Here is a 137,784-nt window from a genome sequence, read left to right as displayed (position 1 = left end):
CAGGACAATGTAACCTGTGAACTGCCCCGGGGAGAACCAGAACGGGAAGTTTGGTGGCTCGTTCAGCTGGAATTCGGCGTGGATCCTGCAAGGAGAGAGGAGCCATCAGCTGGGATCCTGCACTGCAGGGACAGCAGGGAAAAGCTGTCTCCAGGCACCTGAAACTATGAGCCTCAACTGGGCAGGACGGGTGGAGCTTAAACAGCTTTTCATGGCACACAGTGAGGAGGGTGAGACTGGAACAGATGCCCTGGGTCAGGAGCACCTCCAGTATCCATGCCTTCTGGAACTGGGCAGCCAGGAAGGATGAAATAATTTATCATTCCTTGAAACACAGGGACAGAACAAGGCCTCTTTAGCTTGCTCAAACACATCACAGCTGTGTGTAACACTGCAAAGCGTGTAACAGCTGTGTAAAGCGTGTAACACTGCCAGTAAAACAATTCTGTGCACTCTCCACAACGGAAAGACACTTTGATTAACATAAATCTAACAGAATTCTTGCTAGCCAGATCCTCCCCTTTCAGCCAGGGGTGATGCCCTGCGTGAGGACACGGTGACACTGGCAGCACAGGTGACCTTTGGGTTGCATGAGGACACGGTGACACTGGCAGCACAGGGGACCCTTGGGTTGCATGAGGACACGGTGACACTGGCAGCACAGGGGACCCTTTGGCTTGCATGAGGACATGGTGACACTGGCAGCACAGGGGACCCTTTGGCTTGCATGAGGACACGGTGACACTGGCAGCACAGGTGACCTTTGGGTTGCATGAGGACACGGTGACACTGGCAGCACAGGGGACCCTTGGCTTGCACCTCCCTCCCAGCCCCACCACCCAGTGTCCCGTGGGACGACGCTGCAGTGCCATGCCCGCTGTGCCCGCTGCCAGGGCTCCCAGCTGGGGCAGGGCACGGGCTGGGGGTGCCCCCAGCCCCCGGGGGTGCCCCCAGCCCCCGGGGCTCACCGGAATGCCACGCTGTAGTAGAAGCTGCTGCTGGCCTGGAGGCAGGCCACGGCTCCCTGCGGGGCGAAGCGTGTCCTGACGAAGGGGCGCGGGTGGAACATGCTCAGCAGCCTGTGGATGAGCACCTGAGGGAGGGCAGGGGCAGCGTGAGAACTGCTCCTCACACGGGACAGGGACTGAGGACAGCAGGGAGAACTGCTCCTCCACACAGCTCCAAAGCAGCCCCCACCTGAGCAGGAAGGTCAGAGAACGGCCGTGATTTAACAGCCAGCTCAGAGACCGACCTAACCACACAGCAAGGAGACAAAGCAAGGCACTGCTGTCACAAATAAATCCATCTTCCATGGCTCCTGTGCCATTGCCATGGGCTGCAGCCTTCCATCAGCCCAGGCACAACAGCAAACTGATGTGCAAGGCTGCCTCCAGCAATGCTTCAGCCTTGAAGGGGTGGGATGCACCCAGGGGAGGGGATGCACAGCCAGGCTTTACCTGCTGGGCACACACAGGTCCCACCTGGCACCTGAAGGCCCACTTGGACACTGTCCCATCAGGAATGACCCCTGTCCTTTCTGAATAACCCTCTCTGGGAAAAGCTATGTTCCAGTCCCCCACAATTAAAGAAACAAGATGAAGTTACTCGAGTCAGCCCCATCTGGCTGTCACACACACACAGAGCTTTGGCCTGCTCTCAGTTTAGGTGCTCCTGGCTATACACTGCAGAATTCCTGCTTCTCCAGAAAATAGGGATGCACATATGAAATCTGAGTGTCATGTCTCACCTCTTTGCCCTTGGGAGGCGGAGGGTAAAACCTGTTGTTGGAGAGATACCCAGTGAAGATGTTCAGCTCACTGGGAATGATCCACCAGGGCTCCCCAAGATCCAGATTGTCCTTAGGAGGGAGGAAGGCTTTGAACTGCCTGGCAAGCAGGACACTCATGGGGGCTGCTGGGGCCGTCCAGTTCCTGAGCCCAGACAGAGCCACGTGGGAAATCTGGGAACAGAAGATGCTGTCAGAGCCCACAGGAGTGTCCCAGTGTGCAGTCATGTCATGGATGCAGGGAGGCTTTGGAAAAGGGGGGGAGAAAATGCATCACATCCCAAACTCTTCTTACCCCAGCAAACATTCTGTCAGCCCTCAAGAATGTGAGTAACAGAGCAGAGGGAACACGGCATGAGCAGAGGCAGCTCTGTTCCTGCTCCCAGCTCCCCAGGAAGGGAGGGTGCTCTGACTGGGGCAGGGCACAGCTGAGTGTGCTGAAAGCCTGCAATGCTGAGGGGGTCCCTGTCACAGCAAGGACCCTGTCCCCTCCCAGCCTATTCCTGGTGCTGTTCCCAGCCCCCAGATGTGTTTACCCCACAGTCTGGGCCCTGCAGGACACCTACTCCCAAGAAGCCATCCTTGCTCTTCGTCATCGTTTCCATGAGCAGGGGCTGGAACTTGGCCACGATGGACAGAGTCTCCCCATCTGCATCTGGTGTCTCCTCCTCTTCAGACTCTGACACTGGAGCAACCCCTGGGCACAAGGACAGGAATTCAGGCAGCTGCTTCCCCTCCCTCCCCTTTCATGCAGTTGTGATCACACGTTTATCCTGCAAATCCAAGGAGCACTGGGGGTCTCCCAGCTGATCCCACACAGCAGAACTCAGACCCAGCTCTGGCTGCATGAATGAAGGGGCAAGGGATGAACTGGATGGCTTTAAAGCAGGAGGGGGTGGGTTTAGGTTGGACACTGGGGAGGAATTGTTCCCTGTGAGGGTGCCCAGAGCAGCTGTGGCTGCCCCTGGATCCCTGGCAGTGCCCAAGGCCAGGCTGGACAGGGCTGGGAGCACCTGGGACAGTGGGAGGTGTCCCTGCCATGGCAGGGGTGGCACTGGGTGGGCTTTGAGGTCCCTCCCAGCCCAAACCATTCCATGATTCCCTGTTTCCCTGGCTGCAAAGCCCAGGCACACTCACAGCCCCATCCCAGCACGTGCTGGAGCCAGTCCAGGAGAGCACAGCAATCCCTGTCTGTGTCCCCATGTCCTTTGTCATGCCCACACTCTCCCTGGCTGGCACCAGCAGAGCCACTTGCTCTGTGCTGACACAGCCTGCAAAGATGATCTCCCCCAGCTGCCAGCCAGGAGAGCTGCCCCAGCTGAATGGAGCCCTCACTGGTGCCTCTGGCCTGGCCTGAGCTGCGTTTGTGCCATTCACCCATCCCAAATCCCCCTTAAGCTCCACACAAAGTCACTTATGTACTTTGCTAGTCCAGCAGTGGGATCCTCCACCTTGTAAAAACTGCACTTTGTCACAGTGATGTCTGCTGCTTAAGCCTTTCCAACAACATGGAAGGCTTCACAGCCTCTCTTCGTGTAAATAAGACCCAGAAAGCAATAAAGTGAATGAAATATTCAGTGAGTTCAAGCTGTGTGTTCATGACGTTTGGCTCTGTGCAGGAAGGCAGACAGGAACCCACCTGTGAGCTTCTCAGCAATGGGTTTGAACTCCTCTGGGCTCAGGTACAGGTCCTTGTTGGTGTCCAGGGAGGAGAAGAGGAACAGCCCCTCATTCCCCAAGGACTTCAGAGCCAGCTCCTGGTTTGGGAAGAAGAGGCAAGAGAGATTGCATTGGAACCTCCTGCAGGAGCCCACTGTGGCCCCTCTGGAGTTAATCCCACCCTTCCCAGCACATCCAGGGAAAGATGAACGGCCCTTGGCAGGGTTTGGTGCTATTTGCAACGTGTCCAGGAACTGCTGGCACGAGGACACTGAACCTACATCTGCCTGAGTAATTCCAGCTGAACCATTTGCTCACGTTCAGAGCCCTTTGCCAGAAAAACTCCTCACTTTTTCCAGCTAGCTCAGCCTAAACCTGCAGATCTGGGAGCACCTGGAGGCGGTGGCTGCTGGGATAAGCTCATGTGCAAATAAAGGCAGACAAATATGTGAGTACCACATTCCTAAAGCACAGAGGGAGTGAGCTGAGCCCTTGGAATTAGAAACCTCCACTTGTAGTGGGATCCACTCCAGCATCGCTGCCCTGCACTGGTCAGTGCCCCTCTAAAGCTCCAGACTTGGAGATGGAATATTTTGGCTCCCTGCTCCCTCAGCCACCCATCAGGGAGTCACAGAACCCACAGCCTTCTCCAGAAACTTCCACAGGACCCCAGTTGCTCTGTGCCTCAGTTTCTCCCTCTGACAAGCCCCCACAAGGCCCAGAAGGGCTCTGGAAGCTTCCACACATTTCCACTCCCCAGTCTGAAGGCAAAGGGACAACTTGGAGGCAGAGCAAGAGCTCCAGGTTGGTGTGAGAGGAGGGAGGGACACAGAGCAGGCAGGGCAAAGCCCTCAGTGCCAGCCAGCCCTTGGCACATGCCCCAGGATCCAGCAGCTTGCCCTGCCACCCTGGAGAAGGCTGGAGCTGGGAGTACAAACGCTCTGCATTCTGCTGCTCTCCATTGCCTGCAGCACCATCCCCAGAGCTCCCGAGCCCGTTTATTTTCCATCTGTTGCCTGCCAGCCTGAAGCAGCACTAATGCAGCCTGGAAGGCTTTGCTCCCATCAACTGCAGCTACAAAAGCACTAAAGAGCCTTCCAGGGCACTTCCAGGGCCGAGACTGAAATAAACTGGAGCTCAAAATGAAGATGTGGATGAGGACATGGCCAAGGACAGGAAAAAATGAACGGAGATGTGTTTTCGTGCACAGGGACAATGCACTGTGGACTGTCCACAGTTAACCTGCTTTAATTCCCTGAATGAATGGGGATGAGCATCCTGGGCTCTGGAAAGAGGTAACAGCTCTGCTGAGCACCTGGCTGCAGGTGCTGACACATCTCCCTCAACCCGGCGTCCGCCTTAACCCCCCCAATGCCCGATGGTCACCTCAGCCTGGCCATCTCAACCCAGTGTCCACCTTAACCCCCCAATGCCTGGTGGTCACCTCAGCCTGGCCACGGCCACCTCAGCCCCAGCAGCCACCGATGCCTGGCAGTGCCCCAACACCAGCGACACCTTAACCCCCGTGGCCTCAGATGCCTGGTGGTCACCTCAGCCCCAGTGGCCACCCCAAGTCTGGCGGTCACTTCAGCCTGGCTATGGCCACTTCAGCCCCCATTGATGCCTGGTGGTCATTCCAGCCTGGCTATGGCCCACTTAACCGCTCACCGATGCCTGGTGGTCACTTCAGCACAGCTACGGCCACCTCAGCTCCCACTGATTCCTGGTGGTCACTTCAGCCTGGTTATGGCCACTTCAGACCCCACCAAATGCCTGGTGGTCACTTCAGCCTGGCCGCAGCCACCTCAGCCCCGGTGCCCACCGACTCCTGGTGTCTCCTCAGCCCCGCTACAGCTCCCTCAGCCCCGCTACGGCTCCTGGTGCCCCCTCAGCCCCGCTCCGGCTCCCTCAGCCCCGCTACGGCTCCTGGTGCCCCCTCAGCCCCGCTCCGGCTCCCTCAGCCCCACTCTGGCTCCCTCAGCCCCGCTCCGGCTCCCCGAGCCCCGCTGCCTGCCCGGTGCCGCCGCCTCCCCTCACGCAGCCCGGCCGGGCCGCGCCCGCCATTCCCCTCGCCCCGCCCGGCCCGTCCCCGCCCCTGTACCCGGTACCCGGTGCCCGGTACCTGCTGCCGCGCCGCCTCCGCGTCCCGGTAGTACTTGGCGGCCAGCAGCGCGGCCAGCAGCGCCAGGGCCAGCGCCAGGCGCGGAGGGGCCGCTCCGGGCCCCGGCCCCGCCATCGCGCCGGGCCCGCGCCGCGGAGCCGCCATGGCCGCCCGGCCGGGGGAGGCGTCAGGCGGCCGAGGAGGGGCCGCGGGCCCCGCGGGGAATAAAAACCCCTTTTTGTGTTAAATCACCTCCGCTCCGTCACGGGAAGGGGCTGTGTGGTGTTAAATATCGGCACCCGGTCAGGGAAAAATGTGTTTTAGTGTTAAATGAGCGTCGGTGCGTCTGGGAAAAGATCGTGTTAGTGTTTAAATGACCGGCGCCCGGTCAGGGAAAAATGTGGTTTAGTGTTAAATCCCAGTTAGGGAAAAGTTCATTTTAGTGTTAAATTAACGGCACTTGTGAAGATAAAACCACTCTAAATGGTGAATGAGCGGCACTTGTTCAGGAAAGAGTGCTTTTTAGGCTGAAATGTCTCTGCTGTGAGGGCTCTGGGGGGATGAGCCCCATCCTCTGTCTCCAAGGACTTTTTCTTTATTATCCATGGGATAGATGGGTGTCTGTCCATCCTCATATTCCCATTTTGCCCTTAATTCAGCTTTTCCCAGAAAGAACAAAACCCTGGACTTGTTCTGCATTTCCCAAAGCCGTATCCTGCACTTCTACTTGGCTATAGCTGACGAAAATGGGTATTTTTTTAATAAAACAGGTATCGGTGGGTTCACTTGCAGTGATTCTGCTGAGGTTTGAGCTCTATAAATGGGAATTAGGGGATGGGAACGACTTGGCAGCCCTGGGGTGATGGTGCTCAGCGTTCTGTCTCCAGTATCATCCCCACATTTTGGGTCATTTTTACCATCATTTGGGTCACATTTTGGGTCATTTCCCTCCCAAGCTTTTCAACCTCCCATATTTTCAGTGTCCCTCCCACAGCCGTGGCGTTGCTGTCACATTGTCCCTTAGCGGTGGCTGGGCCAAGACACACAAATTTATTATTTAGACACACAAATTTATTATTTTAACCCCTCCCCACACCTCATCCTCCCGTCCTGCTCCAATCCCCCACAGCCGGGGAAGATTTCTGCTGCAGGGCCAGCACTGAATGTTTGATCTCTCCGAGGGAAGCAGGCAGCGTCAGCCTTTAATCCTTTGGAGCTCTGCTGTATCCTAAGCCTGCCTAATCGTTTTTGTTTTAGGTTTAAAGAACTCTGGAGATGGAGATGAGCGAGAGCATGACCAAGCCATTAAGGGAGGGAGGATGAGGATGGGACCAGCAGAGGAGCCCGCGGGGATTTTTGTGATTCATGCAGTGAAAATTCCTTCTGCAGCACAGCAGAAAACTCCCCTGGAACTCTGCTCCATGAAGAACCCGAATGAAAGAGAAAAGGTGGAATAATTCAGGGTGCCTGCTGCTCTTTGAAAGAGAACAAGCCTCTCTGGGTTTGTTCTGGGGGCTGGGATTACAGCCCTCGTGAAGAATGTTAAATATCCACACATCTGCTGTGGGGCCCACCCAGGCACACCTGGATCAAAGGGAATCCTAAAAATAATAATAGCAGGGAAGGTTTCCACCCAGCAGGAGAAATGATCCCAAGGTTTCCCCTTGGCCAGAACAGCTCCTGGTTTGTGCTGAGCTGCAGGAAACTTCCTTGGGAGGTGTGGGATGGTGCCACTCACCTGTGAGAAATGGAAACCAGCCATGGAGCTGTTCCTGAAGGAAACCAGAACCACACTGTTTGTTCTGAGGGTTTAAATTCTGCTCCATGTTACTCCAAGAGCAGGTCATTCTTATTTAAGAAATTCCCTTAATCCATTATCAGAATCCTTTGAGCTCCAAGAGCTCCCCATCCCCAAATCTCCCGGATAACACAGCTCACTCCCAAGATGTTTATTTACCAACAGCCATTCCTCCAGGCCAGGCTTAGCAGGCAGCAGCTTTATCCCTGGGATAATGCTAAGTCCCCATCTGACAATCTTATTTCTCTCGGGGAATTACAAAGGCAGGAATTTAGAAACAACATTTTCTGTTTTCACAACTTGCTCAAAGCAACTTTATTTTCCCCCAAGTTGCTGAATGAACCGATTGTCACGAGGCTGTCACAAGAATGAACAAAAATAAAAATGTTCCAGCCCCCGGGGCCACAGAGCTGTGCAGTGATCAGAGGGAATCTGATCCCAGATCCAGCATTTAACAGAGCTGGAATTGCTGTCAAACACTGCCTGGATTCCCCTAGAAATCAACTTCTACTGCACAAAACTCTCCAAATCCACTCTTTAAATCCAGTGCTGTCTCATTCCAAGCATGGAGTGACTGGTCTTTTACAGGATCAACCCCAACAGGCTTTTTATTTTACAAGACTTTTATTCTGTTTCACAGATCTGACTATTACAGCAGTAAAATTATTACAAGTGACTCGTAACATTTAGTTCCAAATAAAAGTAGAAAAACACCAAAAAAAAAAAAAAAAAAAACCAACAATAAAAGGAAAGTTAAATGAGATGTGATGGGTGGTAAATGTGTTTTAAGAGCACAGAAAAAAAAATATATATATAAAAATACATCAGGAGCAAGGATTTTGGTTTAGTTACAGTTGTGACACCGCAGAGTCACAGAATGGCTGAGGCTGGAGGGGACATTGGGGTGGCTCTGTCCCAGTCCCTGCTCAGGCAGGGCCACCTGGGCCCCAGGGCTGTGTCACCCCTGGAGAGGTCCAGGCTGGAGCTTTCCCCCTTCCCTGGTGCCCTCAGGATCCTGAACTCACCATCCACAGCCCCTGCAGCCTTGGATCTCGTTCTGGGCTCAGCAGAGCCCCTCTGTTGGCTCCTGTGTCCCTTGCAGGAGGAATTTCCCACTCCAGGAGCCTCCAGGATTGCTCCTGAGTTACCTCTCCAGCAGGGATCAGGGTGGTTCAAGTTCCCCCCCTGAAATCTGTAAATTCCAGCCTGAGGCTGCTCCTGTGTGTGCAGGGTCTGATGCTCTCACTTCCCAGTAAAACATCACCTGTCCCTGTCCTGCCTTCACTCCTGAGCTCCCAGCACCTCCTCACCATCCCCAACAATTCCAGCTGCTCTCCCAACCAAGGGCAACTCCCTCATTCTCCTGCAGAGCCCCCAGAGCACCAGAAATCCCAGAACACTGAGAGCTGTTCGCTGGAAAGGTGATAAATCCAAGAGCAGACAAAAGGCAGAAATGAACCGGAGAAAGGAAAGGAGGACGTGTGTGTGTGTTTGTGTGTGTGTAAAGTCTATTTTATGGCAAACTTCCAGTCCTTTGGCCACTATAAAGCAAAATCAGCGGATTTCATATAAATTCTCTGTATAAAGGAATGTCTGTGAACTGTGTACAGTATGGCCCAGAATAAACATCTCATCATCAGCCTAATAGAGCTCCTCACAGAGGAAAAGAAGGTGCTTAGTCATGGTTCATCTTCCCGAGAAAATCCTGTCCGCAATTGGACTAGTGCCCCAAAACACCATTTCAGGAACAGCAGGAATTCCTTCAATGGAAAGGAAAAGCAGAGTCTGCCCAGGCTGGGCCAGCAGGAGCCGGGCAGGGCCTCAGGGCTGCCCTGCTGCCCTCAAGTCCGTGTGGTTGATGGGCAGGGGGTGAGCCTCGGTGTTGAACACCCAGTCCTCCAGGGACAGCACGTCATCTTCACAGAACAGAAGATAGAGGTACCTGCAGCACAGGGACACACAGGAGAGCTTGGAGGAGCTCAGCGGGGCTCCAGGCAGGCACAGGCAGCAGCATGGCACACACTCCCACCTCCCTGCACATCCCCACCCTGCCCAGGTAACCCAGCCCTGGCTCCCAAAGATTGGCAGCCTTGCCCAGTTTCCCCCTGAGTGGTTGGGTTGGAAAGATCCTGAAAGCTCCCCTGGTGCCAGCCCCCTGCCCTGGGCAAGGACACCTCCCCTGGGAAGAGAAGACCTCCCCCTCATCATCTGAGGCTCCTTGGGCAGCTGCTGCAGGAGCTGTGCTGCTTGGGAAGGCCCCTGGGAGCCCAGACTTACTTGAGGGTCTCTGCGAGGAAGAAGCTCTGCTGCATGTTGTCGTGGGTGGGCGTGGTGGTGTACACGTCCCGGATGCCAGAGAAGCCAGCCTCCACCCTGCAGTGCTTCTCCAGGGCCTGGGGGGAGAGAGAACCCTCAGCCACCCCAGCAGTGTGGGCAGAAGCAAAAATCCACACTGGAGATAACCCTGAACTGAGGCACTTTGTGTATTCCTGCCCCATTGCCCGTGGGTTTGAGACCCTGCCCCATTGCCCGTGGGTTTGAGACCCTGCCCCATTGCTTGTGGGTTTGAGACCCTGCCCCATTGCTCACAGGTTTGAGACCCTGCCCCATTGCCTGTGGGTTTGAATCCTGCCCCATTGCCTGTGGGTTTGATATCCTACCCCATTGCCCATGGGTTTGAGATCCTGCCCCATTGCCCACGAGTTTGAGATCCTGCCCCATTGCTCACAGGTTTGAGAACAATCTGGGTCAAAAGAAACTTTCAAAATCACCCAGTTCCACCCCCCAGCCACAGACAGGATCACCTCCCTCTAGACCAAGCTCCCCAGAGCCCCATCCAACCCAGCCTGGAGCGTTCCTGACCCATCTCAGCGTTTAACACGGTTTCAATAATTCCCGCTCCTTCCTCCACAGGAACACAGTAACCCCCAGAGCCCCGGGCCCTCTGCAGCCTTACCTGGACCACCTCCCAGCCCCAGTGCCGGTACTTGGGCTGGTGGGTGAGCCTCCAGAGGTACATGTAGCTCTCCACCACCTCGGGCCGCAGGATGTAGTAGCGCTCGCTGAGCCGCGTGGCCGTGGCCTCGCTGCCCGCGTCGAAGCGGAACGCCTCGGGGCCCAGCTTGGTGTCTGGGGACAAGCACAGCGCTGTCACTGCCTGCCAGCACCAGCAGGACACCAGCCAGGCGCCCTCGGGCTGCTCAGCACGCCAGGCTTTGCCCAAGGCTTGGCTGAGCCTTTTTTCTGCAGTGCGTTGGAGAGAAGGGATCGGGATGGTGGTAAAACCAACTGCACTGGTTTTATAAACAGAAAATCAGGGGTATGTTGGTCTGTGGTGAGGAATCCCAGTCTCTTGTGAGCACTGTCCTGCACTCAGATCCCTGCTTTCAACACCAAAAAACTGATTCATGAGGGTGCTCAGAGCAGCTGTGGCTGTCCCTGGATCCCTGGCTGGACACTGGGGCTGGGAGCACCTGGGACCACGGGAGGTGTCCCTGCCATGGGATGGAATTTCAGGTCCCTTCCAGCCCAAACCCCCCTGGCAGGGCAGGCAATGCATGGGATGGAATTTCAGGTCCCTTCCAGCCCAAAGCCCTGAGGCACAGAGTCCCCCTGGCAGTGCCCCCCCTGCAGTGCAGGTACCTGAGCGTGTGTAGGACTCGTGGCAGGTGCTGGTGATCTCTGCTGCCAGCTCCATGTGCCTCTGCCTCCTGTCCCCCGCGCTGTGCTGGGCCCCCAGGGCAATCATGCCCCCAGAGAAGCAGGCCAGGTGCCCCATCTTGTGGTCCAGGATGCCGCCCCTCCACTCAGCAATGTAGGTCAAGCCTCCCGCAGACTTTTTCACCAAATGCTTTTCTATTGCCTAGAGGGACGAAAATCAGCATGTCGAGAGAGTGGACAGTGAGTAAAACTTACTCGGTGTTAGTTAGTGGCAGGAGTGAGTACCAGGGAAACCCAGAGGCTCCTTCTGAAGGTCTGAACCCTTCTCATGAACCATGTCCCCCCCAAAAACCAGGGAGCAGCAGCTGGCTCCTCACCTCCAGGGCATCGTCGTACATCTTCTTAGCTTCAGAGTCCTTCTTGTCTGACATCAGCCAGGATTTGATGAGATATTCATAAAAGCTGTCCCCGAGCCCCCCGACGGAGACGTGGTCTGTGGTGGGAAAGGCAGGAAAGAGCTTCAGGTGCACGGCAGGCAGCGAGCAGCTGCCTCACAAAGGGGAAACAATCTCGTCCCATTTAGTGCCCTTGCTCTCTCCTTCCCCTGCCCAGCTTCCTGGGGAGAGCCTGCAGCACTGCTTTTCAGAGAGGAAGAAAGGTGGAAAGTGCAATCAGGAGAAAAATGTTCTGTCATTTTCCAGAGCATTAGTGTCCCTTAGCAGAACCATTCAGAGGCCTTATTTTACAAGTTATTTATCCCGCAACGTGAAGATGCTTCCTGTTTATGGAGCCATCATCATAAATCCAGCCTCATAAAGCAAAAGCAGCGGTGGGTACTGAGGGATTTCCATCTGGATGGAGCCCCTGGGAGCTGTCTCACCCCTCAGGAGAGGAAGGAGAGGTGTTTGGATGCCACAGAGCTGCCAGCAAGGGGCTGGGCACACACTCCTGGCTTCTGCCATTTGTATTTCTGCCTCACGGAGGGACTCTGAGCCCTGGGGGAGGCTGGGGCTTGCTGGCACATTAAAATGATAAAGTCAGGTACGGAGATGTGCAGTGCACGTTTCCCTCTGCAGAATGGAGATTTCCCAGGCTGTGTGCTCAGAGCAGCCCTGCTCCGAGGGATTGCAGAGGGAAAGGGGCCTGGCAGCTGCAGGTTTGTGCCTGGGGGAGCTGCTGGATGCATTTACAGCTCCAAACCCTGCCACAGGGGGAACAGCGGCTCTTTACAGCACTCAAGCACTCCCGTTTTTAGGAGAGCAAGACAAACGGCCCTCCCTGGGCCGAGCCATCCTGTTAATTAACAAATTAACAGTGTCCCCCCGGCTCTTGCCCCACCCTCATTTCCCAGCTCAGCTCGTGCAGCAGGTGTTCAGAGCTGCTCGGGTTTTTGTTTCCCCTCTCCTTGTACACAGATAAAGTCCCGAGGCTTATTCCAAATGCTGAATCCTCCCCAACAGCCACGCATCATCTTCCCGACCTGGAGAGCAAACATCCCTGCCGCAGTGTGTCCAGTGATCCAGGGAATAATCCCCAGCAAAACAATGAGATTAAACACCCGGCTGGGAGGGCAGGGGATTTGCAAACACGGGCTGCCTTTAAAGAGCAGCTCTGTGATCCTCAGTGTGCCGTTCAGAGACTCACCCAAGCTGCAGAACTGCTGCAGAACTGCTCTCCGTGTGGGAGCTTTGCCTCCCAGGCACCCTGCATCAATAAATCCACTGCCCCCAGGTAACTGCTGCCCTCCCTCAGCCTCCCCACTGCTGAGATTGCCCATTCAGCCAGGTCAAAGATACACCTTTTAAGAAAATCACAGCAATTTCAAGGGAAAACAGCTTCCTGCAGAGAGAGCTTTAATGGCCAGAGAGAAAATGAGAGCCTGGCCTCTCTGGGGGAGAGGCTGCAGGTGCCTCCCTGCTCTGTCCCCATCTGTTTGTCCCCAGCAGCACCGGGGGTGCAGGAGGGGCTGCTCACTCTTCTCCCTGCCTGCAATGTGGGGTGAGATCCCAAGGTCACCAACAGCCTGTGAGAGTCTGTCTGGAACCAGGAAATCTCCAGGCATCTCCTGTCCCAAGCAATCACAAACTGCTTTTAATGTGCTCTGGAAAGCACCACCAGGGCCCCTCTCTGAAAACACAGATTAAATTTGTGGCAGAAGAGACAAGAAAACAGAATTAAATTGGTGGCAGAAGAGATGAGGGCTTCCTCCCAGCACCAAAGGGCAGCTCTGGCTTAATGGGACAGCTGTGACCATCCCAGGCACTCTGCTGGGAGCAGCCCTGCCAGCTGAAGGTCAGGGATTGCTCAGAGCCAGGGCTCTGTCCCTGCCTGTGCCACCAGAGCCCCAAAAGCAGCACTGGAGAGCTCTGGAGTGACCCAGCCCAGCAAGGAGCGCCATGGGGACACCAGGAGCTGCAGGACTCAGAGCAACCTGCCTGGATAACAAATGTCACCCACTGACAGCTTCAAACCGGCCTCTGAAAGAGACTTTTCTCTGGCAACAGCAAATCCAGCAGCCAGAACGAGCAGATCAATGCCAGAGCAGAGAGGGGAGGTCACAGATGCTGCAGAAGTGGCACCTCCTGCTCCTGGCACAGGGCAAACTCCTGAGGAGGGGCACAGCCTCCTCCCTGGGTGCCACCACAGCTCCCTGGTCATTGCTCCAGTGCTGGCTCCCCACGGGAGAGAAGCAAACACCCTTATCTCATCCTGCCTCCCCAAATGGCTCTGCAGGGCTGCCATGGAAACAGCAACAGGAATGCACAGGAGAATTCCTCCCTGCATCCGAGGGGGATCCAGGGCTCCTCCAAGCCCTCTGCAGGGGAACCTCACTGTGCTCCCCATGCAGCTCCTGCGCTGGCTGCAGGATCCCAGCCTGGGCTGGCTCCCACCACCTGTGGGATGAGCCCCTGTGCAGGGAATGCCCTGATTCTCTCTGTGGGAACACTCAGAGGGACACTCTCTGCAGCTGGGACACTCAGCAAGGTCCCAGTGCAGCTGGGACACTCAGCAAGGTCCCAGTTCTCTCTGGAGCTGGGACACTCAGCAAGGTCCCAATTCTGTCTGCAGCAGGGACACTCAGCAAGGTCCCAGTTCTCTCTGGAGCTGAGACACTCAGCAAGGCTCTGATTCTCTCTCTGCAGCTGGCACACACAGCTGGACACACATCTGGGAGGGTAATGGGCACAATTCCTGCCCTGCTCCCTGCAAAGCCTGGCTTATCTCCTGTCCCCCAGCCTGGCTGCTGTGCCAGGAGCCCCTGGGGAAGGAGGGAAGGAGGGAAGGAGAGGCTGGCATGCTGCAGGCAGGGATACCTACGCTGCACCCAGCTCCCCGTCACCGGGCTCAGGAAGTTGGGGTACAGGCCCTGGGGCTTCTCCACTCTGCTGAGCACCCTGCGGATGTTCCTGACCTGCGAGAGAGCACACACAGCCTGGGGTTAATGCCCTCCATCCCTCCATCCCTCCCTCCATCCCTGCCCAGCCCCTGCCCTGCTCCAGCCCACGGACACAGCTCAGGGAGGGACAGGCTCTCATTTCAATCCTTATTTCAGAAATGGCTCAGGAAACCCTGCAAAGCCCCAGCTCAGCTCACTGCCGTGGTCCAGGTGCAATCCTGGGAGACTTTGTCCTTCCAGTACCTGGAAGCACCTGGCACAGTGCAAGTGTCCCTGCCATGGCAGGGCTGGCACTGGAGGGGCTCTGAGGTCCCTTCCAAACCCAAATCTGATCCTGTGCTTGGGGATCTGGGTGGAAATGGGAGATGTGAGCCATGCCAGGGGTGATTTTTTCCATGATCCAAAGGGAAAGGAGTGGCAGGGATGAGTGACTCACACGGCACTTAAATTCACCATGTGGTCACTTAATGTGATGAATTGGGGCCTTTAATTTCAACAAGAGACAGTTCCCTTAATACCCCAGAACAGCCAGCACTTAACTCTCTAAAGCCTCCCTGGGTTTCACCCCCATTAAATCCAACTGGCCTTTCCCTTAAGGGACCCAGTTAAATTCCATGCAGCATAAATATTCTATTATAACCTACAGAGCAGCTAATTTGCCCTAAACCTTTTACAAAATCAGACAATTTGCACGCCAAAAGCTGGCTACAGCCTTCAGCCAGTGCTTCCAAGGAAGCTGCCAGGCTCCATAATATTCACTTGGAGTTTGGGAGCTTGGCATATTCATGACAGGTTTGAATAAAAGACACAGATGGGCTTTAATTCCTGCAAAAATCACCCAGGTCCCAAGCTGGGAGTTGATCTGCCCCCCTGCAGGAATTTCCCACAGAAATTGTTGGGAACTTGCTGTGGGCTCTAACAGCCCCCACCACCCCACATTTCCCTCTCAGGGTGGCTGTGCTCCATTTTCTGTGCACACACCAGCCCAGGAGAGTCCCTCAGAAAGGTTTTGCCCTTTTCCCTCCACAGGTTTAGGAGGAAAAGAGGAAAATCTCCTAGGCTGGGGACAGAGGTTTGCCCCTGGCTCAAAATGCCACGGTTTGAACCCAGAATGAGGATGCAGTTCTGGTTTTTAGCAGAGCATCCCCAGCGTTTCCCCCTCTCTCCCCTCCCTTCATTGCCTCACCCTGCTCCCTTTCCTGGCCTCTCCTCAGCTGCCCCTCCCTGGCAGCAATTTGTCACTGTCCCTGTCCTCAGGAACCTCAGCCTTGTCTCTGTTTCACATCACCAGCCTCTCCTGATCTCCCCACAGAGCTTCCAGGCTTTCCTGTTTCCCTTCACCCTCTGCTTTCCATCCCCTCCATCCCAGCTCCACTTATTTTTGGGGTTTTTTTGGCAATCCTGTCAGTTTGTATCCCACTGTGGCACTCTGGACCAGCCCCATTTCCCTTTGGGTTCTGCCTGGAACAATCCGTGTCCCTCAAAGCAGGCTCCTGAGGGATCTGCAAGTGCCCTTCTCTGGGTAAAACCCACACTGGGAAAGCCCCAGGAGGATGAAGAGGCCACCCCAGAGAGCCAGGCTGGGCTCACTTGCCTTTTCTGCAAACACTGGGTTGCCAGAGAGCTCGGAGAGGTGCAGGAACTCCAGGTGCAGCGTCCCAAACTCTGCCAGGATGCTGCTGCCAGCAGATGCCCAGCCCCAGCTCCAGCTCATGCCACTGCAAGGAGAGAAAAAACTCAGTGCCAGGAAACAGCCAGAGCCTGGGGTGAGCCTGCCCAGGGCAGCCCTGCCTTGGCCAGGGGACACTGGGGCATGGAAAGGACTCACACACACACAGATTTGGGACAGACACACAGATTTGGGACAGGCACACAGATTTGGGACAGACACACAGATTTGGGACAGATACACAGATTTAGGGGACACACACAGATTTGGGACAGACACACAGATTTGGGACAGATACACAGATTTGGGACACATACACAGATTTGGGACAGACACACAGATTTGGGACAGACACACAGATTTTAGGACACACACACAGAGATTTAAGACACACACAGATTTAGGACAAACACACAGGTTTAGGATACACACAGATTTAGCACTCACACACAGATTTTAGGACTCACACACAGATTTTAGGACTCACACACACAGATTTTAGGACTCACACACAGATTTTAGGACAGACACACAGATTTTAGGACCGACACACAGATTTTCAGCAGCAGTTCCAGTGGCACTGAGCTGTGATTTTCCAGAGGTTCTTTAGGACTGGGCTAACACACAGGCTGCACAAACTGCATTTCTGTGTGGGAGAGGAATCCCTCCCGAACAGCTCGGCTGACAAACAGCTTTGGAGGAGCACTGCCACCCTGCCCCACACAGACAGTTGGGATAAAACATCCCAGGACAATCCTGGAGGATGCAGGGCTGGCTGTAACCACAGCAGCCCCTGCGGGTGCTGCCCCAGAGCTGTGGTGGCCCCAGTGAGTCCCGGGGAGGGGACAGGGACAGGTGGGGGTGACACTAGATGGCGCCGGGAAGCTTGGCTGGAGAGAGAAGGGTTTGTTGTTTACAGAGGTTAAAACTAATGATCCTGAGCACGAAAATAGAGGGGAAAAAAAAAAAAAAAAAAAAAAAAAAAAAAAAAAAAAAAAAGAAGTTTCCCTCGCTGTGATGGAGAGGAAAACGTGGCAGGTCCCGATCTGGCTGTTTGGTCACAGTGCCCAGTCCTGCAGAGCTGCTCTGCTCTCCAGCAGCTCAGAGGAAGCCACTGTTTAAAGGACCTTGGCCTCCAAGGGGAAGGAACATGCCCAGAACCTCCTTTATCTCCCAGATAAGTGGCTCTGGAATGTCAGATCGTGTCCTTCCCCCGTGGGGATCCAAAGCAGCAAATCCAGTGGCAGGTCAGGGGAGAGGCCAGGAGGGGATGCTGAGGGAAAATGTGGAATACAGAGGGTTTGGGGAGGTGTGAAGGAAAGGGCTGCAGCACAGGGAGAGCTCACAGGGCAGAGCACAGGGCAGCAGTGAAGCTGTGGCAGGAGGGAGCAGCAGGATGGAAAGCAGGAGTGTGGGATGGGACATACAGGCAGGAGACAGCAGGCAGCCACAGGAAACTCTTCAGCAGAGAGGGGACCCCAGAGGAAGAGGTGACAGCAAGAGATAAAGGCAGCTGTTATGGCAGAGCTGGGGGGGTGGCTGTGCTGGGCCCTGGAAAATGAACGTGCAGAACTGACTCAGTGCCAAGGGGGGCTTTGGTTTCAAATTTCTGGACGTCCCTTTTAACCCACCCCCCAGGCTGCCACCAGCAGAGGCCCACACATGCTGCAGGACCCTCCTCCTCCTCCTGGGATGCTGAGGTCTCTCTGGGATTAGCACATCCTTGCAAAAGCAGGACTGGAGAGAGAATTCCTCGTTGCAAAACCCTTCTGGGCTTTGTTCTGGCCCTGGTGTCTGGGTCAGTGTGGTGTCACAGCCTCCCCTTGCACAGTGAGTGATTCCCATTCCCAGCTCCCTCCATGCCTGCTCCTAAATCAGCTGGCACTGCAGCCCCAGAGCAGTGGGGGCTCTGCCATGGCCTGGGTGTTCTGTCCATTCTCCCCGCTCTCACTCAAGGTCATCAGCAAAACATTTTGGGAATGCCTGGGCAGACCGAGGCTGCTTCAATTGTCTTCACAAAGGGCAGGGGAGGGTTTGGCATTTCTGTGAAAGGTTAGTCTATGCAGAGCCTTTATCAGGCCCAGAGCAAGCAGGATGTCTGTGCTGTAAAAAAGGACAATTACAGAGCTGCTGGTGGCTCCAATTTTCCCCGGGATCAGGAGCACATCAGACAGCTGAGGGCTGACAGTGATATTTGAGCAACGCAGCAGCGTGAGCCAAATGTTTGCAAGTCTTTTGCTTGCAGAGCCAAGGAGGAGATTTGAGCTAAGGGCTGGAAAATGACTCTGAGGGTTTCGCAAGAGGTGAGGATGACAGGCTTTGTTAACCCACATTTCCTGCAGCCCTCACCCGTGGATTTGTTTGGATGCATCAGAAGCAGCAAATCCAAATCCTGCCTGGCTGGCAGGGAATTGTCAGCCAGGAGAGGCAGAGCAGCAGGGCAGTGCTCTGTCTGCTGCCAGACCTTTGGCAGGGAGGGACTGACTGAACTCAGCTGCCTCCCTGGCCATGAGAACATCACCAACCCCAATTCTGGCTCTGAGCAAGGACAGAGCCTGGCTGAGGGCTGTGTGCTGTGCTCTGTTTCCCAGCACCAAACCTGTCAGCCAGTCCCATCCACTCCCTCGCCCAGCTTTCCCAATTTTTTAAATCCATTTTTCCTGGATGAATTCACATGAAACTAGCTGGGCACACTGCAAAAATCCCTGCTATGAGCAGAGCAGAAAATCACCTTTCACAGAACCTGGGAGTGAGGAAAATGCTCTTGCAGCAGGGAGCCCTGTCGGGAGGCAGAGGAAGAAATGTGCCCAGCCCCAAACTGATGAATAAAACACAGCTGGGTTTGCCCTGAGTCACTGCAATCTGTGCCAGGGTCTGAGCTGGCAGAGCAAAGGACCTGGAGGAATCTGCCCTAGGGGGGACAGCTCTGAGGAGCTGCTGCTGCTGCTGCCCCTGCTCCTTCCCAGCCCCAGAATAAAGGAAATGCAGCTGAGGCTGTGCTTGCCTGCCCAGGTTGATGACTCCACGGGGGATGCCAGTGGGGGTGTTGAAGGCTGGCAGAAGTTTCTCTCCAAGTTCCAGAGCTTTGCTTTTGAACACCTGTTAAAAGGGAGGATAAATATTTGATGGAAGGAGTCACAGAGGATTCTCCCTCATCCCCTTTTCCAAACACGCAGTTATAAAACACTGGAGGTGCTGCAGAGCCCCTGCTCCAGGTGTGCTGTGCCCTGAACAAAAAATCTGAACCAGAAGTCTCACTGAACTTGGGCATCTCTGAATTTCCTCTCAAATCTGCACTAAAGCAGCACCCAAAGCCTCAGCCTGCACCAGAGCAGCTCAGAGCAGCACCTGTGATCTGAGCTGATCCACAGAGTGCTCCCCAAACCCTTCCCACTCCCAGCATGGCAGAGAACACAAGGAGCTGAAATCAGAAATCCTCCTGGGCTGAAGCACTGCTGCATTTACAACGTGGGCTTGCCCAGAGTTTGTTTTCATCTCCTGTTGTAAAAAACATGATTTGCAACCAGCCGTCCTCTCCTTGCAGCTCCTGGCCAAGAAGGATTGGTGGTTTCATGGCTAAGCTGCTCCTTTTGCACTGGTAATGCCTCAGTTTTGGGCTTTCCACTCAAATTGCAGCTTATGGTGCCTTGCAGCACAAAGCAAGCACACACAATTATTTTGGGACAGAGTGATACCAGCACTAATCTTCGCTGCAGAGATTAGTCCTGATCAAGAGAAGCCTCTAAGTGACTTAGGAGATAAAGCACAAGCCTTTTACCTCTAGCCTTGTGGTGGTGGCTCTCAGAAAGCAGGAACTCGTTGCTCTAAAAATACAGCACTGAGGAAAGCTGAGCTCTCCTGTGGGCTCTCAGACCTTTGATACTCTCACAGGGAAACAGGGGGCTGGTTCAGAGGGGAAAGCAGGAGCAGGGACTGGGTTCTGCCTTTCAGTGACACTGGCTAAGTGACAGGCACTGCCCCAGCTGCTGATGGGGCTCCAAGGGGTCACTGCTGGAGTTTGATGCTTTAATGTGGTTTCTCTTTGCTCTGTGGATCTGAAACCTGCTGAAGTTGTCACTGAGGCAGACTCTGAGTTGGGGCACTGAGTCTTTGAGGGTTTTCCCTGGAGGGAAAACCCAGAGGGAAGTTATGCCTGGAACACATTTGAGATACAGCTGAAATAAGAGAGCTGCTCTGGATCAGTGGTGTCACTGTGCAGGAGCCATCCCACCTCTGTGCTGGGGCTAATGAGCTCTCATTTAGGGCCAGTCCTCACACAGCTACCCCTGAACCAGAGTTTCAGACTCCCAGGACAGAGTTAATAATAATTAATAACCTCCTCATCTCCCTGCAGATGTAAAATTCCATCCCAGGAAGGGCAGTGGAGAGGAGATCTCTGCCTCAGCCAGGGCTCCACATCCACCCCAGGGGCTGAGACCCCAGCCCTGCACCCCAGCTCAGCAATTCCTGCTCCAGGGGGATGTGGGGAGCCCCTGCCCCTCCCAGTGCCCTCCTTAGCCCGAGGCAGGATCTGGGATGGTGTCTGATGGAATCTCACCCGACTTGCCGAGAGAGGAACAAGCACAGAGACAAAGCTCCTCTGCAAATGGCATTTCCCCGGGGAGCAATGTGTCCGACTGCAAACGTGTCTGGCTACAATTGCCCACAGGAGGGAGGGAAGATCCCTGGCAAATGAGCCGTGCACGGTGTGTGCAAGGTAATTATTCGAGGCTTAATTAAGGGAACATTAGTGGCATTTCCATATTCACAAAAAGGATGGGTTTAGCCTGTTGTTAAGGGGGGTGATTATGTGATGCTCAGGGCAGGGCTCTCCGCTGGTTCCTGGGGCTGGGGGGACTCTGTGGGGACACTCCAGGTGCTGTGGGGACATTGTGGGGACACTCCAGGAGCTGTGGGGACACTGAGGGGACACTCCATGTGCTGTGGGGACCCTCCAGGAGCTGTGGGGACACTCTGGGGACACTCCAGGAGCTGTGGGGACACTCTGGGGACACTCCATGTGCTGTGGGGACACTGCAGGAGCTGTGGGGACACTGTGGGGACACTCCAGGAGCTGTGGGGACACTCTGGGGACATTCCAGGTGCTGCGGGGACACTCTGGGGACCCACCTCCTCTCCAGTCAGGTAGTAGGTGGCCAGCAGCCCCCCGATGTAGCGGATGTTCACCTCGAACAGGGAAGCTTCTCCATTCTGCAAAGACAAAGGACAGCCCTGAGTGCAGCACAGCCCCCAGCCCTGTGCCCATCTCCCAGCTCTCTGTTTGCTCTGCAGGGACTGGGGGAGCCTGGAGGGAAGGGAAATACCCAAACTGCCCATTCATCACCTGAGGCAGCACCTGGGGCAATCACAGACCCTCCTGAGCTGGAAGGGACCCACCAGCACCACCCTGGCCCTGCCCAGACCCCCAACAATCCCGCCCTGGGCATCCCTGGGCACTGCCCAAGAGCTCCTGGAGCTCTAATCCAGCCTGAACTTCCCCAACACAACTTCAGGCAGATCACTGCCCTCGGTGTCCAGCAGAGCTCGTGGGTCCTGCAGTCCCTGTCCTGCCTTTCTGCACTGGGAGAGCTCCTTGTGGAGAGGCAATGTTGAATTAATTTCCCCCTGCCTCCCTTGCTGCGCTCCCCGACTCCACTGATCAATCCACAGCATTCACTCTTGTCTTTACAGATCAATCTATTCTGCAGGCCAAGATTAAAAGCTTTTATGAAATCCAGATAAATTATCTCCCAGTTGATTTTGTCCCTTGTTTATCGATTCAGTAACAGACTGAGACCATTCACCAGATTTATCAGATGTGGGCTGCCTTTTATGAATCCATGAATGCCAGTGGTGCCCTCCCAAACGATGCTTCTCTGAAAAGGCAGCTGCAGGCATTGTTCCCGTGGGAGAACCATTCCTCACAACAACTAGGCTGGCACTAAACAAATGCAAGTTTAAGCTGCACTTTGGTTTTAGCGTTCTCTGTGGGTGACACTGATGAGATGCCATCAGCTGGGGGTGAGGGATGCAGGGGCAGAGGGGGGACAGCATCCTCAGCTGCCAGCCCTGCACCAGAGCCCAGCACAGCTCCAGCAGCCCCGGGGAGAAGCAGCCCTGGCTGTTTCCACAGGTGATGCTGCCCTTCCTTCCAAACCCTGGCTCCCCTGTGCTCCCCCTGTGCTGCCGAGGTGTCACCAGGTCCCAGCAGTGACACCAACAAAGGGCCCAGACAAGGACAGCTGGGGTTACAACCCTGATCTAATTTAATAAGGAAATTTAATAAGGAAATCTGGTTTTATGACAGGCAGACATTTACCTGAGATGAAACAGAACTTGTTCTTTGGTGAGCAGCGTTTCCTGGGAGTTTGTAACAGTCAGAGTCTGTTTCCATAACCCAGAGCAGAACACAAGAACCATCAAACACTGAACCTGTCAGCCAGGTGAGGCTGATCTGCTGGCCCCTGCTGCAAACTGGGGTCATCCCTGCACTGCCCCTTTGCCTTAGGAGGACAATCAGCCGAGTGGATTCTTCCCCCCCAGAGCTGTGGGGAGCCCTGTGCTCGGGGCTGGCAGCTGAGGTGGCACAGGCAGGCATTCCCAGCAGCTGACTCACCACGTTCAAGTCAAAGCTCTTCTCCACCCACTGCTTGGCTTCCTGGAACTCCTCCTCGAGCTCCATGATGTACAGGGTGTCCAAGGCGTCGATCACAGTTGCTCCTCGAAGGCCTCCTGTGTGGCACAAACACAGCAGAGGGATGAAAGCACAGCTCTGAGTCAGCCTGGGGGCTGGCACGGGCACAGCAGCTCCCACAGCCTGTGCTGGGGGGCACCTTCCACCCGGGCTGCTCAGCCCTGCTCACACCATTTCCACAGGAACTTGTGGGGGTGTTTGCAGGGGTCCCAGGATGAGGGAAGAGATGGGAATGCTGAGTCCACGTTTCAGAAGGCTTGATTTATTATGATGTATTTTTATGACATATATTTCTTATGATATATATTATATTACATATTATTCTTATTATATATTATGTTACTTTATTATATATTTTATTATATATTATATTAATATATAATAAAATACATCATAATATAATTATTCTTATATATTGTATTATTTATGATATAATTTTATTATATATATATTTATGATATATATTATATTACATGCTATTTTTATTATCTATTATAATATGATATATTTTATGAAATACATTAATATATAAAATAAACTATATAATATAATTATTCTTATTACATATGATTTTATTATATATTTTATTGATATATTATATTATTATAGATATTTATATATATATTATCTTATTATATATAAAATATTATTTTTATTATATATATTATATTAAAACTATACTAAAAGAACAGAAGAAAAGATTTCATCAGAAGGCTGGCTAAGAATGGAAAAAGAATGATAATAAAACCTTGTGACTGACTGAGACAGTCCGAACAGCTGACTGTGACTGGCCATTAATTAGAAACAACCACATGAGCCCAATCCCAGATGCACCTGTTGCATTCCACAGCAGCAGATAATAACAGTATATTATCTGTTATACAAACAGATAATCAATGTTTGTATTTTGTACCTGAGCTTCTCAGGAGGAAAGATCCTAAGGAAAGGATTTTTCGGGAAATCCCATGGCTACAAGAACTCCCCAAGGAACAGCTCAGGGCCCACACCTGGAGCCCCCAGCCCCAAGTTCCCAGCCCTGCCTTGGCTCAGCAGAGTTTGAGCTCTCTCCAAGGCACACAGGGGCTGGGTCTGACTCTGATGTGACCCAGACAAGGGCTCAGATCACCCATCCCGGGCTCCTTCCCCCTCTCAGCCTTCCTCCCCGCCAGGGAAGGATCCTGCCTTATCTTGTTGATGCTCCAAGATTGCAGTTTTGACACTCCTCAGCCAGGCAGCACATCACTGCTTTAATAAAAACCCAGGCAGGAACTTTGCTGCTCCACCACGGATTGCTGCCTCTGGGATGCTGTCTGCATCAGAAGCAGGGCTGGGGGAGAGCAGGGAGGCACAAACAGCCTCCAGAAATGCATTTATTCCTGCAGGCTGGGAAATGGCCATCTCCCTGCAGCCACCTCCAGGAGCAGAGGGTGGACGGAGTCAAACAGCCCCTGGATCAACTGGTGGCCTCTGAAAATCAGCTGGGCTGAAGTGGGCCTGGCGTGTTTGCCAAAAGCACTGAGCATGGAAAACAACAGCGTGGCAGGCAGGGCTGCTTTCATCAGCCCTAATGACTCTTCAATATTAATGATTATGTGGTTTTTATACACTTTCCTGTTAGCGGGGAGAGACGTGACAGGGAGGCAGGGAGAGCATGTGAGCAGGGAAGGAAGGGCAGCGGCACCTGAGGCACAGCTGCTGCTGTGATACTCAGAGAGGAAAATCACACTGCTGGGCTCGCCTTAATTTGATGATATAATCAACAAAAGCTTTCCATAATCTGCAGAGAGACAACGAGGAAAGTTGGATTTGCTCAAGCTAAACGGAGACAAAGAGACAACAAACTCACCATTTTCTGGGATGATTAATTGAAGTGAGGAACATTGCTGGGATTGACAGAGCCTTTTATGTTTTTAGCAAGTCAGGCCTTTAACTCTGGGGACTGGGAGCTCTGCTTGGAGAGGCTCAGCTCTGCTGCCTGTGCCTGACAGAGTGCAGGGCAAACCTCACTCCCTGCTGCTTTGCCTTTGTGTCACATTAAACGTTTGTTTTAAACATTCCCTCACCCTGTGCATCATCAGAGGGACCTGGGGCTGTGTGTTCTGTACCAGGGGCTGGGCCGTGTTCCCTTTTTTCTGCAGCAGCTTTGAGGAGCTGCAGGTGCTCAGGGGCTCCTCTCCTGCAGCCCCAGAGCCCTCTGAGGCCAGGAGGGGCTGTGTCAGCCCTGCCCTGGCCAGGACAGAGGGCACCCAGAGAGCCCCTGAGCCCCAGCCTGTGATTTCTGTGTCTGCTCAGAGCAGGAGGGAGCTGCAGGGACAGCTGTCACAATTTGGTGTGTGCACACCTCAGCAGCTCAGGGCAGCACCAACACACCCAGCTGGCAGGGTGGTGACACCTCCTGCCAGCTCTGTCACAGCACCAGCCCCTCTCTGCACCTGCACATTAAGGTGGGAGGGCTGCAATCAAAGGGGAGGCAGCTCCAAACCAAACCAAACCCCTCTCTGTCACTCCTGGCTCTTGCTGACACCCTCATCTCCAAATTGCCGGTTTCAGCCCGACTCTGAGGGAGTGTTAAAGCAGGAACCAAGAAACCCCCACAAGAAACCCCTGACAGAAACCGTGCTGGAAGTGCCCAGGGCTGGGAGCAGGACCAAAATCTGAGATTGTCTGTCCCAAACCCAAGTGTGCCGTGAAATCCCCTCCTGATCCTGCCCCAGGCTGGCTGGGGTGGGGACACCTTCACCAGGGACCAGGACAGGGAGCTCAGGAGGATTCCAGGGGGTCTGGGGACATTCCTGAGTGTCACAGCAGCTCTGTCCCTGAGTGATGAGCAGGGAGGAGAAGCAGCAGCTGATGGCAGCAGACAAAGGTTCATCTCTCCCTGAGCTGAAGGAGCTGTGCCACCCTGGATTTGCTCTTTTGTGCAGCAGAAGAATGGAGAGAGGAGTGTGGGCAACAAGGCTGCTCTGTTCCTGCTGCCGCCCACCCCAGGAGCTGCACCAACCAACACTGACTTCATTGACACAACTGGGGAAAGGTGCTGGGTGGAGAGAAGCTGCCATTGCTGGCTTTGACTTGTTTTGCTTCGTCTTTTCTTAATTTTTCTATTTTTTTTTTTTTTTTTTTTTGTGGGAGATGACTCAGGCTCTAGGAAGAAACTCTGCCCCAAATGAAAAACCTTGGGGCGAGGTGTTTACAGGCTGGCATATACATGTCCAAGCCCAGACTCACCTGCACCTGCCTCTCCCAACACCTGAACAAGTGGCCTAACCCCAGCACCCATCCAGCCCCCAGAGTTTAGCAAAACTCTGATTTTCCCGAGGGGAGCAGCTGTGATGGGAGGGATGGAGAGCACTGCCTTCCCTCTTCCCAAAATAGCCACCATGGAATATCACAGGGCAGACAAACCTGAAGGGGTCCCAGCTGCAAGTCTGTGCCTTGAGAGCCTCAAAGAAAGCCCCCAAAGAGCCCCTCAGCAGCTCAGAGTGGGTCTGAAACAGCCTTTCCTCAGGAAGGAGAGCTCCTTCCAAAGGCTCTCCTGGACCCACCACACTCTCTGTGCCTGGGCATGGAGAAAAGGACCCTGCAAAGCCCCCAGACCACAGGCTGGACCCTCCTGTCCCACCAGCCTTGCTTTGGGGCCCAGGGACCAAGGAGGAGCTCAGGGTGTGCCTTTGGGAAGGCGAGCACCAGGATGCCCAAGCAGCAGGAGATGGGAGCACCCTCACCAGGATCCCCAGCACTCCCTGATGTCAGGGCTCAGCTCAAATAAAATTATCCTTTCACAGGCTGGTTTGGCTTGGAAGGGGCCTTAAAGATCATCCAATTCCAGCCTTCCACTAGGAAATTCCTTGTGCTGTGTTCCCCCTGTTTAGAGCCACACTTAGAGTCACATTACCCTGTGCTTGCCATCACTGCCTGCCCCAGGGAGGGAGGGAAGCCCACCCTGACCCCACCAGCCCTGCAGCAGGCAGAGAGCTTGGGGAATGGCATCTCTAATGCCCTGAGCCTCAGGGGGCTGGTGCTGCCATTTGGCAAAGAGCCCTTGATGAAGTGACTCAGTGAACAGAAACCAAATCCTTCATTTCCAACAAAGCCGTTTCCAATCCGCACAGTGACGCTTTGTGCCAACGCCTCGGATGAACAGCACGAGCCATTAGGAGGATATCAGACTTAATCTTGCATGCAGCAGGACTCTTTAAATGGCACAGAACAGGGGGTTTAAACAGCTCTTTGCTAACTTTAATAACAGAGTTTACAACTGAAAGGCAAGAGCAGAAGGGGGAGGAATTTAGATCAGCGCAATGTAAACCCAGATCAAAAATGAAAGGTCTTGACTCCCACTGTTCTTATGTCAGATCGTGTTTGTCAAAACAGAAATTAGTGCTGAAACCTTGTTTGGAATAAAAATTAGGATGCAGTTTCTATGAAACACGACGAACTTGTTAACTGCCAAGGCCCAAGGGGCTCTGGTTGTTTACCTTCATCTCCTGGGGTACAGGGCTGAAAACACGAGATCCCTTCCCTGCTTCTGCTGGGCTCAAGGCTCCAATTAAAACCAGTGCCCTGGTACAGCAGGAGTCTGAAAAATTACCATCTCCAAGTGCTGCTTTTCCTGTTCTTTTTGGTCCTTTTTCTCCATGACAGGGCTTGGAGAGCAGCCTGAACTCCTGACATTTATCCCAAATGTGTGTGAGAAGCCTGGGAGCTGCCTGGGACCGTGCCACCACACGGCTCCTGCCTGGTGGCAAACTGTCCAATTCTGGGAGAAATCCACACACACAGACGTTTCACACAGCTCAGGATTATCTTGGCAACCAAGTAAACTGTGAAAATCACTGGAAAAATCTGCCCTGCAGCCAAGATTTGCCTGTGCAGAGCGCTCCAGGCCAGGCACAAGCAGAGGCTGGGAGCCTGAGCTGGGATCTGGGCTCAGGCCAGAGCTCCCTGTCTGGCCTTCAGCTCCTCCTGCCAGCCTAAAAAGCAGGAGGAATTTTCCTCAAAGCATGAAAAGAAAGAGGGTTTAAAACAAGAGAAATAAGAATGAATTTGTCCACTACATCCAACCTGTTGTCTCTGCTCTTCCCAAGCACTTTGCAGCATCCATCCATCCATCCATCCATCCATCCATCCATCCATCCATCCATCCATCCATCCATCCATCCATCCATCCCCCCTCAGGAACAGTGCAGGAGCATTCCCCACCTGTGATTTCCCAACATTTCCTCCAGCACTCACCCCAGGGATGGGCACTGGAGATGAACTCCAGCTCCAGTGGAAAATCACTCTGCCCCCACTGCAAGGATCAGATGTCAGGGATCCCCAGGACAGGGCTGGAACCACTGCTCCAGCTGACAGAGATTAAACAGAAAATCCAAATGGAACTGGGAAATGGGTTTGCTTTGCAGGGAGAAAGAAAAGTGCTCAGTTAAATCCACAGTCAGCTCATTACAGCCCTTCAGCTGCCTGTGAGTGGTACCTACTGCAGATGAAGGCACAAACACCAGACCTGAGCTCCAGCCCTGCCAGCGCCTTATTTATTGAGTTTTTTGTCTGGGAACCTGATAGCTGTAACACAGAGTAACTACATTCCCTTTATTTAAGGGAAACTAAACAAATTACATCTGAGCAACAAGGTAGCAGAAGCCAGAGATAGAGGGGACAAAGAAGCAGTTCAGGAATTAGAAAAGATCTATTTCTTTTTGTATCAGCACATTCTCTTGCAGAGTTAGGGAAAAAAAGTCCATTAGCTTTTGAGCAACCTCATTTTTCTCTGCTTTCCAAATAAACCACTGCACCTACACTTCAGGGACCTCATCAAAAACCACTCCATGGCCAAGGTTATTTTCCCATCTTCCCCTCATTAATCTTCCTCCCTCTCCTCTGCAGGTATTGGTCAAAGGGTCACACCTGAGTGCTCTCCGTGCCCTGATGGGCAGCAAAGGCCACCAGGAAGGGTCACAGGCAGCTCTGTCCCTGTCCATCAGTGGGAGCTGCCATCCATGGGGCTCTTGGGGTCACATCCTGTGCTGTGCCCCACCTCACACCCCAACAAACCAGCCCCCATCAGCCCAAAACACAATTTCAGTCCCTGTTCTGTCTCCTCCCCTTCCCCACCCCGGCAGATCCAGCATTCCCAGGATGCTGGCCCTGTTTTGAGTTACCAACTCTTCAGCTATCAATCCTGGCCCTGGAGATGAGGATTTCCACACAGCCCCAGAGGAAACAGGGATCCACTGGAATCCCATGCATTCATGAGCCACAGGACATCACTCGCACCACATCACCCTCTGAGCTTCACACCAAACCAGCTCCAGCTCCCATCCTGTTCGTGCAGGGTGCTGAAGTCATATTTCCCCAGCTAAGGAAAGGTCAGAGGCCTGAAAAGATGCTCAGGAACAGCAAAATAATCCATCCTGCACCGGGCTGGGAGGCAGCAGAGCCCCCAAAGCTCCACTGCCAGCCCAGGCTGAGCCTCCCACCCAGAGCACAGGAACTTTGCAGGCTGGCATGAGGGAAATCACCCAAACATGTGGCTCACACACAGCCCAGGCTGCTCTTTGCTGTCGGCAGCAGAGCTCTCCCAGCTCCTGGGGAGTGCTAATGAGTGCCAGCTCCACCTGCAGCACGCAGCAGCCTCGGCATACGGGCTGCACAGGTAAAGCAGACTGGCAGCTTCAAGTGCTGCCTTTTAGGCTGCTATGATCAAATTTAATAGGGAGCGTGTTCCAGCTGGAGAAGAAATGGCTTTTTTGGATTACAAACCACTCATGTTTTTCAAATATCAATTTCCCCTGGAGAATTAAGGCTATCATTCAGGCTGGAGCAGCAGTGGCAGCTCTGCCCTGATCCAGCGATGGGTGGGAGACACAAAAGAGAGCCTGGGCTCCTTTAGGGATGTGAGAGGCTGGGGGAACAGGTTAACAATGCCCTTATTAAGCACTGGGAAAAGGAGAAGAAAGGTGCTCGGCACTAAAACGAGTCGCTTGTCACAGCAGCAGCCCCTCAGATAAGTTACTTCCTTCAGAGGGACGGCAGAGCAGACGTGTGATAAGCACCTTTTGCCAACTGATTCTTAAATGTTTAATACTTGGCAGCACCCCCCAGTTTAATCCTCTTTCCCCCAGTTCCTCCAACCATCTTTCAACGTTTAGTGATGCTCCAACGAGCAGCTCTGCTTCATTCCCGCACGACTCCAGCACCTCCCGGAGCTCGAATCAAACCCTTCCTGCTGCAAAGAGCCAGGCAGGAGGGGAGGCTGGCAGCACAGTGCCTGCCGTGGCACACACGCTGCAAACCCACTCTCCACGTGCCTCCCATCTGCCTCCCGTGACACACGGAGCAGCTCTGCGGGCTGGGCAGGAAATTGGAGTGATAATCGCTGAAATGCTCCTCTGGGAGGGAAGGAAGGAGGGAAGGAGCTCCCCTCCTGCTCAGTGGGGCTCAGATGCTGGCCAGCAGAGTAATCACTCCTGACAGAGACGGGCCATTTGGCAAGGCAGGAGCACTGCTGGGAGGAGCGGTTCAGGGAGGTTAAGCACAACACAACAGCTGGGGCAAGGCGCTGCTGGTGCCTCCCCGTTCTGGGCGTTTGAAATTAATTTTGGAGTGGTTAAAGGTAATCTGATTATATTCAATTTATTGCTGCTCCACAGCCCTCCTGGAGGACCTGCAGCATTTAATGTGAGGGGTCCCAACAGGCCCATTAAAGCAAACACACTCGTCCTACCTGCAACCATTATCCTGCTCTGCCAGAGCCACAGGTAGCAGTTAATGAGCAGAGCTGCTAATTCACTCAAAGGGGAGATGCTTCATTACAACAATCAGGAGAAGGTGCCCTTCTGCCTCTCCAACACACCTCCCCAAAGTGGCAGATGTGTTATGACAGCACAGCCTGGAGCTCCTGACAGTGATTTTCTCTCAGATCTGGATGGGCTCTGCAGAACAGGCACCACGTTGGAGCTGGGGCTGTAAAACCACTCATCCCTGTCGTGGTTTTATCCACAGCCCACCCAGCCCAGCAAATGTCACCTCCCAGAAATTATCTGGCCCTTAGCACCAGCCCAGGTGGGAGAGAATTCAGAGATGAAGAAACCAAAGCGCCCTTTGCCTCAAAACGAATAAACAGATTAATTGTGCTGTTCATTACGGGGCCTGGCCATGCTGAGAACCCATGGGCTGAGCTTGGAACCCTCATAAACCACCCGTGGAAGGATCTGAACACATTTTCTCTGTGCATGCAGAGGGCCAGGAGAATGCAAATGCTCCATTACCACCAGCACAAACACATTAAGGCACAGAACTCCATCACTCGGGACCATCTGTCCCCGCTCTTCCCTCATTGTTAAAGCCACACCAGCAAGACCCCAGCTGAAAGCCTCCAAATGCTCTCCAGCATGCTGCTTGACAGGATTAGATACCAAAACAACCCCAGCAAACTGGGGAAACAGGCAGGGATGCAGCTCAGAGAGGCTGCACAGCGCGTCCTGCCCCGGGGAAGCACAGCGAGCCGTGAAGCACAAGGGAGAAATGGTGAGGCAGCACTCAGGAAACCATTGCCAGGCTGCAGCCCAGGAAACGCAGCTCACACCAGCCACTTCCAGCTCAAACCAATGATTTCCAGCTCAAACTGAGGACTTCCAGCTCAAACCAACCAATTCCAGCTCAAACCAACCAATTCCAGCTCAAACCAATGATTTCCAGCTCAAAATGAGGATTTCCAGCTCAAACCAACCAATTCCAGCTCAGACCAATGATTTCCAGTTCAAAATGAGGATTTCCAGCTCAAACCAACCAATTCCAGCTCAAACCAATGATTTCCAGCTCAAACTGAGGACTTCCAGCTCAAACCAACCAATTCCAGCTCAAAGCAATGATTTCCAGCTCAAACCAGCCATTCCCAGCTCAGACCAATGATTTCCAGCTCAAACCGAGGATTTCCAGCTCAAACCAATGATTTCCAGTTCAAACCAATGATTTCCAGCTCAAACCAACCATTTCCAGCTCAGACCAACCATTTCCAGCTCAGACCAACCATTTCCAGCTCAGACCAACCATTTCCAGCTCAGACCAACCATTTCCAGCTGAAATCAACCATTTCCAGCTGAAATCAACCATTTCCAGCTGAAATCAACCATTTCCAGCTGAAATCAACCATTTCCAGCTGAAATCAACCATTTCCAGCTCAAACCAAGGATTTCCTGTTCAAATCACCAATTTTCAGCTCCACCAATTTCCAGCTCAGATCACCAATTTCCAGCTCAGACCAAGGATTTCCAGGTCAAATCACCAATTTCCAGCTCACACCAACGATTTCCAGCTCAAATCACCAATTTCCAGCTCACACCAACGATTTCCAGCTCAAATCACCAATTTCCAGCTCACACCAACGATTTCCAGCTCAAATCACCAATTTCCAGCTCACACCAACGATTTCCAGCTCAAACCAAGATGCTGGAATGCTGGAAAAAGGAGCAAAGCCCGCCCCAGGAGGAGCAGCAATGCCTCACACAGGAAAGGGCACAGATTCCCCTTTCCAGCAGCATTTGGAGACTGCAGAGGGCAGTCCCAGCAGGAGGAATGTGACCTGCAATCAGAGCTGGGCAGGCCTGAGGCTGATGAGCCCCCGGAGGAAACTGGAGATGCTGCAAAGCAGGAGAGGGTAAAAGCACTCAGCAATCCCCAGGGGGAGGCCAAGGAGCCACAGCTGAGCTCTGCACAGAGAGGGGTCAGCCACCAGGACCAGAGGCAGAACTGTTCCTGCCAGGACCTTCCAGCTTTTGGGAAGCACTAAACGACCCCAGAGTGCTGATTCTGAGTTTTGCTGCTCCCTGGGATGAGTGGGAGCTGCGGGTCTCCAAAAAGATGCCCTGGAGAGGCAGCAGAGTGATGGTGAGGGAAGGAAAAGCTCCGTGAAACGTTCCCTGCTGGCTCCATCCCCTGCAAACCTTCCCCAGAGCTCCCTTGGTGACAGAGAACATCACAGCTACAATTTGGGATGTACACACAAAAGTCAGGAAATTAAAAATGCTGGTTCCCACAGCAACCAGGAGGGAGCCTGCCAAGAGAGAAGGAATGTTCTAGCCTAGGCAAAAGGTGTCAATTTTAATGCCTGGAGGTGACTTCCACTTGCAGCTGCCTGAAGGAGAAGTCCATGAACACTCTGCTCTCCTGCACGGGCAGACCCTGATGCTCAGGATTTGTTCTGGATTCCCTCTTTTCCTGGCAGACACAGCACAGACTGGAGCTTGGAAATGGAGATGAAGCAGAGCTGCAAACCCAGCCCTGGATGCTGGGATCCCCCACTTCAGAACTCAGGGTTTGTGTTTTCCCACCCCAGAGCAATCCTGGTTCAGAGGAAAGCACCGTGCAGAGAAACAGGAATAAATTTGGTGCTCTTAACCCTGTGTTTGTACCTGAGAGGTAAATTCTGGGTTTATTGAAATTAGTAGGAAACAACCTCTGCCTTTAGAACTTCCTCTTGAAACGCTTTCATTTTCCTCCACTGAACTTTTCCTTCCCTTTTGGAGCTGCATATAAAGCGTGCTAGGGTGCAGAAGTGGTGTTGGGAATAAAACATCACAAGGAAGAGGAACAATTTTAGTCAGTCCAAAAAAAAAAAAAAAAAAAAATCCCTCACTGTGTTTCACACGGATGCCTCAAGCAAAGGCTGAGGGATTTCCTTGAACCTCCAAAAAAATCCTCTCCAGAGACAGACACAATCCTGGGAGGCTAAAAGGAAGCACTCTGTGAAAGCATGAAGGCCTTGGAGTGACAAATGCCTGCCACAGCATTCTGAGCACACAGAGCCAGCCCCGAGCAGGGACAAATCTGAGAGCTCACGTCCTGAGGGAGGGAGTTAAACCCACTGATTGAGCGAGATAAAGGACTCCTCTCCCCCAAAAAGGCAGCAGAGATGGAAAAAAAAATATCAGAAACAAGCACCTGGAGAAATTACAGAGGAAGAAATTCAGTAGCAGGACCCATTTGATATATGATCTCCTGGAGGTGAATGGAAAAATGTCAAAATCTAACACTAATCCAGATGAATATCCAATGAGATACATAATGAGGGTGGAAAGAAACCTCAGCAGCAGCACAAAATGATGTGATAAAGCAGTTAAGTTCTAAATGTGAAATCCAACACAGCAAAGCCAGTTTGGAACCTGCTTAATCTCTTCAGAAGTTTCAGCAGCAGAAACCAAGTGAATTAAAACCAAAGTAAGTGGGGTTTTTGCTGTACAGTTTCCATCTCCTCTGAATAAACAAGGGAAAGCTAAAACACAGAGGGATAAAGGTAAGAAACCCTCGAGTCTCAAGATATTTCCAACATTAAAAGGCATAGCTAAAAGTGTATTTTTAAAATATTCTTAACCTGGATTTGATGTAGCTCCTGGTAGTGCAGGGGGGGCTGTGGCTGCAAACTCCTCCTGGAACAGAGCAGGAGCCAGAGAGGGTCAGGCTCTGCTCCCAGGGAACAGGGCAGGACAAGAAACGGCCTCGAGGTGTGCCAGGGGAGGTTCAGGTTGGACAGAGGGAAAATTTATTCCCTGAATGGGTTATCAAGCACTGGAACTCCTGGAGTCACAGCCCTGCAAGTGCTCAGGAACATCTGGATGTGGGTTAGTGGTGAGCACAGGGCTGGTGCTGGACCAGTGCTTGGATTTAAAGGTCCTTTCCAGCCTTAATTCTGTGATTCTGGCAAGAACCTCATCAAGAGTCTGACTGCAAGCAGTGGCCCTGAGCACTCCCAAAATCCACCTTCAGCGCAAGCAGGGCATCAGGAGCCCCAGGTGGGGCATCTACCTCCCTAAGGAATCCCAGACTGGTTTGGGTGGGAAGTGCCCTCAAAACCCATGGATCCCATCCCAAACCATCCCATCCCATGGATCCCAGCCCATCCCAACCCATCCCAAACCATGGATCCCACCCCATCCCATCCTATCCCATGGATCCCATCCCATCCCAACCCAGGCTCCCAGTGGTTCCCAGCTCCCTGGAGCGGGTGCTGGATGTCTGCTCAAACCAGCTGCAAGTGCCAAGCCTCCAACTCAGCTTTTGCTGTGGAGCTGCCACCAAAGGCTCCTAATCCAGAGCTGGATCTGTGAGCAGTCCAACTCCACCCACCCTCAGCTGGCTGCCTTTTAATCACACGCTCAATATCTCTCAAGATTAGACAATTATTTCCGCATAATTAGTGTCCAGAATGAGGCACAGGCAACATCCATAATGGGGTGCTTAAAGAAAATATTAAAAGCAAAGAAGGAAAAAATCTTAAAAGACGAGCTCGCTGTGTTTTAAAATACACCCAGAGCCTGCAAAAAGGATTAAAAAATAGCTCCAGCCTGATTGTTCCCTGCGTGCTGCGCCACGGGGCTGCTCACGTGTGGCTCCCTCCTCATCTCTGCCTGCTCCCGTCTCACAGCCCACAGAGGCCCCACAGAACCCTCCCCGCTCCCGGCTCTGCTCAGTTCTCTCCCTTTTCCTGCTGCTCTATGGCCGTTTCTCTGCTCCTTGCTTTGTCTCCTCCTGCCCCGTTTTGCTGCGCCAAGCGCTCCTGACAAATCCCGCGGCGCGCTCCTCTCCTCCCAGGCCTCGTCGGGCTCCGGCCCCAGCCCGGGGTCAGGGGAAAGCTCAGGAGGCTGCTGAGGAAGCTGGGCTGATGGATGGGCTGGGGCAGATGAGCTGGAGCTCGCCCAGCTTGCTGCTAGGGCAGGTTGGGTGCCCAGAGCGCCCAGATCCCTCAGCCTCTGCTCCCCTTCTCCTTCCTGACTTCACTCCCCTGCTAAAACGCAAACCTAAGATGAGCCCACTCTGCTCAAATGACGTTTTCTCAACAGTCACTGCCCTGCCCAGCCCCAGAGCCAGGGTTTGATGCCAAGGTGGCCTCATTTGGAGGCCGCCTTTGAGACGTTAGGGGATTTTTTTCTGGTTAAACTTTTTAAATGAGTGTTTCAAGCTGAGAAGTCAGCTGAGCCACTGTAATCAGATTAAACCCCTGTTTAGGGTCCAGCAGAGCCCTGAAGTTTGAGCCACCACTGCCAGCAGGACCCAAGGTGAGAGTGGAGTGGGAACAGATCTCCTGAAGGATTAATTAGCTTGGGAGTGATGTCAAAACGGGGGGAAAAAAACCCAAAACAGGGATTAATGTCAGCTCCAACATGCAGCCAGACTCCAGTGAGTTTGGGATTTGGAGCACATCCTGATTCCCTGCTTCCTGCTGCCAGGAAATAAGTTTGTTGCTGCAGATTTCACTGACATCAAAAGCCAAAGTCAACTCAAAATGCCCTCCTGAAAATTATTCATCTGGGGAACATTACACATGAAAAAGATAAAAAAAGATGATGATGCCAGGGAGCAACAGAGTTCCAGCAACATCTTCATTACAAGGTATTTTTCTCTTTAAAGAGCCCATGGAGCCAAGCATCCAATGTCATGAGCAATAGGCAGCAGGCATAATTCAGCATAGAAATTAAAAGAACCATTATTATTATTATTATTATTTTAATCACATAAAAGGACTCTCCAGGGTTTTGCAATTTTGTGATCACAGGGAAAGAGACCCAGAGACAGAAGAGAAAAGGTGCAGTAAGCGATTGCACAATTGGAGGTTCCCATTTCTCTTCTGGTAGCTGGGATATTGCTGAATTAATATTTTCATTCAATTATCTCTGTTATATATTCCCAGACCAGCTCCTGTTGCTTCTGACTGAGCCGGGTGTGTTTGCTGCCTGCTAAATCCTGCAGAAGGAAGCAGCTCTCTGGGAAATGCTTGGCACAGCTGGCCAGACTGGGGGCACCTGGAGATTTTGGGGTCCAGGACCTGAGCAGCTGCTGTTAAAAGGAGCTGCTGTCACAGGAGCCCTGGGGGTGTTAAATCCACTGGGGATTCCTGGAATACCCAATGGCATTGCTGGAATCCCCATCCAGACCTGAGCCTGGCAGGGCAGAGACAAACTCTGGTGGGATCTGCCAGGCAGAACAAACCTGAAGGTTCTGGAGCTCAGCTGTGTCCTTTCCAGAGGCCTCTCTGGATGCATTCCTGTGGTCACTGCTTTTCTTCCCCTTTTTTCATCCTTTGAGCCAAACCAGCCCCATTTCCAGGCAGCTGAGGCCAGTGACCTCCTGTCCTCAAAGCAAACAGCCCCGCCAAGGTCTGAGCCCAGCACACAAACACAGCCATGGATTTTCCAGGAATTCCTCCAGCCTGGGCCCTGTCACCAGGCAATCCAACACAGGATGGCCCTGCTGCAGGCTGAGGTGCAAACACCTGCAGAAATTGAGCCACCCCTCCTGCTGGCCTGGCAGTGCCCTGGCTGTGACAGCTGGCACTTGGGCAGCCTCACTGTGCTGCAGAAATTCAGCATATGCTGAGAGCAGCAATGGCTGCCACGAGGCAATTCAGGATCTCAAGGCATGATATCGAGTGGGGAAAGAGGGGAAAAAAGGGGAGAAACCTGGTTAAGGTTTGCTATTTTTAAACTAAAATTAATAAACCAACGTGCATTTAGGTGGTGAGGAACGCCTAACAGCACAGCAGGGTTCCATATTTACTTGCTGTCACTGATTTCAGAGCAAATTGGCTCAGGGTATAAGTCAAAGAAAGATTCTTCTGCTGCCAGCACTGCACACTTCAAGAGATATCTGAAAATCAGGCTTCTCACCTTATCATTGTTAAAAGACTGTGCAATCAAAATGTAACTGACAATTCAGCTGATGCACGAGCAGAACGAGATGCCAGCTCACTCTCCCGTAGCTGCAGAAGCTCTGTAAAGCTATCAGGATTTTAAAAACATTTTGTCAGAAAAATAAGTGGCTCTGACAGAGCTGGGGAGTGGGCAGAATAATAATCCAGAGCTCTGGAGCTCGGGGTGACAGGTGCATTTCAGGGGCTGTGCCCTCTCCAGCAGCCCCAGGGAGGAACCCCTGCAAACACCACGGAATTTAATCCCTACAGCACCCAAGGCAGCAGGGCTGAGGTGCTGAGAAGGGTTAAAACAACTGCATCAGCACTGGGAGCAGAATTGGTGCCTGCACATCTCCAGCCTCACCCTCAGCCTCAAGCTCAGCTGTGCCATTTTGCTTCAATGTTCCTAAACCACCTTGTTTGGGGTCTGGTTTGAGCAGTGCCTGGCATTCTGCAGACAACCCTGAACCTAAAATGAATTAACAATAATGATAATAAAAATATAAATAACAAACATAACAATAAAATAAATTAATAATTAACCCCCCCAAGCTGTGCAGCCTTTAGGAGCCACTGGAACCTCGTGATGTGGGGTTTGCTCCATCAGAAATCATCCCCCACCCTCTGTGGGGCACTGTGCCCACTCCCATGGCACCATTTCCAGGGAAATCATCCCACACCTAAAGCCCAAACCGTGTTTACCCCACTGGAGGGCATGGGCTGGGCTGCTCAGCGTGGCACCTCTTACCACAAGCGTGGCTGATGAATAATTAATGCTGATGAAAGGAGCACAGCTTGTGGGTTTAGGGAAAGGGCTCTCGAGCTGCAGTGATTGTAAATGACAGCAATCACAGGAGTTCTGTGCAAATAAACTCTGGCCAGAAACGTGGGAGGATGAGAGAAACAGGAGCTGGAGAACACCAAGCACCAGCAGGAACATGAGACCAGATCACAGTGCAGGAGAGGGGGAATGCTGGAAAAACACCTGGGAAATGGCAAAGTTGGATTTCTGGAGAGATTGATGGGGCTGGGGATCCAAGTTTTCCTACCTGGGCAGGAAAATGGGGAGGGATGCTCTGTTCCTGGCTGCCAGGAGGAGCAGGGCACTCTGCAGGAGCAGAATTCAGAGTTCATTTTTATTTCTACTTGGACTTAGAGGCAATATTTGACCCAGAGCAGCTCCCCCCAGGCTGAGGCTGCCAAGCTGGAGGCTCCAAGTGAGCAGCAGCACATCCACAACAGCAAATTCACCCTTCAGGAACTTGATTGCTTCCCATGCACGCAAACACACTCGAAAATAGCCCCAAAAAGGTTCCTCCCCTCCCACATGGAAGCAGCTGCACAGAAATCTCAGCTTAATATTGACATTTCCAGCCTGGAGAGCACCCAGTTTGCCTCCTCTCCAGCTGGAGCTGGGGATGAAAAGCCACTTGGTGTGACAGGAGGGGGAATGGGCAGCAGTGCAGGGCCACAGGGCCCTGTCCTGGCTCCTCAGAGGGACAGAGGGCTGCACCAAGGGACTGCCTGATGCTCTCTCCTTTAGAGGCACAGCCAGGAGGGGGAAAAGCCTATGAAAAGGCTGAAATGTACCATGGAGCTGCTTTTCTGCAATTGTCTGCAAATCCTCGTGCTCCAAAGCGTTTTTTTCTTGAGAGTGCTCACAGGCACACTGCAAACAAGCATAAGTACTGTCAATTGTTTTAGCATGATAAATGCATTTTAAAGCTTTCAATATTTTTGTCTGTTTACTGGCACACTCCTTGAGGAATTTTGACAAGCTTGCCAGAGTGGAAGAGCTGCAAAATGCTTCAGCTTGCTCTGAACTCCATGCAGAGCCTCCAGTAAGGAACCTGGCTGCTGCTGGAGGGGGCTGAAAGGGCAAAACAAGGCCAAACCCACCCAAACCAGAGCTCCTGGCACACAGGGGCTGGCCAGGGGCAGGGGCTGCTCACACCCAGCCTGTGACAATCCCAGACCTCCTTCCCTGAGCCTCCACAAGGGTTAATGGGGTTCCTTGCAGCCCAGCCAGCTGTGAGGCAGATGTGCCTCCCCACCCCACAGCAAAGAACCTGTCCCTAATGTCCCATCTAAGCCTGCCCTCTGTCCCTTTGAAGCCACTCTTGTCACTCCACACCCTCCTAAATGGTCTCTCCATCTTTCTTGTCCTCCCTCAGGTCCTGGAAGGCCACAATCAGTCACCCCAAACCTTCTCTGATGGTGTCACAGACACCTGATGCCGTTTCCACCTTCACACATCCCTTCCCCAACCTCAGCCCCCAAAGCTGAGCAGGATGAGGGTTGGGCTCTGCACAAAGCAGATACCCTCGGGCTGAAAGCTCCCCCCAGGTCCTGGAGCTGGTGTGGAGAAGGACCTGGGCACCTACAGAGTGCAGAACAGGATGGGAGTGGTCTCCAAACGCTCAGTGCCACCCTCTGCAATCAGCTCACGGTGGCCTGCCCATGGAGGAACTCCAGGAGAGAATCTCTGCACACACATCCCTGGACAGCAGCCCAGAGCCCTCTGCAGAGCAGGAATTCCCCAGGGATGGGAAGGGAAAGGAAAGGAAGGCATCCCCATGGCACAGGCTCAGGGAGCAGAGCAGGGAAATGCTCTCCGTGCAAAGCAGCAAAAATACAATTTATATCCCCAAAAGCCAACAAATACCCCAAAGCCACAACAAGTATCCCACCAGAATGAGCAGGGGAATAGCACTCAAAGTGGCTCACATAAAAAAAGATAATCTGCTAAAGAGTAAAATTATACAAGCCAGTTAGCACAGAGTATAAAGAGCTTTTAATATTGATTCACTCAATATTTCATGGAATTCACATCTTGCTCAACAGTGAAGAAACGAGAGAGAGAAAATGCTCAATTTGGTCAGGTCCCGAAGCCTACAAGCCCAGACAAATAGCAGCATTGTCAGCTCTGGGCTGGCTTCATGTTTTAATAAAGACACTTTCATTTTAGCACTGCATTTGGCGCTGGCTGTGCACAGAGAGGAGCCCCAGGCTGGGACTGGGAGCTGCCTGCAGGGATGAGGTCCCAGCCCTGGACAGGCACAGAACGGGGATTCAAAGCTTTGAGAGGGATGGGGTCAGAGCTGTGACAGGCACCTCCCTGCCCTGCTCATGTGACTTCCAAAGCTCAGGGAAAGTGGAACTGCAGCAGCTGAGCCCCACTCACCGAACATGTTCCCGATGTGGCCGTTCTTGGTCAGCGGGCGCAGCTCGTTCTTCCCCAGGGCGTACTGCTTGTAGTTATCCCAGGCAAACTTCATCATCTGCAAGGGCAAAGGCAGTGAAAACAGTCAGCACAGCGAGGATTTCCACTCCCGAGCTCCGGGAACCCACGGCAGTTTCCCACTCACTGCTGAGCCCATGGCCTGTTAATGAGAAAATCTTCATTCCCACTGAACACAAGGAGCGGGGCTGCACCCAGAGGTTGGGAAGTCTGCAGGTCATCATTCCTGGGGAAGAACCTGGCACATGTCCCACCAAAACCCCACGTTTCACCCTGGCCCTGCAAACCACGTGGGATTTGTAAAAAGCTGTCTCCATCTCTGAATTTCCAGCCTTTTTCAGAGAGTATTTCAGAATGGTTGTTAAATACAGCAGTATTTCAGAATGGTTGTTCAAATGGGCTAAGAATGTAAGGCCAAAGCTGATCTGTGCCTAAGTACAGGCAGGAGCTGATCTTAGGGACTGCACAGAGGTTTTCATTCTGTTAATTGACATAATTAATATACACTCACAAAGACCAAACCCATGACATTCTGTTATCTTCTCTCAGAACTCCACAGTGCTTTCCTCAGAGAGCTCTGCACAGGGGCTGGGTGATTTCTGAGCAACCCCTTCCAACTCAAACAATTCCCTTTGGGATGTTTGAGCTGTCCTGCCCGAGCCCAGCGCCCTGACCTTCCCCTGAGGGCTGCAGGGCAGTGCTTGTGCAAGTTCCAACACACACACATATCCCAGAGCAGCTCTGTCTGCCCTCCTGCCCCTCTGGGAGGGCAAATTAAACATGCAAGTGTCCTTTCTTCACCTGGGAGACACTGGGGCTTGTCAGATTCCAAGGAGTGCCTTAAACCAAGCTGCCTTTTCCAACCCCAGCCTGGCTCTGAGCAGCTCCAGCCCCAGCACTGCACTGACCTGAACATCCTTTGATCCAATCCCTGGCAAAAAAAAGATAACAAAGGGGAAGAGGGGGCTTCAGAGAACCAGCCATGTTCTCCAACAAAGATAAGAGAAGTCTGAAATGCTTCCCTCAGAGCAGGCTTTTGAGGGAAAATCCTTCCTGCACAGAGCGCTCCTGTCCCGTGTCTGCAGCAGGGCTGGCTGCTCTGTTTCAGGATCAGGATCACAGGTTGCCTTGGTCTGAAATTCCTCCTGAAATTCCTCCTGCCATCTCAGCTCTCACTCTCCCCTCCAGCTGTGTGTTTCACAAACCCAGCATCACAAGCCCCTGGCAGTATCCTCCTCAATTAGCACAAAGCCACCTCCCCAGATTCCCCCCTCCTTTTTAAACATCAAGCTTCCAAAGTAAAGTTTCCTGGAGCTGCTCAGATGGAGGAGGATAAACATTTGCTGAACTGATTGTTAACACTCAGGCTCCAACACCACCAGGAGATGGAATGCTGGACAAACAAATAAAGGCAATTTGGGGTTTAAAAACTCAGTGTGGGATGAATTAGTCAGTGGAGAACTAAATAATGACCCAGGGAGGGGGAAGAAACCCTCCACAAAATGCACTCAGACATGTCCCAGGCATATGACTCGGGGTGCTTGCTTTATTTTTGCCAAATCTCTTTTTGTTTTGTTGTTGTTTTTTTTTTTTCCCCAGCGGCAGCAGGTTCTAAATGGGAAGCTCTCATTCTCCATGAACATAACAGTGTGAATCTGTGAGGAGCTCAGGCCTCTCCCTGGGCAATGCAGAGCAATTCTGTGTGTCACAGCTTGCTGCTGGAGCTGGCAGCAGGGAGGATGGTGTTTGTCCAGGCAGCATTGCCACATCCAGCAGCACCACAAGGAACCAGCCAGGCCCCTCCTGGGCTCCTCCGTCAGGGTGAGGATGGGGCCCCACCCTCCTGGCACACAGGGAGCCTGGACATGCACAGGATGTGGAAATGATTCTGTTTTCTTCCCTAAAACTCCCAACGCTGTGACCCTGAGTCAGCCTCATTTTAAGCTGAGTGTGAAATTTTAAGTTATTTCCTTCCCTCGACTCCTTTAACCCCTCCAGTGCACAAGGACCAGGGCACAGCTCCCTGGGGCTGCCTGCAGACACCCCCATCCCAGGGAGGGCATGGAAACCACCCAGGCCTCCCTTCAGCCTCCATCAGCCACGTCTATGGGGAAAATCTCTTTTTCTATCTCCTCATCAAGCCCGAGGCTCCCCAAAGTGCCCCACGTCCCCCAGGATGGAGCCAACACGTGAATCCCTCACCTGCCTCCTCAGCCATTTCAGCTGCCTGTGCCACACTGCTGTGAGACATTCCCCAGCACAGATTCCTGCCCAAACCCTGCCTCTGCTCAGAGGCTGATGCTCAGGGATGGCAGTGCCGCCTTTGGGTGCAGCACACGGTGCTGGCTGCCTTGGAACCCTGCACATTTGGGAGGCAGGATGCAGAACGTGGCAGCTTTTCCATCTCCCAGCACCCCAGAGCCTGCCTCTCTCCACTGAGGGCTCCAAAGAGCAGCAACTGGAAAAGGTGAAGAGCCAAAACAGCATCTGCACCGCTCTGCCTGTTCTGGCTGCCTGCAGCTGCCTCTCCAGCCCAAATTTGGCTTCCAAAGCACTGGGGGGATGCAGCAAGGTCCTGAAAGTGGGGCTCCACACTCACAGAGATTCCAAATTCCAGCCTGGAAGGGAAGGGATGGACGCAGGAGGGAGGGGAATGTGTGTGGTGAGGCGTTCCAGGCTCATTTCTGATGAGCCACCAGGATTAGAAGTGAATATTTTATGAATTCTGGTCCTGACACGTTACAATACATCAGTGTTAACACTGTGCCATTTTGCATTTGAAAAATGGCACTGGAACCACAAAAATTATGGAAATAGATCCATAATTTCAGATTTTGTTCTCACCAGCGAGCCATCTGCCACCTAACAGACAATTATCTATTTGGGCCTGGTATTCTAAGCACTCTGGGTCTCAGCTGATTTATAGCAGAGACTTCCAAATTTATAAGTTAATTTGTCAGATTGCTCTTTCTTTCCTTTCACCTGCAAGTCACTTGTTACTTTGGAGTTTCAGCTGCCCAGACAGACAAGCCTGTATTAAAATCAATTAGAAATGACAAAACTGACCTCTGAAAACCTGCACTATCATTTTCACCCCTTACATCCCCATCTTTTCCTGTGCTTTGCTCCATCCAAACCCAAAAGGGGCCTGGCTTTCAAGCCCATCTGCTTCACAGAGGCAGCAGCAGAACAAAAAGCATTTAGGGATGCTGTGACCCAGGTAATGAGGAAATGGGTCTCGGGATAAAAACTTGACCAAGAAAGTGTTTTCACTTTGAAGAGGCGTGCAAATCTTTAGCACATTTAATATCTAAACCACTCCAAATCTCTGGGCTTATGGACTTGCAAAAAGCAGAGAGAAGAGAGGGGAAGGAAAGAAGAAAAAGCTCCCCCCACCATCACTTGCCCTCCTTTTGTCAACAGGGAAGATTTCCAAAGGCAGAGCATTCCCAAACAGCTATTTGATTAGTTTTATCCATCTAGACTGGGATAATTAGTAAATGCTTAAAAGATGAAATCTAAATATACCAACCAATGAGCCCCTTTCAAGCACTTCCAAGGAACATTGCACAAAGCCATTATCCACACAAGATAACCACTTCCGTGCCTCTTCAGCCTCCTTCCTTCAACTTCCCTTCAAACACTCCCCTATAAAATATCAAAGAAATTCCCAGTTTGGGTGAGGAAAAAAAGGAGGGCAGGGGGGTGAGTGTAATCTCAGTATTTCTTTCTCCATTGTATTCCTAACTTGTTTTTTCCCCCATCTCTCTTCCTTTTCCTGCAGCTGGAGCAGATTATTTGTGCTGACAGTTTCCAAAGCAGGACCAGTTCTTTCCCACCTTTAACCTCCTTGCCCCATGGTAACCCTGTGCCACTTTGGGTCTTCCAGCTGCAATAATGACATTTATTTTCCCCTCCTGTATAAAACATAATTTGCCAGATGACAAGAAAGAAAGGAAAAGAAGAACTGTCAGTCTTGTAGGAAGAAGTCTTCCTGAACACATTGGAATAACTCATTTCTGTTTGGAATAATGGATGCATTTTTCCCTTATCAAACTTGCATAAACCTGTATAATTCAGGATCTGCTGAAAAGGTAATGAAACAGCATCATGTTTATTTTGTGTTGCTGCACATGGAGATATAAATACCCAGGCAAACAGCAGGGCAGAATGCTATAAAAAGGCTGGAATTCATTTGAAAACCTTTAATAGAAAGCTGAGCAACTTCTCAGGTTACTTCTCTGGGCCCGTGTCCCCGGTAATGCTTTTATGTAACAGCAAAATGATAACAAAAAGGCTGTGTGCTCACTCCAGAGCACGGAGATGTTCCATTTAGGCAGACACTGATAGCCAGAGCTGCCTCTGAAAGCCTGGGAGTGCAGAGCAGGAGGAGCTGCAGCCCCAGGGACGTTACCAAGCAACTCCCGCAGATGGACACCAGCATTGACAATCCATCCTAAAGCAATTACACCTCATAATTAAAGATTACAGGGAATCCAATAGATCCCAACAGCAGCTCTAGCAGTTTAAAGGCTCCCTGGCTAACCTGCCTGTTTTCCAGCTGCCATGTTCTGTCCTGCTGGGATGGAGCGCTCGGGAACTGCAGAGATTTCCATTTAATGGGCCCTCAAACGTGGTAATCCAACATCCCCTCTCTCCTCCCACTTTAAATCAAACTCATCCCTTTAACTGATGGCCAAGGGGTAAAACCTGAGCCTGTCACTCCAAGGGAAGGCCAGGAGAGCACAAGCCCAGCTCCAGCTCTTTCCTCTCCACTGGTGACTCTGACACATCCTCTGGGCAGCTTCCACTGCTCCTCAGCTCCTCCAGATAAAACACAAAGACTGGGCAGGGTGGAAACATCCAGAGGGAGCTGGGCACAGAAACACCCAGAGGGCACTGGACACTGAGAGCCTGAGCTCACCTGGCCCATCAGGTTCTCCTTAAACACAAGATAAAGGCTCATTTTCCACACCCAAAGCAGCAGCCTGGGTACAGAGCTCCTCCCTGGGGCTCCACTCTTCCTGGAGGACTCTCACCCAAAATTTCCATCCCTGTCAGCTCCTGCCTGCAAACACACCAGCCGAGAGCTCAGGAGGAGATGGCAGATAGAGGAATTGCTTGCTACAGGCAGCTTTATCTGGAAAAAAACGTAACAGAGCAATTGCAGCAACAGGTGAGTCGGGCTTTGCTTTGATTTCTTTCTGGCAAACTCCTTCCCAAAGCTGCATGGGTGGATTTTTCTGCCATCAGCTGCTTCCACAGCTCAGCCTCTCTTGCACAGCAGCCAAAGACATTGCTCAGAAAACTGATCCAGTGATCTCCATCACTGGAACAATGGGAGAATTCTTTAGGAATTGAAGAAATCACCTTCAAGCAAGTCACAATTAAAAAAAAAAAAAAATTTGAAGCTCCTCCTTGGTGTTCCCAAGCAGCCAGGTCAAGGTGAGTTCTCCAGCACAGACCTGCAGAGCCAAGCACTCCCTGCCCAGCACAATCAGGGAAAAGCAGGACAAGAAGCACTGGGAGGACAGAAAAATGCACTGGGAGGACAGAAAAATGCACTGGGAGGACAGAGCAGCCCAAGGTTGTCAGTGTTAGTAGCAAGGACAGAAAAAGAACTCAAGAGTCAGTCCCTGCTAGGCAAGCTGAATGGGAGAAAACAGCTCAAACCACAATTAAACTAACACCTAATTAAATTCCTAATGCAACTAGATTTAACCGTGTCAAGAGGGGGAAAAAAATAAAACCCTTCTCAGGCTATCTGAGGCACTAAACCCCAGCTGGATCCAGCTGCATCTAAATCAGGAAACATGTCAGCAAGAGCAGTTGATTTTGCAGTTAGCTCTGTAATGAGATGCTGGCCTGGAAGAGGCTGACAATGGTTTTGAGAACAAATTTGCAAGTCTAGACCAAAGCACGGGGTGATTTAGTGGAGAGATCAGGGGAACTGCAGCCTCCTCTTCCTTTGCTTCCCAGAATCAAAGCCTGGGGAAAATTCTGATGGGAACAAAAGGAATTTGTGTTCCTGGCCACCCTGACACCTCAGTTTCGTGTTCCCTGCAAGCCCCTAGGGCTGATCAGAGTCAGGATATTCCAGAGCACAGCCAGGCTGGCACTGCACAGTATAACAAACACAATAAATGCTCCTTGTGCCCTGGCTTGTCAGCACTCAGGCACTGTGTAGGGAGATGGCAGCAGAGGCAATCCCTGAGCCCCAGGCTGCACCTGCCCAGGGGAGCTGAACCTGAGGGTCAAACACAGTTCCTGAGCTTCTGCAGGCACACGGGACAGCAGGAGGAGCACAAAGCCACCAGCACCCATTGGGTGACTCTGCTCTTTGCATTTCTTCAACTCCATTTCACTCCAGGCTGGACAGTCTGGCTTTTCTTAGCAACTACTATTGCATTCCAGCACACTTTAAGGAAAGAAAAGTGGGGGGAAAATTACTTCCCTAGTAATGATGCTCCTTCAAATGTCACCTCCGGGTCCCCTCCTGGGTTTTGAGCCTGCAGCACAAACCACACAGGGAATTCCCTGAGCTCTCAAGATTTTGGGCACTGTCTCATTCCTGCAGGCTGCCTTGAGGGCTCTTCCATTTCAGCTACTTCCCTCCAAGCATGTACAGCACAGGGCTTTGTAAATCCCTAATTACACACAGACTACAAATTCTCCTTGAAAGTGCCCAGCATTCCAGGTGAGCACCAGCAAGAGCTGAGCAGGCAGGCAGGATCCATCAGCTCCTGCCCAGGATCCCCCCACGCTGCATGGCAAGGTGGATGGAAACACAAACACAGGATTGTTTCTACAGACCTGCATTATGGCAAGGGAAGGTTTTTTTTTTTCCCTTTTCCCTACAGATACCATCTGCACAGAATTCTCATTTCTGGAGAGCCACAGCCCAAGGGGATGCTCAAAAGGAGCTGTAGCCATAAGTAACTCAAAGCACTGCAAGGAGAAGGAAGGAAAGGAAAAGGTGTGGAAATATTTTGCTTTTCTTTTTCAAGGAAAATAAAAAAAAGAAAACCCAAGTCTCTAGAACATATTGGGCCTGTCTGTTTGACAGGCTGTAGGACAAATGTCAAACAGATCAATAACGAAAAGAAACAAAACAGAGGGGAGAGGAGGCTTTGCACTGCTGAGCCTTGGCTGGGGGAGGATGGCAGGAATCCCCAGAGGGGTGGGAAGAGCAAACAGGCTCCAGAGCTCCTGTGTGCCAGGGAGCCGTGGCCAGGCAGGGCAGCAGAGGAGGGGATTTGGGAGCTCCCTGCCTGTCCTGGGTGCGATGGAGATCAGGGTGGGCGCACCAGACCTGGGGTGCTCCCACCCCAGCAGCCTCACAGCCAAGGGCAGGCTCCCAAAGCATCCCCAGAGACACAAAGGGAGGCTCAGCCCCACACCCAGCACAGCTGGCACAGACCAAAGGAGCAGCCCCGTGCCAGCTCCCCCAGAGCTCAGCTCCCCAGCCCAGAACCAGCAGCTGAGCTGCCTTCTCCCCCAGCACCCACAAGGTGCGAATTGCTGCTGACACATGGATGGCTCAGGGGCCCAAAACACAGCACAAGCAGATGGGAGAGCTGAAGGGAAGGGAGAAGGGAAGGAAAAAAATGTAAATACAGGCCAAGAGTCATCCTGCACCGCTCCTGTTCTGCGCTGTGAGAACGGATTCAGGGAGCAGGAGGAACATCTGTTTGGAAACTGCCTTTGTCTCAGTCCAAATGCTGGAACAGGAGAAAGAGGGAGGCTGAGGACTGCCAGCACACCTTGTGCTTCATCTCACACTTGGATGGCTTAGCAGGAGAGATCTGGGAGGATGAGTTTAGTTTAATGATTTCTTGCTGGTTCACCTGCTCCCCATCTGTCTTTGTAGTCCTTGCTCAGAGGGACAGATTGGAGCACTGCTGTCCTCTCCCTTTTCCAGAGTTCCTCGTGATTGGAACTTCTGAAGAGAGGAACAGAGCAATTCTCAAGTATTAAGTAGTCAGCTGAGATTAGTCCAATAATTTATCACAGGTAATAGCTAATAACAGACACGAGAAACTCACTGAGAGCCTTCCTACAGCCACGTGTCAGAGCTGTCACCTCACAAAAGTGGTGCAAGAAATCCTTGGACCACAGTAGCAAATTTATTAGCCAGAGGCTGATAAACCCTTACAGGAGCCCCAGAGCCCACAATAAATCATCACAAAGCAGGTCACAAACACCGGATCCCTGATGAAAATGAGGTTGGTGGGGTGGGTGTGAGAACAATGTTAGGATTCAGCTGGCAGGATGGAGGGGCCTGGGCCTCACCTCCCATGCCCAGAGGGATCAAGGCTGGGCCCTGGCACCGCTCCAGCACTGCCATCACACTGCTGTGACTAATGGGCTGCTGACAGAATACAGCAGGGAACGGCAGCTTCGGGCATCAGGGTAATAAACTGCAGAAATAACATCAGAATTGGAGGCAGCTCCTTGCCCCCAGACTCCACGTCAGTGCACAAGTGGCACCCACAGAACGCTCAGGCCTAAGGAATGAGCCTCCACTCACCAAACCCCACCCTAACACTCAGCTCAAAACTTGATTTCAGCCTTTGAAAGCCAGAAACGAAAGAACCAAGAGAAGAGAGCTGCCTACGGCTTTGTCCTGTGCCAGCCTTTTGAATTATTTTGCTGTGCAGCCACCAGTGAGGGTGGGCAGAGCCACAGCCAGCAGCGATGTTCTGGTTGTTTGGGCTCAGCAGCACAAACCTCTGAGAGATAAGATAATCAAACACAGTCATAGTGGTTCATCAATCCTGACATGGTCTTGGTGCTGGAGAAAGGCCTTCAGGAAAGCCAAAACAGCACCAGAAATCAGCCAGGGGTTTGTTTGGGTTCATCAGCGCTGCATTCCAATGTAAATACACATCCTTCCTAGAAAACTCCAGAGAAAAACGAGGCTCGTGTGGAAGGAGAGCCAGAAATGTCCTTTTCCAATGGAAGTATTTTATTTGTATTAGATCCTGCTGGCTAACCCAGGCAGCAGGAGGGTTTCAGGAGGGATGAAACGCGATTATTCCACAATTATCCTGTGTTACTTCTCAAAGTACACGGTTCTGCACTTCCCTCCCTGCCCAGGGAAATCGTGTTAACACAATTAGAGCAAGAGCCCTGCTTTAAACACGGCTGCTCGGACGCCGCTAACACGGCTCCAATTCTCAGCACAGACAGGCTGCAGAGCCATCCTGCTCCATAAATCAGCAGGAGCTCTGTCAGCGAGGGCCTCTGAAGGGAAGGGAAGGGACACTCTCTAGGAGGAACACTCACTGTATATCATCCTCCTGTGCTAGTGCTGCTGGCACGAGACGCTGCAGGATTTCTCCATCTCCCGCATTTCATATTCTTTATAATATTCTTTGCAGCCTTATTCTTGCAATATCTCAGAGAGGAAAATCTAACAACAGCTCCAGGGCCACGCAAGGCAAGTATTGGAGGCCAGATTAGAACTAATGAGCTCCTGGCTCCCACTCAATCCCAGCCTTTAGAACAATTAGCTCAAATGAACCCAGGAACCGTTTGCTGCTCCACTGTCGCCTGCCCGTCCTCCCCGGTACCTCTTGAGCTGCAAAGCTTCCATTGGCTCTGACAGAGGGGAGAGGTCACAGAGAAAGCAGAGTTGAGTGCAGGCTGCAGCAGGGGAGACCCCCAGGGAGCCCCACAGAGGGGGGTCAGTGCAGGGCTCCTGCTGCTGCACTGAGGAACAGGCACCAGGGTCGGGATGGGGCCTGGGGCTCACACAGGGGACACAAGGATGGGGAGCCCCAGGCTGCCGGATGGCTCTAAGGAGGTTCCAGCACACATTCCTAGAAAGCTGCACCCTGCTGCCTTCCAGCCCAGGGAAAGAGCCTCAGGAACACAATTCCCCTTTCCAAACCCGCTGAATCCCTCCTTGGGCTCCACGATCCCACAGGGCACTCTGCAGCTCTGCTGTCAGCAGCAGGAGATGCAGGAGGGAAGCACAGCAGTCACTTCAGCTTAGTGCAGCCTCGTGCTTTACTCACGCTCCAGTGTCCTCCTGCACATTTTCCTGCTGGATCAGGGACTGAGCAGCGTGTGCCCGTTCCACAGAGGCGCCACCATGGATGTGCCCTCAGGAACAGAGCACAGAGTGTCCTGTTTAACTCCCAGAGGCTGCTCTGCCCCTCAGCCAGGGCACACACGAGTGCCATCCCGGCCCATAAATGGGGATGGTTATTGTCCACTCCTGCAGCACAGCTGCCGGGGTGCTGTGCCTCCTGCCACGCTCTGGGTGCACCGTGCACAAAGCCCTCACATTACGTGCAGCTCACAGCCACCACTGCCCACAACAGCTCCTCTGGAGCCCTTCCAAAATGTGCTGTCAGATGATGAACTCAAGTGCCAGGGGACCCAGAGTAAAGACAGCAATCATGGCAGCGTGTGCTCCTCATGCCAAATCCACTCACAGCTTCCACTGAAAAGTATTTTTCTGGGGAATGTAGATGTAGTCTCTTCCTAAAGTTTAAAAATCAGAACGCTCCCAGCACCAAGATCTCCTCTTGCCACCACTGGAGTGAATTTTCCTTCCTGCCTTCTCCTTCTGACAGCTGCATGTCAGTTTTATATTCAGGTCAGTTTCTCATTTAGTACTAAGGTACATTTCCCTTCCTCCCTCTCAGCTGCCCCATCTAAAATCGGAATTGTTTTCAATACCGGAGAACGTATTCAAAAACATCAAAATGACAAACAATCTGTACAATAACAGAGTCACAGAGTAAACTAAACATGATGGATTAGCCTCATCTGGCAAAGCCTTGCACACAGAGCCAAAGGAAAGAACACTTAGCACGAAAATCTTTCTCCCATTAAGGGGCAGATTTAATCATTGATTAAAAGTTAATCATGAGTCCATAAAAATTTTGGCTGGGAAGACGGACTCTTAACGCAGGTGACTGCTTTTCAGTAAATATTTGAAGACCTGGATGTGCTCAGGCCCCAGCCTGGCGGAGGAGCAGGGAGGTTCCAGCAGGATGTCACTGACAGCTCCCAGCCAGGCTCCATCCCCCTGCCCCAACCCCATCTTCCCACCCACACCATTTCCAGGAGCTGACGTGCATTTCCTGCAGGGATCCAGGGGAGTGCAGGTCCTTCAGCAGCACAGATCTTTGTGGGCATCCCACAAAGTCGTTTCATTTCCCCCGCCCAGCACTCACTCATCACCCGCCCGCCAGCAGCTCTGCAGTGCTGGAGCCGTGTGCTGGCTCTAAGTGGCAGTTCAGAAACCAGTCTAGCATCAAATTTAGTTGTTGTGGAACAAGTGCTTTCGCTGCTAGACTTGGGGAGAGAGGAGCAAATGACTGCAAATTGCAGAGCACTCCCAAATTCCAGAGTGCTGGGTCAGAGCGAGCTCTGAGGTAGCACTGAGGCAAGCAGCTCTGCAGCACTGATCACAGCCCAGACTCCTGTGCTCTGCACTCCACCGACTGAACAAATACATTTTTAGTCAATTAACTGTATCCCCTACAGCTAGAACAGGCTCCAGGTCAGGTCTAAATTCTGTTTGCGTGAATCCACCGGAGGCTACTGAAGCAAAGAACCCACTGCAGGCACCATTTGTGGGATTTCCACTACAGTACCCCTTTCACAGGTTCAGTAAATAAATGCATGAGGAGTGTGGAGCAAAGGAAAATTCCAGCAAGGCTGGAGCCAGCCGGTGCTTCCAACTGCAGAGAAATTCTCTCTTGCAGAGGTATTTCTACCCCGGAGAGAGAATTACAATCACAGCACATCTGACTGGCTTGAGAGCATAATTCCACTGCACCACAGTAAATATTTTACAGAGAACTGGTTTCCTTACCCCCAGCAGCCAGAGCCAGTCTGTTGGAAGTGCCTGGGTCCCCGTGCGCCCGGCACACAGGATCAGACCGTGCCTCAGAGGGAAGATGGGCACGGCAGGAGCATTTCCAGCTGGGCTGAGCGTGGTGCTGCTCACGTACAGAGCCACGGACGGATTTCACGGCTGGCCTGGAGCCTGCTCAGCCCCAGAGCACAGCACTCAAAGGCATTTGCTCCAATGCGTGCGCTGAAAGTTGCACAGGGCAGGCAAAGGGAGAGGGCTGACATCCTTTTCCTGCTGGCTGTGGGAAGGAGCAGGTCAGAGATGACCGGTGATGGGATTCACAGCCCAGCTCAGCGTGAGAGCTGCTCTGAGCCCTGCTTTTGGCAAACCGGTGATCACAGCCCAACCCAGGGCACCTGTGAGCTCCAGGAGAGCACCCAAACACACACAGGTGCGCCAGAGGCAAGCAGCACCAGGGCTGAGAGCTCTCCTGGCAGGGGTCAGGGCTGTGGCAAAAAAAAATCAGGAGAAGCTGCAGCATTTCCCCAGCCCTGCCCCAAATATGGGCAGTTTTTTCACTGCAGTCACAACAGTCAAAACCACATAAAGGGAACTCAGCAACCACCACCAAGGGGCTTTCAGCAGAGGCTGAACTCCTGATAACATTCCTGTCTCCTGCTAATTACCTTTCAGTGATAAGCTGTCAAGATATTTGTGTTCCAAAGACTGATCCACCTGCTGATGTGCAGAGTGATGCAGGATAACTGTGTGAGTTGGTGCCTCCTTGCCCCCAGGGGCCGATTTCTGAGAGCAAATACATGTCTAGAGCTGTGTTAGGAGGGGACACGGGACAGCCAGGTGAGGCAGGGAGAGGTGCAGATGGCAGGAAAAGCCAGGATGAAGAGAACTGCACTGTGAAACAAACAGGCTTTGGTATCATTAATCCAGAGGAAATGAACGCAGGTGTCAGACCCAAGGGGACAATCCCTGCCTGGATGTGACACATTCCCTCATTTGGAAGGGACAAAAGGCACTTCCAGGTTCAGGCACGAGGCATTCCCACACCTCAGGCATGGAAACGTGCCTTTTGCACCCCAAAAAAGAGAAGAAAAGCTAATAAATCTCTCCCTCTGTTCACATTTTTCTCACATCCCGTGACCAAGCTGGAAGTATTTAATGATGAACTTTCTGCTCTGCCTGGTTCCTGTGGTTGTCTTTAAGCAGTGGTTGGTATAAAAATACTTAAAAGAAATGCTCTTCCCTGTCTCCCCCCTGCTCCCCCACCTGTGAGACCCAGGAGTGCAGCAAGGAGCAGCCTGTTTGGCTCCATCCATCATCAGCAAAAGTGTCAGCTCAGCTCCACCAGCACAATCTTTATTACTGGTTACGATGCAGGAGGCAGGAACCACACGCTCTGATTTCCTCACATCTGAGGCTGAGTTTGCAGAGGCAGCAGTTAGAGGGGAAATAATTTTGACTTTTCCCTGAGCCAATTTGATCTGGAAATTGTTGAGAGCAAATAAATATGGAATCCCACCGTGGAATTTCTGCAGTCACTCTCCAGCTACAACCACTTCTCTTTTTTTTTTTTCTTTTCCCTGAGCATCGGTGATTTGTATTTGGCACATGTAAAAAAACCAGCTAATCCCCAAAGCCATGCCTGACTGATCAATTACACAACTAATACCTTTTCCAGAGGTCATCTTAAGAGATGAATAATCCCTCCCAAAATTTCCCAACCTGCAGCATGGGCACATTTGTTATTTGGCTTTCTGCAGCTTTCCTGGAAAGGTCAGAGTGCCCCAGCCTGGGCTGCCCACAGGAACACACAGCAGTGGCTCCCAGACTGTTCTGCAGGTGACCAACGACCTTCAGCAGCAAAAGCTGTGCAATACAGCTGCTCTCTTTTTTTACTTCCAAGAAAACAGCTGTTAACCGACCCTGGACTCGTGTTTATGGGTGAAGGTACCTGCACACACACGTCAGCCCAGCCTCACGCTGTTTCCTCACTCTGCAAACAGCCCCAGTGCTCCTCTCGCCCCAAAGGCTTTCCCAAACAGCAATAAAATGGGAGAGGCCACGGGGCTTTCCGCTTCAAACTCTGGTTTTCAAGCAGGGAAGGTCTAGCAGGGCTACAGGGAAGCCATGGCACTGCCTCCTCTTTAGCTGAAGATCAGGCAGCTCAGAGGTGGTGGGAAGGAGGGGACACCAGCTCGGATTCCTGGCTGGAATTCCTCACGCTGGAGGGTCCTGGGGAACACAGAAAGTTCCAGTCTCTGGGCTGGGCGTCTGTGGTCATGCACCAGTTTTTCCTCCTGGCTTTCACCTGGCAGGCAGGAAGGGGAAAAGCATCCACAAATCCCATCCACACCCATCCTCCCTGTTACAGACCTGGGAGAATGGCCTGAGGGAAGGCAGAGAAAAGAACAAAACTCCCAGTGCAAGGACAGCTGGGGACTCCTTCTAGCAAGTGACAGGACTGAAAGCTCTGGAGGAAGGAGGGAAAAGCAACTCAGAGCAGCCAGCACAGCCACCACCTGCCCTGCTGGCATCTCCCATCATGTGAGCAATATCTGCTAATCCAAAGGCTGTATCATCACTTCTTCCTTGCAATTCTTTTTTTTTTGCTCCATCTGTTTCTTTTTTATGCAGCATTTGTCTTCTAACCTTCCTGGTTTGTTCTCCTCTTGTCTTTTTGATTAACAAAAAGAGACACACCTTATCTCTTCCCCAGGCTGCACCACCCTCCCTTGTTTTGCATGTTCAGCCTCATATCTCAGCACCATATTTGTTTCTCTCTCTCTGAATAAATAGAAGCGTAGGCACTTTTAAGAAATAAGGGCTCTGTTTGAAGAGTAATTAGCTGTCAGCATAAAACTAATATTTATGGATTCTCATCCTTGAAAACTCTAACTCTGCTACCCAGCACTGATTATGGCTGTTAGAAACAGATGGGGCTGAATCCATACAGCTTGAAATAATGCTATATTTAAAAAATAATTAACTCCAAATGAAGGACTGAATGCCACTCGCTTCCCCTAAATTTGATTTTTCAATTTGATTTGTTTGCAGGGAGTGGAAGCTGGGTTGCTCATGGGGGTGTGTTGTGCTCCCTGGCACACCTTGGAGGTGGCAATCTGCAGAGAGCCAGGCACACACGTGAGGGCTGGGCACTGGAACATTCCACACACCCGGCAGCAGGAGAGGATGGCTGGAACCCTCCTGCGACCATCAGGGAACCCAGCACCCCTGGGCATGCTTGCCTGGCAGAGCAATTGGAATTCACAGCCTTTGTTTTAGTGCCTGACAAAGACAGCGGGAGGGGAGCTTTAAAAACTGGTTTTGAGACGCAGGTTGCAGAGGATGAAAGCCCTCGGTGTGTTATCCCCGACTTGATTCTCTCTTCGATCCAGCATCGTCGCTGGATGCCTGCACCTCTGCGAGAGCACAGACCCAGGAAATTTATACTCTGCTTAATTAAACCTGTGCTTTTTACTTATTGGCACCTCTTCCCAGAGCAGAATTCCCTCCAAGTCGGTCATCCATCAGGCAAGGGATGTGACAGCCACGATGGAACCCCACACAGACCCGGTTAACTGGGTCACAGCCTGCTCCACGTGTGTGCCAGGCTGGGGACACGGGGCCAAAGCCTCCCCTGGCCCTGGCAGCCCCCCCAGCTCACAGGGGTGACAATTCCAGTGCCAGTCCCACAGGGACCTGCAGGGACAGAGCCTCCTGCTCCTCCCCGGCCCCTGCATCCCGTCCCTCCATCCCCCTGCACCAGCCAAGCTCTGTCATCCCCTGGTTTTTGTGCAAATCTGACCCCCAGGGATGGAGACTCTTGCACAAGCAAAGACATCTCCCACCAAGCAAGTTTCTTCCCCCCACAACCGTGAATAACCGCACTGAAATTTACACTTCGTTAATTTCGGCGACACCGGGTGAATGGAGGTGTGTGGGACACACGGGCAGTGACAGGGACACTCCCCCAGAAAGTGACACCCCAATTCCTGCCACCCTCCTTGGGAAAAGGAGCAAGGAGGGGGACACGGCTGAGGGGAGGTGATGGCTGAGAGGGGACATGGTTGTGAGGAGAGGTGGCAGCAAATTGAGGGGGGACGTGGCTGTGAAGGGAGGTGACAGCGGATTGAAGGAGGACATGGCTGTGAGGGGAGGTTGCGGCTGACTGAGGGGGGACCCAAACATGAGGGCTGAGGTGGACACGGCCCCAGAAACTGAGGGTGGTCATGGCTGTGAGAGGGGACAAGGGTTGCTGAGGGCGATGTGGCTGTGAGGGGAGGCAAGGACTGACTGAGGGGGAGATGCGGCCGCTAATGGCAGGTGAGGACTGAGGGGTCACATACCTGTGAGGGGAGGCGAGGTCTGATGGGGACATGGCTGAGGGGACACACACCTGAGGGGAGGTGAGGTCTGAGGGGACACACACCTGAGGGGAGGTGAGGCCTGACAGGGACATGGCTGAGGGGACATACACTCATGAGGGGAAGTGAGGTCTGATGGGGACATGGCTGAGGGGACATACACTCATGAGGGGAGGTGAGGTCTGATGGGGACATGGCTGAGGGGACATACACTCGTGAGGGGAGATGAGGTCTGATGGGGACACGGCTGAGGGGACACACACCTGTGAGGGGAGGTGAGGTCTGAGGGGACACGGCTGAGGGGACACGGCTGAGGGGACACACACCTGAGGGGAGGTGAGGTCTGAGGGGACACGGCTGAGGGGACACACACCTGAGGGGAGCCGATGCTGTAAGGAGGTGAAGCAAGGTGAAGGCCGCCTGAGGGGGATGTGAGCACTGAGGTGAGGCTGCCTGAGGGGGCTATGGAGGGACTGAGCCGGCACTCGGCCGGGAGCGCTGCCTGCTCCTCACCCACCTCTTTGATCTTCATCCTGCGGGCGCGGGTCTCGGGGTCCTCTCCGCTCCGCCCGCCCCGCACCGGGTGCCGGAGGCTCCGGCGGAACCGCTCGTAGTCGAAGCGGAACGGGGCCCGCGTCTCCCGGGCCGGGGGCGCGGCGCTGGCGGGCTGGGCTCGGCTCTCGCCGCCCTGCACCTGCTGCCGGGAGCCGGGCGCGGTGCGGGCCGGCGGCCCGGCCATGCGGGCGGCCGTGCGGAGCTTCTCCCGCAGGCGGCGCGGGGCCGCGGGGCTGGCGTGGCGGGGCTCGGCGGCGGCGGGGGGGCTGCGGGGCAGGTCGGTGTCGCGGGTGGAGGAGGAGGAGGCTGAGGACGAGGAGGCGGAGGATGAAGAGGAGGCGGAGGCGGTGGCTCGGCGGGGTAGGAAGAGGCGCTTGAAGCGGGAGGAATCGGGCAGGAGGAACAGGGCCCCGAAGCAGAGCGTGAGCAGGCCCGAGAGGAAGAGCAGGAACAGGAACTTCTGCGGCAGCCGCAGCCCCAGCGCCGCCGGCCAGCCCGGCATGCCCGGCAGCTTCCGCAGCACCACCATGGGGCACCGGATCGCGGCCGCCGGGCGGGACCCGCCGCCGCGCCGGGGGCCGCCGCTGCCTCCTGCGGCCGAACGCTCAGCGGGGCCCGCCCTGGGCTGCACCGGCCGCCTTCAGCGGGGACCGCACGTGGGTGGCTCCGGGCCGGGCGGAGCGGCGCTTCAGCGTCCCCCCTGCCGGCATGAAGGCGGCGGCGAGCGCATCCCGCCGGGGCCGGGCGGAGCGGGGCTGGGCTGGGCTGGGCTGCTCCCGGTGCGGGCTCCCGGCCGGACGGTGCTCCGGGGCTGGCTCAGGCAGCGGCGCCGGGGCGGTGCGAGCCCGTCTCTCTAGGCGGCGGTGGGTTCATGCTGCAGCATTTCTGCGGGGCGGGGGAGACAAGAGCGCGGTCACTCAGCACCGCCGGGGATGCGGCCGGCGAGACGAGCCTTTGTCCCCGGCCGGTCCCCCACCCTCCAGCGGCACTAGTTCGGTTCCCTCTGTCCGGACTTGGCATCAACTCTCCTGTCTGCGAGCAGCTCTGAGCTCTGCACCATCTCCCATCCAGCGCCGGGATGCCGGGCTGTGCTGGCGGGGCAGCCCGGGGGACAAGGGGGAGAACCCCGGGGGGAAGGAGGTGCTCCGGGACACCCCAGGAGGGACAGGGTGCCCTGGGACAGCGCACACAGACAGGGACCAGGCTGCTCCGCTTCCCTGCCAGGAGCTGCCTTCGCCCGCGCCGGGCTGGGGACGATGGGGCTGCAAACCACCCATGCGGAAAGCTCGGCTCGGGCTGAGCTTCTCGAGGCAAAAAACAGTAATAAAAAAATTAAATCTACGGGGTTTGGTTTTGCCTAATAAATCCCGGCAATTTTTTCCCAAATCTCTGCCTGCTAGTTATCCATATCCCCCCACAAATCCTCTCCTTGCCGAAGAGCCAGAGCTCAACTTTCAGACCCCGCAAGCCGGCAGGACGCGGCTTAAACCCCTCCGTGCGATGCCCAAATCGCCCCTTCTCCTGCGGGCAGGGACAGCACTGCCCCCGAGCGCCGTCACACCCGCTGGGGCGGACGCTCTCCCACCCCCAGCGCTGTTTACTCACCCTCGGACTAATCCAAGCCTCTGTGGCTCCTGCAGCGAGCAAAATCTTCTCAGTCCTGCCCGCTCATCCCAAAAGCGACAGCCCCTCGCTGCTGCCAGCGCTCACGGATGCTCGCTCAAGTAGGAGAGGGAAGATGCTGCGCTCTCCAGGGGACAGCTCCTCTCGCTGCCCATCCGAGCCCGCACGAGGGAAGCGCCTGACTGCCGCGAGCCCCTGGCCAGGCTGGGCTTTTGGCCGTGCCCGTGCCGGGCGCGGGGACCGGCGGGGCAGCGCTGCCCGGTGCCCGCACGGAGCCCCGCCCGCGCCGCCGCTCACTGCGACAGCGCCCGGCCCCGCCCCCGCCGCGCCCCCTCCCGCCAACGGTCACTCCGCCGCCGCGCCAGCCAATCAGAGCGCGCGGCTCTGCCCACCCTCGCGCGCTATTGGCTGGTTGTCCACCCCTGCGATCGCCCATTGGCTGCTGCCCGCGACAGGGAAGCCGTGGGCTCCGCCCCCTTGTTTACCACAGCCGCCCGGCTCGAGCTCGGCGAGGGTTGGCCACGCCCCTTTCCTCCAGCCACCGCCTCCCATTGGCCGCGAGGAACGCCCCGTCCGCGCTGCGATTGGCGGAGGGGGGGCGCCGCTACTTTAAAAAGCGGCTGCGGGCACGCGCCAGCTCCAGAAGCTGTGATGGCTCGGTAGGTCTGGCTCCTGCAGTTGTCACTCATTCCGATCCTCCCACACTGTAAGGGCTCTGACGGACCCACAGATCCCCTCACGAGGGGCTCCCTACCCTGCGGGTGCCACTGCCCTGGGGGGCACTGCCTCGCTGCCTGGCATGAGGAGAGGAGTGGGAGTTTTGGAGAGGGGCTGGAGTGCCTTGGGAACCCCTTTTCTGCTTTATACAAGCCCATGTTCAAGTGCCATGAAGCACTTCTTAATCCCAAATTGTTAAATCCACACCTTATCCTTCAATTTCTCACCAGGTAAATTGAGTGACCCTGTGAGCTAATACCATACCAGCGGTGAAGATGAGGAATCAGAGTTTCAGCTAATAAATGTTACAAAAAACACCCTCAAACCTGCAGAATTAGCAATGAAAGGGAGAAAAGGGCATCACCCACCGCCGGAGGCATCTGGAACCCCTCAGGAATAGCTGGATGGGGGAAGGGGGCAGGATGAGGCTCCCAGGAAAGGGTAAACGCAGCCACCGGAGAACGGCTGTGACTAAACTTGGAAGAGCTAAAAGGGAACATTTTGTAGGCTGGAAAGGAGCTGGAACTGCGAGGAAAGGAAAGAAATCATCTGCAGTTTGTGTGCTCGGTGTGTGCCTGCTGCACAATAAGCAGCACCGCGGGGGACAGATACCTGAGCTGATTGCTGCAGGGCCCACATCTCTGAGAGTCAGAGCCACACTAAAATTGTCATTTTCCCTGCTTTAAACTGCTTTGAGGGGCATAAAGCAGGCAGCACAACAGGATTGTGGAGCTGCCCTTGACCTCAAGCTGGCCATCCTCCCTCTTCACCTTCCTCACAGCTCCGCAGCTGCTGCAGGTTTAGTCAAATAAACCCAAACAATCATGATGCTTTCAGCTCCGGTGCCTGCCTGGTGGACCTTGAAGGTGGCCACCCTCTGAAAAGGATTTGCATCTTGATGGTTTGGGTTTGAAATCACTTATTTTCCCTCTGCGGTTGGAGGCAGGGCCTGCTGAGCGTGAAGGAGCTGTGGGCACCACAGGCCATGGCCGCCATGGTCACCGCGGCCCACAGGGCACCATGGCCCATGGACACCATGGCCACCATGGCCCACAGGGCACCATGGCCACCACAGATTTGCATCTTGATAGTTTGGGTTTGAAATCGCTTATTTTTTCCCTCTGCGGTTGGAGGCAGGGCCTGCTGAGCGTGAAGGAGCTGTGGGCACCACAGGCCATGGCCGCCATGTTCACCGCGGCCCACAGGGCACCATGGCCGCCATGGCCCACGGCCGGCCATCCTCCCTGCTGGCCCAGGTGAGGCAGAGCCAGGTGGGAGCAGCCAGGATCCATCCCCAGCATCAGGAGCCCCCATTCCCAGCAGGATGCTGAGCTCAGGCTGCGGAGCTGAGGCACAAACGGGGCTGTGGATGTCAGAGCTGCTCCAGGGAGATGGCTCCTTGTTCTGTCAGCCCAGCTTGTTCCCCGGCAGGGAGGGAAGGGAGGAGGGAGGGGATCCCTCCCTGTCACGGCTGGCAGCCCCAGCAGGGTTTGTTGTCACTGCCTGCACTTTGTAGTAGCTATCAGCACAGATCCTGTGTCTGCTCTACACGCTGGGGCTGCCCTGCTCTGGGGACGTGTTCAGATCCCTTTGCACCACGGGGGAGCAAGGCTGGGTTATTGGGTTGGTTTCCTTTTTGCCCTCCTTTCCTTCCTTTCCCCCCTTCCTTTTCCCTTCCTTTCTTTCATTGCCTTCCTTCCTTCCTCTGCCTTCTCCTTTCCCCTCTCCACATTTTTCCCTCCCCATCCCTGGCTGTTGGGTTTCCTCTCCTTTCCTTTCCTTTCCTTTCCTTTCCTTTCCTTTCCTTTCCTTTCCTTTCCTTTCCTTTCCTTTCCTTTCCTTTCCTTTCCTTTCCTTTCCTTTCCTTTCCTTCCCTTCCCTTCCCTTCCCTTCCCTTCCCTTCCCTTCCCTTCCCTTCCCTTCCCTTCCCTTCCCTTCCCTTCCCTTCCCTTCCCTTCCCTTCCCTTCCCTTCCCTTCCCTTCCCTTCCCTTCCCTGGCTCTGCCCCTGAGCCTCTCTCCCTCTGCCTGCTCCATCCTTTCATGGCTGTGATGCCCAAAAATCCCCATCTGGGAGCCAGAAAAGCTTTCTGGATCCACGTTCCAGCCCTGGGACTCACCCCACAGCCAGAACCAGAAATGTTTTCTGCTCTGGGAGAGGAATAAACACCGAGGCTCTCTAAAACATGGTCTGGAGGCTCGAGTGCAATAATTGGGCCAAACTCCTTTGCCCTGGGTGTTATCTGTCACTCTGTAGTTTGCTTCCTCACAGAAAGGTGGATATTAAATTCTATTTTTCTTACGCCCATAAAGGAAAAAAAAAAGGAAAGTAATTTTCTTTAAATTATTTTTTCCAGAGCTGCTAAAAAACCAAGAATCATAATGCAACAGGACCCCCATTTCCCCAGTAATTACACTCTGCCTCCTAACTCCTTCAGCAGCAATTTCTCAATTTATTTGGCTTCTGTCTGGAATTGCAGTCACGGGCAGAGCTGGGCTCTGTCTTATTATTGCACAGACAAAATTGTTTTTGAAATGTAATTAAACATTTACCTTGAAGACAATGCTTTGTCTTCTTTAAGAAGCATAATATCTTAATTTAACCTAATCTGGAGAACCTTCCAATTCCAAGCTTTTACCTCCAAGACAATGTTATGCTAAACACACAAAAAAAGCAAAACAAAAAGATTTCCTAATTTAACCTAATTAAAAGATAAGCCTCCAAGTTTTCCAGAGCTGCTGCTGCCTGGAATGAGGAGCGAGGCACAGCCCTGTGCTTTGCTCACAACTGGCTGCTTTATCCTCCCTCTGCTTCGCTCTCTGCTGTTGATTTTTATTTATTATCCTCCCTGATGCCCCCAAATCCTCTTAGGAAGCAGAGCTGCCCAACCTTTCCCATCCTGGGCCTTCCCTAAGAAGATCAAGGGACCACTACAGGAACACAGCAGCTTTGGTTTGAGGGGTTTTCTTGGGCTGGTTTGGGGTTGGTTTTTCAATAATGATGAGACAAAATGCAGCCTCTCTGCTGTGTGAGGTTTCCTCAAGGGAGAGGGGATTTGGGGAAGGTGAAGGATTATTTCTGTTCAGTCTGAGAATTCCAACAGAGACATTTGCACGATGCCAACCCCAGCACCTCAGCCAGACTCCTGTTCCACCCCAGAATAGGGAAAAAACCCATTCACATCTGAGATAACAACCCAACCTGAGCCCCTCACCCCAGAATTGTGTAGGAACAAGCTCTCACAAGAGGAGGAATCTTGCTTACTTATGGTAAAGGTCTACATCTCAGCAATCTTCCCTCCTGCGTGCCAGGGAAAATATCAAAGACGCTGAAAACCAGCACAAAAGCAGCAACACAACAGAAGGTCCATGGAGGAGAGAGCAGGAACATTCCCAGCTTATTGCTTCCCTGTAACACCAGGTGACTAATGGAGCAGGCTGCAGCTATTTTTTCATCAAAATCAGCACCATCAGAACTCCTGTGCTCCACTTTGCCCTGCTGGAACGAGGAGAGGGCCAGAGGAATGCTGTGAATGTGGAGCACCAGCCCGTTTTAGATGGCTTCAGAAGGAAGATCCCAAGTGGGAAAGGTCTAAGAATAATTTCCAGCCAAAGACTTCACCTGGCAGGAAATGCAGCTCAGACCCGAAGACAAATCAGGGAGGAACTCGGTGAAAGCAAAACAAGCCCAGCTTTTCCCTGGGTGCCCAAACCCCCTGCAGCTGCTGCTGCTGAGCTCCCCGAGACAAGGAGAGGGCTCTGTGCAGTCACCTTGAGGGTGAAGTTCAGGTGTCCCAACCTGAGGAACAGGTCACCCCGAGCTGCCTGGGGTGAGCCACTGTCTGCTCTAAATTTAAAGCCAGCACTGAGCTGTTGTCACGGTGCCAGTCTGGTGTTCCTGGTGGCATCCTCAGGCCAAACACGTCCTGTGACACAGCCAGAGCCTGGAGGGAGCTCAGCACAGCTCTGGGAGCTCACACAGCGGGTTTCCAGTGTTCCCAGTACCTGAACTGGTGGCGCTGTGCCAGCACAGCCCCTGCTGCTGCTGGGAGAGAGGGGGGTTTGATCCTCCCGGTGCCTTCAGAAACGTCCTTTCCATTTTTCCTGGGTCAGGAGGAAACGAAATAACTTTAAGGTGCTGGTGCGAAGCAGGGAAATGTTTTCCCTTCCCGGTGTCTCTGTGTGGCCCCAGCACAGACTCCTCATTCCCCGAGATCCCTCGGAATGACAAATCTCCCGCAGACCCGCTCAGATTTCACCTTTCCTTTCCCTCCTTGAGAACTGCACACGGGGCTATACCTAATCCACATTAAAAACCCCAAAAATTCTTCCTTGGGGCCTCAGCCCGGCTGAGCAGCCCCTGCCCGGGCAGTGCCCTGTCCCTGCTCCTGTCCCTGTGTTTGGTGAGCCCTGAGCGCGTTTGGGGGCTGTGAGTGGCCTCGGTGACACCTCGAACATCCCTGCACAGGCACAGGGATGCTGAGAGCGTCTCCCCCAGGTTACCCATTCTCACCGCAGCCAGGAGCTCCTCTCCAGGTGTTTCGCTGTGTTATCGCTCCAGCCCCTCCCTGAGACGGCCCAAACCAGACACAGCCCGAGCCCTGCAGGACAGGCAGCTTTAAATCAGCGTTACAAGGAGCCTTTATCGCTGCGGGCAGGTGGGGATGCTCAGCCCGGGCATTTCCCAGCGCCACGCCGGGCTCTGAGCGGGTTTCATCACTCGGAAGAGACGCATGCGGTGCCATTTCACCGCGGCTGGCACTGCCAGCACGGCGGCAGCGGTGCCAGTCCGAGGGCAGGACTCGCCTGCATCCCTGCGAGGGATGGTGGCACGGCAGAGGGGACTGGGGACACGCACACGCAGAGCTCTGGGGATGGTGAGGCTGCTGGCACAGGGCACAGCTTGTGCCCAGAGCATCCCTCAGCGCTCCGAGTGTGCCCGGGGCTGGCAGGGTTGGCATCGCCCGGCTCCGAGCGGCTCAGGCGGGGCACCGAGCGCTGCCCTGCCCGATGCTCTCAGCCGGGAGTTCCCGCAGCTCCCACCGCGTTCCGCAGCCGTGAGTCAGCCCCGCTCGGAATATCACCGGGAGCACGGAGGAGCCGCTGACCCAGATCCTGCCAGACCGTCCCCGGTTTAATGGTGATGTACACCCCCAGCTGCCGGCTGGCTCACCGCGCTGAACCAGCGTGGAAAAACAAACCCAGCCTCTGCCATCCCCCAAAAGCAAAGCTCCTGCCTGCCCAGCACTGCCTGCTGCCACACAAAATCACGTTTGGCCAAGCCACTGAGCCCTAAACTGTCATTGGAGCTCGTTTGATGGGTCTGAGGATCCATCAGAGCCTCAAACATAAATGCCAAATATCATACCTGGCCCCACTCAAGAAGCAAATCCCCATCCCACAGCCACACCGTGGGAGACAAATCCTCTGCAGAACCCACAGCCCCGGCTCTGGGGTTTATTTGGCTCCTCTGGGGGAGGGATTTGGGTGGATTTGGGAAAGCTGTGGGCAGGGAGAGCTGAGCTGATGTGGAACAGCTGGGAGGGAGCTGGGCAGCGCCAGCCCCAGCTCTGGTTCTGCAGGGCTGGGAGTGATCCGTGCTCAGCAGAAACCCCTGACTCCAGCTGGGTCATCCTCTGGCTCCTGCACCAACCACGAAATTGCAGGTTCCTGTCCCAGGTGATTTCCCAGGAGCCGAGAGTCCCAAACCTGAGCTGGATCTGCAGGTCCAGCAGATTTTTTTGCATCATTCTCATCCCTCTTCCACCACCCACCTTCTGTGCTGTGCTTTTAACCCACACCTGAAGCCAAGCTGGTCTGAGAGTCGCTGACAGGAGATGGCTCCTGTCACTGCTGCCACCCTGGTCACCCCAAAATCTCCTTTCCCATGGACATGGAGCCTCCCTTACAAACAAACCCAATCACCCGAAGAATCCTGACACCTTTTCCTGCTTTTTTAACATTTTCCTTTAGGCTGGCCGAGCCACGGCCACTTCTTTGCACACCAGCTCCTGTTCTAGAAATGTTAAATGGTTAAAAATATTTAATGTGTCTTCATGCTGCCTCATTGTCCTGCAGGTTTTTGCAGAGATACAGGTCGGGATGGCCTAGCAGTGCTCCACAGGGCAGGGGGAACCAGGGGACATCAAAGGCAAATCCTGGGCAGGGGAAAATCCACCTGGGCTCAGGATCCTGCACACAGGACCCCAGTTAAAGCTCTGCTCTCCCCTGAGCTGTCCAGGGGACACTGCAGGCACTGCTCACTGTCACCATCTCCCCTGCAATAATACATGAGCTTTCAGGAAGCCTCTCAGCTGCAGCTTTTTATATCTGAACTCTTTCTGGCTGAGCAATCTCAACCTACTATTGATCCACATGACGCATTTGATTCCCATAATTGAGATTGGAATGGAAAAAAACACATTTCTGTTCCTCCCAGCGAGTTTGTTTCTCACGTGTGACAGCTCGGGGCGTGCAGCACTCGAGTTTTGCTGTGATTAAAGTGAAGGAATCTTTTCAAAGTGGGAATTTGTGACTGCTACAGCCCAAAATTCAGCGATGGTGGGAGCAAAATACCTGGGTGTTCTCTCCCCCATTGCCTTTAAATGTCAAGCAGCTGCTGGAGTTGTTTTTTGGGGGATCATGGAGTGGTTTGGGTGGGAAGGGACCTTAAAAATCATCTCATTCCAGCTCCCACTGCCCCAGGTGCTCCAGCCTGGCCTGGGCCACTGCCAGGGGCAGAGGATTTCTCCTTAATATTCCATCTAACCCCACTTTCTTTGAGCTTTCACCCATCCCCGTTTGTCCTGTCAAGCAGGAATTTGGAAAGAATAAAACAGAAATAAACCCATAAACCCAGAATCAAACAAGAATGTTCCTAATCTCTTATTGTATTTGCAGGGTGCCCTGATGAGGGGAGGAATGGTGAATTTGACTCCATGCTCTCAGAAGGCTGATCTGATCTATTCTATTCTATTCTATTCTATTCTATTCTATTCTATTCTATTCTATTCTATTCTATTCTATTCTATTCTATTCTATTCTATTCTATTCTATTCTATTCTATAGAAAGAATACTGACAGAAGGCTAAAAAGATAATAATGAAAACTTGTGACTCTCTCCTGAGTCCTGACACAGCTTGGCCCCAATTGGCCAAAGAGTGAAAACAACTCACATGAAACCAATAAAACAATCCCCAGGCACATTCCAAGGCAGCAAAACACAGGAGAAGCAAATGAGACAATTATTGTTTTCCTTTTTAAACACATTCCAAAGCAGCAAAACACAGGAGAAGCAGATCAGGTAATTTTTGTTTTCCTTTTTCTCTGAGGCTTCTCAGCTTCCCAGGAGCAAAATCCTGGGCAAAGGGATTTTTTTCCAGAAAATATGAATGTGACAATCTCCCCTTGCTGCTTTCTCCTGGTCAGGAGAATTTCCAGCACCTGAAGTGGACAGAAATCCCCCAGTTTCACACGGAATAACCCCAGACTCAGAGGAGAAATCTCTGACTGCAGAGCAAGCCTGGAGCCCTCCTGTCTGGACAACAAAAGCACTTGCTCCCTTTGGGTCTCCCTGTAGGTATTGCACTGATGGAGAAACGCTGTGTATTCTCTTGTTTATTTGCAAAAAAAGGTTAAAAAAAACCCAAACCTCTATTAAAATGCTGCACCTCTGGGAGTGCCTGTGAGAGGAGTGAGATGTGACTCCAGCAGGGAAGTGATCAGCCTGCAATAATTTAGATGTTCTGTTGCTATGGATACTTTCTTTAAGTGAAGCATACCATTATAATTTAAATTTCCAGTAACTCACCAAAAAAAAAAAAAAAATCACATTAAAAGTAATAAAAAATGCCAGAGACGCAAGTGTTTTATTCCTTGCTGTCAGTTTGACTGGGAGCTGTGACAGCCCTGGAGAAGGGATAAAATTGGCACTTGGGAGCAGATTCCAGTCTTTACTCATTTGCTGCATTAATTACACCTGGGAACGGGGGCTGTGACCGGGGAGGGGCTGGTGACGGGCTGGGATGGGGATGGGACACTGGGAGTGACACTGGGAATGAGGATGGGAACTGGGATGTGACACTGGGAATGGGGATGGGACACTGGGATTTGGGACAGGACACTGGGAATAGGGATGGGACACTGGGAATGGGACACTGGGAGTGGGAATGGGACACTGGGAGTGACACTGGGAATGAGGATGGGAACTGGGATGTGACACTGGGAGTGACACTGGGAATGAGGATGGGAACTGGGATGTGACACTGGGAGTTGGGATGGGACACTGGGAATGGGGATGGGACACTGGGAGTGACACTGGGAATGAGGATGGGAACTGGGATGGGACACTGGGAGTTGGGATGGGACACTGGGATTGCGTTCCTGTGTGTCCCCTCCAGTCCCTCAGCATCCCCTGCGAGCAGATCCAGCTCAGCCCCCCCTGGAATCACCCCCAGGACCCTTCTGATCCCATCCTGCCACACACCAGGGCCAGGCTGAACCCAGAGACACAGAAACCACCACAGGGGAAATAAATAAAATCACCCAGCACAGAGCCTGCAAAAAAAAAAAAAAAAAAGGCAGAGTTTTTATTCCCCTCAGTGCAGAAAATTCTTTACAGCATCAGGTTTTCTTAAAAAAACAAAACAAAACAAAACAAAAAACACTCTGGACACACAGAGATAGTGTTGTGAATGTCAGCATGTGCTGCTCTAGGAAAGGACAGGGGAATCCTCACCCTCCATCAAAGGTTCTTGGGAGAGCAGGAGGTGTTCCTTACCCTCCATCCCAGGTTCCAGAGGAGAGCAGGATGTGCTCCTCACCCATCCCAGGGTCCTGGGGAGAGCTGCTGCCCCCGGGATTGAGGCACCCATGGGCACAGCCCTGCCAGGACCTGGAACTGCTCTGAGCTGCTCCCTGCAGAGCCCACAGAGCACAGGTTCCATCAGAGAGACCCCCAACACCTTCCCACACTCACACTTTGGGGAAAAAACATCTCCAACCTAAGGCAGAGCCACTCAGCTGCTCCCTCATGAACTCTGCAGCTGACTCAGAGGGTTTTCCTTCCTTCCTGTGAGCAGTTCTGAGGGAGTTCTAAAGAGCTATCAGGGGAATGAATTAGTGCTTCAAACCCGAGTTACAAATCTATAAAACAGATTAGTACACTTCACGTAAGGCCACAAACACTGAGAGGTGTCAGTGAGGCTGTTTGGGATGGTTAAACCCAATCTCGAGTTAGCACGAGCTGTACCTCCGAGGCTGGTTCCAGCCCCAGGGGTAGATGGAGCTTCCTGAGCCCCCTGGAGCTGTCAGGAACAGGGGTGGGAGCACCACTGGGCACCAGGAGTGAGGTCCTGGGACAGGGGTGGGAGCACCACTGGGCACCAGAACTGCTGCTGCCTGACCCCATCCCATCCACATGGATCTGGGGCAGGAGGAGTCCTGGCCAGGCAAACCTGCAGGGCCGAGCTGGGAACGTGGAGCTGTGCCCCTGCTGCTCCTCCCAAGCTGCCCTTCCCAGCAGAATCCAAAACCAAACCTTTGCTCCCTGCTGGTTTTGCTGTTAAAGCCAACTTTGGAGTTTGGGACCTGGAGCCAGAGCTGCAGCACTGCCAGGGGGGCTCTTTTTGGGTGAAAAGCTTCTGAGGAGAGCTCCAGGCACTGCCCACCTTGACACTCCAAGCGCTGCTTTCAGTCCAAGCGTTAAAGTGCAAAACTTCTTTGAGTTACAAAAGTCTTTGGGTTAAACAGGAGCTGGGACCCGCTGGGGTGAGCGACAGCAGCGAGAGCGCCACGGGCACAAAGCACCAGCTCTGCTCCCTCTGATTTCTGTGCTGTCACACTGCCAGCAGCTGCTGCAGACTCTCCCTGGCCACGCAGGTGCTGTGCTGTGCCACGATGGGTTGGTGACACCCAGAGCTGTGTCTGCATCCCACGATGGGCTGGTGACACCCAGAGCTGTGCCAGGCTGGGTGCGCTGGTGACACCCAGAGCTGCGTCTGCACCCACACAGGGTTGTGGTGGTGCCTGCAGGAGGAACAGCCCCACGCCTCTTGTAAACTGTGAGTAAATCCGTCCGAGAGCATCCTGTGGTTTGGGTAAGAGCAAGGTACAAAATTCCACGCTGGGTTTCTGAAGCTTTGGTCTGAGCTGGGCTGCGGCACCCGGCGGTGTGGGGGCCCTGGAGGGTCCCAGAGGGGCTCAGGGAGGGTTTGGGGCCCTCAGAACATGAAGAGATCGTCCTGCTCAGCCGGGCTGGGCTCCAGCTGGCCCCAGTGCAGGGGGGACAGAGCCTCTGCAGCCTCCTGCGCCGACAGCCCCGTGTCCAGCTCCTGGGGATTGGTCCTGGACTGGGCCAGCCTGGGGCACAGAGGTGGGAAACAGAGAAACAGTGAGGGAAATAAATACAGAGTAATGCAGAGAGTGAAATAAACACAGAGAAATGCACAGAGTGAAATAAATACAGAGAAACAGTGAGGGAAATAAATACAGAGAAATGCACAGAGTGAAATAAATACAGAGAAATGCACAGAGTGAAATAAACACAGAGAAACGGTGAGGGAAATAAATACAGAGAAATGCACAGAGTGAAATAAACACAGAGAGATGCACTGAGTGAAATAAATACAGAGAAATGCACTGAGGGAAATAAATACAGAGAAACAGTGAGGGAAATAAATACAGAGAAATGCACAGAGTGAAATAAACACAGAGAAATGCACAGAGTGAAATAAATACAGAGAAATGCACAGAGTGAAATAAACACAGAGAAATGCACAGAGTGAAATAAATACAGAGAAATGCACAGAGTGAAATAAATACAGAGTAATGCAGACAGTAAAATAAACACAGAGTAATGCAGAGAGTAATGCACAGAGTAAAATAAACAGAGAAATGCACAGAGTGAAATAAATACAGAGTGATGCACAGAGTATATAAAATATGGAGTAAAGCAAGAGTAAAATAAACACAGAGTAATGCACAGAGTAATGCCAGGGTAAAATAAATATAGAGTAATGCACAGAGTAAAACAGAGTAACACAGAGAGTAATGCATAGTAATACACAGAGTAATGCACAGAGTAAAATAAACACAGAGTAGTTATTTTACTTATTATTAACACACAGCCATTATTAAGAGCCATTATTAACAGCCAGGGCTCTGGGGCTGCTCCCCTGCTGAACTGCAGGGAAGGATGAGAGTTTGAGAATTACCTCGAGGGAGGGCTGAGAGTTTGAGAATTACCTTGAGAACGCCTCGTCCAGACCATCATCCATCTCCTTTGTGGAGAGATCAAAAAGAGAGACAAGTAGTTGCTAAGAGAGCTGCACAGAAGTGCATTTAGAGACCTGGCTCTGCACTCACACAAAGAAATATCTCTGTCTGCTGGGTTCTGAGTGCCTCAGCCACCTCCTCTGCAATCTGCAGGGAAAGGGGAACTCGGGGGCTTGGCCCTTCCTGCACCCCAAAGGGGCTGAGCCTGCCCCAGATCCATCCAGGAGAGCAGTACATGTTATTTATTTCAGCACAGGGATGTAAATCCCCCCCTGACCCTCCCATCCCTGCTGCCAGGAGGGAGCTGACCCTGAGCTGTGAGCCCTCCCTGAGCAGCCCAGGCCCCCCGAGCTCCCAGTTTGGCCCAGTTTGGCCCTGGCCGCCCCGGCTGTCCCTTACCCACTCCAGGTTGTTGTTGACAGAGGCATTGCTGGGCCCAAAGCTGCTGTTGTCCAGGGCTGGGGGCTCGGGGCTGCTGCCCAGGGGGGCCCTGCCCGGCTCCTCCAGGTCCAGCAGCTTCCCCAGGGCTGCTGTGAGGGCAGAGAAGAGAGACACAGAGAAATACCCAAACCTGTTTGCTGGAATCACCTCCCTGCATCCAACCCCTGCAGGATGGACCCGGATCTGAGCCCTGAGGACACTCAGGTGTCACAGACTCTTCTATGGAAATTCATTTCCTTGGGATTCTTCCTCCTGAGAAGCTGAGAGGCCTCAGGAACAAAATGCAAACAATGGTTATCTGCTGCTGTGGAATGCAAGAGTGGATCTGGGATTGGTCCATGTTGCTGTTTCTGATTAGTGGCCAAGCACAGCTGGCTCGGACTCTCTGTCCCAGCCACAAACCCTTGTTATCATTCCTGCTCAGGGACAATTCCCCACCCCAGGCTCTGCCCCGTGCCTCACTCACCTGTGCCAGGGTGGGCAGGAGCTGCTGAGCTGGGGCTGCTCGTCCCTTCTGCTGCCAGGATGGACCTTTCCCTCTTCTCCTTCTCTGCACAACAGGAGAGGCCATGAACCACTGCCTGCAGGGAGCAGGGACAGCGGGGACAGCAGGGACACAAACTCCAACTCACCTTCCTTTGCTGCCTGCCAGAACTCAAAGGCCAGCCTGAAAGCCTGGGCCACGGTCAGGGTGACAGCCTGGGCCTGGGGACACACAGCAGGACAGGCTCAGAGCTCTGAGATCAATCACTGACACCACTGAGATCAATCACTGACATCACTGAGATCAATCAATGACATCACTGAGATCAATGACATCACTGAGATCAATCACTGACACCACTGAGATCAATCAATGACATCACTGAGATCAATCACTGACACCACTGAGATCAATCACTGACATCACTGAGATCAATCAATGACATCACTGAGATCAATGACATCACTGAGATCAGTCAATGACATCACTGATATCAATGACATCACTGAGCTCAATCAATGACATCACTGAGATCAATGACATCACTGAGATCAATCAGTGACATCACTGAGATCAATCAATGACACCACTGAGATCAATGACATCACTGAGATCAATGACATCACTGAGATCAGTCAATGACATCACTGAGATCAATGACATCACTGAGATCAATCAATGACATCACTGAGATCAATGACATCACTGAGATCAATCACTGACACCACTGAGATCAATCAATGACATCACTGAGATCAATGACATCACTGAGATCAATCAATGACATCACTGAGATCAATCACTGACATCACTGAGATCAATCAATGACATCACTGAGATCAATGACATCACTGAGATCAATCAATGACACCACTGAGATCAATGACATCACTGAGATCAATCAATGACATCACTGAGATCAATCACTGACACCACTGAGATCAATCAATGTCATCACTGAGATCAATCACTGAAACCTCTGAAATCACTGAAATAATGGAGATCAATTACTGAGATCACTGAGATCAATGATATCACTGAAACCACTGAGATCCCTGAGATCAATCACCAAGACCATTGAAATCAATGAAATAACTGAGATCAACCACTGAGACCTCTGAGATCACTGAAATTACTGAGATCAATTAATGAAACCAATGAAATCACTGAGATCAGTCACTGAAACCTCTGAAATCACTGAAATAACTGAGATCAATCACTGAAATTACAGAAATTACTGAGATCACTGAAACCACTGAAATCCCTGAGATCAATCACTGAAACCACTGAAATCAGTGAAATCAACCACTGAAATTACTGAAATCACTGAGATCAATGACATCACTGAGATTACTGAGATAAATCATCGAAATTACTGAAATAAATGAAATTACTGAGATCAATGAGATCACTGAGATCAATCATTGAGATCTCTGAAATCACTGAAATAACTGAGATAAATCACTGAAACCACTGAAATCAATGAAACCAATCACTGAAACCACTGAGATCAATCATTGAGATCTCTGAAATCAATCACTGAAATCACTGAAAGCACTGGCAGCCCCCAAGGACATGGGGGGGGACACAAAGAGGGCACAGCACCCCCAAAACCAGGCAGGGGGGACAAGGGGACCCCCAGAACCAGCAGTGCCAGTCAAGGCTGGCACCAGGAGGGCTCACTGGGATATTTGAGCTCTTTCCATCCCTGATGGGAGTGCAAATGTTCTATGGCAAAAAAAAAACAACCCTTAAATATGGTAATTAAGTATGAAACTCCTCACAGCTGTTTACAATTTAAGCTGTCACATCTGAATCAAGTTTAATAGGCCCAGCCACTGCTGAGAATTACCCAGGAACTAAAAATATGGGCTAATTACACGGCTGTGCCTGGGAGCTGTGGTGCACCCAGAGCCCCTGCCCTGGCTCCAGGCTGGGAGCAGGGATCACCTCAGCAGCAGGATCTTCCTGCACTTCACAGAGCAGGAAAAAGGAAATTATCCCCAGTTCTTCTGCCACAAAAGGCCTTGGAGAACTTTATTTGCAGGGGGACGCACGGAGCTGATGCAGCGCCGAGATAATTCCTTTAGCAGCAGGAAGATTTAAATTTTAATTTGCAGAGTGAGGCTTATCTCGGCCGTGCCGGGGTGGGAGCACAGGAGAGACAACTTGTGGCTGCCATTATTGTCCCCAGGGGGAAAAGAGGAGCTGGGAGAGGCAGGGAACGTGAACAGAGCTCCAGGCACGGGGATGCTGCTGGGGACCAGGCTCACCAGGTCCCTTCCCCTCCTGGGGCACTGGAACAGCAGGGAAAGGTCCAGGAGGGCTCAGAGCAGAGAGCTGGATTTGGGAATGAGTCTGGGATGGGCTCTGAGCCCACCTCAGTTCCTTCCCACAGCCAAATCTGTGCTCTGAGCCCACCCCAAACGCTCCCACAGCCAAATCTGAGCTGAGCCCCCCTCCCCAGCACAAGGCAGCCTCTCCTGATGTCACAGACACATTTAATGAAAAATCCTTTCCTTGGGATTTTTATCTCCTGAGAAGCCTAGAGGCCTCAGGAACAAAATGCAAACAATGGTTATCTGCTGCTGTGGAATGCAACAGGGGCATCTGGGATTGGTCTCATGTGGTTGTTTCTAATTAATGGCCAATCACAGCTGGCTCAGACTCTCTGTTCAGTCACAAACCTTTGTTATCATTCATTCTTTTTCTATTCTTAGCCAGCCTTCTGATGAAATCCCTTCTTCTATTCTTTTAGTCTAATTTTAATGTATTACATATAATAAAACAATAAATCAATTGATAAATAAAACACGGAGTCAGATCCCCGTCTCTTCCCTCATCCTCAGAGCCCTGTGAACACCATCACACAGCCCCAGCTGCACAGGTGTCCCTAAAACCACGCAGGGACATCCCAGGGCAGGGCAGGGAGCCCCAGCAGGGTCCCCAGGGCTCCTCCTGCCCCCATCCCTGCCCGGAGCTCTCGGGGCTGCAGCAGCACAGGGAGCATCCCCGGGGCAGGGACTGCTGCAGGCTCAGCTCACAGCCCCAGAGGCACAGCCCCGGCTGGGGTGAGGGGCTGGGCAGTGCCGAGCCTTCCTCCCAGCCCTCCTCCTCCTCGTCCTCACTGACCATCTTCCTCTTGGGGCACAGGAAGGCGTGGCACTCGAGGCTCTCGCTGTGCTGGCTCTGCGCGATGTAGGCGAACACCTTGTCGTGGGCCCTGTCTGCGGTGCAGTAGGAGATCCTGGAACACAGGAACAGCCCAGGGTGGGCTCTGGGGTGGGCTCCGGGATGGGCTCCGGGCTCCAGGGCTGCCACAGGGGCTGCACGGCACGGGGAGGGCACCAGGGTGGGATGGGCAGGGGGAGATGGCAGGGGCTGAGATCTATGGGCAACACAGGGAGAGGGGGGAGAGAAGAGAGAAGAAGAGAAAAAGAGAGAAGAAAAGGGAAAAGAGAAAAAGACAAAAGAGAAAAGGGAAAAGAGAAGAGAGGGAAAAGGGAAAAGAGAGAAGAAAAGAGAAAAGAGAAAAGGAGAAAATAAGAGAAAATAAGAGAGAAGAGAGAAAAGAGAAAAAAGAGAAAAGAGAAAAAAGAGAAAAGAGAAAAAAGAGAAAAGAGAAAAAAGAGAAAAGAGAAGGGAGGGAAAAGAAAAGGGAGGGAAAAGAAAAGGGAGGGAAAAGAAAAGGGAGGGAAAAGAAAAGGGAGAAGAGAAGAGAAGAGAAGAGAAGAGAAGAGAAGAGAAGAGAAGAGAAGAGAAGAGAAGAGAAGAGAAGAGAAGAGAAGAGAAGAGAAGAGAAGAGAAGAGAAGAGAAGAGAAGAGAAGAGAAGAGAAAGAAAAGAGAGAAAAAAGAGGAGAGAAGAGAGAAAAGAAGAGGAAATGTCTTTTCCACACAGTGGGACAGGACAGGCTAGAGAAGGGAAGCTGCCAGCACAGCAGCACCTCACACTGCTCTGCTCAGAAGGTTTCCCTGGAGGGTGAGGAAGGAGAAAGGAGCTGTGCCCAGCCTGGGATTTCACCCTGAGGCTCAGGGCAGGGGCAGGAGGTGAAGCAGGGGTGCCCAGGCTGGGCTGGGACCCAGGCTTGGGGTTTGCAGATGCTCAGGGGATGTGGGAGGGAGGCCCAGCCCAGCCCCAGCACCCACCTGTAGATGGAGATGTTCTCGATGAGCTCGCTGCTCCTGCCGTCCCTGAGCACAATCCCCCGCGGCGACACCTTCAGCGTCACCTTCTGCAGCTTCTTCCCACTGGCCTTGGCCTCGGGGAGGGAGGGAGGGAAGGAAAAACCCAGGGTTTGACCACTGGCACCTCCAGGGGTGTGGGAGCAGCTGGGGATGCTCTCAGCAGGGCTGGCTCTGCTGCCAGGAGGGCTGGGAATGGGCTGGAGAAGGGCTGGGAATCGGGGGAATGAACTGGAGGAGGGCTGGGAATTGAGGGATGGCTGGGAATGGGCTGGGAATGTTCTGGAGAAGGGCTGGGAATTGGGGGATCCAGGAATTCCACCCCTCTGAGGCCCCAGTGGGACAGAGCTGTGCTGGCTGCTCCTGTCCTGCTCTCTGTCCCTCTCTGTGCCCTCCCAAATCCTGGAAGGGAAGCCCAGAGCAGCCCTGGCCATGCTCCAAACCTGTCCCTGCCCTGACCCAGCAGGTCAGAGCCTCCTCACACACCCCAGCTTATCACAGGAGCTCAGCACGCCCCAGCCCACAGCCCGGGCTGGAACCAGGGGCTGCCAGAGCCTGGAACTGTCTGCAGGGCCACCCACAGCCCTGGAGGGGCTGCAACCCCATCCCCATGGAGCTGAAATCCCAATCCCCCTGGAGCTGAAATCCCAATCCCCCTGGAGCTGAAATCCCAATCCCCCTGGAGTGGCAATCCCAATCCCCCTGGACCCCATGGAGCTGCAAATCCCAATCGCCTTGGAGATGGAATCCCAGTTTCCCTAGAGATGCAATCCCAATCGTCCTGGAGCTGCAACCCAACCCCACGGAGCTGCAATCCCAATTTCCCTGGAGGTGAAATCCCAACTTCCCCATGGAGCTGCAAATCCCAACTTCCAGGGAGCTGCAAATCTCAATCCCCTGGAGCTGCAAACCCCAATCTCCCCTGGAGATGGAATCCCAATTTCCCTAGAGATGCAATCCCGACCCCATGGAGCTGCAATTCCAATCCCCTCTGGAGCTTCAATCCCAATTTCCCCCACTGCAGCTCTGAAACTGCTCCCCGTGGGACCCTCCCAAGGGCCATCAGGGCCACCTGGTGACCCCTGGGGACAGCTGGGGACACTCACGGTGGCCACGATCCTTTTGACAGCGGCTGCAGAGAGCTCCTCTCCCTTGGGCTGCTCCACCAGGGTCATGCCCAGGTACTTGAGGCTGAAGAGCATCCCCTCCAGCAGCGTCTCCCTCGTGTCTGTCCAGTTCTCAGGCAGCTCTGGGGACACACGGAAGGTTCTGGAATCACCAGCTCACAGCAGCAGCACTGAGGGGTTCACCTGGGAGCCTCCCCTGCAGCTCTCCAAGGCAGCACAACAAACCCCAGAACGTTCTCCACGAGCCACACCAAACCCCAGAACGTTCTGCACACCAAACCCTTCAGGAGCCCCCAGCTCACCTGGGAGCCACCCCGCGCCCTGACCCTGCAAAGCCTCACCTACACAAGGAGGATAAAATGGGATTTGCTGCTAATCCCGGGCAGCTGCTGGCAGCCAGGTGAGGGGAACGATCCCCCTCAGCCCCGAGGAGCCCCCCAGGAGCAGAGGGCTCTGCTCTCCCCTTGGAAACCACCATGGGACTGTTCCCCAAAGTGCTGGGGGAAAAGGAGGACTCGAAACACAGGGACAGGTGTGGGGCCAAGGTGAGAATCAGGTGGGGGCTCCTAAACCTGAAATTCCACCCAGGAGCCAGCAGGGATGGGCAGCTCGGGGGCTTTGCCTCTCCCCAGGTGTCACACAGCCCCACAGGTGCCACACAGCCCCACAGGTGTCACACAGCCCCCACAGGTGTCACACAGCCCCACAGGTGTCACACAGCCCCCCAGGTGTCACACAGCCCCCCCAGGTGTCACACAGCCCCCCAGGTGTCACACAGCCCCACAAGTGTCACACAGCCCCACAGGTGTCACACGGCCCCACAGGTGTCACACAGCCACCCCAGGTGCCACACAGCCCCACAGGTGTCACACAGCCCCCACAGGTGTCACACAGCCACCCCAGGTGTCACACAGCCACCCCAGGTGTCACACAGCCCCACAGGTGCCACACAGCCACCCCAAGTGTCACACAGCCCCACAGGTGTCACACAGCCCCCCCAGGTGTCACACAGCCCCACAGGTGTCACACAGCCACCCCAAGTGTCACACAGCCACCCCAGGTGTGACACAGCCCCCCAGGTGTGACACAGCCCCACAGGTGTCACACAGCCACCCCAAGTGTCACACAGCCACCCCAAGTGTCACACAGCCCCACAGGTGTCACACAGCCCCACAGGTGTCACACAGCCACCCCAGGTGTCACACAGCCACCCCAGGTGTCACACAGCCCCACAGGTGTCACACAGCCCCACAGGTGTCACACAGCCACCCCAGGTGTCACACAGCCCCCCAGGTGTCACACAGCCACCCCAGGTGTCACACAGCCCCCCAGGTGTCACACAGCCCCCCCAGGTGTCACACAGCCACCCCAGGTGTCACACAGCCCCCCAGGTGTCACACAGCCCCCCCAGGTGTCACACAGCCCCACAGGTGTCACACAGCCCCACAGGTGTCACACAGCCACCCCAAGTGTCACACAGCCACCCCAAGTGTCACACAGCCCCACAGGTGTCACACAGCCCCACAGGTGTCACACAGCCCCCACAGGTGTCACACAGCCACCCCAGGTGTCACACAGCCACCCAGGTGTCACACAGCCCCACAGGTGTCACACAGCCCCACAGGTGTCCCCAGGCCAGCCTGTTCGTGTCCCCCCGCTGCCCATCCGCTGTCCCGGTGTGACTCGGGCCGGGTCGGTCCCACGGGATCGGGGACAGCCGCGGGTTCGGTGTCACCGGGGGGGTTCGGGGTGGCTCCCCCCGGGCCCGGTGCCCTCCCCGGCAGGGCCCGGTGGCCGCTCGCCACGGCGGCATCGATCTGCGAGCGGGACGAGGTCACAGCGCGCCCGGCGGGCTCCGGCCCTTGGCCCGGGCTGGGGGACACGGGGACACGGGGACAGAGGGACACGGGGGGACAGAGGGACACGGGGACACGGGGACAGGGGAAGGGGCGCAAGGAGCGCGGAGCGCGGCGGGGCGGAGCGAACAGCGCGGCAAAAAGTGGGGCTGAAAGTGAGAAAAGAGCGACGAGAGAGCGAAAGCGAAGGCGGAGAGAGAGAGAGCAGAGGGCCGGGGGAAGAGAGGGGACAGAGGGGCCGGGACAGAGCGGAGCGAGGGGAAGGGACAGGGAGCGGAGCGGCGGAGCGGGGCCGGGAGCGGAGCGCGGGGTGCGGGAAAGGGAGCGGGGTGCGGGATGGGGGGCCCGGGGCAGAATGCGGGGTCCGGGGCAGGGAGCGGGGTGCGGGATGGGGGGCCCGGGGCAGAATGCGGGGTCCGGGGCAGGGAGCGGGGTGCGGGATGGGGGGCCCGGGGCAGAATGCGGGGTCCGGGGCAGGGAGCGGGGCCCGGCCGGGGTGCGGGGCAGGGAGCGGGGGCTCGGGGCAGGGAGGGGGACCCGGGGCAGGGTGCGGGGTCTCGGCTCTCACTCTTGTGCCGCCCGCCGGCCCAGGACGGTTTGTGCACGCTGGGGCTCCTCAGCAGGGCCCGGCCCGCGGACTTGAGCGCGTCCATCCCGGCCCGGCCCGGCCCGGCCCCGCCGCAAACTTTTCCTGCGGCGCCAGCGCTGACCGCGTCCGGGGGCGGGGCCATGCAAATGAGCGCTGACGTCAGCGCGCCACGCCCTGTGCCACGCCCATCCCCGCCCCGGGGCCCGGAGCGCGGCGGGGTCCCAAAAACTGCGCGGGGTCCGCAAAGTTGTGCAGGGTTCCTAAAGCTGTACGGCGTTCCTAAAGTTGTGCGGGGTTCCTGAAGTTGTGCGGGGTTCCTAAAGCTGTACGGCGTTCCTAAAGCTGTGCAGCGTTCCTAAAGTTGTACAGGGTTCCTAAAGCTGTACAGCGTTCCTAAAGTTGTACAGGGTTCCTAAAGCTGTACGGCGTTCCTAAAGCTGTGCAGGGTTCCTAAAGCTGTGCAGGGTTCCTGAAGTTGTGCAGGGTTCCTAAAGTTGTGCGGGGTTCCTAAAGTTGTGCAGGGTTCCTAAAGCTGTACAGCGTTCCTAAAGTTGTGCAGCGTTCCTAAAGCTGTACAGCGTTCCTAAAGTTGTGCAGGGTTCCTAAAGCTGTACAGCGTTCCTAAAGCTGTACGGCGTTCCTAAAGTTGTGCAGGGTTCCTGAAGTTGTGCAGGGTTCCTAAAGTTGTGCGGGGTTCCTAAAGTTGTGCAGGGTTCCTAAAGTTGTGCAGGGTTCCTGAAGTTGTGCAGGGTTCCTAAAGCTGTACAGCGTTCCTAAAGTTGTGCAGCGTTCCTAAAGCTGTGCAGGGTTCCTGAAGTTGTGCAGGGTTCCTAAAGCTGTACAGCGTTCCTAAAGTTGTGCAGGGTTCCTAAAGTTGTGCAGCGTTCCTAAAGTTGTGCGGCGTTCCTAAAGTTGTGCGGGGTTCCTAAAGCTGTGCGGGGTTCCTAAAGCTGTACGGCGTTCCTAAAGTTGTGCAGGGTTCCTAAAGTTGTGCAGGGTTCCTAAAGCTGTGCAGCGTTCCTGAAGTTGTGCAGGGTTCCTAAAGTTGTGCAGGGTTCCTAAAGCTGTGCAGCGTTCCTGAAGTTGTGCAGGGTTCCCAAAAACTCCGCGAGGACCCAAAAGTTCTACAGGGTCCCGAAAACTGTGCGCGGTCCCCAAAGCTCCACATGGACCCAAAGCTCCTCGGGGTCCCTAAAGCCATGCAGGCTCCCAAAAACTGTGAGGGGTTCCCTAAAGTTGTGCAGAGTCCCTGAAGTTGTTCAGGGTCCCCAAAACTCCTGCAGGGTCCCCAAAACTCCACAGGGACCTAAAAGTTCTGTGGGATGCCAAAAGTTCTGCGGGGTCCCAAAAACTGTGTGGGGTCCCCAAAACTCTGCCGGGTATCCAAAGCTCCTCGGGGGACCTCAAAGCTGAGCAGGGTCCCCAAAACTCTGTGGGGACTCAAAAGTTCCACAGGGTCCCTAAAGCTCCTCGGGGTCCCCAAAGCTCTTCGGGGACCCCGGGTCCGACAGCGCTGTGGGGACACCACGACTCAGCCACACCCAGGGCCTGGGGGTGCCCCCCAAAATCAGGATTTGCTTCCCCCCACGGATCCTGCCCCAAATCCCTCCTCCCTACACTGTGGGGTGCAGCTCTGCAGGGATCCCCCCCTTCCCCACTCACATTCAGGGTAAAGGACCCCCCTCTGCTCTCTCCAGGCCCAGGTGACCCCAAAAAAGCTGAGTTTGCCCCAGGAGGGGTTTGGTGACCCGGGCTGGGGTGGGATATTGGGGTGTCCTGTCTGAGCAGCCACCCTGGTGTCACCCAGGTGTCACCACCTGCTCTGAATGGAGAATAAAGCCCTCACAGGCTTTCTGAAATTAAAGGATAAAAAAGAGGAGGCGGAACCCCAAAGGAAAGGGGAGCAGTTTGGGAAAGGGGAGAAGTTTGGGAAATAGAAGCAGTTTGGGAAAGGGGAGCTGAGCCCCGAGGGAGGCTCGTTCCTCCTGCAGCTCCTCCCAAAGCTTCAGGCAGGCACAGATGTGCAAACTCCCCTGGCACACCCCAAGGACGCGGCTGAGTTGGCTGGAACAGTTCTGTGCTGGCTGCAATTCCTTCTCCCAGGGTCAGAAGAGAGGGACCAGGAGCTCAGGCACTCATTTGGGTTAATTCTGCTCTTTATCACGAGGAATTCAGGCCTGTGGTAAACTGGGTTAGTTTTACTGACAGCGCCGGAGCTCCCAGACTGACACCAGCACATCTCGTTACATAACGCAGCGAAGATAAAAATACAGCAGGGTAAAACATCAGCTGGGAGAGGAAACAACTGGAGCACCCCCACTTTTAATGCACGCTGGAAAACGGGGGTGAAACCCCCGTGCTGGGGCGCTCAGGGCACGTCCTGTCACAGGAGCACTGCACAAATCTGATTTATTTGTCACACCCAGCTCACAGCCAGGGCAGTGCTGGGGCAGGGCAGGAGCACCAGCACGCAGGGAAATGTTAAAAATTAAAAAATTAAAATATTAAAATATTAAAATAAAGAGCTGAGTTTTCATGGCGAGACCCTGCAACCCCATCTCCTGGTTTTTGTGATTTCCTTAGGGAAAGGTTTCACCTCCACTTTCCCCATCTCTCCTGTGCTGCTGGGGCAGCCCTGGGCAGCTTTCCCTGCCAGGCTGGGGCACGGGGGATTTATCAGGGTGCCAGGGCAGCTCCCCCGACCCCTGTGAGAGCCACGAGCACCCCTTGATGCCACCCAGAAACCTGTGGGGGCACCCATCAGTGCTGCCCCTCTATGCTCCTGCACTCGTGATGGCATTTCCCTCCCTCCAAACTGATATTTTCTCCCTTTTCCCCATTCTTGCCCTGCATGCCCAGGGGCAGATTTGCTGCTGCTGGTGTCGCTCCCAGCCAGGCTGTGCCAGAACACGGAATTTGAGGTGCAGGCAGAACAAAGGCAGCTGTAGAGCAGCAGATGGGCACTGCCCAGGCTGCTCTGCCCGGGCAGATTTGGGAGCTAATAATAATTGTAAACATCTCAGGGCAACCTGGTTAATCCTGATCATCCCCTTAGCCCAGCATGGGATTTGTGGGGGTTTTGTGGGCTGGGACAGCCCTGAATGTGGGGGTGTTTGAGGGTCCCAGGACGAGGGGAGAGACTCTTGACTCCATGTCTCAGAAGGCTGATTCATTACTTTATGATATATATTATATTAAAAGAAAATGATATCTTAAAACTATACTAAAGAATAGAAGAAAGAATTTCATCAGAAGGTTTGAAAAGAATAGAAAGGAATGGAATGATAATAAAATCTTGTGACTGACCCAGAGTCCGAGCCAGCTGACAGTGATTGGCCATTAATTAGGAACAACCACATGAGCCCAATCACAGATGCACCTGTTGCATTCCATAGCAGCAGATAATCAATGTTTGTATTTTGTTCTTGAGGCCTCTCAGCTTCTCAGGAGGAAAAATCCCAAGGAAATGTGTGACACCTGAGTGTCCCCAGCTGGGATCCCTGCAGTGCCAGAGAATAACGAAAATAAAGGAAATAAAGGAAATAAAGAAAATAAAGGAAATAAAGGAAATAAAGGAAATAAAGGAAATAAAGGAAATAAAGGAAATAAAGAAAATAAAGAAAATAAAGGAAATTAAGGAAATAAAGGAAATAAAGGTGCCACCCTGAGCCCAGGTCCCATTTCAGCCCTGGATGTGCCTCCAGCCTGGGCTCAGCAGCCCTGCAGCCTCACACAGCCCCCAGTGATGTTTGCAGCTCACAAATCTCCACTGAAACACGAGGTTTGGGGATTTTTGTGGTTGGAAATATGAAGAGCACGAGTTCAAAAATGCGCACAGAGAGCAGAGAAATGGGACTTTTTTTTTTTTTTTTTTTTTTTTTTTTTTGTAATCTCTGGATCTGGGGGAGGAGCTGACTCTGGGGTTTGGAGCTTTTAATAGAAAAACTGGAATCTGCTGCTGTGGTGGAATCTGCTCCTGCTGGCCAGGGGACAGGGGGACACAGGGACATGGGACATAGGACAGAGGGACACAGGGACAGAGGGACACAGGGACAGGGGGACAGGGGGACACAGGGACAGAGGGACATAGGACAGAGGGACAGGGGGACACAGGGACAGGGGGACACAGGGACATGGGACACAGGGCTGGGCTCCTCAGTGGCTGCTGGGCAGGAGGGGTGCAGCTGGAAGGGGTAAAAGCCACAAAAATTCCCGGGTACGAGGGGTAAGAAACACAAAATTTCTCCAGGTGGAAGGGGTAAAAACCAAACCCAAAATTCCCCAGGTGGCCCAGCCTGTCCCAGAGCCCCGTCCAGGCCAGAAAATTCCATTTTTTTCCCCATTTTTTTTCCCGTTCTTTGCTCTCCCCACGTGCCCCGGGGGAGCGGGGGCAGCACCGGGGCAGGGCCCCCGTGCAGGGGAGGATTTTTATTAATTATTTGTTAATTGTGATGGAGCAGCTGCCAGGAACAAAGGCAGGTTGCCATGGCAGCGGGGTGGGAGAGATCCCAACAATTCCCGTTGTTCCCGTTGGAATAAAGGGTGGAAAAACAGCCAGGGAGGGACGGGGGTGGCACAAACCCCAAATTTGTGCCTGGAGGGGACCCGGGGGTGCAGGAGAGGCCAAAGTGGGATTGGGGTTTGGGATGGGAATGGGGACTGGGATGGGAAAACGAGCGGCCCAGCCCCGTGTCCCTCTGTCCCTGTGTCCCCCTGTCCCTCTGTCCTCAGGCCACCAGCAGCAGATTCCAGTTTTTCCAGTTTTTCCATTAAAATCTCCAAACCCCAGAGTCAGCTCCCCTCCCGGATCCAGGGATTAAAAACCCAAAAAACAATAAAAAAGTCCCATTTCTGTGCTGGCTGTGCACATTTTTGAACTCGTGCTCTTCATATTTCCAACCACAAAAATCCCCAATCCTCGTGTTTCAATGGAGATTTGCTGAGAGCGCCCAGGAACTCAAAAATAATTTAAAAAACCCCAATATCAGGGGGAGGCTGGTGCTGAGAATCCAAAAATAATTAAAATAATATAATAATAAAAATAATAATAAAAACCCAAATATCAGGGGGGCTGGTGCTGAGAATCCAAAGGTACTTTAAAATAAATAATTAAAATAATATAATAAAAAATTAAAATAACATAATAATAAAATAATAATAAAATAAAATAAATTAAAATAAACCCCCCAATATCAGGGGGGCTGGTGCTGAGAATCCAAAGGTACTTTAAAATAAAAATTAAAATAATATAATAATAAAATAAAATAAAATAAAATAAAATAAAATAAAATCCCAAATATCAGGGGGTGCTGGTGCTAAGAATCCAAAAATAATTAAAATAAAATAATTAAAACAATATAATAAAAATTTAAAATAACATAATAATAAAAAAATTAATAAAATAAAATAAATTAAAATAAAACCCCCAATATCAGGGGGGCTGGTGCTGAGAATCCAAAGGTAATTTAAAATAAATAATTAAAGTAATATAATAATGAAATAAAAGAAAATCAAATCCCAAATATCAGGGGGTGCTGGTGCTGAGAATCCAAAAAATAATTAAAATAAAATAATTAAAATAATGTAATAATAAAAAATAATTAAAACAGTATAATAATAAAAATAGTATAATAATAAAAATAAAAATAAAAATAAAATAAAATAAAATAAAATAAAATCCCCAGTATCAGGGGGGGCTGGTGCTGAGAATCTGAAAATAATGGAGTCACATTCAGATGTCATATTTAGGGAAAAAAGGGATTTTCCAGGCTGGGAAAGCTCCGGGTTTGTTCTCAGGCTCACCCAGGGCTCCTGGGCCCTCTCGTGGCTGCTGCGGACAGGACACGAAGGAATTTCTGTCAATTTTCTACCAAACACCAAGATCGTGCTATCGAGGGAGATTTTGGGGTTTGGAGTGCAGAAAATGCATCTGTTGCACACAAATGTCCTCAAAATAAAATGTTTGGAGCAGCTCCTGGGCATGGGAGTGGCAGGATATTATCATATCAAATAATGATATTGATAAATCATAATGGTGTTAAATAATAAAATATTTTTAAAATAAAATTAAAATAAAGATAAAATAAAATAATTAAAATTAAATTAAAATTTAAATAAATAAAAAAATAAATAAATGAAATTAAATTAAGTTAAAATAAATAAAAATAAAATTAAAAAATAAAAATAAATTAAAAATAAATTTAAAAAAATTAAAAATAAAAATAAAGTAAAATAAAATAAAATAAAATAAAATGATTCCTCAGGGAAGCTCTGGCATTGCCCCCAGCAGGATCCTGGCACACAGAACATTCGAATTTCCTGGTGCCAGGGAGAAGCTGCTCCTCCTGTGTGTCTGAAAAAGGACAAAGGCCAAACTTCTGCAATTCTCAATAAATTTAAATTTAAATTTACCTGGTTTTAGAGCCCCCAGACAGGGGAAGCTGCTGATTTGATCCAGGAACCCAAATCCAGCTGCTCCTCCTTTGCTTCACTGCTGCAAAAGCAAAACCTTACCTGGAATAACAAACCAAACTCATTCTGTGTGCTTCCACATCAGGGCAGTTAAAAAGGGAAAAAAAAAATTAAAATTATTTCTTTTTATCTGCAAGAAAATGTTTATTCTTTGTAAACCCCACAGGAAAAAAAGAGGGTGCAGCCAAGGCCAAGTGGTGAACAAAGAGGGAGCCCAAGGGGGGAGCTGGACACAAAAATCAGGGATAAATTCCACGTTGTCCCAGGATGGAAAAGCCCTGAGCAGTGGGCACAGTGACACCGGGGGGCTCCAAAAGCAGCCACAGCAAATGCACTCCTGGAATTTGGATTTTCCTATTGCCCTGAGTGCCCTACTCACTTTTATGTTGTTGTTCCATGAGGTAATTGCCAATCAACAGCATAATTTAAAAAAAATTAATTATTTGCTTTTCAGAACCTCCAGAGTCCGTTGTTTGCAAAATCCTAAAGGTGGGGCTGGATTTCCTCTTGGCTTCCCCCTCCCAAATCCCCACCCTCCCACTGCAGAAGCTGTCGGTGCAAAAACCCCTTTCTATAGATATAAACACACATTTTTGTGTTAAATTTGAGTGCTTTGTGCAATTTGAGGGTTTCCTTGAAAACTCCTCAATAAATACCCCAAACACACATTTTTACCTTTGTGCAATTTGAGGGTTTCCTTGAAAACTCCTTAATGAAAACCCCAAACACACAATCTCAGTTTGTGCTATTTGAGGATTTCCTTGAAAACTCCTCAGTAAGGACCCCAAACTCACATTTTTAATTTGTGTTAAATTTGAACGTTTTGTGCAATTTGAGGGTTTCCTTGAAAACTCCTCAATAAAAACCCAAAACTCACATTTTTAATTCGTGCAATTTAAGGGTTCCCTTGAACATTTCTCAGTAAGAACCCCAAACTCAACATTTTTAATTTGTGTTAAATTTGAGTGTTTGGTGCAATTTGAGGGTTTCCTGGAAAACTCCTGAGTAAGAACCCCAAGTTCACATTTTTGTGTTAAATTTGAGTGTTTCCATGAAAACCCCTCAATAAACCCCCAGCTCTTGGGCAGCAGGGCTGGGAACCCCTGAGACAGGAGGGGAGACCAAGTGTGAATGAGAGGTGAATAAATAAAAAACCCCAGAACTGCAGCTTTTATTAGGCAGCTTTACAGTGTCTCGTGTACAGAACATTGCACAGCTCCACCTTCACTCTCCAGGGCAGGACCACCAAGGACAGAACAAACTGCAGAGTTTGGAACTAAAACAGAGCATGGAGCCTGGATCCTGACCAAGCACGAGCAGCTCTGAACGAGCTCGGGTACAGAAGCTGGATGACAGTGAAGGGGGGCAAAAAAAAAAAAAAAATACTTTAAACCATCAAGTTTCCTCTTGAAATGTCTTTTCCCAAGGCACTGTGGACAAGACTGTTCAGCGATTCTCCATGACTGAAAAAAAACACCAATGGGGATAGAAATATTTCACACAACAACCACCATCACATCATCAGCTATTCTTTATTCCTTCCCTTCAACAACGCCCCTGGAATTTGTTTGGTCCTTTGAGGGGGGAAAAATCAAATTATCTTCTGCAACATCCACGTTTTTGTATTGAACACATCAATAAATCAAAGCTTTGTTGGGTTGTTTAACCCTTTCACTGGCAAACTGAGGGGTTTTCCTCACTGGATGAATCTGCAAATCCAATTTAATAATTAAATAAAAAACTGAGGAGAAAGGGTTCAAAACCAAGCAAAGCCCTGTGGTTTTTTGTTTTTTTTTTTTTCAAGAGGAAACCATGCAAGAGTACATAAAAAGGCAAAATTGGCTACTTGAAAACCAAGAATCGTTTTTAATGCGTTGGCCAAGGAAAACAAATCGCAAAGTTCTGTGAGGTTCCCTAAAAATTTACAAGAAAAACCGATGGGCAGCTCTAGCCAAATGCTCTTTTCTCCTGCTGGAAATGACAACAAACACAGTCCCACACGAAACAATTTCAATCTTGACTGCAAGAGACCCCCGGGGGCACAGAGAACCTTGGCATTCCCTCACTTCTTCAGGGGCTGGTACACGGAGGCGTTGGGGTCGAGTCCAGAGGGGCTGGGCTCCACGAATTTGGAAGAATAATGTGGGGACACGGGGCTCAGAGTGCTGGTGGCTGCAGTGTAGGTGATGCTGGGCATCACTGCCATCACCTCTGCAATCTTCTGCTTCAGCTCCTTGATCTCCTGATCCTTCTGCAGGATCTGCCCTGCGGACGGCAAAAAGCACAGGCAGCGCTCAGAGCAGCTCAGGGATGAAATCAGCACCCAGCAGCTCAGATCATGTCCTGAAATCAGCACCCAGCATCTCAGATCTTCCCTTCCCCAGCCTGAGAGCCCTGAAATCAGCACCCAGCAGCTCAGAGCTTCCCTTCCCCAGCCTGAGAGCCCTGAAATCAGCACCCAGCAGCTCAGAGCCTGCCCTGAAAGCACCAACCAGCAGCTCAGAGCCTGGCAGCCCTGAAATCACCACCCAGGAGCTCAGATCATGTCCTGAAATCACCACCCAGGAGCTCAGATCATGTCCTGAAATCACCACCCAGCAGCTCAGATCATGCCCTGAAATCAGCACCCAGGAGCTCAGATCATGTCCTGAAATCAGCACCCAGGAGCTCAGATCATGCCCTGAAATCAGCACCCAGGAGCTCAGATCATGTCCTGAAATCAGCATTCAGGAGCTCAGATCATGCCCTGAAATCAGCACCCAGGAGCTCAGAGCTTCCCTTCCCCAGCCTGAGAGACACTCCTGAAACCACTCCTGAATCCACCACCATCATGTCCTGAAATCAGCACCCAGCAGCTCAGAGCTTCCCTTCCCCGCCTGACAGACACTCCTGAAACCACCCCTGTGCAGCTCCTGGTCTGTGCTCAGAGCTGGGTTTGATTATCTCCGATTATCACAGAACAAATCTCAACCCTCCCATTATAATTTTGCATTACTTTGCATTCACAGCTGCACCACTCCTAAAGAATAATTCTATTTAATCTCATTTTTCTGCCTTTTTCCGTTCCCCTTCTCCAAACTCCTCACAAAAAGCAAATATTTGGTCATAAAAGTTGTTAATTTTCCAAATTGTCCCATTCCCATCATTTCTCTCTGAGCTTCCACACCACCACCACAGCAATTCCTGCAACCTGGTGATGAAAAAACCCATTGCTGAAACAAAACAAAACAATTTCTCCCTCTAATTAAATATTCCTGCAGTCAAACAACCTTCTGCAGGGAAATGAAATGCAAAGTTATTGAGCTGCTCCATGGTTTGCACAGCTGCACAAAGCCTGGGCTGGGTTTGATGTTGGTTTTCTGCTCCCTCTGGTGGCAGTGCCCACACTCCCCTCACCTGTTCAGGGTTAAAACAGGTTGGGTTCTCCTCAAATTTAAGTTTTATTTGCTTGAGGAGTAATAAAATATTATTATTAGGATGGCAGGAGTGCAGCTTAACAAGCTTAATTTCATTTATCTCTTTTAATGAGAGAGTTTTTTCAGAGCTTTAAAAGATCTCCAGCTCCTTGTAATGGTTTATAAACTGCAGAAAACAATCATGAATTAATTGAAACACCTATTTTAATGTTCATTATCATGATGGGCTGGCAAGGTGAGCTCAGATGGTTCCGGCTCCACATCCCCAAAGCTGCCAATGCCAAATTCCCTCTGAGAATTCCCCAGGATTGTGTGGAATGGAAGCCCCCAGGTACCTTGGGCAATCTCCAGCTGCCTTTTGGCATCTCCCAGGGCAGAGAACAGGTCCAGCTTGATCCTGGTCTCTGCACTCAGGCTGTTCTCCAGGTGCTGGGTCTTGTCCTGCATGGCCGAGAGCGCCGACATCAGCACCTCGGTGTCCTTCTCGTTCTCCTTGTACTTCCTCAGCTCCTGCAGGGGAAAAATGGGCTCAGAATGCCAGGAATGCCAGCCTGGGGGCACAAATGTTAACCTATAGGGGGAAAAATGTGAGCCTAAGGGGCAAAAATATCATCCAGAGGGCAAAAAAAGCACCAACATCAGCACCTCGGTGTCCTTCTCGTTCTCCTTGTACTTCCTCAGCTCCTGCAGGGGAAAAATGGGGTCAGAATGGGGCAGTGCCAGCCTGGGGGCACAAATGGCATCCTAGGGGGCACAAATGGCATCCTAGGGAGGCAAAAATGCCAGATTGGGGGCAGAAATGTCATCCTGGGGGACAAAATTGCTCAAATCAGCACCTCGGTGTCCTTCTCGTTCTCCTTGTACATCCTCAGCTCCTGCAGGGAAAAATGGGGTCAGAATGGGGCAGTGCCAGCCTGGGGGCACAAATGGAATCCTAGGGGGCAAAAATGGCATCCTAGGGGGGCAAAAATGGCATCCTAAGGGGTAAAAATGTGCCGACATCAGCACCTTGGTGTCCTTCTCGTTCTCCTTGTACTTCCTCAGCTCCTGCAGGGGAAAATGAGCCAGAATGGGGCAATGCCAGCCTGGGGGCATAAATGGCATCCTAGGGAGGCAAAAAATCCTGTCCTGGGGACAGAAATGTTATCCTAGGGGGCAAAAATATAATTCTGAGTGCAAAAAAGCACCAACATCAGCACCTCGGTGTCCTTCTCGTTCTCCTTGTACTTCCTCAGCTCCTGCAGGGACACAGGGATGAGCATGCCAGGAATGCCAGCCTGGGGCACAAATGTCATCCTAGGGGGCAAAAAAACCCACCCTGAGGGGCAAAAAAATGTCAGCCTAGGAGCAAAACAATGTCATCCTGGCAAACTGTGGCTGGGGGGAAAAAAAATACAAAAATATTCTATACCTTCAAATGGAGGGACAAGAGTGCAAAGGGCAGAATATTAATGCCTGCAACAAAAAGCTTCTCTAACAGTTTGAAGATGCTCATGGAATTAAAAAGCTTAATTAGAGCTGGGTTTAATTATCTAGAAGCCATGCTCAAACACTCCAGGGATAAGCCACACTTGTTGTCAAGGGTTTGGTAAATCCAGGGACAAGGAGGCTGCACCTGTGACTGGGAAACAAGTCCACAGCAGCACCAGGTGGGCTTTGAAGAGGCATTAAAAATCCATTTTCATGCAGATTGTCAGTCTGAGCACATCTTTAGGACAGGAATAAGGGCACACATTTGAGCTCTGTAGCTGTAACAAACCCAGCTCTGTTTGCTGCACACCTGCCACAAAGTATTTTCAAATTCAGGCACTTAACACAAAAATAATAGCCTGGCCAGTGCTCCAGACTGCCCTGGATCAGCAACCTTCAGTGAAATTCATTAGTTATTACAATGAGAGTGGCAAAGGCTCCTTGCATGAGGAGAAAAATGCGACTGAGGGGATTCTACCCTCAGCCTACACGGACCAGTGGGTTTGGGGGGAATAAATCCCCATTTAACCAAGAGAATGGTGTGGAAGGAGCCTCTGGGCCTGCTGGAACCATGGAATGGTGTGGAAGGAACCTGCTGGAACCATGGAATTGTGTGGATGGAACCTGCTGGAACCATGGAATGGTGTGGAAGGAACCTGCTGGAACCATGGAATGGTGTGGAAGGAACCTGCTAGAACCATGGAATGGTGTGGATGGAGCCTCCTGGAACCATGGAATGGTGTGCATGGAGCCTCCTGGAACCATGGAAGGATCTGGAAGGAGCCTCAGGTCCCTCCTGCCCCCATCCAGGGCAGGATCTGCACTCCCTGGGCCTTGGTGTGCTGCAGATGCAGGGATGTGGGAGGGTTGGGAGCTCTCCCTGGGTGCTGCCCTGAGTCCCTGGGGCTGGCCATTACCTGCACTTTGATTTCCAGCTCTCTGATCTGGTCCTCCTTCAGTTTGATGTCGATGCTGAGCTTCTTGCACTCGGTCTCCAGCTCGCGGATGCGGCTCCGCAGGGTCTCGGTGCACTCCCCCCTGCAGGGACACAGCACAGCTCAGCAGCTGAGACAGATAACAGCAGCCCTCAGAGATAACAGCTGGCCTGCCCCTCCTCAGCTGCGTCCAACACCGACAATTAAAATAAAATAAAAACTGAGGCTTGAAAAGAAGGAGCCAACTTTGGTCTGCTCAGCACAGCGACTCCCCTCGCAGCAGTGCAGTTACTGAAAGTATTCCCAAATAAGGGAATGTGGGCGTGGCTAAGCCCAAATAAGGGAATGTGGGCATGGCTAAACCCAAAAAAGGGAATGTGGGAGGTGCTAAACCCAAATAAGGGAATGTGGGCAGGGCTAAAGACAAATAAGGGAATGTGGGAGGTGCTAAACTCAAATAAGGGAATGTGGGCAGGGCTAAAGACAAATAAGGGAATGTGGGAGGTGCTAAACTCAAATAAGGCAATGTGGGTGGGGCAAAGCCCAAATAAGGACATGGGGGCATGGCTAACCCCAAATAAGGGAATGTGGGCAGGTCTACACTCAAATAAGGGAATGTGGGCAGGGCTAAAGACAAATAAGGGAATGTGGGAGGTGCTAAACTCAAATAAGGCAATGTGGGTGGGGCAAAGCCCAAATAAGGACATGGGGGCATGGCTAACCCCAAATAAGGGAATGTGGGCAGGGCTAAATTCAAATAAGGGAATGTGGGCAGGGCTAAAGACAAATAAGGGAATGTGGGCAGGGCTAAACCCAAATAAGGCATTGTGGGCAGGGCTAAACCCAAATAAGGCAATGTGGGCAGGGCTAAACCCAAATAAGGCAATGTGGGCAGGGCTAAACCCAAATAAGGCAATGTGGGCAGGGCTAAACCCAAATAAGGCAATGTGGGAGGTGCTAAACCCAAATAAGGGAATGTTGGGGGATGCTAAACCCAAATAAGGGAATAATCAATGTTCCAATTGATAAGGGACTCATTCCTTTCTGAGGAGAGCAGAAAATCAAGAATAATTCCTTTTAGACATTTGGAGCCCTGCAGGTTAAAGTGCCCCCAGCATGTGCTACTGTGGGACTGCAGAACCCCACAAGGAACACTGCCCCAGCAGGAAAATTCCAGAATTATGGCCAATGTCACTGTACAAATCCTTGACTCCCAGTTCCCAGGTGAAGGGAGATGTTCCTTTGAGCAGGACACAACACTGCAGGAAGAGCAGGTAATTTAGAGAACACTCATCCTGTACATGTGTAAATGTCATGTAGGCACTGAGGCTCAGCTGCAGGGGAGACATCTCCCAGTCCTGCCTTGTTTTAACACAAATGAGCCTCTCAATGCAAATAAAGCTGGTTTTTTTTTTTTTACATAAAAGACTTTTTAAAGTAAAAGATCAAACACAGGCTCCTCTTTCCCACCCAAAGGCTCCCAAGGGCAGAGCACCTGGTAGCAGCAGCAAAGGCCACAGCTCGTGCTGCAGTTGCTTCTTCCAACTTCTTCCTCTTCTTTTCTTCCATTAATTGTTTTTCTACAAAGGTTCGTGCCTCCTGCTCTGCCTTTAGCTTCTTCTCCAGCTGGCTGATCATTTGTTTGTCTTTTTGTTTCATCTGTACAGCGTTGTGCAATCTGCAGGGGGACAGGAGTGAGTTTAAAATCTGTCTCTCATTTTAGGATTATTTAACACAAAAATCAAACTGTTATTCCTGCTCCCATATCCCTGCTTGAGAACCCCATAATTTCCAGATTATTGTAATCTGGAAATTCCTAATAACAAACTGCTATTCCTACTCCCATATCCTTGAGAACCCCTTAATTTCCAGATTACAACAATTCCTAATACCGAACCGTCATTCCTACTCCCATATCCTTGAGATTTCCAGATTACAATAATTCCTAATAACAAACTCATTCCTGCTCCCATATCTCTGCATGAGAACCCCATAATTTCCAGATTACAACAATTCCTAATAACAAACTATCATTCCTACTCCACATTCCTGAGAACCCCTAATTTCCAGATTACAACAATTCCTAATAACAAACTGTTATTCCTACTCCCATATCCTTGAGAATCCCATAATTAATTTCCAGATTACGATAATTCCTAATTATTTCCAGAGTACAACAATAAGCACCCCAAATGACCCCAGCTCAGCAGGGAGGGTGTTTCCATGTCCCCATATTCCCCCCTGGCAGTGCCCACGTACTTGTTCTGCAGCAGCTCGTTCTCCTGGCGCAGCTGGCCGGTCTCTGCGCGCGCGCCGCGCTCGGCGGAGCTCAGCGAGCTCACCTGGCTGCGCAGCTCCTGCTCCACCTGCCTGCTGGCCTGCAGGTCAGCCTTCAGCTTCTTGATGTCCTGCTCCAACCTGGGGGCACAAGGACAGCAGCACTGGGTGGGGATGGGCTCCCTGCCGAGGGAAACCAGGAGCCCCACAAAGGCAGCATGGTGCACCTGACTCCTGTGACACTGGTCACAGGGGGCTGAGGATGAGGGGAGAGACGAGGATCTGACTCCCTGTTTCAGAAGGCTTGATTGATTATTTTATGATATATATTATATTAAAACTACACTAAAAGAATAGAAGATTTCATCAGAAAGCTAGCTAAGAATAAAAAAAGAAAGAATAATAACAAAAGCTGGTGGCTTGGACTCTCTGTCTGAGCCAGCACACTTTGATTGGCCATCAATTAGAAATAACTAACATAAGCCAATCACAAATCCACCTGTTGCATTCTACAGCAGCAGATAACCATTGTTTACATTTTGTTCTTGAGGCCTCTCAGCTTCTCAAAAGGAAAAATCCTAAAGACTTTTCATAAAATATGTCTGTGGCAGACACCGTGTTCTCAAGGCTCATTTATTAATTTATTATACTTTATTATTTATTACTTTATTTGGGATAAATAAAGTAATTTTATTTGGGATAATATTTGGATTTATTACTTGATTTGGAACCCAGGGAATTCCTCTGGCTGCCCTGGAGGGCTCGAGACCCTGTCAGGGAGCTCAGAGACCAAGAACCCTGGGCCTTTGATTCAGCCCTTGGAAAAAACCAAATACCAACCTTATATGAAGTATTACAAGCCATGAAAGTTTAAGTAGAATGACTGTGAATTTATCACAGGGTGAAAAATAGATTTTTGGGGTTTTTAGAATGGGGATTCAGGGGGCAAGATGAAGAAATTTGGGCATGTCCAGCCTTTTTCCTTCTTCTTCTTGGCCTCCATCTTCTGGGTGATGGTGGCACTTTTAGATTGGTTTAGAGTAGAAGCTCACTGTCTAACATAGGTGATATTGGGAAGTTATTGTAAATATTGTACACGTCTTGTCCTGCTCCAAAGCAGGACAGAGCCACACACACACAGAGATTTAATTCTGTCCACAAATGCTGAGTTGGATTTGCCAGCCAGAGCTGTGAATTGTCACCTCAACATGTTGGTGCTTTCTTGCAGCACATGATGTGCATGCCGAGTAAGAGGATGTGTTAAGTCACCCCCAGCTCAGGAGTCAGTAAATTTAGTTTTAATTGCTCTTGAACAGAGACCATCTGCTCTACACTTGAAATTGTAGCTTTGGAAAGTTCCTGAAGATTCATGTAATCTTTTTAATTAAAATATTGTTAAATAAAACACATTTTGGAGGAGAGGCACTCAGCTCACTTTCATTTTCTCCCACAAATGAGGTTATTGATTCCTAGACTAAAAACACATCACAGGTGAATAATCAACCATTTTAAACTCTGTTACACACTCACTGAAAGCAATACACCCCAGCCATTCTCACACAAGCCTCCTCTGCTCTGCCAGCTATTGATTGGGGAGTTTTTAAGTGTCCATAAAGAAGATGAAGGTGCTTTTATTTCCTAGGCTTCCATTCTGAATTGGTGGCAGTGGGACATTAAGATGAGGAGAGCACTCACAAAAGCCAAAAAGAGATGCCCTCAGTGACACTGAGCAGTGCAGATGAATGGCTGGAGCCTTCTGATTTCTTAATGAAACATTTTTGGGCTTCAGGGCAGGGAAAACTCAGCCTAAAAGGTACTGAGAGATGAGCAGGGAGAACATCCTGTGCCACTGAGTGAAGGGAGAACATCTGTGCCACTGAGTGAAGGGGGAAAGTGTGGGATCCCCAAGGCTGAGGAAATCCAGAGAGGTGGCTGTGGAACAGCAAAAACACCCAGAGAGATGAGAGGAGGAATGAGGAGCCAGGGGAGCAGGGCTGGGCTGGGACACCTCAGCCCCCTCCTGCCCCAGCTGCCTCTCCACATCCATGGAAATGGCCTCCCACAAGATTAACTCCTTCAGGGCTCTATAAATGATCAAAAGCACCCTCAGACAGAAAAAAAAACAACTTACAGGCAAATAGTAACAGCACAAAGCAAATACCCACCTCAAAGGGAAGTGCACAAATCACTTGGTGCTCTGCTGAGGGAAAGAACTTGCAAACCTGAGCAAATATTCCAACCTCAGCCCCAAAATGGGAAGAGCAGCTGGTTTTAGGGGAGTGGTGCCACCCTGTGCAGTGTTAAATGATGGACAGGGCAGTTGTTGGGTAAATGAAACGCTGCTTATATAAAAATGATCATTTTAAAGTTCCCACAGGGCCCTGAGGTGCTCTCCAAAAGCCCCAGCTCCTCCTGGCACCAGCAGCTCCTGCAGTGAAGCTGCTCCTTTGAGGGGCCACTGTGACCCTGCTGGGACTGACAGGCTCTCCCTGCAGCTCCTGGGAGCAGGAGACAGGGATCCCCAAAAAGACAGGGACCCCCAGAAAAGCCACAAGTCCCCCAAAAAGCCAGGAACTCCCAAAAAGACAGGGAACCCTCAAAAAGACAGGACCCCCCTGTCCCTGCTGCCATTCTCAGGGCTGGAAATGTTCTGTTCCTGAGCTCCCTGCTGCCTTGGGAAGGGGCTGCAGGAGGGATTGGCTCCCACACTCCTCATTTCCATTCCCAATCCTGATTTTCTGTTCTGTGCCTGCCTTCCTGGGGCAGGGAAGCTTGGCCATCACCCCCCTGCAGCTGCCACAGGAAACCTTCTGCTGCTTTAACCCAGCCAGGGGGTGAGCAGGAGGCACCAGCCCCTCTCTGCCCACCAGTGATGTCACCAAATTTTACAATATTAGCACCAAATGGCCACAAATTCACATTAAAATCCTCCCAGTCTGTCCCTGCAGGTAACACCATTTTAGGAAAAGTGAAATAAGCTGTGGCAGAGCAGCTTTTGCTCCACCAAGAATTTTCCCAGTCCAAGTGCCAGAAGATGTCCTCGTTATCTGTGGGAATAATTAGTACATGAGACAGCTTGTTCATCACCTCGTGTGCCAAAGGCAGGACCTCTGTGGATACAGGCAGTCCTGCCAAGCTGCACTGCCAGGTTTTGTGTGCTTTCAGAGCAGGGATTTTTAAGGGTGCTGAAAGGCAGAGGCAGGTCATGGGTTTTGCAGTGTAATGTGCAATAAACAACAAAAAAATAATTCTGCAGCAATTACAGCTTGGACTTGTTCCACATATTGAGGCTGTGAATCTGCTCCACCTCAGAAACCAGGGAAATGGGAGAAGGGATGGGTTTGCTCTTCTGACAAACAGCAGAGTGCAAAGGGACCCAGGCTGATCCCAAATGGATCCCTCCAGTGGCCCCAGGGCCAGGGAGCTGGGAAAGAGGAACTCACACCACAAATTCAGTGCTGAAGGGCTTGACAAGCTCCCAGCACCCTCAGCAGATGTCTCAGAAATCCCCAGAGGTTCCTGAGCCCCTGGGACCCCTCAGCTCCAGCAAGGATGGAGAATCCCCAGGGATGGGCATCAGGGAGTTCCTCTCCATAAAACTCAGGCCCTGACATTGCACCAGACACAGCAAAAGGAAAAGCTTAGCTTCAAATAAGAGCATGTATAAAATACATACATAAACCTTAACTTCAGGACCCTTCCACATAGAACACATCAAACAACTTTAACTTTACAGAGTTAACAACCCTGTAAAGCTCCTGGTCTCCAAAACCTCCTGATCCTGACTGTCTCCAGCCCTGCTAATCCCAAGCCCCAGCAGCAGAAGGAACATTTCACATTTGCAGAAGGAATATTTCACATTTGCTCCTGGTTACTCAGCCCAGGGCCATCCTCTGTGGACACAAAAGGAAAGCAGCTTGGTTCTGCCACCCTGCTGGACACCCAGTCAGGAAAAGCAGCTTTATTTGGAAGCTGGGCAGATCTGAGCTGAGTCTGAACAAATCAGGACTTCACTGAGCCCTTTCCAGGCTCCAGCAGACTGAAAGTTTAATAACAGGAATGAGTAACACTCCTGCAAGTGGAAAAACTGATGAACAAATGCCTGGAAGTCTAGGGACAGGATAATGGACAAGGTTAAAATAAAAAAGCACCATGAATTTTTAAATTTAAGTGCATCCATCCCATCCAATTTGTCAGGTGAGTTTATGCTCTCACTGGTGTGGGAGCTGCACAGCCAGGCTGAGCAGAAACAAGATTCCATGGATGACTGCAGCAGGAGCTGGATTTGGGCTGTTTGCATGGGGACATCAGGGACAAGAAACAGCTCCAGGGACCTGTGCCACAACTCCACAGCCACACATCCCAAAAACACTCGTCTGAAGGAGTTCAGACTTCAGGAATTCCCTCTCAGGGCAGAGTAAGGCCCTTTGAGTCCAGCTGTGCTCTGTGTCCTTCCAGCAGCTGCAATTCCCTCAGGACAGGATCTGTTTTGCTGCAGACTCATTTCTATAATCCAAAACTCACCCTGGGGAATTGGTGAGCACCTGCTCTCAGCTGCCACACAAGGATTTCAGCAGGAAACTCCTGAACACAGCAGCTTTAACCCTCAGTCCCTGTCCCAGCACACATCCCCACGCTGGCAGCTCTTTCCAGGTGTTTTAACTGGACTAATCCTGTCACAGATCCCACTGACTGGCTGCTTTCTGACCCTCACACAAATCCTATACACACATTAGGTATCAATTAGTCCAGGTGTTTAACTGGCAGGATCCTGTCACAGATGTCACTGGCTGGTTACTTTCTGAACCCCACACAGGTTCTCCACAGACATCAGGTATCAATTAGTCCAGTGTTTAATTGGCAGGGGTATGTCAATCAGGGTAGAGTGATTATCAGAAGGGAAAATAATATTTCCGTTGAAGTAACTGTGTTCCCACAGCACAAATCCTCTGAGATAAAAGCCCAATTATCAAAGGTACCTGCAGGGAAAACAAGCCTGACCTGCCCATTAAGCTGGCCACCATTGGTGGAAGAAGGAATAAGAGACATGAGCAGGTGGGAAATGCTGGAGAAGGGCAGAACTGTGGGACAGTTTTTGTTCCAGACGTGTCTCCATGCACAGCCACAGCCCTTCCCTCACTGCTGCTTTTCCTGGCAGCACATGACAACACCTCTGATCTCACAGCTCCAGGTCCCTCTGAACCTCCAGGAGCAGGGTAAAGCTGGGATTTTCCATGCTGCCAGGTCCCAGGGCTGAGGGCAGAGCTGAGCTCAGCTCCACAGAAGTTCTGGCTCTCTGCACTCACTTGGAAGTGGAGATTAAAGCAAAAGCCAAACACTCCAAAGGAAAAACAAAACCAAACCACCTGTTCAGGCAGCAAGAAAGCCCAGTGAGCTCCCTGGAGGCAAGGCAGGAGCTGGCAGGGACAGATGAGCTGATTTCCTCAGGTTTTCCTCCTGCCTTCCACCAGAGTATTTCTGGTGCCTCACACCAGAGCTGAGAGCCAGGGGAGCAGCAGATCCTGAGCCAGACATGAAGCAACCTGCTCCAGAATGCAAACAGAACCCAGAACACAGCTGCACACATCTCTGGAGATCCTGTCCCACCACTGCACAATTCCACACGATCACAAATGACATTTTCCTGATAAACAGCAAACGAAACCCCCGAGTCCTGATGGAGCAAGGGAGGATGAGACAAGGCTCAGGCCCAACTTACCTTACCAGTGCATCTGGTTTGCTTAGCTGGTTATTAGGAATACAGTTTTCCATTAAGTCCTTATGTGTGCTCGGGCTCTTGCTGGCACATTTCTGTTTTTTCTCATTTTTGGAGGATGAGGAGGGGATGCTCCCGTTGGTTGCACTGTGGCTGCGGGGTGAGGAGTTCACAACCCCACTGACATTTTTGTAATTTTTGGACGAGGCAGTGCATGAGTCCTCTTTCAAGAGGTTTTCTGTACTTCCTACAAGATCATTATTTAATCTTTTACTATTGATATGGTTTTCCATATATTCAATTTCTTGTATTTTAGAGTCTACAGGTTGCAAAATGTTGTTGTTTATTCCAAGGTTGTGTTTCTTTGCATCCTTGTCCTTTTCTTTCCCTTTTTCTCGATATTCCAGCTCTGGCAACGTTGCAGAGATCTTTTTGTTGGCTGGAATGCCCCCATTGTGCTGCAGGAGTATTGAGGAATCCATATCAGATAATCCTTTGGCTGCTGCAACACCAAAGTGAAAAAAAAACCAACTTAGTTCATTAAATCCATCAATACCGTGCCACAGACAGAAAAAAATCATTATGGACACATCCATCATTCCTGCAGGAAACAATCAGGATTGGAGACTCTCTAGAAAAGAGAATCCAAAGTCACCAATTTTAAGGCTTTTTGCCTCATTCCAGGCAGGAAAGAGGATTTAAGAATAAATAGCAGAGCTTCACACAACACTGACTGATGCAGCTGCTAATGAGGAACTGAGCAGAGGGGCCACAATTCCCTTTTCCTGTCACATTAACCCCTCCAAAGTGATTTCATTTCTGCCCCTCTGAGCTCACCACCCTCCCACCAAACAGAGCCAGGAGCTGCTGGAGCAGCTCCTTGTCACAGACAAATTTTATGAAAAATCCTTTTGCCAGGATCTTTTCTCCTGAGAAGCTGAGAAGCTTCAGTTTCTCCACGTTTTGCTGCTTTGGAATGTGATCTGGAGAATTGTTTACCCAGCTTGTGAAATTGTTTTTACTCGGTGACCAATGACAGCCACCTGTGTCGAGGCTGTCAGCAGTCACAAGATTTTATTATCAGTCCTTTCTTCTAATCTTTTAGTAGAGTGTCAATATATCATTTTCTTTTAATATAACATATACAATAAGGTAATAAATCAGCCTTCTGAAAGATGGAGTCAAGATTCTCATCTCTCCCCTCATCCTGGGACCCCCAAACACCCCCACAGCTCCTCCCCAGCACGTCTGGGGTTTATTTTTCCTTGGAGCAGCACAGAACAGAGCACACATGAAGGGATAACTTGCCTTCCTCTGCCTCCCTCTCTTGCCTTTGCAGCATCTGCTGCTCTGGGGGCAGAGCCTGCTGCAGGAGCTGCATGTAGAACTCATTCTCCTTCTGCACCTCCTTCTGCTTCCTCAGCCGCATCTTGTAGCTGACGTAACTTTTAAAGCCAAAGCCCAAAGTCACAACAGGGTAGCCAATGCTGAGGAGGAAAAAAAACAACAATATTAATCAAATATATACATAATTCATCTACACATATTCATATATATATATATGAACATGCTCCACAGAAACTGATTTCTAAAGTGGTTTTTGCTGTTTCAAGAAATGCTTGAGATATCCACACTGCAAATTCCTCCCAGCACAGAAAGGTGGCACTGGGTCCTTGTTTACACACATTTCTCATGGAATATTTCATGGCAGAATTGTGAGGGGAAAACTGAACAGCCAAGCCCTGGACCCAAATAAAAAGCCCTGATTATTCATTTTCCTGGGTAATAAAGGACAGAGAAGCACTCACCAGTGTGCTGCAAATGGACGACAAAGGTCCACGTGGAAGTTTTTTAAATCTTTAAATCTAATGGCTGCTTCAATATAAACAAAAAGTATCCACAGTGATACTGTTGGTAAGCACACACCTCTTTCTGTGGAGAGAAGGGAAACAGAGGCACTCAGGGACAGAGAACAGGCAGCAAAGATTTGAAAGTTATTTTTACAACATTTCAGGAGTCTGAGGAAACAAACCTTAAAGATTTTCATTAAAAAAAAAAAGCAAGTTCCCATCACACCCCTGGCATCAGGGCTGACACAAAATGTTCCCAACAAACCCCAAACCCCAACAATCTGGGGAGTGAAAAGTTACCCTGAAAAAATTTAAATTAAATTTGATTGTGGGAAGGAATTAAACCAACTTCCCCAGCTCCATTTCCTTATCCAAACCCAGGGATTTGTGAGAACAAACTCAGGGAGAAAAGGGCAGCAGAGGGGGACAAGAATTCTCCATGGAATCCCAAACTGTGAGGGCAGCCTCTGGCACCACCAGCTCAGAAACTGGATCCAGCTTTGCTAACACAGAATTAAACTCTGATCACTGAAATAACTGATATTTGAACATTATTAACTAGATTATCAGCACAACAACTGAGTGTGGAAGAACAGAACACTGTCACAAACTTGTCCTGCGTGCTCTGTAATTGTTCAATCACTGCAGTAAAGTTTTAAAGTCAGGAATTCAATTTTCTTTTAACTGCTCTGGAATTCCTGTTTATTCCCCTTCAGTTCCTGCTGACTGGAAATACAAAATAAAAAAACAAACCAAAATTTTTAACTCTAAAAAAGCTGCATTAAGTGAGGCAACAGCAGAGGGGATTTGTTCCTAAAAGATGTGAGATACACACGGAGCCCCGGAAGTTGTCAATAGAGAAGAGTTGGAAATACAGAAATTATAAATGAGTCAGGAAGCTGTAACTAAAGAATAATGCCCACCTGTGTGCCACACATACTGTACCCACACATAGGTGCTGGCAGCAAAGAACAGCCACTGGATTGGGATGAAGAGCAGACAGATGATGTTGGAGGTGAATGCTACACACACAAAAAATACTGAGAAGGCCTGAAAGAAAGGAGGGAGGGGGAAAAAGAAGAGAGTTTGGTTATTCCAACCCAAATACAGTTTTTTATATCTATTAAAATACATATAATAAATTTCACATAAAATATCTAATAGCTATAACTTTATAACTCCCCAATATTTCTAATATTACATGTTTAATTTTAATATAAAAATTATATATATTTTATATACAAATGAGTATTTCTAAATAAAAATATATTTTATATATATATAAAATAAATATATAAATCTATATAAATAGCAATATTTTATATGGATATGTATATTTTTAATATAACCATATATATATATAAAACCCTATATATAGATAGATAGCATATGTGTATATATATACACACATATATATATATTTTAAAAGTTTATATAGAGGGTTTTCTTTAAAATAATGCAGAAATTCTTGCCTGTTTACACATATATAATGTTATATATAATTCTGATTCATTCAAACCCAGCTCAGGAATTTAAACAATATTTCTCCGTGGTGAAATTTGGATAAATCTTTATTTCATTTCCACTGGCCATGGATCAAGTATCCATCAGAGAGAAGCCCTGGTGCTGTGAGGGGGCTCTCAGTGCCATTGTCACTGAGGAAAATGGAATATTCCTGGGGAGGCTCAGTGCCATTGTCATTGAGGAAAATGGAATATTCCTGGGAATGTTCTGGGGAGGTTCTGTGCCACTGTGCCTGTGGAAAATGGAATATTCTGTGCCACTCACCAAGCCCTGGTATCGGAAGGAATCGTAAACGCTCCTGATGAAGAGCCAGAAGGGCCACAGGTACTCAAACCTGAACTCCAGCACAAAATCTGCCAGCAGCACCAGGGCCCACACCACCAGGAACTTCAGGTACAGGAAGGTGCTGGGGGAAGGAAAAAGCAAATTTCAGGTCAGAATTTCCAACAGACAAACTGATTTTTTTTTTTTTAATTAAAATATTCAGAATTAAAACTAAGGACAATATAGAAGAAAATACCAGCCAAAATAATTTCATAAAACACATTTAGGTTTGGTTTTTTGGTTTTTTTTATTATCCCATTACAGCAGGCCTGGCCTAATGAAGCTAACACTGAAGGGCATTTATTTTCCCCAATAACCAGCAGGGTCACTGCTCATCAGCACCATGTCCCTCTACAATCTCACACAGGTAAACTCTCCCAGCTGCAATGCTCCTTTCCCAGTCCCCTCCTGCCCCTGGTGCTCAGGAATTTCGTGTTCCCCTCCTCAGCAGGCTGCAGATGTTCCCTCATTTAACACAGACTGCAACACCAATAAACTGAGATGTATTTTAAGCCTACAGCAATTTAAGGACTGTTTGGATACTGAGTTATCAGTGGTAGATTTGAAAACATTTCTATGAAGGCAAATGGATCCCTTAAAAACAAACAAACAAACCCCAGGAAAATGGAAGCACGTGAGGCCTGAGACCAGCCTAACTTCTATTTTTAATTATTTCTGAGCCACATTCCCATGTTCTGAGTCCTGCATTTTGAACCACTGATGATCCTTCTTGGCAACAGGGCTTAAAAACACTCTGAGCTCATACCCAAGTAACACTTGAGGCATCAGCCCAATCCATTCTTCCAAAAAAGCAGCAAAACCCCTTTTTCCCCAAACCCACCACCCCAGATCTGTCACTCCAGCTCCTCGATACCTTGTTGTAACTCTATTAGGTTACAACAACAAAAAAAAAAAGGTTAAAAATATTTGTTTCTCATTTAAATCAAATGCAAATTGTCCTTTTAGTGACTTGTTTTCCCTCCTGTGCCAGCACAAGCAGCAGAACTTTGCCCTGGAATGTTCAGTGGGAGGTGCCAAGGTTGGCACCAGTGCCAGGCAGGGTCGAGTTTCTGCCCTGCTCGGGGCTTTTTTAGGAACTTGCTCACAGCTTTGGGGAAGAGACAAAACCCCAAATTTCCAGGGAAAGAGCTGGGTGCCAGCAGAGGTTTGGAAATGATTGAACTTGCACAGTTCTCACCCAACCCAGGAAAATTCCTGGATTTCTTGGGAGCCAGAGGTGGATGGCAGGTGCCTGAGAGAGCCCTTATCAACTGAACTGGCTGGGAAAAAATACAGCAAAAGGCTCCAGGAAACACTTCAGGGGAATGGAAACAAAATTAATGGCACACACTTGCAAAGTTAAGGAAGTGCTTTCAGTGTTTTCAGTTCCAAGGGACCTAGCCCCAGTCACAAATCACTGTTAGAGAAGAATGAAACTAAAATTTCAGTGGGAGTTCTGCAAAAAGGCTCCAACCCAAGAAAATATCCCACACCAAAATCCCTTAAATGGTCACACTGTCCTGGTGCTTCCACAGGCTGCCTTCCCCTGTTTATTTACAGCTCAGATCCTCACCAGAAATCTGTAAAAAGCAGCTGCACTCAGGGAATATTTGACACTAAAGGTGACATTTGGGTCCAGATCTGAGGATTTCCATAAAACCATCACAGCCAGCAATTCCCTGCTCAGTTTAGCTGTGTTGTGGAGCATTTCCCTGGGTCACTCTCGTGGTTATTGTTTACTTTCCTGCCACTGCAAGGCAGGAGCAGACCCCATTTTCCCCAGCACACGAGGGCTGTCAGGACTAATGCTGCTCAGCCCTGAAGTGCCACTCCAAGTGAAAGCATTTGCTGAGCAGGAGTTCTGTAGCACAGCCATTAAAGTGATTTCTGATATTAAATTCATATCAATCCCAGGGCCCCGCTGACACTTAGCACCTTCTAAAGTGGAATTGGAACAATGCAACGCTTGTAAGGAGGTTTTGCCAACACTATTAAAGGGCCTATTCCTCATTGTCTGAAGGCTCCAAAGGCACTCAGAATTCCAGGAGTTCAGGGAAGTCTCAAATTCTCAATGCTGGGGCTGGCCCCAGCAGGGAAGGGCCCAAATCTCAGATCCTGCTGGCCCTGAGGTGCTGCAAGCCAGGTCTGTGCTCAGGCCAGCTGAAACACATCCCCAGGAATGAAATCCCTGGAAAACCTGTTTATTGCACAGGATCAAGTGTATTCCACGAGGAATTCTGAGGTGGATCCCAATACAGGGAAGATTCCTGCAGATAAATACCCAAAATCTGGGTTATCCAATTTCCTGACACATGGCAAAAATCTGCCCTGGCAGAGGTTTAGGGCCAGGGCTTTCCCCATGGAACAGCATATGGCATCAGTCCTGGAGGGTGAGGAAGGAAGGATGGACACATGCATGCCAGGAACAGGGCACAGGGCAGGGAGGAGCAGGGATTGCAGAGCTGCAGTTTCTCTGAGAGGTCAATTGATGGCTAATGTACACTGAATAGAAAGATTTATTCATAACCCTGCAGTGCCTCTGCTCCCCATTTGAATTTGCAAATAAATAATTTTCCTCCTTATTCCTCCTCCCCCTGCAAGTGCCAGATGCCATTTCCTTCCCCCCCTCCCCTTTTTTTCCTCCTCTCTTGTTCTTTGTTCTCCTTTTACTGCCCTGCAGGAGCAGATCCTCTGCCAGCTCTAAGGTAAAAACACAGCCAAAAATCCCTAGGAAAAGGCCCAATTCCGCACCCCAAACCCAAACTGGGGGTGGATCAAGCCTTAATTCCATCCCACTGTTACCAGCAAGGCCCAAAGGCTGGAAAGGCAATCCTGGCATGTTCCACTGGCAGCCTGACTCATCCAAGACAATGGAGTGGGGTGGGAGGCAGCCCCAGCCTGGCAGGGAGCCAGGGGCACAGGTGAGCCTAAAAAAGGTGAATTTGAGCATTTGGGTGAAATCACCCAATAATCAACAACCCCCCACTCAGGGTTAGCCAGCAGCCACAACACTGGCATGCTGAGGGGAGATTAGCAAATATTAAAGCTTTATCTAATAAACACACAAACATATCTAAGGTTGTTATCAGTGGGCAGAAGGAGGGAAACACGGCGAGTCTGAAAGGCAGAAAACATCACTGCTGGCACTGACCATGAGAAACACCTGCCAGCCACAGGTCTGAAAGGAAAATAAATGTGAGGAAACTCAGGAAAGCTCCTGAGCCCTGATTCAGGGCACAGAGGGCACCCAGCCCTGAGCTGGGCAGAGGAAAGGGAAATAAATCCCTGCAGGGGCACACAGTCAGCTCCCAGCACTGTGGGGCTGGCACAGCAGGCACTGCCAGTGCTGGGAACTCAGCTCTGAACCCCAAAAACCCCAAAATGCAGCCACAGCAGGCACTGCCAGCGTTGGGAACTCAGCTGTGAACCCCAAAAATGCCAAAATGCAGCCACAGCAGGCACTGCCAGCGCTGGGAACTCAGCTGTGAACCCCCAAAATCCCAAAATGCAGCCACAGCAGGCACTGCCAGTGCTGGGAACTCAGCTGTGAACCCCAAAATGCAGCCACAGCAGGCACTGCCAGCTCTGGGAAATCAGCTGTGAACCCCAAAACTCCCAAAATGCAGCCACAGCAGGCACTGCCAGCGCTGGGAACTCAGCTGTGAACCCCAAAAATCCCAAAATGCAGCCACAGGAGCCCCTTCAGCTGCAGGGAGTGAGAGCCAGGGCACAGCAGAGCACATGAAATGCAGGATAAATGACACTGGAGCCCTGCACTGAAGCTCAAGTCATAAAAGGCAGCTCTGCTGCTTTGCTCCAGACCTCCAGAAAATGCTTCAGCCTCTATAGGAAGCTGGTAAAAGAAATGAGCAGGAGGAATGATTCTGGATTTTCAAGAACAGCCTACAAAAGGCCACATTCCTGGAGGCAGTGCTGGTTTCCCTCCCAGCTGATTTGGCTGTCAGAAACCCCTGGAACCCAGCCCTGCCAGGGTCTGGGTGGCAGAGGGGATAACCAGGAGTGTTTGTGGGCTCAGGGCACCCAGGAGTCCTGCCCTGTGCCACCAGGGCCACCTGGAGCTGAGCCAGGCACCCACCTGGCTGCCATAAAGGGCAATTTCCACCCAGCTAAAACAACCCTGCTCTGAGGGAACACGCAGTGTTCCAGCACTGTCAGGGAACCCGTGAGACAGCAGCCATCAGCTGGTGTGACAGCACAGCTCCAAGCAGGGATGTGCGGAATTCATCTTGCCCAGCCAGGAAAGGGGCACCAAGCAGAGCCAAAACAAGCAACAGCAGCAATGCAGCTGGAGGATTTCAGCCAGAGCAAAGATGAGGACTTGGGAAGACTTAGGAACAAGCAGGAACAAATAAACTTTAATGGCTCAACTGATGACGAGCTGCAATGAATGCTTTAATTAACAATTAGGGGTTTAATGCATGCACACTGCCAAAGGTAGGAGATGTTAGATCGCTTGAGCATTTTTAAACTGTTGCCATTGTTTTACACAGGACAAGGCAAAATTTGGAATATAAACTGTGGAAATAAGAGACCCTCCTATTCCCACCATGAGTGTGGTGGGTCTGGAGATCAGTTGGAAGCAGTTATTTTTAATTATAATAAAGTTCTTTCCACAGATCTTGCAATACTTCTGAAGAGCATAAGTCACTGCAAAAATCAGCATTCCCAGATCATCCACACCTTTCAGTGCAGCCCAGGAATTTATATTGCTAACCCTCTTCTGTTTTTCTACCACTTTTTATAATCTGCTTCAGTTTTACACGTGCAATGAAGTCTGCCACCAGAGCTTCCCTGCAGCACAATTCCTTCTTTTCCTGCTCCAAAGCTCCTCATTTTCCCAGCTCTCACTCACAGTGACAGCTCTGCCTTGCTCACATGCCAGGCTGGACAGGAGGCTCAATTTAAGATCAGGCTTAATTTAAAAACCAAACAAAACAAAGAGTTAAGCATCCCAATGGTGCTGTTTGCTCAGCCTGGCTGCTCTGCCCATAAAGCCAGGATGCTTCCTCCTGATAACTGCATTTACTGGGGCTGTGTAAGCTGATGGGGACAATTAAGATAAGCTGAATAAATAAGTGCAGTAATTACAAGAATTTAGACAACTGTAGTTCTGTGAGAAGTTACCTGTATTTGACCAGTGAATTATGGAGACAGAAAAAATATTTTAAAAAAGGAAGATCCCAGATCCATGTAGAAAAACATCCCTCTGCTTAGATGGCAAAGGGAAAAGCCTTCCCACCATTTCTCCTTTTCTGTGTGACAACACCCTGAGCACACTGATTGCTTCTGTTTAGCAAACTGCCACGTGAAACAAAGGCTAAAAATCCATTCCTGAACCAAAGCATCCCAGGAGGAGCGAAGGCAGAGGTGCCTCAGCTGCTCAGAGACTCCAGCAGCTCTCCCTGCTGCACACACTCAGCTCCTGGAGCTCCCCTGAGCTTTCCCTGATTTCCCCTCCTTCTCTCACTCAAAGGCAAAGCATTTGGAATGACTTTTGAAACCAAATTATAAACAGTTTCTTACATATTTGAATTATTCTTCACCTTGAATAATAATTTCCACACAAGGGATTATTTTCTTTACCGTTCCAGGCAGGGCTTTCCCAAAAGCTGAAAGTCTGAAGCAAGAAGCTCTCCACTCTCACAGATTCACTCCAAGTGGGATAAGCAGCACACTGGGACAGTTTTATTCCTGTCACAGCTCCCCAGCAGCTGCTTCCCTCATGCAAAGTTAACATCTGAATTGTATGAGCTCGCTCAGGTTTCCAGGCGCTGCATTCATCAACCCCACTGAACTAGAAACAGAAATGGGACAGCAGCACATTTACTACAGCTCTCACCAGCTCCCGAGGCTCTCCTGACCCAAACTCCTGCTGACTGAGAAATGCACAATTACTGCACGCCACAGAAACACAAAAAACCTGCCACAGTCGGGAGAGCAGAGCTCTGAACTGCTCCTTACACGGGATGGGTGCTAGGGCACAAACCAGCCCTGGGACACAAACCTGTGAGCACCCGGGAAACTCCAGTTCAGAACCGGAGCATCACATCCCTGGGACACAAACCAGCCCTGGGAGCACCTGAGAAACACAACACATCCCTGGGACACAAACCTGTGAGCACCTGGGAAACACAACACATCCCTGGGACACAAACCTGTGAGCACCTGGGAAACACAACACATCCCTGGGACATCAACCAGCCCTGGGAGCACCTGGGAAACATCCCTGAGACACAAACCTGTGAGCCCTGAGAGCCCCTAGGAAACATCCCCGGGACACAAACCAGGCCTGGGAGCACCTGGAAAACACAACACATCCCTGGGACACAAACCAGCCCTGGGAGCACCTGGGAAACACAACACATCCCTAGGACACAAACCTGTGAGCACCTGGGAAACACAACACATCCCTGGGACATCAACCAGCCCTGGAAAACATCCCTGAGACACAAACCTGTGAGCACCTAGGAAATATCCCCGGGACACAAACCAGGCCTGGGAGCACCTGGAAAACACAACACGTCCCACGTGCATCTCCCTTCAGCGCTGCTGGGCTCCTCGCTGCCAGGGCCAGGGGTGAGCCGGGCACCTGCTGTGTCCCCCCGGTACACACCGGGCCGTCCATCCCTGCCCCGGCAGTTCCCAGCTCTCACGGCTTCCCCACAGTCCCACCAGCCCGGCAAGAACAACTCTGAGAGACCCCGAGCGAGCAGCCGGGCTGGGTGCGAGCCCGAGCCTGGGAATGCCGAGCCGGGAAAGCCTCCCCGCGCAGACCCAGCTGAGGCGGCAGCGGCAGCTCGGAGCTCCGGCAGCACCCAGCTGTGAGACCCGGCCGGGAAACCCTGCCCAGGCGAGGCTCGGAGCTCCGGCACCGCCGGGGAACCCTCCCCATGCGAGGCTCGGAGCTCCGGCAGCGCCGGGGGTGACCCAGGGCGAAGGCCCCGGCGCTGGGCGCGCACCCCGGGGCCGGCTCCGGCCGCTCCCTCCCGGCAGCACCGGCAGCACCTTGGCCAGCAGCAGCCCCGGCCCCGCGGAGCCCCGGGGGCGCGGAGGGCCCGGGGCGGGGCAGCGCCTGAGGGGCGCCGGGGCGCCATGACGGTGACAGGGCCGGGGGGCCCGGGGCCGCGACCCGCCCGCTCCCGGCGCCGCGGCGGCCGCTCGGTACCTGCCGTAGATGCCCTCGGTGATGCGGTTCCGCTTGAGCGGCCGCCGCAGTTTGCTGCAGTCCGCGCTCCGCCGCTTCATCCCGCCGGCCCGGCCCGGCCCGGCCCGCCCCGCTCACGGCAGCACCATCCGCCCCCGCGGGGGGTTCCCGAGCGCGGGACTTTTTTTTTGGGTTTATTTTTCTTTTTTTCCCTTTTTTTTCCCTTTTTTTTCCCCGGGAAACAAAGAAATAAAAATAATTCCTGGTCCGTCCCTCCCCGCCGTGTCCCCCCGCGCAGCCGCCGCGCAGCGCCCCGCCTCCCCGGCGATCGCCAATCAAACGGTTGATCCCACCTGAGTGACAGCATGTCCGACCAATCGGCAGCGGGCAAACGCAGACAGACGGTAAAACGGACCAATCGCAGTGTCAGAAAGTTGAGCCCGCCTCGTGCAGTCGCGTGGCACGCCCACCACTGTGAATGACGGCCCTGCAACCCAATCAGAGAGGGTTATTTGTGATTGATGGCCTGTCAACCAATCAGAATACAGATTTTGGTCTCCTCCTGCCTACTGTGCTGCTGGCTAGTTCCCGCCCCCTGCGGTGACCGACAGCAAAATTGCCCAATGGAGGATAAACAGAGAAATAAAAGGACAGCTCAGCCATCCACTCGGAAACGGAAGAAGGAGGGCTCTATTTCCTCTGTCACCGTAGCACCGAGGTGCCACCTCTCCCGCTTGATTGACAGCCTCGCTGGCAAATGGGCAGTTGGGGAAGGGGACACCCCGTCTCAGGTGCAGAGTCAGGCAGTGACAGTTTGTGACGCCCAGTGCCGCCCCCACAGCGCGGCCTGCGCTGCCGCTCACCGGAGAGCAAAATAACCCCCAACGTGACGGACAGGCCGCACCACCCAATAAATAGCGCGCGTAGCTGAGTGACAAGACATCGGGCCAATCACAATACAGGACGCGCCGCCCAAAGACGGTCGGTGCTGGGGATAGGCCAATCAGAGGCCAGGAGGAGCTGCGCTCGGCCAATGGGAGCGCAGTCCCTAAGGGCGGCCGGTGGGTAGGGGGCGGGCATTCAGTGAGGGGCGGGGCCGGGCGGGTCCCGCCGGTGCTGCCGCCGCCGGGGGCTGCCGAGTCACGGCCCGGCACCGGTCGGCTGAGTGTGAGGGTCCCTAAACGGCGTTAGAGCTGCCCCAGGAGGATGCTGGGCTGAGGCACGGCGGTGTTTTCCTGGTGGTGGAGTTATACGTTACAGTTGGAGCATCACGGATTTGTTTGGGCTGGAAGACACCTTAAAGATCACTTCATTCCATCCCCTGCCATGGCAGGGACACCTCCCACTGTCCCAGGCTGCTCCAAGCCCTGTCCAACCTGGCCTTGGACACTGCCAGGGCCTCACCACCCTCGTACAAAAGAACTTTTCGCGAATAAAAAGTTACATTGTGCTTCACCCTGTCAAAGATCACCAAGCTTTGCTCTCTGAAAACACAAGCTGTGAATCCAAGCATCACCTTTCCAATGTGCCATCCTGGGGGAAAATGGGTGAATTCCCCACCTTTGGGGTGTTCTCCCTGGATGGGATTTAGTAACAGGTAGCAGAAAGGCTCATTGTGCCAGCTAAATTAATTCTAAAATTGCTGCTTGAGCTGTTGCCGTGTTTAGAGAACACCAGGACCCGTGGATTGGCAGGATTGCCAGAAAAAGGACCCGTGGCTGTGGCTGTGACTGTGACCATGGCTGTGGCTTCGTCCACAGACACTCTGAGCTCAGCCCATGTGAGCCGGACTCCGTTTGGCTCCTGCCATAACCCAGATAAGGAGCTGCTCCCTGCTTACGCCTCTCAGCCTTGTTATCTCTCACTGAGCTCCCATTGCTGGCCCCCACAGCTCCTGTGCTGCTGGTGTGAGGGCACAGGGACATCCCTCAGGACACAGGGACATCCCACAGGGCACAGGAGCCACAGGAATCTCTCCTGAGCTGCTGCTCCATGTAGTGCACGATGCCTTCCCGCTACCTGAGCTTCCGCTGCAGCGTGCCCTGGCTGATCCTTGTGCTGCAGGCTCTGCTCCTGCTGCGCTCCTTCTTTGGCTTCCCAGGTGTCAGTGACACCTACTCCTCATCCAACTCCTATCCAGGTAAGCACCTTGCTGGGGAACGGGGGGATCCCTGCTGCTCTCCGGGGTCTGGTGGTGAGGAGCAGAATGGTTCCATTGCTCTCTGAACTTGCCAGGAGTGCTGGCAGTTTCTTTATGTCACAGGTGTGATGGGGATCCAAGACTGAATTGTAATTTCCGTTGGGGTTTTCACCTCTCAGCCCCCATCCTGATCCATTTCTGCATCCTGATCCGTTCAGATCAGTGTGTAAAAATAAATTCAGCTTTAAGGGTGCTTTTATTAAGGGTATTTTATTTTTTATTAAGGGTATTTTATTGAGGGTATTTTTTTTCTTATTATGCATTGGAAAGAAAGCTCTGAAATTCTTTGCAACCTCTAAACAATAATTAAATTTTTATGTGAATTCTTCTTAGTTCATTGTAATTTTTTAATTTATTTTTTTTTCAAACCAGAAATCTGCATTAATATTTTCACTGCCGTCTTGCTCTTTTCTGTCCGGCAGAATTTCAAGATGTCAACCACATGGTGATTTTTGGATTTGGCTTCTTCCTGATGGTTCTGAGAAGATATGGCTTTAGCAGCACCGGGTTCAACTTCCTGCTCGTTGTTCTGGGTGTCCAGTGCTCTGTGCTGGCAGAGGATTTATTAGTTTTCCTTAGGGGAGAGCGAAATGCAGCTGGTTTGCAAAGGTAATGAGTTCGTGTTAGAGCTGGGCTGCTGCAGAACTGCTGGTTGCTCCCTGTGCAGTGAATGCCTCCTTGTGGGACCCTGGTGGGGTTGGGCAGAGTCACATTTGCAGGCATTTTAGAGGACTTTTGGTTTTTAAGTACATTGCTCTGTGTAATTCCTTTTTATTGGCCCTGGTGTCACCCTGAGACTGAGTTGTTCTTTCCTCTCTCGCAGCCTAGCAAAGGCTTTTGTGAGCGTGACTGCTGTGGTCATCTCCACTGGGGCTGTCCTGGGCAGGGCCAATCCTGTGCAGCTCATCGCCATGACCCTGGTGGAATTAATCTTCTTCTACATGAGCAGATACATCAACGAGACCTTCCTGGAGGTACCGTGGTGGGATTGGCAGAGGTGTGGGGGCAAACGTCGCTGGAGCTTCGGGGCAAAGGCTTTGTGTGGCCTGGCTGGCCCACAGCTGTGAATGTTCTGTCAGGAGCTGCAGCAAGGCTTTGTGTGGCCTGGTTCAACTCACAGCTATCAATGTTCAGTCAGGAGCTGCAGCAAAGGCTTTGTGTGGCCTGGCTGAGCCCTCAGCTGTGAATGTTCTGTCAGGAGCTGCAGCAAGGCTTTGTGTGGCCTGGTTCAACTCACAGCTATCAATGTTCAGTCAGGAGCTGCAGCAAGGCTTTGTGTGGCCTGGTTCAACTCACAGCTATGAATGTTCAGTCAGGAGCTGCAGCAAGGCTTTGTGTGGCCTGGTTCAACTCACAGCTATCAATGTTCTGTCAGGAGCTGCAGCAAGGCTTTGTGTGGCCTGGTTCAACTCACAGCTATCAATGTTCAGTCAGGAGCTGCAGCAAAGGCTTTGTGTGGCCTGCTCAGCCCACAGCAAGCTGTGAATGTTCAGTCAGGAGCTGCAGCAAAGGCTTTGTGTGGCCTGGCTGAGCCCACAGCAAGCTGTGGATGTTGTGTTGGAGCAGGTCCCCGAGCACCTCACTGGGATGCACGTGTTCCTCTTTGGAGCCTACTTTGGCCTGGCACTCGCCTCCCGCTTCCCTGAGGCTCCCCCGGGGCTGGACAAGGACAGGAGCACCCCAAAGTCAGAGCTGTTCTCAGTGCTGGGTGAGTCCTGCTGCAGTGTCCCAGCTGCACGAGGGATTGAGGGAGAGCATGGGCAGGGTTGGGGGTCTAAATGCGAAATGCAGCTCTGGATGCAGCCAAGCACACAAACTGTGCTGTTTGTGACACTGGCCCCTCTCCTGCCCGGCCCAGAGGCCACTCCTGCCACAGCTGGGGCTCAGTTCGCTCTGTCACCTCAGCACAAGGGCAATTCCAGGCTCCCAGCTCTTTCTCCAGGCTCACCACTCCCTTTCCTGGCCAGGCTGTCCCCTTGGCTTGGGTGAGGGGCTGTGTGCCAGAGCTGAGCTCAGAACTCATGTTCAGCAGAGCTCAGGCTGCTGCTCCAGGTGGTGCACAGAGATAGAAAAGGGCAGTCCCTGCTGGTGAGGGAAATAAAGAGATAAGGCCTGCTGAGGGGTGGGGAGTGTGATACAGACAGGCCCAGGAGGGTAGGGACAGGCTCAGTGTCTGGGGCTTTCACTCCTTTTCTTAGGGGAGCAATTTGGTGTCTTTATTGTCACAGTAGTGCAACTGCCAGCAGCTGAGCCCAGAGCTTCCTGCAGGGGTCCACAGAGTCTCATTCTCAGTCAGTCTGTGCCCAGTTTAGGGAATACAAAATTTAAATGTTCCTCTTTTGTGTCCCTGGAGTTCTTGTTTGCTGTTTATTTCCAGAGCTGAGCAGACCCTCACGAGAATGCTGCAGAGGATTTTATATCTGTATTTACGACTGGCTAACTGCCTGATCAGTGGGAATGGGATGAACCATCTCACAATCCTCAGTGCCACATTCAGTTTAGAGTTGCTGAAATGGCCTGTCCTGTGTGAGGCAGGGTTACCTGTGCCTTGGTGCACTGAAATCATGGACATCAGCAATGGAAACTGGGCTTGTGCCTCACAGTGACAATGCCTGTGTCACCTGTTAGGGGTGTGGGACAAGAGCAGCTCTGCTTTGGGAAAGCTTTGGGAATTACAGTGAGTGCACCCAGTGGGCTGGAGCCCTCCAGGGACAAGCAATGATGGCTCCCTGTGCTTCAGAGCAGCTCCTGAGGCTCTCTTTCCTTGTCCCCAAGGCACTGTGTTTGTCTGGGTGTTCTGGCCGAGCTTCAATTCTATCCTGCCTTACCTCAAGATGCAAGCAGTGCTCAACACTTACCTGGCCCTGGCAGTGAGTGCTGTGGCTGCCTTCATGTTGTCTGCTCTGACCTCCAGGGATGGCAAATTCAGAATGGTAAGGACGAGGGAAAACCCTGCATGGGCTTTTTCTGTTCAAAGAGAGTTTGTGGTACCCACAGGAAGCGAAACCTTGCCCAGGGTCTGACAGTCACAGACTCACAGAGGGGTTTGGATGGGAAGGGGCATCAAAGATCACCTCATCCCACCCCTGCCATGGCAGGGACACCTCCCACTGTGCCAGGCTGCTCCCAGCCCTGCCCAGCCTGGGATCCAGGGGCACCCACAGCTGCTCTGGGCACCTGTGCCAGGGCTTTACACCCTCACAGGGAACAATTCCTTCCCAACATTGAATCTGCAGCTTCCCTCTCTCAGTGCAGAGGCAGTGCCCCTTGTTGTAGCCCTACAAGCCCTCGTAAGGAGTCCCTGCTCCCTGTTGTTGCTGTTCCCAGGCTCAGATCCGCAGTGCAGTGCTGGCTGGAGGGGTCACCATCAGCTGCACCGCAGAGCGCATCCACCAGCCCTGGATTGCCATGCTCCTGGGGCTGCTGGCCTCTGTCATCACCATCCTGGGCTCTCACTGCGTGCAGGTAATGCTCACTCCCCTAAAGGCTTCTTGGATAAGCTGTGTAAGTGGTTTTTCCAGTGCAGGATACCCCAGGGGAAACCTGTTTCGAGCAGAGCGCAGGATTGCAGCTCCTGAGAGCAAATTCATCCTCTAGGTCTGCAGCAGCTGGTCTGCAATTACCAGCTTGTGTTTCTGGGTGTAATTAAACCTTTTCCTCTTCCCAGAGATGCTTTAATCCTGCCTTGAAGCTCCAGGATACTTCTGGGGTTCATTTCACTTTTGGGTTGCCTGCTGTGCTTGGAGCTGTGGCCGCTGTTGTGCTCACAGTTGTAGAAGATGGGATTGACACACGATGGAATGAATTATCCAGGTACATAAATTCTTGTATTAAATAATGAAGATAAATAATCCTCACTGCAGTGTGCCCTGAGAAGAGTTGTTGGACATCCAGAGAGCCTGAATGTCATCACAATACATTGCTTTATATCAGGTAACCCACCATAACCCTGAAGTCCAAAAACAAAAAAGTCAGTAAAAAGGAATTTGAGATTTGAGCAGACTTTGGGTCCTGTTTTCTGCCTCCCTTTTTGTTTATGTTAAATCCAGCAGACACAGGAGATGAAGGCTTGGCATGGGCCTCCCTCCAAGGCTCACTTTAGGGTTTGGGATGCTTTGGGGGGCTCAGGAGGGAGGGAGAAATGAGGGTGCAGCATGAGGGCCTGGCACTTCTCATCATGTTCTTAATGAAACATTTAAAGAAGTTTTAATACCAAAAGGATGGACAAAATAAATCTTCTTAAGTGTGCATTAGGCTTTGGTGTGTTCCTAAAACATCTGACTGCAGCTGCAGATTTGAGAATTACAGCTTCTATGAGAATCTGATAGCTGCAGATTCAGTCACAGTGGTAATGCTAAATAAAAGGTGAAACACTTTTTTTTGCTTTCCAGACTGGGTTACGATGCCTTTGTTTATATTGGTGCCTTGTGCCAGACCATCAGCACTGCCCTGATAACAGGTTTGATTACAGGTCAGTACTGACACATCCCAGGAATCCCTTTATTTCCTTGGAGCAACTCTGGGTAAATCACTTGTGGGATAAATGAGTGCCAGGGACTCCTCCCAGCCAGAGCTGTTCTGCACAGAAATAACCCAGCAGCACCATTCTTTCAGTGCTGAAGTTTTATTTTAACCCAGGTTTAACAGCTGCCTCCAACCTGCAGACAGGAGAGGTGTGAAGATGAAAACACTTCCCCTTTTGGCTGTTGTCTTATTGACAGGAGATGCCCCAATCTGGGGCTTGTCACTTTTTAGGCCATTTGGAGCAAATGTGCAAAGTTTCAACAACATCAGGAGCTGCCTGAGCCCAGCTGCAGCCCTTTGATCAGGAGATTTGGGGATTTTTGGGGACTTTTTGCTGCTTTGGGAGCAGCAGCCCTCACGTGGCTCCCGTGGAATGCTCTGGTTTGTGGCAGCTGCTGCTTTTCCCCAGCCCCTATTTCTGTCTGGGGCAACAGAGAAATGGCCAGTGAAAATTGCTGGGAAACACACCCTACAGTGATTTTTGGGGTGTTTTAATTTATTTAAACCTTTGCATTACTTTAAGTGTAATGAAGAAGGAACAGATCTTTAGAAAACATCCAGCAGAAATAACCAAACATTCACTGTTGAACCGATTGATCAAAAATCCAGAGATCCCAAACTAACAGTGCTGATAAGCCACATTGTTTTTAATACACTGGCACTTCTCGTGCAGGAAACTCATAATTTTGATGTATTTTAATAATCTAGCAGCTGTTTGATGGGGTTTTACCTAAAGCAATTCATTTTTAGTATCCCTTGATCCTGACAAGCCTCTTTTTGTATTTAAGGCCAGCTCGAGTCAGGGGGGCTCTGCTGGAGGATTTAGGTCTGAATTTGTGTTTTGCTCTGTTAAATTGGGATAAACATTGCCAAGAAACTCCTGATACACACAATCCTCCCCTTGCCCTGCTGTTTGTGTTTATTTTGGATCTCTCTATTTCTGCAAACAGGTTTGATCTTAAACATCAAACTGCTGAAAGCTGTGCATGTCTCCAAGTACTTTGATGACCAGTTTTACTGGGAGGTGAGTTTCAAAATCATTTCAGATTCACTGTGGGGGAGTTCATTTAGCACCTTGATGAAGAACTTCAGGTATTTGAATTAAAAATATGGGGAAAAAAAGTTATTTCTTTTCTCAGCACAAACAGTCCTTGGGCACCTTTAGGTGCTGATGTGAGGCTGAATTACAGGATTAACAAATGGGTGAAAATAAGCTTTTAATCAGCTTTTCCCTTGGTTTGGGGGTTTTCCTGTGATGATTTGATGTGTTCTGACACAGGAATGTTTGTGTTCACAGTTTCCCCACTTGTCTGTTGGATTTTGAGTGGAGGATCCCAGCTGACAGACAGAATCAAGATAAGATTTTCCTCTTTATCACCAGAAAAACTGAACAGCTATGACGGCTTCAAAGAGCACTGAAACACCAATGCTCAGGCCCACAAAAACCACCCCAATGGACACTCAAAAATGAAACTGTTCCAGTTATTCTTGAAAGATACAGAGTGTGAATTCACAGATGCAAACTTCAGGTGCGTGCAGCTTTTCTGCTTTGTTGGCCTTACCTTGAATATTTTTTATAAGATATGTATTCATGGCTTCTCAATCCAAATGCTTGGAAACACTAAAGTATTTTTAGCTCCCAGGTTTACAAGGCAAAATGATGGATTTCAAAGTGTCATTTCTCAAGGACCACTCTTATCTAGCAAAGTACTCAAGGTTTTTAAGCTGAATTGATTCTGCTGAAGGCCTTGACAAGCCAGGATCTGATGAGTGAGCTGGAGCAGGGCCAGAACTCTGCATCCTGCCTGCCTGAACTCCTGGAAAAACCTGGATATTATATATAACTCCTGAAAAATCTGGATATTGGGAGGTTCTGATGGCCAGAGCTCAGCTGTGGGTGGTGTTCCTGAAAGCCCTGGGGTTTGGTGCCAAGTGTGACACACAGCCAGAGCTCAGGGCAGTGTCTGGGGGGGACAGCACAGGGGAGGGGGCTCAGTGCTGCCAGCAGCCCGTTCTGGAGAGCAGGACCTTGGGGCCAGAGCATTCTCTGTCCCTGAACCCTGGGTTTCAGTGGATTGTGATCCTCAGTGTTTCTTTCTTTCCGAAATTGTTTATACAGAAAACCTTTGAGCAGTGCTTACCTAATAAAGAGTGAAAACTGAACCGTGGCTGTTTCCCTTCCTTCAGCACCCTGTGAGCAGTGATGTCACAGCCATCTTTTATGGAAAATCCTTTCCTTGGGATTTTTCCTCCTGAGAGGCAGCAGGAGCTCAGCAGCTCCCAAACCTTCTACACACAACTTGGAGTTGGTACTTCCCAGACACCTCCTCTTTATCACCACAGCATAAAGGAAATATTCAGGAATTGAGGGGAAAGAAAAATCCCAACCCAACCCAGTTCTGGATTACACAAGAAAAGCCACACACCAGCAAGTTTTGAAATTGAAGAAATGGTTATATTGCCCAGATATAGGAAATATTTAATAAATATCTGTTAAAAGGTTGTTTAAATGCATTTTTAATAAGTCTTGGAGTGTAAATAACATCATAGAAAGAGCTGGTTAAATACATCCATGTCCCACTCTCGTTTTATTTGTAACAAACATCATTTTAGAAAAGTGACTCCACTGCTGTTTGTAGGAATTTTACGTTTCTCAAAAACACCACAACGCTGAAGTGGACGTACAAGAGTAAAAAAAATAACCAGAATAGAGCTGGATTTAGTGCTTTCAGCTTTGCTTGATTTCTCTTCAGACACGATGGAAGGTTTACAAAATGGTTTTACAAAACTCTGGGGGTGCAGGTAAAGCCCAGGGGGGGTTCACTGCCACAGATCCTCCGTGCGCCCAAACTTGAACACCAGGCCCCTGTGGGAACACAAAGGGACACCACAAAAACCTTGTTTAAATCTCCTCTTGTTTAAAACCCAGGGTTTCAAGGAGGATTTGTTAACCCACTTCTTCTGCAGGCAGATCCCAATTATTCACACAGATCTGCTCACAAAACAGGACTTCAGCACCACAGCAGATCACAGCGAGTTTCAGTTTTCTATCATTAAAATTAAATGGTAAACAAATAAAAGAGGTCAGTCTTACCCAAAAAAGATGAATGCATTCTGGAAAAACACTGCTATTCCTGGGTACACCACTGGTTTTTCTAAGAGGAAAAAAAAACCTCCATAAATTTTTTTTGAAGTAATTTTCAAGCCTATCCCATTTCTGACATGTCATCTCCCTTGTGCTAATTTAGCAGAGAGGCTTTGGGAGCAATCTGCAGGAGCTCAGTAATTTGTGTTCTGGGAATAAATCTTCACCCAGGGAATGATTCCCTTAAAACTGCAGCATTTAATTACATCCATGGAGTTCCCAGCCGGGTTTGTAGAGGAAGTTTGTTCTTAGAAATAGATCAGATCCATCCCAATATCAGTAATGATATGGGAGAGTGGAGTGTAGGGCAAGATATTCAAACTGGGCTTCTAAATACCCAGTCCTAAAATGCAGAACAGTGGATTTTAGAAACTGAAACTCCCCAAAAACAGGCTCAGCTCTTACCTTTAACCACGTAGCCCCCAAAGAGGATCCACATGGAGGCAATGAGGGAGCCAAAAGCCATCATGAAGCCAATGAAGAGCCAGATGCGAGCCCCTGCAATGGGATGGGGATGTGCTGTGCCCGTGGGACCCCCAAAAACCCCCCTGTTGCATTTTCTGAGACCCCCATCGTTGGAAGGAATGATGAATCTATGGTCTTAAAGAGCTATTTTAATATTTTATAAATAAATAAAATTCTCATAAATAAATAATTTATATCTAAAATATGTATTATACAAATATATCACATATATATAATATATAGTATAAATTCTATCATATATATTATATAAATATAAATTATTATAAAACAATTTAATATTTTTTCTATATTATATTTTAAAATGCTATATTAAAACTATACTAAAAAATACAAGAAAATATACAAACAAAAAGCTAGAAGATATTAACAAAAACTCGTGACTCTCTTTCCAGAGTCTGACACAGCTTAGCCCCTGATTAATAAAACCAATATAATAAATAACAAATATACAATATTATATGATATATAGTATATATTATAATATATACAATATAATATATAATAAATATTTAATACTATATAATCAATAATAGCCCCTCATAAATAAAAATAATTTACGTGAAACCGATAAAACAATCACCTGTTAAATAAACAGTCTCCAAAACAACAAAACACAAGAAAAACAAATCAGAAAATTACAATTTTCATTTTTCTCTGAAGCTTCTCAGCTTCCCAGAAAAAAAATCCCCCCCAAAAATTAATTTTTTTTTTTTTTTAATATAAAATTAGCAGGGACCCCATCCCTGGTACCTGTCTGGCCCAGGCAGCCCTCGCTGTAGCTGTCCCCCCGCACCTGCCCGTTGGACACGGCGTTGATCCTGGGCAAAAGGGGACAAAAATGGCATTAAAAATGGCATTAAAAATCTCCTTTTCACTCTCACTGCCCTGCTGGGGTGGGGCCTTGTGTGAGAAGTGCACATCTTATGACTTTCACCCTGATTTTTAAAGATTTTCCAAGCTTTCTGATGTTTACATTCTTGTAATGAACTTTCTCACACACTTTCTGTAAATAACTTATTGGTTTGCATTCTTTTACAGAGAAGGAGAAATTTGATGGACTGTTGGTTTGTCCAGTGTCATTGGAGAAAATGATTTATAAACATAACTTATAAATAATTGATATACTATATACTAAATAATACTAATACTAAATAATACTAATATTAATACTATATACTAAATAATATTAATAATAAAAATAATAATAATAAATAATACTAATGCTACTAATAGATACTAAATAATTTATATATTATATACTTTTAAAATTTTATTAAATATACTATAAAATAATTTATAAATGACCATTAAGCTTTTAAAATTTTAATAAATTTAAATTAATGTTAAGTTTAATAAATTAAAATTTAACTTTTCCACACTCACATGAGGAATGCAATGGTGGCTATCACCCCACAGGCGTGGTAGGAATGGTTGAAATCTTCCATCTGAGGGTATTTCACAGCAGCATCAATGATGATCCACCAGCCTGTGAAAAACTGGGGGGGGAAAGAGGTTAAAATGTAGATAAAGTTTAAAATACAGAGCTTAAAATGCAGATAGAGCTTAAAATGCAGAGATTAAAATGCAGATAGAGCTTAAAATACAGAACTTAAAATGCAGATAGAGCTTAAAATACAGAGATTAAAATGCAGATAGAGCTTAAAATACAGAATTTTAAATACAGATAAAGCTTCAAATACAGAGTTTAAACCACAGCCACAGCCTGTCCTCAGCCTGGGATGGCTCTAATAAAACATCAATATTTGACCAGCCTGACAGCCTCCAACCCAGACTAAACTGGCACCATTACTTTGGGATCAGGCTGGCTGCAGAGCCAGGGGTTTGCCCACTCCAGCAGTTATTTCCACATTGTGAAAAAATGCAAAAAACGGTGAAATTTAAAAAATGGACGGAGGAAACCAGGCTGGATTTTGTCAGTAACTCTGCTGCTTCACACGGGGACAATGTATCCCTGTACTTCCTTTCCCTGGGATTGCTGAGGCTGGAGCAGCTTCTAAAATCATCAATTTCAACCCCACTAAACCCGTGCCCAAACGCCCCAAAAATCCAGGTATTTTTAACCATTCCCAGGGACAGTGACTCCAGCACTGCCTGACCATCCTGCATGCAGAAATTCCCCTTTTATCCAACTTGAGGCCTCTTCCTCCCATCCTGTAACGCGGGACAAGAGGCTCCCAAGCCGCTCCTGATTTTGATCCGAGTTCAGAAAACCCGAAAGGAGCCCAAAGTGGGGAGCAGGGCGGGCCGTACCAGCACCCCCGCGGCCACCGAGGCGATGGTGTTGCGCTTCTCGCCCCAGTCCACGCACTCCGAGCAGCGCAGGCTCTCCAGGAACCCGGACATGGCTCCGCGACTGCGGGGGAAAGGAGCGGAAACGGCGGCTCCGTCCGCGCTGGGACCGGGGATCCGCGGGGCGCGGCACCGCCCGAGCACCGGGCACCGCCGCCGGATGGCACCGGGGCACTCCCGCTCGGTCACGGGGCGCGCACCGTGTCGCGCATCCTCCGCACCCCAACCCCTCCATCCCTCGCACAGCCTCCGCACCCCGGTCACGGCACCCCGCGCATCCCCCGCGCCCGGGTCACGCATCCTCCGCACCCCAATCCCTGCACGCCGCGCATCCCACGCACCCCAATCCCTGCACCCCGCGCACCCCAATCCCTGCATCCCCCGCACCCCGGTCTCTGCACCCCCCGCATCCCGCGCACCCCAATCCCTGCACCTCGCACATGCCCGACATCACCCGCATCCCGCGCACCCCAATCCCTGCACCCCGCGCATCCCCCGCACCCCAATCCCCAATCCCTGTATCCCCCGCATCCCAATCCCTGCACCCCGCGCATCTCCCGCATCCCCCGCACCCCAATCCCCGCACATCCCCCGCACCCCAACCCCCGCAAGTCCCCCGCACCCCAATCCCTGCACCCCAATCCCTGTATCCCGCGCACCCCAATCCCCGCACCCCGCGCATCCCCCGCATCCCCCGCACCGTGCGCGCCCCCGGCCCCGCGCGCTCCCCGCGCATCCCTCGCGCACCGTCACGGGACGCGGCGGCGGCGGCGGCCGCGCGCAGGCGCAGCGCGCGCGCGCAGTGCCGGCGGGGGGGGCGGGGCCGCCGTTCGCGGGGCGGGGCCGGCGCGTGCGCCGCGAGCGCGGGGGTTGCGTAACGGGAGGGACGTTCTGGAAGGTTCTGGGGCCGCCCTCAGTCGCTGGCGGGCGGCGGCAGCTGAGGTTTTGTCGCTCGTCTATCGCTCTTGGGTCGCGCTTCTATCGCCGATCGCGGCTGGCGCAGCGGGCCCGGCGCTATGGGGGTGACTCACGAAGCGGGGCTCTCCCCTCAGGACCCGTGCGGGGGCAGCCCGGCGGGCTGGAGCCGGTGAGGCGGCGGGACGGGGCACGGCGGGGGGGGAAGGAGGCGGGAGCGGCCGGTCCCGGTGGCCGCTGCGGGGTGACGGCCGTGGATCGCTCTCGGGTGGGTTTTTATGGGTTTTTATCTGTTTTATTCCAGGAGCGCGCAGGTGCCTCAGGGGAACCAGCGCGGGGCGTGCCCGGCAGCGCCCAGCGGTGAGTGCGGGACCGGGACGGACCGGGAGGGACCAGGGGGTCCGGACCGGCCCGAGGCCCCCACGGACCGGGCGGGACACGGGCCGGGAGCGGGGTGGCGATGGCAGCCGGGGATTTCTCTCATTTCCGTCCCGGCAGTGTGACCTTGGCTCTGGCGTAGAGGTGAAATAGTGAAACTTTACGTGGAGTAGTAGCGAGAAAAGTGCGTCTGACAGCTGTCCCGCAAGTTATATTTTAAATAGATTTCAGTGCGGGGGTTGGATTTGTTGCCTAACCTCGCTTTGCGCCGAGCGCTAAATAGAAATTCCGTGTCAGAGCGAGCTTCCCTAAACTGTAAACTGGTTACGTAACTCCGGGCTTAGGTCTTGTGATAAGATCCTTACCCCGAGTAACCTTTGTAGCCGTAAAATGGCTGCTACTCCAGGGACAGCCATTTTAATTATTAATATAAGAGGCATCGCGTCCTGTGCGAGTCACGGGCACTGAATCATCACCCGGCTTTGCACAGAGCGTTTTGAACAGCAGCTTGTTGCACGCACTGCTGGGATGTGTGGGCCTGTGCGCCGCGAATTTTATAACGAAATACAGGCAAGATCTTAGCTGCTTTATACTTAAAAGATACTTTCATTTTCTCTTGTTGAGTAAGAACCTGTGGGGAAGTGTAAGCGGAAAACTCCTCACTTTGTACTGAGCTGCAGGCAAATGGTCATTTTGTATCACAGATGTATCATAGTGGGTGATGGAAGACCTTGAAAATTCTTTCAAGAATATCAAGATTTTCCTCCTTTTTGGAGGGAAAAAAGGTACTGCAAAAGGAATTACACTTAAAACCCACACAGACTTACTTCTCTCCAGAATTCCACACAGAGCCAACCCCTCATGCTTTAAACTGGAGCCTTTCTTTTTTCACACAACTTTGTGTTTCAGTTTTGTGGCTGAGTGCAGGAGGGGGAATTGCAGGGCTGAGCTGTCACTGGAAGATAGCTGGGGTTGTTGAGGTGTTTAGTTCCTGGTGTTTCAGTTTTGTGGCAGACTGTAGGAGAGGGAGCTGAGCTGTCACTGGCAGATGGCCGGGGGTGGTTGGGCTGTTTAATTATCCCTGGCCTCTGTGTGTCACCGCGTTTGTTGTGCTGAGGAAGTGCCCCTGTGCCATAAACTCTGGCCGTGCCTCTCTCCCTCCAGGAACAGAGACGGGGCACTGCCGAGCAGCAGGCAGAGCCGAGGCGGAGGCTGACAGCGCACAGAAAGGCAGCGCGGCGCAGACGGCCGGCATGACAGAGTTCATGGACGACCTGAGGCTGGGCTCTCCCGAGCACCGGGACTCTCCCGAGCGCCGGGGCTCCCGGCGGAGCTGCTCGGGCTCCAGCCGCTCCTCCAGCCGCTCCTCGCGCAGCTCCAGCTCCAGCAGCTCCTCGGGCCGCTCCTCGCGCAGCTGGAGCCGCTCCCGGTCCCGCTCCCGTTCCCGGCGCCGCCGCTCCCGCCGCTCCCGGCGCCGCTCCCGCTCCTACTCGCGCAGCCGCTCGTGCTCCCGCGGCTCCCGGCGCTACCGCGGCTCCCGCGGCTCCCGCTACCGGCCCCGGCGCTACCGGCACCGCTACGGCCGGCGCCGCTCCCGCTCCTGGTCCCGCGGCAGGCCCTGCTACCGCCGCTCGTACTCGCGCAGCCGCTCCCGCTCCCGCGGCCGCCGCTACTACGGCTTCGGCAGAACCGTGTACCCCGAGGCCTACCGGGGCTGGAGGAGCCGCTCCCGCACGCGCTCCCGGAGCCACTCGCCGCTGCACCTCAGCGAGAAAGGTACCTGGGAGGGTTGGGGAGAGACTGACAGCAGGGGTGGGTGGGCCGGGCAGATTGTCTGTCCTTCCCTTGCTTGCTTTGTAAAGCCTGAGTGAAGGAAACCTCGGTGTGGTTGGACAGATGCGTTAAAAATTGCATTACAGATATAATAAAAATTGTTCTTCAGGGTGTTAATTGGTGCAGGGGACAGGCTGTGATGAAATCAGGCCTCAGGCCCAGCTGATAATTGTATGTAAAGCCTGCAGGATTTAGGCTTGAGTAGATACACATGGATTTTAATGTGACGCAAAGCATTTTTTTTATTCTTTCCTCTTGTAGACCATAGGGAACTCCTGCAAATAGCAAAAGCCAAGGCTGCAATAAAAATTGTTCTTCAGAACGTTAATTGGCACAGGGGACAGGCTGTGATGAGATCAGTCCTAGCTGATGATTGAATGGATGTAAAACGTGCAGGATTTAGGTTTGAGTAGGTACACATGGATTTTAATGTGACACAAAGCACTTTTTTAATCCTTCCTCTCGTAGACAAGAGGGAACTCCTGGAAATTGCAAAAGCCAATGCAGCCAAAGCTCTGGGAACAGACAACATTGTCCTGCCAGCCAGCCTGAAGATCTCTGCTCCTGCCAAGGAGATCAAAACCGAGAAGCAGGAACGTGAGCAGGCCACGGAGTCAGCTGAGGTAAGTATGGAGTGTTCTCCTGACAAGGTAAACACCTCTTGCACTTGTCTGCATGGCTGTGCTGTAGTTCATCTGGTTGTGCTTATGAGCTCAAACTCTTGAACAAAAACTTCTCCAGAAGCCTCGAGGCTCTGCCTTAAGCTGGAAGCACAGAGGGCCTCTGGTTGATCCCTGAGTGTCCAATAGGGACAGCTGGGGAAGGAGGAGACTTTTCCTTTGACTCGTTCTCCTCATGGGATAATTCCCATGAATTCCACTGGTTTATGCCTTCTGACCTAAGATCAGGAGTTTCCTTGCCAAACCTAGTGAATATCCGGAGGTTTTTTGTTTTTTGTTTTTTTTTTTTTTTAAGGTTAAATCTTTCTGCATTTTTAAACTGTTAAAAGCTTTTCATGTGCAACAAACTGTTTCCCAGAAATTCCATACCCAAGCACACAATGCATTTTACATACTTTATTTCTGTCTTATAGAAATCATGACTATGGTTCCAGACATGAGGAAGAAAATCTGGTGGTAATTAAGGGACTTTGTGGGCTGTAGCTGCTGTGAATTGAAGGGAGGGAGAAACTCGAGCAGCTTAAAGTGAATTTTAGTTTGGTTCTGTTGTGATGTGTTCCCCTGAGTCACAGTAAATACAAACCTGCAGCCACTGCCTGGCTCAGGTGCTGCTCTTGCAAAGGGAAGTGAATTTGCTGAGGGTTTGACACAAATGGTGCAGGCATCCCTTTCATAAACATATGCAATATATTGCAGATGTTGAGAGAGTACAGAAGAAGAGGCCTGCATCCCTTGCAGATAAGTTTGTTGTTGTTGTCCAGAGGAGGGGTGTGCAGAGCTGCTGGCCCTGCTCTGTGTGGAGCTCGTGCTGTGACCCCGAGTCCTCTCTGGGCTGGACGGGGCTGGAGCTGCCTCCAAGGCCCAGAATGGGCACAGCTGCACTCTGGGCTCAGCCCTGCTGTAGCTTCCCAGCTCCTTTAGATGAAATGTGAACCACTGCAGAGAAAGCTGTGCTGAGCCCTGGGTCAGGGATCCCCTCCTGAGCTGTGTCTGCTCTTCTTTAGCAACCTGGGAGTGCAGCTGAGGACGTGAGCAAGGCTGGCATGGAGAGAGCAACCATCCAGAGGAGCATTTCCTTCAGCCCTAATGTGAGTGATGCAGTCCCTGCTCGGGCTCTTTTCAAATAATCACCTCAGAAACAAAAGGAATTTAATGTTGGTAGCAATTTCCCTGCAGGAGTTGGTAGAGCACCCTGAATACACCTCAGCAGTGTGTCTGAATTAAGTGTTTGCCTTCAATCTGAACAATTCAAAACTAGAACCAGTATAAAACACAGCTTATCTCAAGTTACGTGCTGTAGTAATGCAAATTCGTGATTCAGGGATTCCTCCTGTGTTAAATGCATGTGATTTATACCCAGTGTAGGCATCAGGAATTCCAGGAGCTGGAGAGAAAACATGTATATGATTTAACAGACCAGTACAGATAAACCCTTTGGTTTTAGCATGTTTTTTACAGGAAATCTTTTTTTTTTTTTTTTTTTTTTTTTCCCCAGAACACAATGGCCAAGCCTGTCCTGCAGAAGCCAGTGAGCCACACTGTGGTTAAGGAGCCAGTGGTGTCTCCACCCAGGGAGGATGACAGGAAGGGAAGCCCCTATGGGCAGTGGGTTCCTGTCAAGAAGGAGGAGAAGAAAACATTCCTGAACTTCTCACCCAAAAGCTCCCTGTTCCGGGCACGCTGAGGGGAGCCCCTGGCACTGCAGCACCCTCAGCACAGAGGGACACTCACGAGGGCTTGAAGACTTGTTAATACTGAGTATTTATTTTGAGGTCTTAATTTTTGGAATCTTAGGTTTCTCTTTCAGATAGAGAGCACACAGATCCAGAAGCCAAGATGGGAATCTTGTGTATATTTGTAAATATTTTATATTGCTTTATTGGACTAGAACTTGCAGGTGGGTAACTTTTTCTAAACCATAGTTGAGTAGCTGTTCTTTGCACACCTGGATTTCCCTTGTGTAACTGTTTACTTCAAGTGAATAAAGTTTAGTTTTGCACTGGCTGTGTCAGGTGTTAGGCCTGAGTCCATGTGGTTATTTCTGGGTTTCCCTTGCACTCCCAGCAGCATCATTCCAAAAGTGGATCCTGCCTTGATCCAGGCCTCTTCCTTCCCTGGGTCCCCTCTGGAAATGGAGATTGTGTAGGATTTTAGCTGCCTGCCACAGAAATGTCTGCAGTTACTACAGCTTTGTGTTTATTTGGGGTTTAAGATGAGCCTCCCTGTGAGGCAGGAAGGTAAAAGTGCAGGAGGGTTCCAGACCTCTGCTCCAGGAGAAAGGAGTTCAGAAAGACAAGAAGCTCTTGCATGGACTGGGAGTAACTGGTTAATTTGGCTTTTGTATAAATAAATTATTAATAAAATAAACTAAATTGGACTGCTCGTGTCTGAAATTTAATTAAGGCTGGAATGGGTGGGAGGATTCTGTGTCCATCCTGTCCCTGTGGGTGAGGCTGGACAGGGGGAATCCTACCCTGGAATGGCTGGCAGGGGGAAATCCCACCTTGGAATTCCTGAGGGACAGGGGGGAGCTGCCTTTCCATGGCAATGTCACTGCTCCTCATCCTGCTGGCAAACAAAATCTCAAATGGACTCCCAAATTAGACCAAAGAGTTTATTTAGAGCATGAAAGGCAGAACCTGGCTCCTCCTGCAGCCAAAGCTATTTACAGCTGAATTCTGTACATCGTTCAGCACACTACGAGACAGCAACAGCTACAATCTACACAAAATGGCAACAGAGGAGCCAGGAGTGAGCTGTGCCAGGCAGGCTCACGGGGCCCAGGCTCCGAGCAGTGCCAGGCGGGCTCACACGGCCGTGCCCCTCTCCAGGTTCTGCTTGATCTCAGCTGTGTATTTCCCGTAGAACCTCTCGGCCTTCTGGTTGAACTTGGCGTTCCTCTCGTTGATGTAGTCGATGTCGGCGTCGTCGTTGTAGGGTCGCCTCCTGCTGTACTTCTCCCTCTTCTCGATCCTGGGGGGCAGCAGGGGCTGAGCCCTGCCCTGTGGCACCCCCAGCCCTGCCCTGCCCTCCCTCCGTGCCCCCCCTGTACTCACTGCTTCTCCAGGTCTGCCACCATCCTGTCCACGCCCTCCCTGGAGGGCACGTGGGTGCCGTGCAGGAGGCTGTTGGAGGTGGGGTACAGGGCCTCCCCGCTGTGGGAGAGCACAGTCACACACCTGGCAGTGCTGAGGCTCCTGGGGATCCCAGCAGGGACCTTAAAGCCCAGCCAGTGCCACCCCTACACCTCCCACCGTCCCAAACTGCTCCAAGCCTGGCCTTGGGCACTGCCAGGGATGCAGGGGCAGCCACAGTCCTCTGGGAAACCTCTGTCAGGGCCTGCCCACCCTCACAGCGCAGAGTTGCTTCCCAATTTCCAACCCAAATCTCCCCTCTTTCACTCTGATCCCCTCACCCTTCCCCTGTCCCTGTCCTCGTGGTTTCCCTGCTTTTGCCTGAGTTCCCCTGTCACACCTTGCTCAGCTGTGCCAATCCCAGACTCAGATGACAAATGTCAACATTAAACCCAACAGAGGGACCAGCAGGTGCCTCTGGAAGATACAGAGGCCCCCAGAAACCTGTCTGAATGCAATCTGGGCAGGTCTCAGTCCTTAAACCCAGCTTAAGAACCCAAACCCTGCTCCAGGAAATGCCTGATTACACACTGGAACGTGACCTCACTGGGTGAGTATTTCCTCCAGTGCCAAACTGGGAGAAATGAACCTCAATAATTACCCCCATCCCTCCTGAAGCAGGGCCACTGAGAGTACAGAACAGGCAGGAGGGATTTCAGGGTGTGCTGAGCCCTCAGAGATGCCCCAGGGACTGACACCAGGACTCACTGCTGCTCCTTGAGCTTCTCATACTGCTCCAGGTCGGGCTTGATCTGCCGGGTGAGCCGCTGGTACTGGCGCAGCTGCGCCGCCGCGTAGTCTGGGTTAAAAAGTGATGGCATTTATTGGCTTTTACAGCACTATTTTACATATTTTATAGCATTTGTGATGTATTCTATAGAATTTTTATATATATATTATAGCATTTTATGTATTTTATAGCATTATTTTATGTATTTTATACAATTTTTAATATTTTTTATCGCATTGGCTTTTGCAAGTTATTACTGACCACAAAGATTCTGCTACAGTACAATTTGTAATCCCTTTTACCTGCTTTTTTCTATAGTGTAATCTGTCATTTTATATACAAATAGCATAATTTTAGGTATTTTATAGCATTTTTAATATATTTTATACAATTTTTAATCTCACCTGAGAAGCCCAGGTCGGGGTTTTTCTTCTTCTTCTTCCTCTCCCACCTCTCGGCGTCCTCAGCGCTGACCTCCAGCAGCTTCACCCGCTCGTAGTCCTCACCCCTGGCTGCACATTCCTGAGACAGGAGATTTGCTAAACCTAGCTCTGCACAGCCCAGCTTTGCTAATCCCAGCTCACACCCCGGGCTCTGGGGCAGTTCTTTACCTTCTTCTTCTCCTGCACCTGCAGCTCCCACTCCAGCCGAGCTTTTTTAGCTTCCCAGTTCGGGGGCAGCTTCAGCCTCTTGTCCTCCTCCACCACCTCCTGGCTGTTCAGCTTGCAGGCCTCGTACTGGAACCAAACAGGGCAAAACTCCAGCACAGAGAGAGAGAAAGAGAACAACCCCGAGGGGAATAATCCCCAAACCCCGAGGGGAACAGAACCGAACAACCCCGAATCCCCCGGGCACAAACCCACCCCGAACAACCCCAGAGCAATCAGGGCTGGAAGATCGCCCAGCCCGACCCCCAGCGCCAGCCAGGCAGTGTTTGAGCCCGGTTCTGGTCCCGTACCCGCTTCATGTGGAGCTCCCGGAACCGGCGCAGCCGCTCCTCCCGCCTCTGCTCCGCCGCCTTCGCCGCGGCCGGGCCGGGCTCTGCCTGCTCCTCCTCCTCTTCCTCCTCGCTCTGCAAGGACCCGCACTCAGGCAGGAGCCCCAGGAGGAGCCGGGACCCCCCGTCCCGCCCGATCCCGTCCCCGCCTCACCCCAACATCGGCCTCGGGCACCCCCAGGCTGCTGAGGGCCGACACCGCCGCCGCCATGGCGCCCCGCCGCCACTTCCGCCTTCCGCCGCTTCCGGCACTTCCGGGTTCTGGCTCGTCCTGCAGGGCGCCCCCCAGCGGGCGGGAGGTGCTGCCGCCGCTGGATCCTGGAATTCTCCCAAAATCCGCAAAATCCCTCAGGAGACCCAAAACAGGGCAACGTTACAGGGGAAAAAAAAAAAAAAAAGAAAGAAAAAAGGTTTTGTTGCAACTTCTGAGCGAAGAAAGTCCCGATCTCCGTGGAGCGGGGTTTGCAGCGGAGCCACGGCCGCCCAGCAGAGGGAGACACAGCCCCGGCCGTGAGGCGGCTTCGCTCGGCCTGTGCCCCTCAGCTCCGCTTTTCTCCTCTGCTAAAGGGATTAAAAACACCCCAGAACTCCTCTGTCCCCTCAGCTTCGCTGCTCAGGGATTAAAACCACCCCAGAACTCCTCTGTCCCCTCAGTGCTGCTGCCCAGGGGTTAAAAACACCCCAGAACACCTTTCTCCCCTCAGCTCTGCTCTCCTCCCCTGCCAAAGGAATAAAAACTCCCCAGAACTCCTCGGCCCCCTCAGCTCCACTTCCCTGGGTTTAAAAACACCCCAGGACAGCCCCACCCTTGGGGTCTCCCCCAAACAATTAACCCCAGTATGAAAATGGGCCAAAACTTATAAAAATGAAAACTCTGCCTCTTGGGTGTGGCCATGGCCAGGCTCTTGTGCTGCCCCAGGTGTATCCTGTGAAGGATTCTTAATAAATACATTTCAATATTTTTAATAAACCCCTGCTTTACTCCTTTAACTCTGTCCTGTCCCAGGTGTTGTCTGCAGCCATCACTGCTGAGGGAATTGTCCCAAATTCCCAAATCCCCAAGCTCCTGCAGGGCTGACAGCGAGCACAGGCAGGGCTGCTCTGCCTGGCACTGACATTTATTTTATTTTTAGATTTCAGAGTGTTTGTGTTCCTCCATTGTCTCCCGCAGCTCTGCCTCCCCTGCAGGGCCGAAATGAAATGAGAAATTCCAGTTCCATGTAGAACAGGGGCTGGAGCTGGAGGAACTGACTCATCTCGGGTGGATTTGGGCCCCTCAAAGGGGAACGGGCTGGCCAGGGCTGGGGAGCAGCATCCCTTATCTGCCCTGAGCTCTTATCAGGGATCGCAGGGTGCAGCTCCTGGGCTGGGGCAGGGGGAACCGAGGGGCCTGGGAGGTTCCTGGGAAAATAATGGAAAAATAATGGGAAAATAATGGAAAAATAATGGTGACACTGTGCCTGAGGCCACAGAGCCTGGGACCCCAGAGGTGTGGCCCCCAGCCCTGGGGACAGGGATATGGAGGGGTTGGGTGTGCAGTGCTGTGATTTAGGGTTTGAGTGCTGTAATTCTAGGGTTTGAGTGTGCAATTCCATATTTTGGGCGTGCAGTTCCATGTTTGGGGTGTGCAGTTCCAGAGCTCGGGTGTGCAATTCCGTGGTTTGGGTGTGCAGTTTCAATTCCATGGTTTGGGTGTGTAATTCCAAGTTTTGGGTGTGCAATTTCAGTTCCATGGTCTGGGTGTGTAATTCCAAGTTTTGGGTGTGCAATTCCAGGGTTTGGGTGTGCAATTCGGATTCCATGATTTGGGTGTGCAATTCCAAGTTTTGGGTGTGTAATTCCATATTTTGGGTGTGCAATTCAGGGGTTTGGGTGTGCAATTCCAGTGTTTGGGTGTGCAATTCCAATTCCACGTTTCGGGTGTTCAATTCCGTATTTTGGGCGTGCAATTCCATGGTTTGGGTGAGCAATTCCATACTTTTAGGTGTGCAATGCCACGATCCGGACCTGCAGTGCCACAGCTTGGACCTGCACCACGGTGGGTCACACCGGTGTCCCCACAGCTCTGTCTTGGTCACTCCCGTGTCCCTGAGCTGTGATGGTCATTCCCATGTCCCCATGGCTCTGTGATGGTCACTCCCGTGTCCCCATGGCTCTGTCTGTGATGGTCACTCCTGTGTCCCTGAGCTGTGATGGTCACTCCTGTGTCCCCATGGCTCTGTGATGGTCACTCTGGTGTCTCTGCCGGTCACTCCCGTGTCCCCGCAGGTCACCCCTGCCCCGGTGCCCAGCCCATCCCTTCCTCCCGGTGTCCCCCCGTGTCCCCCGGTGCCACCGGGCCGTGCCACGTGTCCCTCGCGTGTGAGCCCCGGCCCAGCCCCGCAGCAGCTGCGGCACCGCCGGCGTTTCCTGCCCCGGCGAGCTCCGGGTGCTCCGCAGCTGCTGCCCCGGCCCGGGCGTGCTCCGAGCGCCGCGGCTGCGGAAGGAAGGAGCCCTGGCGAGCAGGGGAGGCGGGCGGGGCTGCAGGGAGAGCTGCAGGGATGCAGGGATGCAGGGAGAGAAGCAGGGATGCACACAGGGATTCAGGGATGCAGGGAGAGGCGCAGGGATGCAGGGATGCAAGGGTCCAGAGATGCAGGCAGGGATGCAGAGATGCAGGCAGGGATGCAGGGAGAGGTTCAGGGATGCAGGGAGAGGTGCAGGGATGCAGAGATGCAGGCAGGGATGCAGGGAGAGCTACAGGGGTTCAGGGACGCAGGCAGGGCTGCAGGGATACAGGGAGAGGTGCAGGGATGCAGGCAGGGTTGCAAGGCTGCAGGCAGGGATGCAGAGATGCAGGGAGAGGTGCAGGGATGCTCACCCCACTCCCAGCCCTCATTAGCAGTGACAACAAAGTCACCAATGTCCCCAATGTCCCCAGGCAGGTGGGGACCCTGCCCCACCTTGGCTGTTTTGGGGGCACTCCTCTCTTTCAGTTTAAAACTCCCCCCTTTGGGACCCCCCTTTCCCCCAGCTGGGGCTCAGACCTGGGGCACCTCTCCCTTGGGGCAGTGCCAGGGGGTCCCTCAGGGCTGGGGGCCCTGGGGCTGGCTCCAGTGGGGCCCTGGGATCAGCCTCCCCAGGAAGCCCTTGGCGAGAACCAGCCCTGATATGAGCCAAGAAAAATAAAAGCCGGGCCTGGAACTTGCACAGGGCACAGTCGGACTTGTAATAATAACATTAACCCAGCAAAATGGGGGATCTGAGCTGTGGGGAAATTAATTAGGGACAGAACTTACTGTGTGTGGTCATTAAGCAGGGGGAAATTTGGAGAGGGTTTGGTTTTTAGGTGGAAGAGAAGCTGGGTCTGTGTCAGGCTGGTTCCTCTCCATCACAGGCTCCTGTTTGTGTCCTCTTGGGTTGCAATTGCAATCTTTCAGATCAGACACAAAATCATTGGGCCGGAGAGCCAGAAGTACCTGGCTAATGGGATTAACAGAAATTAACCTGGTTACGTGGGGACTCCATCGAAAATGAGAAAGTGCTGATGGCCAAAATCAATTCCTCCCCAGCCAAATGACTGCAGGCCTGGCTTAGGGTTTCAGTCTAATGCTCAGCCCTCAACAATGAGCAGGCTGGGATTGAATTAGGTCCTGATCGTGGAGTTAAAATGATGGCAGTGGTTGGTCCTCAATGCCAGCAGAGAGCCAGGGGGGAAATGGGAAATCCTCCCTGATTTCCCTGGAATCACAGGGAGGGTCCTGCTGGGTGTCCCTGTGATGGGGAAAATGGGAAATCCTTCCTGATTTACCTCTGGAATCACAGGGAGGGTCCTGCTGGGTATCCCTGTGATGGGGAAAATGGGAAATCCTCCCTGATTTACCTGGAATCACAGGGAGGGCCCTGCTGGGTGTCCCTGGTGCTCTCATGAGGAGCTGCCTTGCCCAAACCCTCCCTGCCTGTGCTCCAGCCCAGGATCAGAGCTGGAATTGGGGCAGTGGGCTGGGGACAGTGGGGTGGGATGGATTGGGATCCCCAATGGGCTGGGGGAATGGGGTGGGATGGGAAGGGAAGGGAAGGGAAGGGAAGGGAAGGGAAGGGAAGGGAAGGGAAGGGAAGGGAAGGGAAGGGAAGGGAAGGGAAGGGAAGGGAAGGGAAGGGAAGGGAAGGGAAGGGAAGGGAAGGGAAGGGAAGGGAAGGGAAGGGAAGGGAAGGGAAGGGAAGGGAAGGGAAGGTGTGGGCTCAGGATTCGCTCAGGATTTGCTCCTGTCCCTGCTGTGGCAGGAGCACCCCTGGGACGGAGCCATCCCTGGAGGGCAGCAGCTCATCCGGGGGCCCGGGGAGGGAGGATAACGTCACGTTTCCCTCGGATCAATGGAGATTTTGGTTCGGCAGTTATTAGCCCGGTGCCATAAACTATCTGAAAACCACAAAAGTAAAATAATAAATCTCCCTGTTTGCCTCCTGCGCGGGGTTTTTAAGTAGCCGAGTCCCTCCAGGCAGCGGTTCGATATCGCAGCGCACACAAATCTCCGAGACAGAGCCGGATTTTGGGGAACAGCGGGCGGGCTTTGCTGCTTTCCAGCACTCAGCCATGGCCAGGGCAGCTCCCCCGGGCTCCTTGGGCAGGGCTGGGGGGGAAAAAGGGGAATGGGGAGGTGAGGTGGCTCCGGGATGTGTCCCTGTCCCACCATGGGGCAGTTTGGGGTGCAGGGGATGTGTCCCTGTCCCACCATGGGGCAGTTTGGGGTGCTGGGGATGTGTCCCTGTCCCACCATGGGGCAGTTTGGGGTGCTGGGGATGTGTCCCTGTCCCACATCAGGGCAGTTTGGGGTGCTGGGGATCCAGCAGGACTGTGGGGTACAGGGGATCCATAGGGCAGGATTGTGGGGTACAGGGGATCCATAGGGCAGGATTGTGGGGTACAGGAGGACTCTATGGGGCAGGATTTCAAGTTATTTCCAGCCTGCCTCGGGCTCTCCGTGGGTTGCCCCCCATCCAAACGGGCTCCCCCTCGAAACCCACCAGAATCAACCTCTGAAAAGGAAAAATAACCCCGACGAATCAAACCCCGAAAAAAACAAACCCCGACAAAGTAAACCCCGACAAAGCAAACGCCGACCAGGGCGATTTGGGGCCGGGGAACTCTTCCAGCAGCGGAGGACCCTTCTCCGGGAGGGAACAGGAACCCGGCTCGGGTAATTAGCGCCGGGCGTTAATGAGAGCGGCTCGCAGGGCTGCGCTGTCCCTGCAGCAGGGACACGGTGACACAGGGCTCCGTGGGGCTCATCCCGGCCCCGGGAAGGCTCCGAGCCCTCGGACAGCCCCAGCCCGCCCTCGGACAGCCCCAGCCCGCCCCACAGCGGCCCCTCTGCCCGGGCCGGGCCGGGAGCGGCGCTTCCCGTGCGGACCCCCGGGGCTGGGATCCCCCAGGCCGTTCAAAGGGACGGAGCCTCCTCCCCGTCCCGGTCCCCGTCCGTGCCCGCGGGGCCGCCCCCAGCCCGGGGCAGCTCCGGAGCGCGGCTCCCGCTCGCCATGCGCTCCCCAGCCGCCCGAGCAGGATGCTCGGCCCCGGTTCGTGCCTCGCACA

General features: G+C 51.7%; 8 protein-coding genes across 11 annotated transcripts in view; 2 read left to right on the top strand and 6 right to left on the bottom strand.

Annotated features, from left to right (window-relative positions):
* SELENON (selenoprotein N) overlaps positions 1 to 5,681 on the bottom strand; it is a 12,769-nt gene extending 7,088 nt beyond the window's left edge. The window contains exons 1-6 of the mRNA XM_058040097.1: positions 5,568 to 5,681; positions 3,426 to 3,543; positions 2,353 to 2,483; positions 1,748 to 1,960; positions 969 to 1,093; positions 1 to 85 (exon numbers count right to left, since the gene is read on the bottom strand). The exon at positions 1 to 85 is cut by the window's left edge and continues 53 nt beyond it. Coding sequence (XP_057896080.1) covers positions 1 to 85; positions 969 to 1,093; positions 1,748 to 1,960; positions 2,353 to 2,483; positions 3,426 to 3,543; positions 5,568 to 5,681 — 786 coding nt within the window. The remainder of the gene's footprint in view (positions 86 to 968; positions 1,094 to 1,747; positions 1,961 to 2,352; positions 2,484 to 3,425; positions 3,544 to 5,567) is intronic.
* Positions 5,682 to 7,949: 2,268 nt separating this feature from the next.
* Positions 7,950 to 58,002, bottom strand: MAN1C1 (mannosidase alpha class 1C member 1). Its single transcript, XM_058040096.1, has 12 exons — positions 57,406 to 58,002; positions 40,632 to 40,728; positions 22,687 to 22,802; positions 21,201 to 21,281; positions 19,075 to 19,169; positions 15,996 to 16,119; positions 14,323 to 14,416; positions 11,382 to 11,497; positions 10,987 to 11,206; positions 10,301 to 10,473; positions 9,622 to 9,737; positions 7,950 to 9,286 (listed from the first exon to the last, which is right to left on the bottom strand). The coding sequence occupies exons 1-12, from the start codon at positions 57,970 to 57,972 to the stop codon at positions 9,166 to 9,168; spliced, it is 1,920 nt and encodes a 639-aa protein (XP_057896079.1). The 5' UTR covers positions 57,973 to 58,002; the 3' UTR covers positions 7,950 to 9,165.
* Positions 58,003 to 69,374: 11,372 nt separating this feature from the next.
* Positions 69,375 to 79,799, bottom strand: LDLRAP1 (low density lipoprotein receptor adaptor protein 1). The gene is made up of 9 exons (XM_058040261.1): positions 79,715 to 79,799; positions 77,270 to 77,412; positions 76,128 to 76,240; positions 75,113 to 75,227; positions 72,129 to 72,201; positions 71,963 to 72,046; positions 71,455 to 71,585; positions 71,026 to 71,060; positions 69,375 to 70,140 (listed from the first exon to the last, which is right to left on the bottom strand). The coding sequence occupies exons 1-9, from the start codon at positions 79,797 to 79,799 to the stop codon at positions 70,002 to 70,004; spliced, it is 918 nt and encodes a 305-aa protein (XP_057896244.1). The 3' UTR covers positions 69,375 to 70,001.
* Positions 79,800 to 87,353: 7,554 nt separating this feature from the next.
* Positions 87,354 to 111,162, bottom strand: MACO1 (macoilin 1). Its single transcript, XM_058040447.1, has 11 exons — positions 110,905 to 111,162; positions 103,659 to 103,800; positions 102,794 to 102,920; positions 101,829 to 101,952; positions 101,329 to 101,507; positions 100,024 to 100,522; positions 94,287 to 94,445; positions 93,523 to 93,705; positions 92,010 to 92,130; positions 89,958 to 90,132; positions 87,354 to 88,471 (listed from the first exon to the last, which is right to left on the bottom strand). Exons 1-11 carry the CDS (start codon positions 110,982 to 110,984, stop codon positions 88,269 to 88,271), a joined length of 1,992 nt encoding a protein of 663 aa, XP_057896430.1. The 5' UTR covers positions 110,985 to 111,162; the 3' UTR covers positions 87,354 to 88,268.
* Positions 111,163 to 112,807: 1,645 nt separating this feature from the next.
* RHCE (Rh blood group CcEe antigens) lies at positions 112,808 to 119,770 on the top strand. Of its 2 annotated transcripts, XM_058040351.1 has the most exons (10): positions 112,808 to 113,023; positions 113,506 to 113,692; positions 113,907 to 114,057; positions 114,650 to 114,791; positions 115,859 to 116,016; positions 116,411 to 116,548; positions 116,751 to 116,896; positions 117,475 to 117,554; positions 118,558 to 118,631; positions 118,905 to 119,770. In XM_058040351.1, the coding sequence occupies exons 1-10, from the start codon at positions 112,888 to 112,890 to the stop codon at positions 118,929 to 118,931; spliced, it is 1,239 nt and encodes a 412-aa protein (XP_057896334.1). In that variant the 5' UTR covers positions 112,808 to 112,887; the 3' UTR covers positions 118,932 to 119,770. The 2 variants fall into 2 exon arrangements, with proteins under 2 accessions (XP_057896334.1, XP_057896333.1); XM_058040350.1 differs by lacking the exon at positions 118,905 to 119,770 and having other exon boundaries at positions 118,558 to 118,712.
* Positions 119,771 to 120,100: 330 nt separating this feature from the next.
* Positions 120,101 to 124,346, bottom strand: TMEM50A (transmembrane protein 50A). 3 transcript variants are annotated; one of them, XM_058040175.1, is made up of 7 exons: positions 124,296 to 124,346; positions 123,510 to 123,612; positions 122,622 to 122,734; positions 121,989 to 122,056; positions 121,158 to 121,250; positions 120,702 to 120,762; positions 120,101 to 120,473 (listed from the first exon to the last, which is right to left on the bottom strand). In XM_058040175.1, the coding sequence occupies exons 2-7, from the start codon at positions 123,600 to 123,602 to the stop codon at positions 120,428 to 120,430; spliced, it is 474 nt and encodes a 157-aa protein (XP_057896158.1). In that variant the 5' UTR covers positions 123,603 to 123,612; positions 124,296 to 124,346; the 3' UTR covers positions 120,101 to 120,427. The 3 variants fall into 3 exon arrangements, with proteins under 3 accessions (XP_057896158.1, XP_057896157.1, XP_057896160.1); XM_058040174.1 differs by having other exon boundaries at positions 124,249 to 124,301; XM_058040177.1 differs by lacking the exon at positions 124,296 to 124,346 and adding an exon at positions 124,094 to 124,112.
* Positions 124,347 to 124,422: 76 nt separating this feature from the next.
* Positions 124,423 to 129,358, top strand: RSRP1 (arginine and serine rich protein 1). Its single transcript, XM_058040417.1, has 6 exons — positions 124,423 to 124,635; positions 124,768 to 124,823; positions 126,006 to 126,617; positions 127,143 to 127,297; positions 128,359 to 128,442; positions 128,850 to 129,358. The coding sequence occupies exons 1-6, from the start codon at positions 124,565 to 124,567 to the stop codon at positions 129,036 to 129,038; spliced, it is 1,167 nt and encodes a 388-aa protein (XP_057896400.1). The 5' UTR covers positions 124,423 to 124,564; the 3' UTR covers positions 129,039 to 129,358.
* A 596-nt stretch (positions 129,359 to 129,954) lies between these two features.
* On the bottom strand, positions 129,955 to 132,442 carry SYF2 (SYF2 pre-mRNA splicing factor). The gene is made up of 7 exons (XM_058040255.1): positions 132,370 to 132,442; positions 132,177 to 132,290; positions 131,830 to 131,955; positions 131,623 to 131,740; positions 131,197 to 131,287; positions 130,411 to 130,509; positions 129,955 to 130,327 (listed from the first exon to the last, which is right to left on the bottom strand). The coding sequence occupies exons 1-7, from the start codon at positions 132,424 to 132,426 to the stop codon at positions 130,162 to 130,164; spliced, it is 771 nt and encodes a 256-aa protein (XP_057896238.1). The 5' UTR covers positions 132,427 to 132,442; the 3' UTR covers positions 129,955 to 130,161.
* Between the last annotated feature and the right edge of the window lie 5,342 nt (positions 132,443 to 137,784).

Source organism: Melospiza georgiana, chromosome 24 (assembly GCF_028018845.1).
Source record: "Melospiza georgiana isolate bMelGeo1 chromosome 24, bMelGeo1.pri, whole genome shotgun sequence".
In the NCBI taxonomy this organism is placed as follows: domain Eukaryota; kingdom Metazoa; phylum Chordata; class Aves; order Passeriformes; family Passerellidae; genus Melospiza; species Melospiza georgiana.
The sequence above is the reverse complement of the archived record's forward strand: the minus strand, read 5'-3'. Positions and strand labels throughout refer to the sequence as shown.

Excerpts from the sequence above, each read along its gene's own strand:
- RSRP1 (XM_058040417.1), top strand. The coding sequence starts at position 124,565 with ATGGGGGTGACTCACGAAGCGGGGCTCTCCCCTCAGGACCCGTGCGGG. Across the intron at positions 124,636-124,767 it reads AGCCCGGCGGGCTGGAGCCG|GAGCGCGCAGGTGCCTCAGG; the intron begins GTGAGGCGGCGG and ends GTTTTATTCCAG. Across the intron at positions 128,443-128,849 it reads GCATTTCCTTCAGCCCTAAT|AACACAATGGCCAAGCCTGT; the intron begins GTGAGTGATGCA and ends TTTTTTCCCCAG.
- TMEM50A (XM_058040175.1), bottom strand. The coding sequence starts at position 123,602 with ATGTCCGGGTTCCTGGAGAGCCTGCGCTGCTCGGAGTGCGTGGACTGG. Across the intron at positions 122,735-123,509 it reads CGGTGGCCGCGGGGGTGCTG|TTTTTCACAGGCTGGTGGAT; the intron begins GTACGGCCCGCC and ends TTCCCCCCCCAG. Across the intron at positions 121,251-121,988 it reads GGGCTGCCTGGGCCAGACAG|GGGCTCGCATCTGGCTCTTC; the intron begins GTACCAGGGATG and ends ATCCCATTGCAG.
- RHCE (XM_058040350.1), top strand. The coding sequence starts at position 112,888 with ATGCCTTCCCGCTACCTGAGCTTCCGCTGCAGCGTGCCCTGGCTGATC. Across the intron at positions 114,792-115,858 it reads AGAGCTGTTCTCAGTGCTGG|GCACTGTGTTTGTCTGGGTG; the intron begins GTGAGTCCTGCT and ends CTTGTCCCCAAG. Across the intron at positions 116,549-116,750 it reads TGGGCTCTCACTGCGTGCAG|AGATGCTTTAATCCTGCCTT; the intron begins GTAATGCTCACT and ends TCCTCTTCCCAG.
- MACO1 (XM_058040447.1), bottom strand. The coding sequence starts at position 110,984 with ATGAAGCGGCGGAGCGCGGACTGCAGCAAACTGCGGCGGCCGCTCAAG. Across the intron at positions 100,523-101,328 it reads AGAGAGGGAGGCAGAGGAAG|CAGCCAAAGGATTATCTGAT; the intron begins GCAAGTTATCCC and ends TTGGTGTTGCAG. Across the intron at positions 92,131-93,522 it reads GCCTTTGCTGCTGCTACCAG|GGGGGAGTGCACCGAGACCC; the intron begins GTGCTCTGCCCT and ends GTGTCCCTGCAG.
- LDLRAP1 (XM_058040261.1), bottom strand. The coding sequence starts at position 79,799 with ATGGACGCGCTCAAGTCCGCGGGCCGGGCCCTGCTGAGGAGCCCCAGC. Across the intron at positions 77,413-79,714 it reads GGCCGGCGGGCGGCACAAGA|AGCTGCCTGAGAACTGGACA; the intron begins GTGAGAGCCGAG and ends GTGTGTCCCCAG. Across the intron at positions 70,141-71,025 it reads CTGGACGAGGCGTTCTCAAG|GCTGGCCCAGTCCAGGACCA; the intron begins GTAATTCTCAAA and ends TCTGTGCCCCAG.
- SYF2 (XM_058040255.1), bottom strand. The coding sequence starts at position 132,426 with ATGGCGGCGGCGGTGTCGGCCCTCAGCAGCCTGGGGGTGCCCGAGGCC. Across the intron at positions 132,291-132,369 it reads TGCCCGAGGCCGATGTTGGG|AGCGAGGAGGAAGAGGAGGA; the intron begins GTGAGGCGGGGA and ends GGGTCCTTGCAG. Across the intron at positions 131,741-131,829 it reads AGGTGCAGGAGAAGAAGAAG|GAATGTGCAGCCAGGGGTGA; the intron begins GTAAAGAACTGC and ends CTCCTGTCTCAG.
- MAN1C1 (XM_058040096.1), bottom strand. The coding sequence starts at position 57,972 with ATGGTGGTGCTGCGGAAGCTGCCGGGCATGCCGGGCTGGCCGGCGGCG. Across the intron at positions 22,803-40,631 it reads CCACATCGGGAACATGTTCG|GAGGCCTTCGAGGAGCAACT; the intron begins GTGAGTGGGGCT and ends TGTGCCACACAG. Across the intron at positions 9,738-10,300 it reads GGGGCTGGGAGGTGGTCCAG|GCCCTGGAGAAGCACTGCAG; the intron begins GTAAGGCTGCAG and ends CTCTCCCCCCAG.